Genomic DNA, 114,505 nt, shown 5'->3' with positions numbered 1-114,505 from the left:
ATCTGTTCTTAAAAGTTCAAATTCTTTGTGCTTCTAGGCTTGCAGTTCAGTTGGATCCTTTAAAACTTGTTACCAGAGTGACAAAGGCTAACTAAAGGTGGGTGGGAGAGAAATATCTTACACTGTCAGAGTTATTAGAGGTAAGAAAACAACAGCCATGGAGACAGATTTACAAAGATGTAGGATGGGAGAGGGTCTATGCATTTATCTGGGTGAGATTGAAGTTAAAGCTCATCATTTCATACAGGTTGTGTTTTTTTTTCTTCTAATTTGCTTTCTATGTGAATTACATTTAGATGGAATGACAGTTGCCATAATAAATTGGGAGCTACTGAATATTGCTGAATAGTCAAACTAGTTTACTGAATATAAAACATTTAGTTATTGAATATCTTTATGATTTGGATGGAACATCCTTTGTCCTTTGAAATGAACCATCAGCAAGTAGTCTAATTCCATTGTATCTTAGTAAGGGATGAATGCGGTGACATTCACAAGTGACTCAACTGTGTCATTTTTTAAAACAAATCTCTTTGTGTTCAATAAAGGCACAATTCTCAACTGCATTTTCCTACTTTGATAGTAGAGCTGGGACTATAAACCAAAAATGATCGACACTAACCATACCGAGCACTTATCGTAAGCAATTTGCTGATATCGTTCACTATGATAAGAAGCCTATACTCTGTCATGGGCTGTCATGCACCCCCAAAATCTGAGTGGGCACAAAGAACGTGAAGATGGAAGGGGTTGTCTGGAGGCATCCCTCCCTCCCCCCATACGGAGGATTTAGCATTTTTCAAACATCCGAAACAGCCTTCTCATGCAATCTAGAGCCGTAATCATTATGCTTAATTCTATGTCAAAAATACGTTTATGTTTCTGCATATATAAGCATACGTGTTGAGCTGTCTGTATCCTCTTGAATAGTGGTTCTTTTTTTAACAAACTAAATGTGCTCTGCATCTCTGCTAAAACCTGGGTAAAAGATTGAAAGGAAGGTGAGTCTTATTCAGTAAAGTCTACCAACCTTGCCAGCAGGCATACCAGCTAAGATACAGTAGTTAGACAAGCTATATACTCTAACTTGATTAGCTATGAGATCGGGAGATTGGGAACCTATGTGCTAGCTAAAGCTAGCTATACATATGTATATATTTTTTAAATATACATATGTACAGTGGGGCAAAAAAGTATTTACTCAGCCACCAATTGTGCAAGTTCTCCCACTTAAAAAGATGAGAGAGGCCTGTAATTGTCATCATAGGTACACTTCAACTATGACAGACAAAATGAGAAAAGAAATCCAGAAAATCACCTTGTAGGATTTTTTATGAAGTATTTGGTCACCTACAAACAAGCAAGATTTCTGGCTCTCACAGACCTGTAACTTCTTCTTTAAGAGGCTCCTTTGTCTTCCACTCGTTACCTGTATTAATGGCACCTGTTTGAACTTGTTATCAGTATAAAAGACACCTGTCCACAACCTCAAAGAGTCACACTACAAACTCCACTATGGCCAAGACCAAAGAGCTGTCAAAGGACACCAGAAACAAAATTGTAGACCTGCACCAGGCTGGGAAGACTGAATCTGCAATAGGTAAGCAGCTTGGTTTGAAGAAATCAACTGTGGGAGCAATTATTAGGAAATCGAAGACATTAAGACCACTGATAATCTACCTCGATCTGGGGCTCCACGCAAGATCTCACCCCGTGGGGTCAAAATGATCACAAGAACGGTGAGCAAAAATCTAGTGAATGACCTACAGAGAGCTGGGAAGTAGCCACCCTTTGCACACGCTTGGCATTCTCTTTTTATTTATTTTTTTCACCTTTATTTTACCAGGTAGGCCAGTTGAGGACAAGTTCTCATTTACAACTGCGACCTGGCCAAGATAAAGCAAAGCAGTGCGGCACAAACAACAACACAGAGTTACACATGGAATAAACAAACGTACAATCAATAACACAATAGAAAACGTCTATATACAGTGTGTGCAAATGGCGAGGAGGTAAGAGAGATCCCTGATGAAAACATGCTCCAGAGCGCTCAGGATCTCAGACTGGGGCGAAGATTACCCTTCCAACAGGGCAACGACTCTAAGCACACAGCCAATACAACACAGGAGCTTCGGGACAAGTCTCTGAATGTCCTTGAGTGGCCCAGCCAGAGCCCGGACTTGAACCCGATCAAACATCTCTGGAAAGACCTGAAAATAACTGTGCAGTGACGCTCCCCATCCAACCTGACGGAGCTTGAGAGGATCTGCAGAGAAGAATGAGAGAAACTCCCCAAATACAGGTGTGCCAAGCTTGTAGTGTCATTCCAAAGAAGACTCAAGGTTGTAATGGCTGCAGTAAAGGGTCTGAATACTTTTGTGAAAGTTATATTTCTGTTTTTATTTTGATAATGTCTAAAAACCTGTTTTTGCTTTGTCATTAAGGGGTTTTGTGTGTCGATTGAAGGAAGGCAAAAACTATTTAATACATTTTAGAATAATGCTGTAACGTAACAAAGCGTGGAAAAAGTGAAGGAGTCTAAATACTTTCCAAGTGCACTGTATGATCGAAAGATACGCGTCATTGTTTCTGTGTTGTGCCGTGGCGGAGATCTTTGTGGGTTATACTCAGCCTTGTCTCAGGATGGTAAGTTGGTGGTTGAAGATATCCCTCTAGTGGTGTGGGGGCTGTGCTTTGGCAAAGTGGGTGGGGTTATATCCTTCCTGTTTGGCCCTGTCCGGGGGTGTCCTCGGATGGGGCCACAGTGTCTCCTGACCCCTCCTGTCTCAGCCTCCAGTATTTATGCTGCAGTAGTTTATGTGTCGGGGGGCTAGGTTCAGTTTGTTATATCTGGAGTACTTCTCCTGTCCTATTCGGTGTCCTGTGTGAATTTAAGTGTGCTCTCTCTAATTCTCTCTTTCTCTCTTTCTCTCTCTCTTGGAGGACCTGAGCCCTAGGACCATGCCTCAGGACTACCTGACATGATGACTCCTTGCTGTCCCCAGTCCACCTGGCTGTGCTGCTGCTCCAGTTTCAACTGTTCTGCCTTATTATTATTGGACCATGCTGGTCATTTATGAACATTTGAACATCTTGGCCATGTTCTGTTATAATCTCCACCCGGCACAGCCAGAAGAGGACTAGCCACCCCACATAGCCTGGTTCCTCTCTAGGTTTCTTCCTAGGGTTTGGCCTTTCTAGGGAGTTTTTCCTAGCCACCGTGCTTCTACACCTGCATTGCTTGCTGTTTGGGGTTTTAGGCTGGGTTTCTGTACAGCACTTTGAGATATCAGCTGATGTACGAAGGGCTATATAAATACATTTGATTTTATTTGTGTCGGACATGCGTAGATTCTCTGACTCGACTTCCACTGTACTTGTATGCTTGTCATGGCCTTGCTGGCCTCCCTGCTCATGGAAACTAAGGAACTAGTTTGATATGAGAAACATGAAAAGAGCAGTGGGCATGACAGTTACTGATAACAAATAAGAGACAGAAAAAACACAAGCATAATCTATATTTCCCAGGAAAATAACAGATGAGTGACTGTAAGTAAATGTAACTTATGAGTTCTGACCCTCTGAAGTTGACTACTTCTGATCTCAGGACAAGATCAGTGAGACTTACTGACCTCAGTGAAAGGTGCTGCTTGACAGAGCATGGATGAAAACGGAGCCGGGAGACAAAACATTAGCCTAAGAGTATATAAGAATGCCAAATCATTGCCTTGGAACGCACACCTGAGGTTCAATCTCGAACTGTCCCAGGAGCCCAAAATATTTACTATTTGTGTTTAGTCCACAGAGGCTCACTATCCTCCCCTGCATATTGTTCTCCACCGTGGTGATTTTAGCATGTAAATCTTGGTTGGGCAAACTCACAAAAAAAATTTGGGGGCGCATGCCAGCAAAGCCACTACACAACACTAAACAATACATTAATTGCACTATAACGGTGACCACAAACTGTTAGGGCCAACATAAAGCTGCCCCAACAGCAGTCCCATCACCTTACCACTGCTACACTTGGCTATCAGCGGAGCCTTGTCTGACAAGGAAACAGTTCAATCAGCCTCATTTACTGCCTTTAAAAAACATTATTTGCTTAAAGAAATGTGGTTCCTACTGACAACTGAGATGTACAAACTATGGCATTAGGGGCCGACGAGCAGATAAGAGGCAAAACGTAGTCAATATAACTATTTGTTCAGCACTTTTGAGATGTACAGCGACAGAATTCAGAACATGGGCCGTTCTTACAGTATTCTCCCTGTATACCAAGTCAGAACTGTAGGATAAATAAAGGGGGCATATAAGCAGATAATGAAAGCTCTTACAATATTCAATGATGACATTTCTAGGCTACATGTGCACCACCAAGTCAGAACAGTAGGCTACATTATGAGGGGAAAGGGGACCAAATTATTAAGGTGATGCACATGGGTTACTAACAGTTTACTACACAACATACACTTAGTATTACTTAGCTACACTATACATATCTCCCTGGCATATTACATAATTTATGGAGAAGCAAAGAAGACATTTTGGACTCACCTTGTTGTGCTATGCTCACTTGAACAGGAAGGTGGAGAGTCAGTCCGTTGTGGGCAAATAGCCACCCTTTTTCCAGATGACTACCTGAATGAAGCTGGTTAAGACAATGCCAAGAGTGTGCAAAGCTGTCATCAAGGCAAAAGGTGGCTACTTTGAAGAATCTCAAATATAAATTATATTTTGATGATTTGTTTAACACTTTTTTTGGTTACTACATGATTCCATATGTATTATTTCATAGTTTTGATGTCTGCATTATTATTCTGCAGTGTAGAAAATAGTAAAAGTAAAGAAAAACCCTTGAATGAGTAGCTGTGTCCAAACTTTTGACTGGTACTGTATATATATATTTTTTAGCTAAACAGTTGGGGCTCAAAACAGGTGGGCCTTTTCCCTAAATGACAGGTCACCACTGGTTCTCTGCGTCAACCAGTGGCCTCTGCTGTGGAACATTGGCTGCATTTATGTCATAGGAAGACACAGATGCAACTTAGTAGCATTAATGTGAACACAAGGTAGAAATCTCTGAACATTGTGAATATCAACAGCTAGGCATGTATATGAACCAAAGTTAGCTGGCCAACTTATTAACCCTGCTTTGTGATACACCTCCCTGTGTTTTTCTTTTTTGTTTACATATTTTTATGTCTCCCCTTCTGAGGCCTCCAATGATACTGTACCTTTGAAGTGTATGGACTCATTACATTATTATAGGATTTGATGGAGAGGGATATATTTCACTGAGAATGTCACAAAGGTCAGTTCTCCTACAATGGCTGTAGGGTACAATCAAGGCTACACACACAGAATTAAAATCGGAACAGGATGGATGTTAGAGCCTATAGTAATGGACTTCAGTATTGGGTGTGTGTGTGTGCATCACAGGAGGTTTGTGGCACTTTAATTGGCGAGGACGGGCTCGTGCTAATGGCTGGTTTCCATGTGTTTGATGCCATTCACTCTGTTCCAGCCATTATCATGAGCCGTCCTCCCCTCAGCAGCCTCCACTGGCATGGATGTGTGTGGCGTGATTGATGTTTCCTTGACAATGGAGCACAGATTTCCCTTAGTCCATCTCTGAGGTGACTAACAACGATGTCTCAGCGTGTCTGAGGTCTATAATCTGTTATCATTGTGTGTATCATTGTACGCAGATGTTTGATCAGCAAATCCATATTTGGAGCATTGTGGCACAGGCTGCAGGCCATATTTGTGTACAGCATCTTGATTTCAGGAGATTGAACAGGTTGAGCGTATCTTTACAGAAACAGAGCAATAATAATAAGACAATTGACATCAGTCATGTCAAGACACGTGCTACAGGCCCTTTTTGACAGTACAGAATGTCAACCGCTAAAGGGAGAGAATCTATTGATTTTAGACCGTACTCATCCTGGTATGCCACCGCATATCAATGGTACCCTAGCTATGTTATACAGGGCAGTGTCCCCATCACTGCCCTATTACATTTGATAGTAGAATAAGTAAAAGCAACAGACTAGCAGTGGGCCTTTCCTCTGCACTAGGTCTGCATAATCCTGGCATAAACAATTTTCCAAATGATCTGTCTCTCACCCCAAATTCATTGGGAGGGGTATCATTCTAAAAAGTTATTTGTGATGCCAAGCCGAAGTGCCATGACTTCCATCACATTATGACTGAAAGGGGAGTGCTGCACATTATGTTATTTAAATAGTGAATGCATACGGCCTGTCACATCTAAGTCGTGCACCAGCCGTTTCCGAAAGAGGACAAGTGGGAATTGATATGTCATTCCTGCCACAGTAAGGCATTGTAATAATTGATCATTGTAATCAAAGCTTGACTTGGACTGAAATAGTTGTCGGTACTTATTTCAAATCAAAGGAAATGTTATTTGTCACATGCTTCGTTAACAAAAGGTGTAGACTAACAGTGAAACGCTTACTTGCACTTCCCAACAATGCAGAGAGAAAGAAAATGGAAAAAGTAATAATAATTGAAAAATAATAACACATAATAATAAATACACAATGAGTAACGATAACTTGTCTATATATATATATATATATATATATATATATATATATATGGTACCAGTACCTAGTTGATGTGCAGGGGTACGAGGTAATTGAGGTAGATATGTACATATAACTACTTGGAATAAAGCAACTAGGCAACAGGATAGATAATAAACAGTAGCAGCAAAAACAGTTTGTGCAAAAAGGGTCAATGAAGATAGTCCGGGTAGCTATTTTGTTAACTATTTAACTAACTATTATGCAGTCTTATGTCTTTTGGGTAGAAGCTGTTCAGGGTCTTGTTGGTTCCAGACTTGGTGCATCGGCATGAGCTACACAATAATATTGAGCTAATATTCTTTAAGAGGCACAGGAGCTCAAGCAGTAGATGATTTGAGGTGCCCGTATTCAGCTCCGGTGAGCTCCTGCCCAAGTCAAGCACTGATTGTAATTACAGATAAATTGTACTCCAGGCAAAAAGTGTAAGCTCTTTCCTTAAAACATGATATGTCTTATGAAGTGAGCCTACAGTCAAAGAAAGGTTGCAATACACAGTCAAAGAATGGTAATATGGCCACTAAACCACATCATAATAAACCCTTACATGTTCTGTATTTATGTGATCAATAGATCATTATTAGCTGGGTGGTTCGAGCCCTGAATGCTGATTTGCTGACAGCTGTGCTACATCAGACCGTATACCACAGGTATGACAAAACATGTATTTTTACTAATTCATTTGGTAACCCATATATAATAGCAATAAGGCACCTCGGGAGTTTGTGGTATATGTCCAATATACCACAGCTAAGGGTATGTATCCAGGCATTCCACGTTGCATCGTGCATAAGAACAGCCCTTAGCCTTATTGCTTAAATAGAACTGTATGGGATTCCATCAAAACATATTTTTTGCTTCTAATAAAATGTATTCATATTTTCTTATTGCCGGCATAACATCCACTGACTGAGAAGCTTTGTATTCATATTATATTGCACCATGGGGGGTCAAAAGAAGCAGCCAGAGTTCATTCAGACTGTGGTGTGATCTCAAAGCCTCAATTTCACCCACACAATACATTATGCCACTATTACTAATGACTTTTGGTTCTGGATGGGACCCCTGGCCAACCTTCCCATTAATATGCTGCATTCTGCACAAAATCATCTGCATTTTTAGAACCACCCTTACCACTGCACAAGATGCACAAACACTGCTGCAGTACCAGCCTTCTATGTGTTTGTGAAGCTTTGTTATAGCTGTCGTTATATACGTATATGTGGCCCTACACTGCTGTTCCTTGAATGTGTTATCCTTTTTTATAGTTGTTTACCCTTTGTGTGAGTTTGTTTGTGTGAGTGAGTGTGAGTTTGTTTGTGTGAGTGAGTGTGAGTTTGTTTGTGTGAGTGAGTGTGAGTTTGTTTGTGTGAGTGAGTTTGAATGGAAGACTGATGAAACAAGTAAAAGGCAAGCCCTTGTTTGCCCCTGCTGCAGTTGTGCTTTTGTTGAATTTCCACAAATGGACTAATTTATCAGTCAGGGGTAAGAAATCTCTTTGCATTCCCACAGAGACTGTAGGATAATGACTTGCACAATGTGAGGTCACACGTATCGCAGAGATAAAAAAAGAAAGAGGCCAATATACACAAAGAAACAAGATACAATTATCTTCCTGACATTACTGTGTTGAAAGCGACGGTATTACCATTTCCAATAAAGTAATATGCAGGAAAAAAGGCATGTGAACATACAGTATAGCAACATACCCTGCCAAACAAAATATCACTTCAAAGAAGGAGAATCAAAAGGAGCTCTGCTCCTGCCATTCATACATACAGTATATCATACTTTATTTACTAGGTTTTTCGGTATAAGACAGCCTGGTTTAACTTAACCAAGAACCACTTGAAGACAAACATGGAGCTCAGGTTTAACTGCTGAAATTTTTACACTTTAAATAGGCTGCTGCTGAGATTAGGTTATTATTCATTAAAAATGACAGATTCTGAATGTCTTCACGAAACGGCCTCATATCTCTCTTTAGCCTTGTGTGTAGAGAAGCAGCCATGCGAGCACAGCACTCGAGGTACCATGGCAAAGCAGCATCGAGTCGGAATAGACCTCAGGGCCATAGGCTTTTTTCACACGCTTGGGTGCATCCATTGGTCAAGAAGCAAGATTTTGCCAATGTTAAAGATTACACAATTAACCATCAGAATGTCAATAGAAAGCCACCGTATACTGTTCTGGTCTCATTTCCCTTTGTCAGTGTTCTTGAAAAAAGTTACTCTTTAAAGAGCAACTGCCCCTAAAAACCAACTTCTCATTTAGAAATCGGCCTATGTGGCATCGATATGAAACATTTATTATACTGACAAAATGTACTACAAAGTGTAAATATGGTAGGATAATATCAGTCTTTTCAAAAACAGAGTTTTATGAGACTTGTAGTTGTGACTGCATCACAACGTAAATGAAGGTCAGTTTTGTTTCAATCCTGCCCACATGCCCACAGCTGGCAGCACAAAAGTATGCGACCCAATCGCTGCATGCGACCCAATCGTAATGCCCATGGTAAATTTTAGTTGACTTTGGATATCTCTATATGGCTAGTTAGGGACCATCAGTAAATTACACAATGTACATGGAAAAATATGTTAAAATTCAAATAGCTCCAAATTTCAATGACTTAAAAACCTCAAAACAACTTTAAATTGTGGAAATGCATGTACAAATATTGAAAGCATTTAATAAGAAACGTAAAAGGTGTGCAACATTAAAATATTGTCTAATTTACATTGTGTAATTTATTGATGGTCCGTAAGTCAAACCAACTTTGCCACGGTCACACACCAGCTGGCTGAAGCTAATTGGCCAAATCATTTGGCTAACATTTCCCATGTCACGTTTGAATTCAGTCATGGCCGCTAGCATTTCTTAGTGAACTAAATCTAAAACGAGGCCAAATCAGGAAATGCAGTCGCCCTTTAAGTTTGACAATATGCTTCGTTAATTCATGCTTCGGTAACATGTTTATGTGTTTTTTTCTCTTCAAAGTTGACTTTCAGGGAGTTCTAAGCTGTTGATAACATCCAATAAATTAATACAAAAGCTAGGGACAAGGTCATAATATCTGATTTTAAAAAATTGTCCCAAAAGCCTAAATAGTCCAGAGAGGCCTCATGTGACACATACAGAAGTTAACTTTTATAATGAAAAAGTTGCAGAATTATGCAAGATATTCATGATAAACAAAGCTTATTAGAGCTGGGTTTCAATTTTAATTACAGTGCAAGGCTGAGGACACGCCATCAACCACAGTCCCCTTGGGCACAAACAATGTGGCGGTCAGCCTTATCTCCCTCATCAAACACGCCATTTCAGCATAGCAGACCATTGAACACGAAAGCACTCAAAAAGCCACACAGGCTTGTATGCTCCCAAATGAGCATGCAGTATATATAATGAAGTGTTTTTTCACGACAAACCAAATATTAGATTAAACATAGACACGACCTTGAAGACTTAGCGAGAAACTCATCGCAGTGTTCCTGCAGTGTTGCTGTTGGCATAGTTGTCGTCTGTGGTTCTGTTGCTACTCTGTTGGCATCTGGGTCTCTTTTCACACCTGTCACATTGACAGACCATTGACTGATTTCTCCTGGGTGAAAAAAAACACTCTGTTGTTTACCATTGGGGTTATTATATAGCAACGTTAGAGCATGGACATCCAAATCTACTCATCTGAATCAACAAACTTTCAAACAAGATTTGTTTAAGAGTTGTTATTTTCATTTTTCCTGAGTTAAATCAGCCAGCTGTAGTTTCCACCTGAGCAGGCCGGTCAAGAATACATGATGCTGAGACTGATTAGGCACATTGACACACAGGCAGTGATATCAATGTATCAACTGAGATTGTTACTGAAGGAAGATAGAGATCCCTGGGGCCAAGAGGATCATGATATATATACCTCAGCTAGGAAATGCCAGTCTGTTGTAAAACGGTTTTCTTGACTTGAAGGAGTGGCGGACCAAAATGCAGCGTGGTTTCTATTCATGGTTCTTTAATGAAGAAAACTATACATGAACAGACTAACAATAACAAGAACCGTGAAAACCTAAAACAGCCCTATCTGGTGTAAACACAGAGACAGGAACAATCACCCACAAAACCCAACACCAAACAGGCTACCTAAATATGGTTCCCAATCAGAGACAATGACTAACACCTGCCTCTGATTGAGAACCATATCAGGCCAAACACAGAAACAGACAAACTAGACACACAACATAGAATGCCCACTCAGATCACACCCTGACCAAACAAAACATAGAAACATACAAAGCAAACTATGGTCAGGGTGTGACATCTGTGCTGTGATGATTCAAGCCAGGATTGTGCAGGATTAGTAACTGGAAAACAGTCTGCTTGAGGAGAAGCAGGGGGTTGTTGTCCTGCATATTCCTTCACATTTCCAACAGTGTGGACTTTATGGGGTATTTAACTGTTAAAACCAGAGGATCTACTGTGCCTTCGGAAATGATTCAAACCCCCTCATTCTACATTTTGTTGTGTTACAAATCCTAAATGTATAAATATACTTTTTTTCTCATCCATCTACCCACAATACCTCATAATGACAAAGTAAAATCATGTTTTTATACATTTTTGCAAATTGAATGAAAATGAAATACAGATAGTGTATCTCATTTACATAAGTATTCACACCACTGAGTCAAGCGATTACAGCTGTGAGTCTTTCTGGGTAAGTCTCTAAAGGCTTTGCACACCTGGATTGTATTTAAAAAAATGTATTCTTCAAGCTCTGTCAAGTTGGTTGTTGATCATTGCTAGACATTTACAAGTCTTGCCATAGATTTTTTAGACGATTTTAAGTCACAACTGTAACTGGCCACTCATGAACATTCAATGTTGTCTTGGTAAGAAACTCCAGTGTATATTTGGCCTTGTGTTTTAGGTTATATTCCTGCTGAAAGGTGAATTTGTCTCCCAGTGTCTGTTGGAAAGCAGAATGTATCATGTTTTCCTGTAGGATTTTGCCTGTGCTTAGCTCTATTCCATTTATTTTTATCATAAAAAAACTCTGTAGTCCTTGTCGATGACAAGCATACCTATAATATGATGCAGCACCACCATGCCTGAAATGATTAAGAATGGTACTCAGTGATGTGTTGTGTTTGATTTGCCCCAAATGTAACGCTTTGAATTCATGACATTAAGTTTGTTTCTTTGCCATATTTTTTGCGCTTTTACTTTAGTGCCTTATTGCAAACAGAATGCATGTTTTAGAATATTTGTATAATGGACGGGCTTCCTTCTTTTCACTCTGTCATTTAAGTTAGTATTGTGGAGTAACTACAATGTTGTTAATCCATTTTCAGCTTTCTCCTATCACAGCTATTAAACTCTGTGACTGTTTTAAAGTCACCATTGGCCTCATGGTGAAATCCAAGAGCGGTTTCCTTCCTCTCCGGTAAATTAGTTAGGAAGGACGCCTGTATCATTCTTGTGACTGGCTGTATTTTTTTTTATTACCCATATTTTGCAAGGCATTGGAAAACCTCTCTCGTCTTTGTGGTTGAATCTGCGTTTTTAAATTCACTGCTCGACAGAGACCTTACAGATAATTGTGTGTTGTGACTTGTTAAGCACATTTTTACCCCTCGACGTACTTTATTTTAGGCTTGCCATAACAACATTTCAGCTTTTCATTTGAATTAATTTGTAAACATTTACCAAAGCATATTTCCACTTTGAGATTATGGGGTATTGTGTGTAGGTCAGTGACACAACAATATGTGGAAACAGTCAATGGGTTTGAATACTTTCTGAAGGCACTGTATTTCTTCTCTGTTGCCAAGGAAACTGGGCAGGTTGTTCTCCCAGATTTAGCTTGACATCACGCTAGGGCCGGCAGCTCAGGACATATAGGCCAGGGCTTTCTCATTATCCAGAGGTGTGTGCTTTATTTTTTTGTTGTGCTTTTTGGCCTGGAACACTCAGGAACACTCAGGTGCCCTGAAAGGACAGCATAGACAAAAGTAAACAAGAATGTAAACATTTGTTTGAATCAGACACCGATAAGAAGATGTTTGTTGAATTCTTTGTACAGCAAACAATTTGTCTTTGCTCTGTAAAATGGAACTGAAACGGATTTGGCATCTCCTCCGTTTTTGAAAAATGTAATATTTCGTGGTTAGGATATAGAATAAACCAGGATATACAAATAATTGTTTAAATAATTAAAGATTAAAGAGATACCAAATAGATGTTCAGATGAGGAATCAGCTACTATAATTAAAGTCAGTCTGTTGTTAAAAGAGGTATTGTTTCACCATTACATACGTGGTTCACGCAGCATACAAGCCTCAAAATTATGTCAGTAAACATGGGCAATGTTGACAGTTCTTTTAAATCAAAAGTGCTAGCCTCGCTTCGTTTTCTGAGCTCAGAGCCAGTAACCTGGGGGTGGGTGGCAGTTGTCTCTGCCTGCAGCCCAGGCTTCCTGCCGTGAAGGCCTGGAGAACCAACACATGGCAGCTTGGCTCGCCTAAGTGACAAACAGGAACCTCAGCGAGTTGGCCCCTTCAAAGCCTTTCACAACTTGGACATTTTGTACAACCTTGTTAGTGCTACTCTGTAAGTAAAGATGTCTTACAGGCTGACTACACCGATCGCGGCGCGTTCGTGAGCGTTGCAAAATACATTTACAAATCTATATTATTAAATTATTGCACTCACACTGCTCGCGCGCGCCAACGTGCGTCTGCTTTGCCGAGGGCTAAAATAGAATGCAGATCGCATTGCAAGTCCTGCCTCTCCCATCTCCTCATTGGTTTATAGAAGCAGGTACCTACGTGCCATATCCTCATTGGTTATACTCACGTGGGTGACTGAAAGAGGAACGAGGTGGCGGTAGGTAATGCACCTAATTTATACAAGTTGCCAGTCGCAATATAAAGTCAAGAGAAGAAAAATCCTAGAAGGAGAAATTACTTGAAACGATTCGGTTGACCGTTTTATGTGTGGATTAATTGTCTGAGTAGCGGACCTTGTGCTTTTCAGGTAAATTAACAACTCAATGTTTATATCCCAGGACAAATTATCTAGCAACAGCAAGCTAGCTAAATAGAACAAATTATCTAGCAAGTGCAAGCTAGCTAGCTAAATTGCCATAAAGGTTTAATGCTTTTCGACCTGTCCCCAAATTAATGTAATTGGTTCAGAGTTTGTTTTGATATTTTATTGATTTATTTGTTGTAATTTTTTTACCCCTTTTTTCTCCACAATTTCATGGTATCCAATTGTTTTTAGTAGCTACTATCTTGTCTCATCGCTACAACTCCCATACGGGCTCGGGAGAGATGAAGGATGAAGGTTGAAAGTCATGCGTCCTCTGATACACAACCCAACCAAGCCACACTGCTTCTTAACACAGCGCGCATCCAACCCGGAAGCCAGCCGCACCAATGTGTCGGAGGAAACACCGTGCACCTGGCAACCTTGATTAGCGCTCACTGCACCCGGACCGCCACAGGAGTCGCTGGTGCGCGATGAGACAAGGATATCCCTACCGGCTAAACCCTCCCTAACCCGGACGACACTAGGCCAATTGTGCGTCGCCCCACGGACCTCCCGGTCGCGGCCGGTTACGACAGAGCCTGGGCGCAAACCCAGAGTCTCTGATGGCACAGCTGGCGCTGCAGTACAGCGCCCTTATCCACTGTGCCACCCGGGAGGCCCATTGTTTTGATATTTTAACCTGCGTGTCGTGATGGCGTTTGGTGTGGGGGGACAAAATACATTTATGCATGATGGCGCACGACGGAGCATGATTGTGCACGCACGCAGCCGGTTTGGGTTCCGTGTTAGTTAGCACTTATGGAGACAGAACTAACTGTATATACAGTGGGGCAAAAAAGTATTTAGTCAGCCACCAATTGTGCAAGTTCTCCCACTTAAAAAGATGAGAGAGGCCAGTAATTTTCATCATAGGTACACTTCAACTATGAAAGACAAAATGAGAAAAAAAAATCCTGAAAATCACATTGTATACAATTTATTTGCAAATTATGGGGGAAAATAAGTATTTGGTCAATAACAAAAGTTTATCTCAAGACTTTGTTATATACCCTTTGTTGGCAATGACAGAGGTCAAACGTCTTCTGTAAGTCTTCACAAGGTTTTCACACACTGTTGCTGGTATTTTGGCCCAATCCTCCATGCAGATCTCCTCTAGAGTAGTGATGTTTTGGGGCTGTTGTTGGGCAACACGGACTTTCAACTCCCTCCAAAGATTTTCTATGGGGGTTGAGATCTGGAGACTGGCTAGGCCACTCCAGGACCTTGAAATGCTTCTTACGAAGCCACTCCTTCGTTGCCCGGGCGGTGTGTTTGGGATCATTGTCATGCTGAAAGACCCAGCCACGTTTCATCGTCAATGCCCTTGCTGATGGAAGGAGGTTTTCACTCAAAATCTCATGATACATGGCCCCATTCATTCTTTCCTTTAAACGGATCAGTCGTCCTGGTCCCTTTGCAGAAAAACAGCCCCAAAGCATGATGTTTCCACCCCCATGCTTCACAGTAGGTATGGTGTTCTTTGGATGCAACTCAGCATTCTTTGTCCTCCAAACACAACGAGTTGAGTTTTTACCAAAAAGTTATATTTTGTTTTCATCTGACCATATGACATTCTCCCAATCTTCTTCTGGATCATCCAAATGCTCTCTAGCAAACTTCAGACGGGCCTGGACATGTACTGGCTTAAGCAAGGGGACACGTCTGGCACTGCAGGATTTGAGTCCCTGGCGGCGTAGTGTGTTACTGATGGTAGGCTTTGTTACTTTGGTCCCAGCTCTCTGCAGGTCATTCACTAGGTCCACCCGTGTGGTTCTGGGATTTTTGCTCACCGTTCTTGTGATCATTTTGACCCCACGGGGTGAGATCTTGCATGGAGCCCCAGATCGAGGGAGATTATCAGTGGTCTTGTATGTCTTCCATTTCCTAATAATTGCTCCCACAGTTGATTTCTTCAAACCAAGCTGCTTACCTATTGCAGATTCAGTCTTCCCAGCCTGGTGCAGGTCTACAATTTTGTTTCTGGTGTCCTTTGACAGCTCTTTGGTCTTGGCCATAGTGGAGTTTGGAGTGTGACTGTTTGAGGTTGTGGACAGGTGTCTTTTATACTGTTAACCAGTTCAAACAGGTGCCATTAATACAGGTAATAAGTGGAAGACAGAGGAGCCTCTTAAAGAAGAAGAAGTTACAGGTCTTGCTTGTTTGTAGGTGACCAAATACTTATTTTCCACCATAATTTGCAAATAAATTCATTAAGAATCCTACAATGTGATTTTCTGGATTTTTTTTCTCATTTTGTCTGTCATAGTTGAAGTGTACCTATGATGAAAATTGCAGGCCTCTCATATTTTTAAGTGGGAGAACTTGCACAATTGGTGGCTGACTAAATACTTTTTTGCCCCACTCTATACAGTACCAGTGAAAAGTTTGGACACGCCTACTCATTCAAGGGTTTTTCCCATTTATCAATTAACCCGTTTCTCTGTTTCTGACTGTGTGAAGCTGTCTGAGGGATGGATCATTTGCATATAAAAATATGCCTGGCTGAGTGAATGGTGCCGTAAGATAGTTTCTAGGCGACTGTGTCATCCTGAAGCACCTATCTGACAGCCTAATCAAATGGCTTCATACTTTCTCCATCGACTGTATTTACATAAATTGGAACAGGATACACAACCACACGGTAGCATGATAATACATTTCCACTCAGTTATTTATGCATACAATAATGCCCCTTTTCAATTAGATCTAGGGGAAAAAACTGATTTCCTTTTGATAAGTTCAAACAAATGTTTATTCAAGAGCTTGTGCGATAAACAAACAGAAGGCACTTACACAGTTCTATCAGGAATCAAGGTAAGACCCAAGTGCAGACTGTGTGAAGTTACAATGTTTATTGTAACAACAGGGGCAGGCAAACGACAGGTCAAGGCAGACAGGGGTCGATAACCCAGAGTAGAGTCCAAGGTACAGGACGACAAGCAAGCTCAGTGTTAGGCCAGGCAGAGGTCAGTAATCCAGAGGTGGAGCAAAGGTACAGGACGGCAGGCAGGCTCAGGCAGAGTGGTCAGGCGGGCAGGTACAGGGTCAGGAGAGGCAAGGATAAAAAAGAAACAGGAGGCAGAGAAAACGAGAGACTGGGGAAAACCAGGACCTGAGACAAAATGCTGGTAGGCTTGAACAAACAAGACAAACTGGCACAGACAGACTGAAAACAGGCATAAATACCGAGAGGATAAGTGGAGAAGATGGGCAACACCTGGAGGGGGTGGAGACAAGCACAAGGACGGGTGAAACAGATCAGGGCGTGACAAGTTCAGCCATCAAATGCCAAACATGTCTGATTGTTTTGCTTCTCTGTGTTTGTTGGCGCTTGTCTGATTGATTCACTATGCTCAATAGGCATTTGTTGGAGTAACAAATCTGCCCAACAGACCATGATTTAGTGCGCCCCATTTCCACAACAACATGTTTTTAGGGAAAAACAGCAACTTGTTGGGTAGTGCTTCTGACTTACTGAGTTTGGCTTTAAAACATGCTAAAATAATACAGTCAAGCCATGCTAAAACAGATCGACAGGAGGGATTATGAGTGGTTGTAATTGCAGTCCAAAATCAAATGTCCAATTCCAATCAACCATGCAGGCCTAAGACAATGATAATTACACTCATCACTATTATGTCTGCTGTCTGACTCCGTTAGTAAAGGTGAATCTGTGGATAAATCAATCACCACTCAAAACCTAGGAGAACAGTCGAGCTGTCGACTCACATCTCTGAGGAGAACAAACAAATTGTCATGAGAGTAGAGGACGGGCCAACCAGAGCGGGCAGAGCCAAAGGCCAAAGGCTGCTCTAAACCCATTTAACCTGAACACAGTGACAAGAAATTCGCCTTATATGTTGGGTTAGTTGATAAGAAGGTTACAATAGAGGCAGAGTTATCTCTTCAATTACATAATGTATGAAAAGTACTCCAATCCTGTCTGTGTCCCAAAAATGCTGACCGCCTCTGACACAAATACATGTGTTGCTGGCTTTTCAAAAGGAGACTTATTTACTGTGTTCCAGGGTCATTTTGTCCTCGGAATTATGGCATATCATTTTCCCATCTTGCTGATCGTTTGAGGACGGCATCTAAATCCTTACACATTCACAGCACCACTGTCTTTCTTTCCTCTTTTCCTTTCACTCCATCTCTCTTCCATTTCTTTCATCTCTTTATTGCACATTTACTTTAAACTGTTGTTTACACTGCAGACAAAAACAAACTGCAATATAATGGAATTGAAGTTGAATTGGCTTGTTTTAGTATTTTATTTTATTTTATTTCACCTTTATTTAACCAGGTAGGCCTGTTGAGAACAAGTTCTCATTTACAACTGCGACCTGGCCAAGATAAAGCGACTAAAACAACAACACAGAGTTACACATAAACAAACGTACAGTCAATAACACAATAGGAAAATCTATGCACAGTGTGTGCAAATGTAGAAGATTAGGGAGGTAAGGCGATAAATAGGCCATAGAGGCTAAATAATTACACTGGAGGGATAGATGTGCAGATGATGATGTGCAAGTAGAGATACTGGGGTGCAAAAGAGCAAGAAGATAAATAACAATATGGGGATGAGGTAGTTGGGTGTGCTATTTACAGATTGGCTGTGTACAGGTACAGTGATCGGTAAGCTGCTCTGACAGCTGATGCTTCAAGTTAGAGAGGGAGATATGTCTCCAGCTTCAGTGATTTTTGCAATTCGTTGTGCCCTTGAGCCTTGATTTAAATAGCTTGTTCTATAGGCTATTACAACAATTACATATCAAATATAGGTACTTGAAAATTCAGCCAAGTCAATCAAGAGTGACGTCGAAATTGGACTTCTGTCCATGTCCTGAGGAACGTCAGGAAATGCCTTCAAAACTGGCCACTTGGGGCAACAGTGAGCGCTATTATCATCAAGTAGTCTTGGCTTTTGCTAAAGTTTTGTTGACAGAGGTGGTGGATGGGTGTAATCCAATGACACTGGATCAGTAGGCTGCGTGTTCAATTCAGTTGCGGACACTTCTATTTTTTTTATTCCTTTTTTAAAATCCCAAACCTTAACCCCTACTTTAAACATTTGGAATGAGTGCCTAAACTTAATGTTTTAATCCCTCTCCCCAACCTTAATCCTTAATTTAACCATTCAGAGTGAGTGCCTCCTAAACTTAACCCTTAACTTCGAAATTTAACCTTTGGAATAGTGGAATGATACAGAGCCGCAAAAGCAACAAAAACACTTTGAAAATGGACGCTTGGAGCAACTTTGAAATTGGACGTTTGGAGAACATAGATGAATGTCTAATTCTGCAGTGAGATTGTGAAAGCTTGTTTTGAAAATGAAAATGACACTTTAAGTGCTTGAAAAAGTCCTTGAATTTGCCATGCCAATGCCGGTATGAACCGGGTATAGGGTCATCTCTCAGCCCACAAATTAAAGATACAATCACCTGCTGTTGGAAATATGCACGCTAAGGTTGGGTGGTATCCAGATTTTCATATTGTCATACCATCCTTCTCTCATCCCGAAATGTATGGTATTACCGGCTTAGTACACAAGGGGGCTCCAAAAATAATACAATTCTGCGTCTATTACCAGAACGCTAACAAAATTAGCACAAGTAATAGTACATTTCCATGGAGACTGTTAGCTAAATATTAAAAGCATCAAACAAGCTCAGTAGCCTACATATAGTTGATGTTATTAACACAATGCGAACTTCAATGGTGGAATGAAGACAGCAGTGCAGAATGCCTCAAGATACAAAAATGTAATATTCAATATCTGTACATTTGACTAAATATTAGCACTTCAATCCATGCAATTGGGGGCAATAACTTTCAATCTGGATAACAACACAAAGCAAATGATAAGGTTAGGGAAATTTATCGAGCAATATCACCAATAAAATCAACTCAAAAAAATGTTGGAGAGTAAGCATAGAGAACCAATTCCCAAAAGAAAACAAGACTCCTCAACAGACACAGACGATGTATGCTTTTCACCAACGGGAATGGTAAGTGTAGAAACGGACTTGCTAAAGTCGATAAATGATAAATTGGGCATACTTGAACTAGTTAGTAAAGATATAAAGGAGTTGAAGGCGAGCCTTGAGATGAGTGATGAAAAAGAAAGAAAGAAACCAAAAGGTACAGTCAATTGTATTGAAACGGACGTTAAAGAACTTAACAAGGAGAACATGTTTCTGATAGAAGCCTGACTTGGAATACAGACTATATCTATGCAAGAACATCTCGTACTTACTGGTATTAAAGAAAATGAGGGTTATGATCCTGAAAGTGTGGTGAAAGAATTCATTTTTAAAGTGCTACAAATCCCAGGTGATACTGTTGACAAAATCAAACTCTAAAGTGTACACTGTTTCGGGCAGAGAGGACAGCAATACAAGCGCCCAATCGTTGCCAAATGTGAATCCTTTAAAGATAAAATATTGGTTAAAAGCCTGGGCAAAAGACTCGCTGGCATGAAAATAGGCACGAATGTTCAGTTCCCAAAGGAAATTGGAAAACGGCGCAAAGTTCCATACCAACTCTTCAGGGTGAATAGGGAAATGTGTAGCTCTCGTAGTTGAAAAACTGTACATTGATAACCAACTGTTTTGAGACACCAAGACTACTCCATGGCTATTCTAAACAATACAAAGTTCCCATAGAGGAGTCAAATAATGGAACACGAAAATACTATCCATGGTAGGGATTGTAATAATAAAAACAGGAAAACGATCAAATACAACAATTGATGAAGAAATACCCTTCAAGATGGGGAATGTTGTAAAATAATTAGTATTCAGCTTTCTATTTATATTATTTTATAAATAGACAAGACAGCACTAGAAGAAAGGATCATTATTAAAATAATACATCATCAACTATAAGGAACTGGAACAAAAAAGTACTCAAAAGCCTGAAATTAGGTAGGAATCAACATGGTAGAGACAAAAACTCAGCAAACAGAGGACATAGAAGAAGGCATGGAAGGTGGGGTGTGTTTTTATGTTGGGGAAAGTGTGGAGTTAAGTGGGTGAAAAGGGACAATGGTTGCAAATGCCAGAGCCCATGTGTGTCTGTGAGCAGGAGTTGTGACAGAGAGAGCTTTCAATTTTGTGCAGATATGGAATATACATTTTTAAATAAAATGTATTTATTGTCCTATCATGATGGAAGGATCCCCAAACCTAATCCCTAAACACCCACCTGAGTGACCCGCACATTAAGAAGAAGTCCTTATCTGTTTTATAGGCCTATTGCAAGTAACCTATACGCAGCCAAGACAGAAATATAAACCCAATCAGAGACCGACTAAAGCAGCACTGCCCCCTCAAGAGTCTGAGTCTGCCTGGCAGGGTTGGTCCAACAAAGCCAAAGCCCCCGAATGGGTGAGTATAATTTCTCAAAGCTGCTAATGATAACCTTGACAACCTTATACCTAGCCGGTGGGAATTCCGGTGGGGTGCTCCCACCCAGGCAATGGCAGTGTTGGCAGCACTAGCTGCAGTAGCCCATGGGGAGGAGGTCACACTCAGACAATCAGAGAGGGGGCAAATTATTGTGACCCTGGTGGCACAAAATAATCAAAAGATCTGACTGCACAGAGATGCTTGAGAAAATCTATATTTTAGATTTGAGATTCTTCATAGTAGCCACCATTTGCCTTGATGACAGCTTTGCACACTCTTGGTATTCTCTCAACTAGCTTCATGAAGTAGTCACCTGGAAGCATCCCGGAGTCGCCCCTTCACTGTTGACGTTGAGACTGGTGTTTTGCGGGTACTATTTAATGAAGCTGCCAGTTGAAGACTTGTGAGGTGTCGGTTTCTCAAACTAGACACTCTAATGTACTTGTCCTCTTGCTCAGTTGTGCACCGGGGCCTCCTACTCCTCTTTCTATTCTGGTTAGGGTCAATTTGCGCTATTCTGTGAAGGGAGTAGTACACAGCGTTGTACGAGATCTTCAGTTTCTTGGCAATTTTTCGCATGGAATAGCCTTCATTTCTCAGAACAAGAACAGACTTTCAGAAGAAAGGTCTTTGTTTCTGGCCATTTTGAGCCTGTAATCGAACCCACAAATGCCTATGCTTTGCAACAGTTTTCAGCCATGCTAACATAATTGCAAAAGGGTTTTCTAATGATCAATTAGCCTTTTAAAATGATAAGCTTGGATTAGCTAACACAACGTGCCATTGGAACACAGGAATGATGGTTGCTGATAATGGGCCTCTGTACGCCTATGTAGATATTCCATTAAAAAACCATCCGTTTCCAGCTACAATAGTCATTTACAACATTAACAATGTCTACACTGTATTTCTGATCAATTTGATGTCATTTTAATGGACAAAAAAATGTGCTTTTCTTTAAAAAACAAGGAAATGTCTAAGTAACCCCAAACTTTTGAATGGTAGTGTAGGTACAGCAGATGCCCTTATTGTATGGGACACTTTTAAATGTGCCTTTAGAAGCCATGCAATTCAATACTCATCTTTAAAGCAAATGCTTTAGAGTAGGTCAAAAGAGTTCATATTTACAAAGTAATAAAAACTGTACCATAGAGGCACAGAATATGTTAGAGGTAAAACAAAAACAAATGTAGGAATTTATTCAAGAAAGATCAAGTTGTAATATATTATAAAAATAAAGCAAACTAGATGAAATATGGGGAAAAATGCATACAATTATTTTTATATCTTCAACATAGAAATACTACCAAAAATAATATACTGAAACTTGTTACAAATGACAGAGTCATGAAACTTGTTACAAATCTCCACTAACTGGAGTTAAATGTAAGAATTTATTTCTATTAATAATGTAAAATGAACTGCTGTACAGAAAGACTCATGTGAAGGCCAAATTACAGAGGAGGAACTTCTTGATGCAATTAAAGAATTTAAGTCCGGGAAAACCAGTTGAGGTATACCAAAAAAAAAATGTATGTACTGAGAGGAGCGCTATTAGCATGTTTTAACCACTGCTATAAAAATGTTAGATAATCAGATACTCAACCAGGTCTGATTTCATTATTAGTGAAACAGGACCCAAGTGGTAAATATCCAGTCCATTAAAAACATTGGAGGCCCCTTACACTTCAGTGTTGTGATGCAAAGATGTTCGCAAAATGCAATGCGCATGGAATTTAAAAGGTATTGTTGGATATTATTAATCCTAATCAGACAGGTGTTTTGCATGGACGATACATTGGAGATAATATAAGACAAGTAATGGAAACATATGAACACTATGAAAAATCTTGGTAACCAGGCCTGGTATTCATAACTGACTTTGAAAAGGCTTTTGATAAAGTATGACTAGAATTCATATATAAATGCCTGGAATATTTCAATTACGGAGAATCTCTTAAACAATGAGGTAAAGTTATGTATAGTAACCCTAGGTAAATTCATAAATAATGGCTTCTTCTCAGAAAGTATTAAACAGTCAAGAGGAGTAAAACAAGGGTTGTCCACTATCAGCATATCTATTTATTATGGGCATTATAGCCAACAATAATATCATGGGGCTAGAAATTCAGGGCTTATGAACAAAGGTGTCATTGTACGCTGATGAGTCATGTTTTCTTTTAAATTCACAATTTGGATCCCTCCACAGCCTCATAGAGGCTCTAGATCATTTTTCTAACCTCTCCGGATTACAACCGAATGAAGATAACGTATTGGATCACTCAAAAATAAAACTTTTACACTATCGTGTAGTTTACCAATAAAATGGTGTGACGGTGAAGGGGACATACTCTGTACTCATATCCTGAAACAAGTCAATTATCTCATTGCAATACATTTTAATTGAAAGTTAGCAAAAATAGATAAGGTATTGCTACCACGGAAAGAAAAATACCTGTCTATTTGTGTAAAAAAAAAACGCCCTGATTGTAATGGTTTTCCTCCTCTTCGTCTGAAGAGGAAAGGCGAGAAGGATCGGAGGACCAATATGCAGCGTGGTAAGTGTCCATAGTTGTTTATTTAAACACATAAACTGAACACTCCATACAAAAACAATAAACGTAACGTGAATAACCAAAAACAGTACCGTGTGGTGTAAAACACAGACACGGAAACAATCATGCAAACATGCAATATTTGGAAAATAAAATCGATGACCTGCGAGCAAGATTAAACTACCAACGGGACATTAAAAACGGTAATATCTTATGTTTCACCGAGTCGTGGCTGAACGACGACATGAAAAACATACAGCTGGCGGGTTTAACACTGAATCGGCAGGATAGAACAGGAGCCTCTGGTAAGACAAGGGTTGGGGGTCTATGTATATTTGTAAACAACAGCTGGTGCACGATATCTAAGGAAGTCTCAAGGTTTTGCTCGTCTGAGGTAGAGTATCTGATAAGTTGTTGACCACACTGTCTACCTAGAGTTTTCATCTGTATGTTTCACAGCTGTCTACATGCCACCACAGACCGATGCTGGCACAAAGACCGTACTCAATGAGTTGTATACGGCCATAAGCAAACAGGAAAACGCTCCTCCAGAGGAGGATCTCCTAGTGACCGGGGACTTTAATGCAGGAAACTTAAATCCGTTTTTCCAAATAAATGTGCAACCAGAGTGGGAAAAAACTCTAGACCACCTTTAGTCCACACACAGAGACGCGTACAAAGCTCTCCCTCACCCTCCATTTGGCAAATCTGACCATAATACTATGCTCCTGATTCCTGCTTACAAGCAAAAATTAAAGCAGGAAGCACCAGTGACTAAATCAATAAAAAGTGGTCAGATGAAGCAGATACTAAGCTAATGGACGGTTTTGCTAGCACAGACTGGAATATGTTCTGTGATTCCTCCGATGGCATTGAGGGGTACACCACATTAGTCACTGGCATCATTAATAAGTGCTTCAATGACGACGTCCCCACAGTGACTGTACGTACATACCCCAACCAGAAGCTATAGATTACAGGCAACATCCGCACTGAGCTAAAGGCTAGAGCTGCCGCTTCAAGGAGCGGGACTCTAACCCGAAACTTATAAGAAATCCCGCTATGCCCTCCGGCGAACCATCAAACAGGCAAAGCGTCAATACAGGACTAAGATTGAATCGTACTACACCGGCTCAGATGCTCGTCGGATGTGTCAAGTCTGGCAAAACATTACAGACAACAAAGGGAAGCACTGCTGAGAGCTGCCCATTGACACGGGCATACCAGACAAGCTAAGCTACTTCTATGCTCGCCCAGACGGATTACCAGGACATGTACTCCGAGCATGCGTGTACCAACTGGCAAGTGTCTTCACTGACGTTGTCAACCTCTCCCTGTCTGAGTCTGTAATATCAACATATTTCAAACAGACCACCATAGTCCCTGTGCCCAAGAACACTAAGGTAACCTGCCTAAATGACTACTGAACCATAGCACTCACGTCTGTAGCCATGAAGTGCTTTGAAAGGCTGGTCATGGCTCACATCAACACCATTATTCCAGAAACGCTAGACCCACTCAATTTGCATACCGCCTGAACAGATCCACAGATGATGCCATCTCTATTGCACTCCACACTGCCCTTTCCCACCTGGACAAAAGGAACACCTATGTGAGAATGCTATTCATTGACTACAGCTCAGCGTTCAACACTATATTGCCCTCAAAGCTCATCACAAAGCTAAGGACCCTGGGACTAAACATCTTCCTCTGCAACTGGATCCTGGACTTCCTGACGAGCCGCCCCCAAGTAGTAAGGGTAGGTAACAACACATCTGCCAAGCTGATCCTCAACACGGAGCCCCTCAGGGGTGCATGCTCAGTCCCCTCCTGTACTCCCTGTTCACTCATGACTGCATGGCCAGGGACTACTCCAACACCATCATTAAGTTCGCCGATGACACAACAGTAGTAGACCTGATCACCGACAACGACGAGACAGCCTATAGGGAGGAGGTCAAAGACCTGGCCATGTGGTGCCAGGACAGCAACCTCTCCCTCAACGTGATCAAGACAAAGGAGATGATTGTGGACTACAGGAAAAGGAGGACCGAGCATGCCCCCATTCTCATCGACTGGGCTGTAGTGGAGCAGGTTGAGAGCTTCAAGTTCCTTGACATCCACATCACCAACAAACTAACATGGTCCAAGCACACCAAGACAGTCATGAAGAAGACACGACAAAACCTACTGAAAAGATTTGGTCCTCAGATCCTCCAAAGGTTCTACAGCTGCACCATCGAGAGCATCCTGACGGGTTGCATATGGCAACTGCTCGGCCTCTGACCGCAAGGCAACACAGAGCATAGTGCGTACGGCCCAGTACATCACTGGGGCCAAGCTTCCTGTCATCCGGGGCCTCTATACCAGGTGGTTTCAGAGCAAGGCCCTAAAAATGATCAAAGACACCAGCCACCCTACTCATAGACTGTTCTCTCTGCTACCTCATGGCAAGTAGTACCGGAGCGCCAACTCTAGGTCCAAGAGGCTTCTAAACAGCTTCTACCCCCAAGCCATAAGACTTCTGAACATCTAATCAAATGGTTACTCAGACTATTTGCATTGCCCCCCCCCCCTGTCTTTTACCCTGCTGCTACTCTCTGTTATTATCTATGCATAGTCACATTAATATGTCTCCATACATGTACATATTACCTCAATTACCTTGATTAACCGGTGCTCCTGCACATTGACTCTGTACACCCTGTATATAGCCTCACTATTGTTATTTTACTGCTGTTCTTGAATTATTAGTTACTTATTATTCTTGTTTTTTTAAAGTATTTAAAATCAAATAAAATGTAACTGCATTGTTGGTTAGGGCTTGTAAGTAAGCATTTCATTGTAAGATCTACACCTATTGTATTTGGCGCATGTGACAAATAACATTTGATTTGATTCGATTAGTAAGACTGACTCACCCCATGTTCAAGAGTGGCTTTTTTTTCACCTTATTCAGATTACAACCTCTCACTTTCATTTAAAAAAAAATGAAATAATCTCCAAAATATCACTGGGTTTAAAAGAAGCCATAGATAGTTGGTTGCAATTTCAGTTTAAACCTCCAGAAAAGACAGAACAAATATGACAACTAATATTATGGTTAAACTCAAATATTCTAATTTATTAAAAATATATATATTTTGGGGATTTTTTTTTTTTAAAACAGTATAGTCCTTGTAAATTATATCATAAATAGGACTGGTAGAGTTATGTCACACATGCAGCTAACAAAAATATATGGAAATGACTGCTCTATTCAAAATTACAACCAACTAATTGCAGCCCTTCCGCAAAATGGAAGAGGCCAGCGGAAGGGGAGTAATTAAGGACCTTGGCTGTAGGCTTTGTATTAAAGACCAAAATTGGTTAAAGAAAATTGTGGTAAATAACCAAGTTTAATTTAGGACCAAAAAATTGCCAAACAGTTAGTAAGAGATTTTCAGTATACTGATTCCATGGCACATGGTTTATGAACTGATACACCAAATGATTACAATTTTTCCATTTAACTTATTGTACAAAATTATTGCAACCAATAGAATGTTATATATATATATATGGGGGATACAACCATCCCAGCTCTGCAGATTTTGCTGTGAAGAGAGACATAATCATTAGATCATTTGTTTTAGTACTGTAGCTTGTTTTTGGTCATAGGTTCAGGAATGGCTGAAGAATTGCAACATTTACCAGGAGCTAACAGCAAATAGCACTACTGGGTGATTTGAAAAGTCCTAGTCAATCGATCAATAATATAATAATACTCTTAGAAATTTTTTTTAGCTTTAATTTACAATCTTTAGAAACTCTGAGAACTTCTGTGAAACTTCACAGCACAGTTGACAATGTATGGCAAATAGAAATCAAAACTGGATGGTCTTGAGAGATACATAGGATGGGTTGAGGGTAGCTGAAGGATGGGACTAAAAACAAACAAAAGAGAACTATTGTAAAATTGACTGTGTCAGTAAAATGTAAATAGTATGTATTATTTATTTCTTTATTTCACCTTTATTCAACCAGGTAGGCTAGTTGAGAATAAGTTCTCATTTTCAACTGCGACCTGGCCAAGATAAAGCGTAGCAATTTGACACATACAACAACACAGAGTTACACATGGAATAAACAAAACATACAGTCAATAATAGAGTAGAACAAAAGAAAACAAAAAGTCTATATACAGTGGAGGTAGAAGCCTAAGTGTTGTTGTCCACTAGTTTACTCCAATTAGGGGAGGTATGGTAGGGTTAGGGGAAAATTATAAAGGAAAATATGAAAAATAAATATACTTTATAAATATTGTACCTCAGGAAAGTATTCAGACCGCTTGACATTTTCCACATTTGTTACATTGCAGCCTTATTTTAAAACAAAATATATAAATAAAAGTGATCAGAAATCTACACACAATAGCCCAAAGTTAAAAATACAAAAATAAAAGGTTTTTAGACATTTTTGCAAATGTATTTAAAATATAAAAAATAAATACCTTATTTACATAAGTATACAGACCCTTTGGTATACGACTCCAAATTGAGCACAGGTGCATTGATCATCCTTGAGATGTTTCTACATCTTGATTGGAGTCCACCTGCGGTACATTCCACTGATTGGACATGACATGGAAAGGCACACATCTCTCTATATAAGGTCCCACAATGTCAGAGCAAGAACCAAGCCATGAGGTTGAAGGAATTGTCCGTAGAGCACCGAGACAGGATTGTGTAGAGAAACAGATCTGGGGAAGGGTACCAAAACAATTCTGCAGCATTGAAGCTCCCCAAGAACACAGTGGTCTTCGTTATTCTTAAATGGAAGGGAGGTGACCAAGAACCCGATGGTCACTCTGACAGAGCTCTAGAGTTCCTCTGTGGGCATGGGAGAAGCTTCCAGAAGGACAACCATCTCTGCGGCACTCCTACAATCTGGTAGAGTGGCCAGACGGAAGCAACTCCTCAGTAAAAGGCACATGACAGTCCACTTGGAGTTTGCCAACAGGGACAAAAAGACTCTCAGACTATGAGAAACAAGATTATCTGGTCTGTTGAAACCAAGATTGAACTCTTTGGCCTGAATGCCAAGCGTCACGTCTGAAGGAATCCTTTCACCATCTCTACGGTGAAGCATGGTGGTGGCATCATGCTGTGGGGATGTTTTTCAGCGGCAGGGACTGGAAGACTAGTCAGGATCGAGGGAAAGATAAATGGAGCAATGTATAGAAAGATCTTTGATAAAAGCTGGTGCAAAAGTTCACCTTCCAACAGGACAACAACCCTAAGCACATAGCCAAGATAACGCAAGAGGGACAAGTCTCTGAATGTCTGTGAGTGGCCCATCCAGAGCCCGGACTTGAACCTGATTGAATATTTCTGGAGAGACCTGAACATAGCTGTGCAGCAATGCTCCCCAAATAACCTGACAGAGCTTGAGAGGATCTGCAGAGAAGAATGGGAGAAACTCCCCAAATACAGGTGTGATACAGGTGTGCCCCTCTTGTAGCGTCATACCCACGAAGACTCAAAGACTCAATGTAATCACTGCCAAAGGTGTTTCAACAAAGTACTGAGTAAAGGGTCTGAATACTTACAGTACCAGTCAAACGTTTGGGCACACCTAATCATTCCAGGGTTTTTCTTTATTTTTTACTATTTTCGACATTGTAGAATAACAGTGAAGACATCAAAACTATGAAAAAACAAATATGGAATCATGTAGTAACCACAAAAGTGGAAAACAAATCAGATATATTTTACATTTGAGTTTCTTCAAAGTAGCCACCCTTTGTCATGATCACAGCTTTGCACACTCTTGGCATTCTCTCAACCAGCTTCACCTGGAATGCTTTTCCAACAGTCTTGAAGGAGTTCCCACATATGCTGGGATATTTCAGTTTATTTATTTTTTATAAATTAGCAAACATTTCTAAAAACTTGTTTTTGCTCAGTCATTATGGGGTATTGTGTGTGAGGAAAAAAACTATTCAATACATTTTAGAATAAAGTTGTAACGTAACAAAATGTGAAAAAGTCAAGGGCTCTGAATACTTTCTGAAGGAACAGTACATATATAAGGGAGATTAGAAATGATGCAAACAGTACATTGATGGAAGTTACAATCTATCTGCAATATTAAACCCACATAGCGTGTGTCTATATAGGTACAAATATTAAATATTTTTTTACACTTGACCCCTTTTTCATGATATGTTACATGTTACAGTCTTCTCCCATCGTTGCAACTCCCATGTGGACTCCAGAGAGGCGAAGGTCAAAAGCCATGAGTCCTCTGAAACACGACCCTGCCAATCCGCACTGCTTCTTGACATACTGCTTGCTTAACCCAGAAGCCAGCCGCACCAGTGTGTCGGAGGAAACACCGTAGAACTGGTCGCGGCTGCGACACAGCCCGGGATCGAACCTGGATCTGTAGTGACGCCTCAAGCACTGCAGTGCCTTAGACCGCTGTGCCACTCTGGAGGCCAATACACATTCTACAATTTGTTGTTTGAAAGAACAGACAAATCTCGTACCAAGATTTTTTTTAAGTCGAGGACAGCCTTAGTACACGCTGTGTCTGTGTGGAGTCTGGAGTCACTCGGGCAACAGGCCTGCATGCTCTGCTCAGAAAAGATGGGGGAGGAGCAGATGGGCCCAGAAGGGAGAGGAGAAAAATGCAAGGAAAGCAAGCTGCAGTGGCAGCTGTACAGATAACTAATCCAAAGGGCTTTGACTTCTCAAACACGGCAGAAAGCTAACACAATACGATGCCCCATCACCTTATTAATTCAGCCACTTACTTAGATATCTAGCAAACTTAGGGGGCACGTTAACACAGAATCCATGCCATCGGAGGAATCCCGGAATACATTCCAGTCTGTGCTAGCGAAACAGTCCTGTAGTTTAGTATCTGCTTCATCTGACCACTTTTTTTTATTGATCTCGTCACTGGTGCCTCCTGCTTTAATTTTTAATTTTTGCTTGTAAGCAGGAATCGGGAGGATAGAATTATGCTCATATTTACCAAATGGAGGGCGAGGGAGAGCTTTGTATGTGTCTCTGTGTGTGGAGTAAAGGTGGTCCAAAGTTTGTTTTCCTCTGGTTGCACATTTAACATTTAAATTTGGTAAAACGGATTTAAGTTTCCCTGCATTAAAGTCCCCGGCTACTAGGAGCGCCACCTCTGGGTGAGCGTTTTCATGTTTGCTTATGGAGGAATACAGCTCATTCAATGCTGTCTTAGTGTCAGCCTCTGACTGTGGTGGTATGTAAACAGCTAAGAAAAATACAGATGAAAACTCTTGAGGTAGATAGTGTGGTCTACAGCTTATCATGAGATACTCTACCTCAGGCGAGCAATAGCTTGAGACTTCCTTAGATATCGTGCACCAACCGTTATTTACAAAAATACATAGCCCGCCGCCCCTTTTGCCTATTCTCTGCCTGTACTTTAGCCTATTGGATTTCCTGTTATCTACCTATTGCCCCCAGACGACGTTACTAGCCTTTTCCCGCCTGTACTGTACCCTTTTTGGACCCCCTGTGAATGACCTTCTACCTGCCCCTGGACCCAGCTACCAACCTCCTCCTGTGGTCCTTTACAATAAACACCTGCTGCACCCTGCGCTTGAAACCAGCTCTCTGTCTCTCATCGTGTTCATTGCAATCTCCTAACAATTGCATAAGTTGACTGCAGGTATTTACTTAAAGTAGCTACAAATATTAAAATATATTTAAAGACTTCAAAGAAATAGTTTCAACCTATGTACGGTATTGAAAAACCATCCCCTGGCTATTTCCAAATAGCCTGGTAAACTGTATACAGTTGAAGTTGAAAGTTTACATACACTTAGGGTAGAGTCATTAAAACTCGTTTTTAAACAACTCCACAAATTTCTTGTTAACAACTATAGTTTTGGCAAGTCGGTTAGGACATCTACTTTGTGCATGACACAAGTAATTTATCCAACAATTGTTTACACACAGATTATTTCCCTTATAATTAACTGTATCGCAATTCCAGTGGGTCAGAAGTTTACATACACTAAGTTGACTATGCCTTTAAACAGCTTGGAATTCCAGAAAATGATGTCATGACTTTAAAGCTTCTGATAGGCTAATTGACATCATTTGAGTGAGTTGGAGGTGTACCTGTGGATGTATTTCAAGGCCTACCTTCAAACTAACCATGTGTATGTGACAAATAAAATTTGATTTGATTTGAACTCAGTGCCTCTTTGCTCTATATCATGGGAAATCAACAGAAATCAGCCAAGACCTCAGAAAAACATTGCAGACCTAACAAGTCGGGTTCATCCTTGGGAGCAATTTCCAAATGCCTGAAGGTACCACGTTCACCTGTACAAACAATAGTTCGCAATTATAAACACCATGGGACCACGCAGCCGTCATACCGCTCAGGAAGGAGACGCATTCTGTCTCCTAGAGATGAACGTACTTTGGTGTGAAAAGTGCAAATCAATCCCAGAACCACAGCAAAGGACCGTGTGAAGATACTGGAGGAAACAGTTACAAAAGTATCTATATCCACAGTAAAACAAGTCCTATATCGACATAACCTGAAAGGCCGCTCAGCAAGTAAGAAGCCACTGCTCCAAAACCGCCAAAACTGCACATGGGGATGAAGATTGTACTTTTTGGAGAAATGTCCTCTGGTCTGATGAAAAAAATTGAATTGTTTGGCTATAATGACCATCATTATATTTGGAGGTGAAAGGGGGAGGCTTGCAAGCCGAAGTACACCATCCCAACCGTGAAGCACGGGTTGGCAGCATCATGTTGTGGGGGTGCTTTGCTGCACTTCACAAAATAGATGGCACCATGAGGGAGGAAAAGTATGTGGATATATTGAAGCAACACATCAAGACATCAGTTAGGAAGTTAAAGTTTGGTCGCAAATTGGTCTTCCAAATGGACAGTGACCCCAAGCATACTTCCAAAGTTGTGGTGAAACGGCTTAAGGACAACAAAGTCAAGTTATTGGAGTGGCCATCACAAAGCCTTGACCTCAATCCCATGGGCAGACCTGGAAAAGTGTGTGCTCTGTCAGGAGGAATGGGCCAAAATTCACCCAACTTATTGTGGGAAGCTTGTGGAAGGCTACCTGAAACGTTTGACCCAATAAATAAATCCTTCTCTTTACTATTATTCTGACATTTCACATTCTTAAAATAAAGTGGTGTTCCTAACTGACCTAAGACAGGGATTTTTTTTACGAGGATTAAATGTCAGGAATTGTGAAAAACTTAGTTTAAATGTATTTGGCTAAGGTGCATGTAAACTTCCGACTTCAGCTGTATATGGTACACCGCCCAAGCCTAATGCATGTATCATTCGCTCTCCTTTCAGATCTTGACCTGGCCTGTATTGTTTTTTTGGGGTCCAGTAGCTTTCAGTTGCATGACACTGGCTCTGTGTAATACTGGCAAATTTACACATTTTCAATCTGGAGTCACTGAGGACACTTTTTTGCTGTTAGGTAATTTGTCCCAGGATGAATCATCAGGAATTAAAGAGCCTCCAAACTTTTTTTAAACTTAAAATGTGTTTGTGTGTGTGCGTGTGCGTATGTGCATGCGTGCGTGAGTATGTGCATGCGTGTGTGGGAATGAGTGAGGGTGTGCATGTGTGTGGATGCTCACATCATCATTAACAATCCCATTTATGCTGAGTTGTGCAGGCCTTGACTGTGCATGGAGGCGAATGGATTCCTGCTGCTTTGAGTTAGAGCAGACTTGATTGCCATAGCTCTGGTACAGTTGAGTCATAAGAACATGACATTTCTGCTTGGAAGACTTAGGATCAGCATGGTAATCCACTCTATAGGGCTCACTGGGGTGTAGGCTAAAGGAGACCTGTGTACCTTTCAGTTATGGTGATTTAGGTCCATGATGTACATGGTGCCTCTACCCCTGCATAGGGAACATGGTAGTGAACCCTGGGCAGAGTGCCTGTATAGCAGCAGTGTCCAGTGAAATGAAGCCTGGGCATGGATGGAAATGGAATGTTACATGGTTAGAAGAAGTGCATAGCATTGAATAACCCTTTGAATAGGTGACAGCGTTTACAGTAACACACCAGTTTTACACATTGTAGTAACATGTTGTTACACAGTATTTCAATAATTGCACTTCAATTATATAATAATGCAGTTGATTGGTTTGTGATTCAATAATGGCTTCAATAATGATAATGCTATTGCCATGGCTTTGATTTTGTGCTGTTTGCCATGACTTTGAATGTGATTCCATTCTGGTTTACATGGCCTTGTTTGGGATGTCATGCTGGCTTCTGTGGCTTTGTTGTATCTCATCTCATTGTATTCAAGTCAACAACATGCTGCATCTCAATGATTCAACACACTGCCAAGTCGAAGCTGCACAGAGACAACATCACCATGGCAACGTCATTTTGAAGCCTTTCCCCCCCACACACAGTACCAATGTTAATCTGATGATAATGTCACTACATGCATTTATTCCCTGGTAAGGAGAGCACATCCTTAATAAGAGGATGCAGACACAACTGATTTGAAATGTTGGCTAAAAGATTGCAAAGTGGTGCGTGATAAGATAAAACATGTACATGTCGGCTATGCTGTTTTGGAATAAATGTTCCTCTGTCTTCTCTAAGTGGTACTAATGTCTGTTTTTTAAACTTGTTCTATTCAATCCCTAAAAGGAATACTAAGTTCATATTAAATTGACCCGCACTCTAACATGCCCACATTACAAGACATGCCACCTTCCCCCTCTCCCCACTTCCTATGCCCTCCGCTCACTTTAGACATGATTGACACGACAACAATAAGACTGGCGGTCGTGCGATGGTGGCCGCCTGGAGAGGTTTACACTTCACACCTGCATTAATGACTGTATGTTTGTCTCCCTCTCCTGCAGTGGGAGGCCGTCATTCCCCACGCTCCTCTAAATACTGTGAAATCCCATCAGCTCTAAAAAGACACAGTATATGAAGCTCGGAAGCAAAACTGCAACGAACAACACGCACTAAACGAGCCATGGCATTCAACCTGCCAATGGAGGGTTGTCAACCCGTGATTGAGTTGTCGTTGTTTTCCATTGGTCCTGGGTTTGAAGAGGCATTTGGTTTCCCACTTATCTGGACAGTGGGGCTGATTTATAGGGTGTAAAAATGTCTAAGTGTTTTAGTCAGGTGTGTAGCATTGGTGACACTCATTCTGTCCATCTCTCTATTCATCTCTAATTAATTATTGTCATTCTTCCTATTACGCCTAACTCTCAAGTCTACCAAGGCATGGAAAGCATTAACCTGTTGAGCCCTGTAGATTCACAAGATTCACTCAGTATTTTATTACATACTGTAATGTCATTTTCGGCATAGACAAGACCCCTTCCAAATAAAGGAAACAGACCTGCTGTCTCAGTCATTATTTGACACTAATGTTCCCCTGGTAAGGTTCAGTTCCTATCTGATAGACCAGTAGACCGGTCGATATGCTGCTCAAGGACCATCTGATCCCCTGCCGATAATTCACTCTGTCAACAAACCACCCTGAACCCAAACTGACAGCCAGGATTTGTGCCATTTGGTTGAAGGTTCTCTCTCTCTCTTTCTCTCTCTCTCTTTTGCGCTCTCACTCTCCCTCCCCCGCTTTCCCTCTCTCATGTTATGAGTGAGTCGTGTTCTAAAAACATTGGACTGAGTAAATTAAGTGAAGGGGCTGAGCAGCTGAACTAGTCTATCACTGCCAGGATGGAGATACATATTTTACAGGCCGGCCTCATGTTATATTCATCCCATTTTCGCCCATCTCTTTGTCCTGCTGCACACATCCACTCTCCCCCTTTTCTACCTTTCCGTAAGATAGGGTTGGTTTAATCAGGTGAAGGATGAAAAAGCCTGTGAGTGCTGATCTGAAGGCCAGTTTGGTTGTTGTTGTACCTAATACTTAAGGTTAGTTAAATAAAGGTTCAATTTAAATAAATAAATAAAAATAGGGATGTTATTGGGGTTTCGGTATTGTATTCTATTTTTACGCATCTCATTGTGTCAGGAAATGACACTGGAACATTAATTAATTTATCAGAAACAACAGACTTTTTCTGGCACTGCTGATTTCCTCCCTGACTATGGCAGTCAGCCCAGCTTGTAATTGCTACCTGAGCACAGCAAGAGGCAGGAAGATAAAGGAGTAGAGGCACGACGACTAAGAAACAGGAGTTTCATATTCCTGAAACAGGAGTTTCATATTCTTGAAACAGGAGCTTCATATTCCTGAAACAGGAGCTTCATATTCCTGAAACAGGAGTTTCATATTCCTGAAACAGGAGCTTCATATTCCTAAAACAGGAGTTTCATATTCCTGAAACAGGAGCTTCATATTCCTGAAACAGGAATTTCAGATTCATGAAACAGGAGCTTCATATTCCTGAAACAGGAGCTTCATATTCCTGAAACAGGAGCTTCATATTCCTGAAACAGGAGCTTCATATTCCTGAAACAGGAGCTTCATATTCCTGAAACAGGAATTTCATATTCCTAGCACGCAATGGCTACATCAAGCATGTGATTCTACAAACTTGTTGGATGCATTTGCAGTTGAAGTCATTTTTATTGTAGATAAGAATATATGTTTCTAAACACTTCTACATTAATGTGGATGCTACCATGATTACGGATAATCCAGAATAAATTATGAATGATGATGAGTGAGAAAGTTAGGGTCAAACCTATTATATTCTTATTTACAATAAATGTGACTCCAAAATGACACAATGCATTATTTACCATTCATTTATATTGGGCACAAAATAATCTGAAACACAACCAAAACAAACTGCAAATGCATCCAACAAGTTTGTAGAGTCACAAGCTTGATGTAGTTGGACCAAATACTAAGTATATGGGACCAAATACTATACTTTTGACTTATTTCTAAGAATCGACAGGGGTGTCAAGAATTTGAGAAAACTTGTTAAACAAAATCTCAAGGGTGTCAGTAATTTCAGACACCACTGTACATGCACATTAGTCAGAATGCATTGCAGATCAATTTTATTTCCAAAACCAATATTGAAGGAAATGTACTTCAAGAGGAAGATACTTATGTTTTTTTCAGGCACTGTTTTATTCTCTCACAGTGTATTGAGTTCGTTTTCACATAACAACACAGAATCATTTGGAAGGAATGGCGCATTGTACAAAGGTGAAAGACAGGATTAATTATGCCTATGTTTGAACGGTATAGAGAGAGGATGTCAATGACAAAACATCAATGACATAATGGTTTCCATGTCCGTCAGTGTTATAGAGAACAAACACAAACAATATGCATGTTAACACAGTATTATCATATTAATGTCTTTGAGGCTGTCATGATGGAAAAAAATATAGCATATATATATATATATATACATTTTTTAATTTTCAAATACATTAAGGACAATGCAACAATAGTATCTTATAGCTGGGAGGTAAATTACGTTTTCGAGACCCAAAATGAGGGGAATCATCTGATCTCATCTAATCTCCTCACGTTTCCACTGTAATCACTTGTTATTGATACAGTGCTCTGAACAATATTGCTGCTGTGTGTCACCTCACTTGTGGTGCATGAGCTTAGTTACGACATTACAATACAAAGTGCCTTAAAGCTGGTGAAAAGCACTATATAAACGCAATCCATTCTTGTAGTGTAATAATCATATTCTCTTCACATCAGTAAACAAGTAAACACATCACATTTAAAGCTTTATAGGCAGAGTTAACAGCAAGCATCACATCTACAAATGTATTTTGTAAAATGGAGGATAACCAGGAGTATGACATTATCAAAGATATTCAACGCTATTATTATGGCTATAAACGAGGTTCAGAAGGTTTATCTCCACAATTTACTCCCCTTGTTGACCTTCATTGACTGAATTTCCAATTTTACCATGTTTTATACAGTACAGCTGCGGTTTCAAAGGAGTTGTGATAAATGAATGAGAGAGAATCCTACAAGAGTCAGCATAAAAAGCGTAATTTCTTTGTAATGGAACTACTCCCATCTTCACTGAGTGTATAACCAACTTGCCTCACCTATATTATCTTTACAGTAAATCAAATCATTGTTTTTTCTGGTAATTGGACCGGATGTGGGCAAACTCTATGGGGTAACCTTGCATATGTAAATTAACTCAAATTATAACTAAAGTCATTTTTCCCTCGTTAATCACTGGACTTTCAAATTTGTAAGGTCCATTTCAGGCTTGGTAATTCATTCTTCTTGACTTTTTCTCTTAAGTATCGCCCAAACATCGGGGTACTGTGAATCGCATTGATCTTGAATGTAACATTAAACACACTTATGCTACAAAGTCATTATCAACAGTTTCTTTGGTTTTGTGTGGAATAAAGCACTTTAAGAGTTTTGCTCTATTTATCAAAAATGTAGTAACCCTTCTCGCTGTTATTAGTAAAGATATTCATGTCTGCTATTGCTTCAGCTAAAATATGCTTAGAAGATTATATCCACAGCTACATTTTATAAAGTGTAAGTACTGCGCCCTTGTCAAGCAAAATAAGTCAAGGGTTTGGGAGCTGCATGAATATTATTCAGTTAGTCTATGTTGTATAAATATGGTTTAAATTAGTCTAATATGTCTTTATTAACTATGCATCGCTAATCAAATTTGATACAATTGCAGCACAATCCGCCTCTGGTTATAAACCTAGAGGAGTGATGGGAAGCTTTGTTCTAGTTTCAATGTAACCAAATGAAAAGTACATTTTCTTGTCTTGCTTTTTTTGCTGCTTTTATATATGATAATGATGAAGGATATTTACAGCTGCCAATTTGGGGGAATCACATCAACAAGGAGATATAATATGTGTCATTAGAATATAATAATATGAAAATACATGCTATTAATTTCTTGCTTTACTGACTTTGTGTCAATACAGGAGCTAAGCCTAAATAATGCCTAATGATTATTTCAGACCTCAAATGATGAACTGCCTCAATAAGTATGGAACTAAATTGTGTTGAATCGATCTCTGGTGGAAATGTTGTATTTATTTTGCTTACAGTAAAAATGTGGCACAGAAAACATGAGGTCAGATATAATTATTGAAGGGGGGGAATGTAGGCCTGTTTATTTTTTTCGCATAGGCATACTTTATTTGATGTATATTTATATATTCAAATAGATTTTGCAATTTCGAATAAGTTACAGGTTACAAAACCAGGCTGTTGTAAAACACAACCTTTGTGTATCAATTAAGCAATATGGCTTGCAAATGATCGTGTGAATAGTTTTCGACTAAGGGCTGTTCTAAGGCCCAACGTGGAGCGGCGGGCCGGGGAAACAGCCATCAGGAGGGTGTTATTTAAAATAATTCCCAGGTTCGAGGGCCTTATTACTTTTATTAACATTTTAAATTTTTAAAGAGAAATGACGTTTTAATTAAAAAGTTTATTGGAATGATTACATTTGTTTTATTTCATCCTTCCACCAGAGGACATAGTCCAAGCAATAGCCAATTGTTAGTTCTGAGATTCTGAAGTTGCTAGACAAACGAGCTGGTCGCCCATTTCAAACGTTCTAAGCTAAAAAAGGTTGCCATGCAGTCTAGCTACTAGTAAAGTTAGCACACAATCACATTAAAGCAGCTGAAATGACAGCAAACTTTTTGAATTTCCCGTTTGTTTCACCTTGGTTTCTTTTGCCATTTATTTTGATATATCAATTACAATGATCCTAATAAATGAATGTGCCTAGCTCAGAGAAGCTGTCAGTCTCATCACGTTCATTCTCTCTATGGCACGGTGCAGATCGCAAAATAAACTCCAACATTGTTGCACAGGTCAGAGAGGCAGGCAGCAAGGTTTAGAGTCTAGACAAACCCTAACTGTTACAAACCAAATGCTAGCCTAGTAGCTTGGGGAAAAAATGTCTACATACTTTTTCCCAGGGGAGTTTATACATTTTTATAAATTGCCTGGCTGGACTGTGGGACAGTGGATGCACATTGATAATTCAAATTAAACTGTTAACAGGCATTTCCCAGGGATTGTGATGAATAACTCCCTGCTATCACCCAACTAGCATCTAGCATCCAAACAACCCATTTTATAAAATTCCTTAAATCCATAGAGGTTAGGAGCCTAACATCATGCAATTGCTGGTGGGTATGACCCAGAGTCTCGCCCTGTTCTGACCCTGCTGCCTTCATCTGTGAGCCAACACCTAGAAAAATAGTACAGATACAAACATAGGGAGCTGTTCAAATATTGGTGAGAAGAAGCTATTTTACCCATTCATACCCTGGCTTTAAATTTCAAAGCAGTACACCCACCCCCCTTCCATCTTATCCTCAACAGTGCCAAGAATAGCAAGTAAAGAGAGTAAACAAATATTTTGACCTGTTTTCTCTGAAGTAAAAGGCTATTTCTCCTCTTTTCTAGACTAGATTTATAAGTACAGATACCCGATCCAGTAGACCAGGTTGAAAAGGCCGAAGGCGGTGGGGAAGAATATTCGTGAGTAGGAATCGATCTTTGAAACTCGGACATGCATCCGGTTTTCGCGCCATGCTCCGGAGCGACAGTCGTCGAAGCAGCAGAAGAAGCTGGTGCAGTCCTTCCCATCCAGACACTCGTAGGCGTAATCATCCTCGTCTTGGTAGGGGGCGATGTTATTCATCTGGAGCAGTGACGTTCCTGGCCTAATGTTCACCAAGCTGCTGGATTTCTGGAGGTAAATATGTGATATCGGGGATGAGTTATTCATATCTTTCTAGGAATACACTTTAAGATTGGATTTTATTTACCATTCACTTTAAGTTGTATGGTGCCTTCGGAAAGTATTCAGACACTGTGACTTTTTCCACATTCTGTTATGTTACAGCCTTAATCTAAAATTAATTAAATCGTTTTTTTCCCCTCATCAATCTACACACAATAACCTATGACAAAGCAAAAACATTGTTTTAGAAATGTTTGCTAATTTATAAAAAAAAAAAAATGGAAATATCACATTTACAAAGGTATTCAGACCCTTTACTCAGTACTTTGTTGAAGCACCTCTGGCAGAGATTACAGAACTGAGTCTTCTTGGGTATAACGCTATACGCTTGGCACACCTGTATTTGGGGAGTTTCTCCCATTCTTCTCTGCAGATCCTCTCAAGCTTTGTCAGGTTGGATGGGTAGCGTTGCTGCACAGCTATTTTGAGGTCTCTCAAGAAATGTTCAATCAGGTTCAAGTCCAGGCTCTTGCAGGGCCACTCAAGGACATTCAGAGACTTGTCCCGAAGACACTCATGCATTGTCTTTGCTGTGTGCTTAGGCTTGGTGTACTGTTGGATGGTGAACCTTCAACCCAGTCTGAGGTCCTGAGCACTCTGGAGCAGGTTTTCATCAAGGATCTCTCTGTAATTTGCTCTGTTCATCTTCCCCTCAATCCTGACTAGTCTCCCAGTCCCTGCCGCTGAAAAACATCCCTACTTCACCCATAGGAGTGGTGCCAGGTTTCCTCCAGATGTGATGCTTGGCATTCAGACCAAAGAGTTCAATCTTGGTTTCCTCAGACCAGAGACTCTTGTTTCCCATGGTCTGAGAGTCCTTTAGGTGCCTTTTGGCAAACTCCAAGCGGGCAGTCATGTGCCTTTTACTGAAGAGTGGCTTCCGTCTGGCCACTCTATCATGAAGAAATGATTGGTGGAGAGCTGCAGCGATGATTGTCCTTCTGGAAGGTTCTCCCATATTCACAGAGGAACTCTAGAGCTCTGTCAGAGTGATCATCGGGTTCTTGGTCACCTACCTGACCAAGGCCCTTCTTGCTCAGTATGGCCGGGCAGCCAGCTCTAGGAAGAGTCTTGGTGGTTCCAAACTTCTTCCATTTATGAATGATGGAGGCCACTGTGTTCTTGGGGACCTTCAATGCTACAGAAATGTTTCCATACCCTTCTCAGATCTGTGCCTTTACACAATCCTGTTTCATAGCTCTACGGACAACCTCGTGGCTTGTTTTTTGTCACCTGTGGGACCTTATGTAGACAGGTATGTGCCTTTCCAAATAAAATAAAATAAAATTTTATTGGTCACATACACATGGTTAGCAGATGTTAATGCGAGTGTAGCGAAATGCTTGTGCTTCTAGTTCCGACCGTGCAGTAATAACTAACGGGTAATCAAACAATTTCACAACAACTACCTTATACACACAAGTGTAAAGGAATGAATAAGAATATGTACATATAAATATATGGATGAGCGATGGCCGAACGGCATAGGCAAGATGCAGTAGATGGTATAGAGTACAGTATACACATATGAGATGAGTAATGTAGAGTATGTAAACATTATATAAAGTGGTATTGTTTAAAGTGACTAGTGATACATTTATTACATCCAATTTTTTATTATTAAAGTGGCTAGAGATTTGAGTCAGTATGTTGGCAGCATCCACTCACTGTTAGTAATGGCTGTTTAACAGTCTAATGGCCTTGAGATAGAAGCTGTTTTTCAGTCTCTCGGTCCCAGCTTTGATGCACCTGTACTGATCTCGCCTTCTGAATGATAGCGGGGTGAACAGGCAGTGGCTTGGGTGGTTGTTGTCCTTGATGATATTTTTGGCCTTCCTGTGACATCGGGTGCTGTAGGTGTCCTGGAGGGCAGGTAGTTTTCCCCTGGTGATGCATTGTGAAGACCTCACTACCCTCTGGAGAGCCTTACGGTTGTGGGCGGAGCAGTTGCCGCACCAGGTGGTGATACAGCCCGACAGGATGCTCTCGATTGTGCATCTGTAAAAGTTTGTGAGTGTTTTTGGTGATAAGCCAAATTTCTTCAGCCTCCTGAGGTTGAAGAGGCGCTGTTGCATCTTGTTCAACACCCTGTCTGTGTGGGTGGACCATTTCAGTTTGTCCGTGATGTGTACGCCGAGGAACTTAAAACTTAGTGGTTCCAAATCATGTCCAATCAATTGAATTTACCACAGGTGGACACCAATCAAGTTGTAGAAACATCTCAAGGATGATCAATGGAAACAGGATGCACCTGAACTCAACTTCGAGACTCATAGCAAAGTGTCTGAATACTTGTGTAAATAAGGTATTTCTGTTTTTTATTTTTAATAAATTTGAAACACTTTCTAACAACATGTTTTCACTTTGTCATTATGGGGTAGTGTGTGTAGATTTCTGAGGAAATTGTTTTATTTAATCAATTTTAGAATAAGGCTGTAATGTAACAAAATGTGGGGGGAAAAAAAGTCAAGGGGTCTGAATACTTTCCGAAGGCACTGTAGCTGACAACACATGTGTGGTGAGCATGATCCCACATATTGGATGCCATTTATGGTGAATGAGCGCTGAAGATCATAGATGTATATTATAAATGCAATATATGACATTCAAATTCATCACGGTGGCTGTGGGAATATGCTAGGAAGAGCAGAGTTGTTCAGCCATATTTAGTTAATAAAAAGGCATACAGTCTTTTGGAAATTGGCATAGGCCTTTTTCCACTGCATTTCGTGCCATTTGCTATTTGTAAGAGACGACGTTGCCATTTGTATTGAGTTTACAGGGATTTCCTTTTCTCTGCTCAATGTCACTGCTTGTCAGTCCCAGTTGGAAGGATGCGTGCCCGTTTACAGCGATGACTTATGCCCTCTCTGCACTCCCACTCCTCTGCTGAGTGTGTGTTTACTCTCCCACAGAAACCAATTTCCAAGTCTTTAAAACCCGGATAAATATGATTACAGACATCAGATTAAGGAAATCTACCTTAATGGAAAACAAAATAAGGCTTTGAGTTATAGGCAGCATTGTTACTAACGACTAACGAATTTGACCTTGGATGTGGCAGTGTTAAAGTTAATTAAGTTAATGTTCATGTCAGAGAAAGAAGCTACTGCAGCTTCCTTCATTTGTGTAGCTGATGTATGCAGATTGACTCATTGTCAATGTTATATGTGTCACGAATCTCGCCGAAGATGGTGCCTCTTCCTGTTCGGGCGGCACTCGGCGGTCGTTGCCGCCGGCCTATTAGCTGCCATCGATTCCCTTTCCGTTTGTTTCTGTTTATTGGGTTTAATTGGGTACACCTGTTTTGAGTTAGTGTTTGTTTGTAGGCTATTTAAGGGCACTAGGCCCGCTGGGTATTTGTGCGGGCTTGTTCTCTGTTATTTTGGTGTTGGTGTAGAAGTGTATTTCTCATTATTTTCCGGACAGTTTTAGTCCTGTGTATTTTGGATGGGTGGTTTCTTACGCCCTAGTGTTGGCATGTCCATGTCTCCGCTGTCGTTGGAATAAATAGATACACGTACGACATTACCTGCTCTCTGCGTTTGACTCCTCCACCGAACCATTTGTAGAAGTCATAACAATATGCTGTTATGCACTATTTCGTAGTTCATTACTAAGAAATGGTATGTGCGTGTTCACACAACTCATTGAAATCTCCTATTTACATTGCTGTAATTTGATTAATTGCCTTGATTTTAAAACTGTACAAATAGTATATTCCCATAAAAAATGTACATCTTCAAATGAAATAGCAGAAGCTACTGGGAAGCAACAGTGGTGTCACTACCTGTGGTTTTTTGTCCGTATCCTTCTTGCTCTGCCTGTTGCTGGTGAAGTAGTGTAGAGTCCCATATTCCATCAGAGCAGCAAACGTGAAGATGAAGCAGACAGACACAAACAGGTCCATGGCTGTCACATACGATACCTTGGGAAGCGACTTCCTGGAGATGGTGCTCAGCGTTGTCATCGTAAGCACCGTGGTGATTCCTGCACAGGAAGTCACAAAGCCAGTTGAATGATTTAGCTGGTTGAGCTGACTTTGTGTGTTCACCTAACTGACACTAGCCATTAGAAAAGCAGATTGTTTGTCCGCTATAGAGGGGTGTAAAGAAACTACTGAGGTTTAATCATACCTAAGGAGGTTCTGGCAGGGACAGCATCTTTATTGATCCAGAAAGAGACCCATGACAGCACCACAATCATGCTGCAGGGGATGTACGTCTGAATAGTGAAGTAGCCCATTCGCCGACTCAGGTCAAAAAATATTGTCAAGATGACATATTCACCTAGACATTCAAAAGAGAATCATACACACATATAAAAGTGAAAATGTTTTGCATAATTTCATAAAACTTAAAAACCAGAGGTAAGAGTGCAGTTTCTAAAAGGATGCATGTCATCCCTTACCTGACTGTGTATGCGCCACATCTGATGTGTTTCGTAAACCGACGAACGCAAACTGGTAGAGTCTCCAGTACCTTTGGTCGGCCACTTCCACAGAACGCTTTTGCCAACGGTACAGAATCTCATTTTTAGGATAGCCATCTAGAAGGGCGTACGGTTGAACACACACAAACACACACATGTAAAATTAGGAACCTCTCAATGTCCAGCCTGGTCCAGCCTTGATTCCACAATCCAGAACACAACAGTGCATCTCAGTACACCACAGGGGCATACTATATGGCCAAGCAGGGGAGCATTCAGGATGGTACACATCTTTCCTCTAAACATGGGATGCCCTTCCAGTTTACACTGTAGCGCTCGACAGGGTGTGTGGGGGTTAAGATCATGACAACGAGACTTGAGAAGCTGAAGCACAATGCAGGACGGATGGAGAATGACACAGACAGAGCATGAATCAGTTTGGGAGCGCTGCATAATTCATTAGTCTGTCAGAGAATGGTACTTTGTGACCTCCTTTCTCCCACGGTGGAGCAGATGATAGATCATACAGGCTGAAGGGACAGCCTCAAGCAGATGGGCTTGTGTGGGGCTAGGGCTGGGGCTCAGCTCCTAATGCTGGCCCGCTCTGACGCCCTCTCTGGGCTGGCTACTGAAGCTGAAGTCGAAATGACGGATCAAAACGGGGAGAGTGTTTAAACACCTACAGCTCGAAAACTCCAGCGGACACGAGTGCTCGTCCATAGGAAAGTTATGCAGCTTAAGGTAGCATTCCGCATTAATAGTCAACCTGACAAAAACAGAATTGTGACAGAGAAAAGTTAATGATGTTTTACATTGATTTTGTAATGTGTTTTTTTTCCCAAACAGGCTTGATCGTAACAATTACAAACAAAGTGTTTCCCTCTCTTTTATTTAAACAAATCCAGGGAAAAATAACAATGGCTTCAAGATCATGCTTCGACAAATAGCGGGTGCCTAAAAGAGGGCTACAAGACAAAAGTACAGATGCACAAACTAGAGCTGCACATACCACGAGTACTAAACACAGAGTCCTGGAAAAACAAAGAATGGCAGCCGTCATCCTCCTACCTCAGCGTGTACATCACTCTCCCATTGTTCCACAGTCGCAGCAGACGGTTCGGAGTGGTGATCCAGTGGGCGTCAGACTTTCTAGAATTCCGGAAGAAGGTGTCAGGAATCCAGATCTTTCCCACCATGTTACTGTTGAGCATCAGGACTTTCATGGAGCTGTTGAACTTAAGGCGACTGTCATACCACGTCTGGGCAAAGAAGATGTCTATGGTGTACTCCTGAAACAAGATGGACACATGGGTTAACCTTGCCATGGAACAGATATTTTACACCAGTGTATTGTGCCACTGCCATGATTATGTTCTGGGCATTGTATTAGATTGTTGCTCTCCTGTATTCCTTCTGTTTCAACGAAGAGCATTAATGTAGTACATGACCAGACAGGACTTACCATGTTTCTTTTTTATATACAATACCAGTCAAAAGTTTGGACACACCTACTCATTCAAGGGTTTTTCTTTATTTTTACTATTTTCTACATTGTAGAATAATAGTGAAGACATCAAAACTATGAAATAACACATAGGGAATCACGTAGTAACCAGAGAAGTGTTAAACAAATCAAAATATATTTGACATTATTCAAAGTAGCCACAATGAACCACATTCTTAACCTGGAATGAGGAGGTGTGTCCAAACTTTTGACTGGTACTGTATATATATTTTTAAGTATTTTGTATGTTTATTGGATAAAGAGAGGTAGAGGTGAAAGGTAGGACAGTGACTGCTGAAAGTGTGCTGGATTCAAACCCATGCTGACAGCTGTACATCTTACATGTGCTCTAGAGGCAGCGGCTTAGACAGCTAGACCCCCCCCCCCCCCCCAGGCCACCAGACTCACCATGTTAATAGGATCGACTGGTCCGATGCTGTTGACATACACCGCTGTCTCAATCACTGTGGGCCTAACTGAAACAAAAAACACAACACCTTTCACCTTTATGAATGTAACCTATCTCTACAGTATAGCCTACCAGGGGCTCTCAAATAATGCAAGTATGTACGAGGTGCAAGAAAGAACTACATTCTTACTGCTTCCATGCTGCTATACACAGTAGGCTATACAGTCCACAATCTCAAACGAATCAAACAACTTTAGGCTACTATGCTTAGGAGTAGAATAATGGTTTTTTTCGCAAACCATTTGTATCCTCCGTCAGTGTACACGACAATCGAATGAACTGAACTCCTAACAATGACCCAGAGCCTTGCGATCAATCATGATTTGGCTCAGCATTCTATCCACTGTGTGTAATCAATCTGCTTAAAAATAACTTCACATTGGCCTGCACACAGCACAGTTACGTCACTGCCTTGGAGGGATATTTTAGGAAGGAGTAATACACTGGCAATGGGCTGAGTCCTGATTTTGAGATATGCATGCAACTTATTCTACAATAATATACACTCTGAAAATGACTGGTAAGTGCTAAACAATGCTGAGTAAGTTAATGATGATCTATCACAAGCTTACATAATTAATGGGGCACTAAAATTTTTAAAACAAAGCAGATTCCCACTAGCTGCTGTAGAACAACCCCACTGGGTACAGATGTCAATTCAACGTATATTCCATGTTGGTTCAATGTCTTTTCAATGATCAAAACCATGCAATTCTGATTCAACCAGTGTGGGCCCAATGGGACTTGCCTCCAATGTCAGGACGGAGTTTGTTGTCATAGCCCTGCAGCAATCTATTTAAGATCAAGGTGACATCGCTCTCATAGACCTTGGGCGATAAAACCCAGGTCTTATTTATGGGGACGTCTTCATAGTCCTCATCCTCCTTTGTACTGGGCCCAAATGACGCCACACTGCGAAGAGAGGAGAGAGAGAAAATGATTCAGAGGGAGGGAGGGAGGGATATACAGTGGGGCAAAAAAGTATTTAGTCAGCCACCAATTGTGCAAGTTCTCCCACTTAAAAATACGAGAGAGGCCTGTAATTTTCATCATAGGTACACTTCAACTATGACAGACAAAATGAGAAAGAAAATCCAGAAAATCACATTGTAGGATTTTTAATGAATTTATTTGCAAATTATGGTGGAAAATAAGTATTTGGTCACCTACAAACAAGCAAGATTTCAGGCTCTCACAGACGTGTAACTTCTTCTTTAAGAGGCTCCTCTGTCCTCCACTCGTTACCTGTATTAATGGCACCTGTTTGAACTTGTTATCAGTATAAAAGACACCTGTCCACAATCTCAAACAGTCACACTCCAAACTCCACTATGGCCAAGACCAAAGAGCTGTCAAAGGACACCAGAAACAAAATTGTAGACCTGCACCAGGCTGGGAAGACTGAATCTGCAATAGGTAAGCAGCTTGGTTTGAAGAAATAAACTGTGGGACCAAAGTAAAAAAGCCTACCATCAGTAACACACTACGCCGCCAGGGACTCAAATCCTGCAGTGCCAGACGTGTTCCCCTGCTTAAGCCAGTACATGTCCAGGCCCGTCTGAAGTTTGCTAGAGAGCATTTGGATGATCCAGAAGAAGATTGGGAGAATGTCATATGGTCAGATTAAACCAAAATATAACTTTTTGGTAAAAACTTAACTCGTCGTGTTTGGAGGACGGACAAAAAATGCTGAGTTGCATCCAAAGAACACCATACCTACTGTGAAGCATGGGGGTGGAAACATCATGCTTTGGGGCTGCAAAGGGACCAGGACGACTGATCCGTGTAAAGGAAAGAATGAATGGGGCCATGTATCGTGAGATTTTGAGTGAAAACCTCCTATCAGCAAGGGCATTGAAGATGAAACGTGGCTGGGTCTCTCAGCATGACAATGATCCCAAACACACCGCCCGGGCAATGAAGGAGTGGCTTCGTAAGAAGCATTTCAAGGTCCTGGAGTGGCCTAGCCAGTCTCCAGATCTCAACCCCATAGAAAATATTTGGAGGGAGTTGAAAGTCCGTGTTGCCCAGCAACAGCTCCAAAACAGCACTGCTCTAGAGGAGATCTGCATGGAGGAATGGGCCAAAATTCCAGCAACAGTGTGTGAAAACCTTGTGAAGACTTACAGAAAACGTTTGACCTCTGTCATTGCCAACAAAGGGTATATAACAAAGTATTGAGATAAACTTTTGTTATTGACCAAATACTTATTTCCCACCATAATTTGCAAATAAATTCATTTAAAAATCATGCAATGTGATTTTCTGGATTTTCTTTCCTAATTTTGTCTGTCTTAGTTGAAGTGTACCTATGATGAAAATTACAGGCCTCTCTCATCTTTTTAAGTGGGAGAACTTGCACAATTGGTGGCTGACTAAATACTTTTTCGCCCCACTGTATATAGAGACAGAGAGTTTGGTTCTGCAGCTGGAACACTGGAATGACTACTAAGCTATTCATTAAGTCAGGTGTTTTGTCAGAAGAGCTGGATACGAATCCGGGGTAGAGTGGGTCTAAAGGTTGAGGGTTTACAAGACACACACTTACTGGAATTCAGACCAAGGCATGTTATAGGGGAAAAGGTGTCAGTCTGTCCAGATGTACAGCTTCTCTAAAAATTATTTATTTGATAAAGAATGCCAAAGACCACACTTTGGAGCTTACAGTAGAGTCTTGGGTTTGATTCGGGGAGAAGCTATAGAGGTAGATCTGGGAATTGTACATCTCATTCCATCCGCCCTGTAACTGTGCCACTGTATCTGGCGGTCACAAATGAGCGAGTGCTCCGGTAATACCAAGCCCAGCTACTGTTGTTTCGTGTTAATTAACATGTATCCAATACCGTTAAGAGACCTGAGGACTTGTCACCTCGCCCAGGCCATTCAGCAGTCCCTCCCAGATGCTAGTGCACAACTGCCTTTAAACAGAATCGATATGGCCAGACCCACTTGTCCAGTGCCACTGAATCTGTCATCTCTACAACAATGGTTCACACTCCCAATAACACTGAGTATCCATAACCCGCAATGTTAAACAACCTAAAAGCACTAAATATCCATAACCCTACTCCACTGATAGTCCATTAGAAGCAAGTGGGCCCTTTTAGATGATAAGAGGTGGCTGAGAGTTTGAAAAGGCAACTTGAGCTAACTCTCAATAAATTCTAATATATAATACATCATATAAATCTGTCAAATAATGACTTTGAATTTTGTATGGATTTATACCACATAATTTGTTTTGTAAACTCACAAATATATCACAACACTACAACTAAGCAAATTGTATGGAAGCATATTATTGAGGGCTGCAAGAATGTTGTGGTGATCAAGAATCGGTGACCAAGACTCTGTAGTGTCACAACCAAAGCACAGGTCTTAGATCAGCTTAATCTACCCCAGTGGTCCTGGGTTACTGGTTGTGTAAACTTTTTTTCAAGCCCAGCACTAACACACCTTCAACTATTCAAATGCTCATCGAAACCTTCACCAGTTGAATTGTGCTGCTGGCCTGGAACAGGACCAGGGTTGGTGACAACTGCTACAGGCCTATTGATTGATCTATTGATTGGAGCCAACTTAACAGAACTGTAACACCCAGAACTGATCCTAGACCAGCACTTGGTACTACCCCTCTAGCTGGCTGCCAGAAGAGATGATGAAAGCGGAGCTGGATGCTCATGGGAAGACAAGGGATCAGTAAATCGGTGGTCAGGGTCTTTCTACTGGAAAACAGTGAGTGAGTTGAGTCAATATGGCTCACTACTATTGGGTACAACGGAAAACCCCAAGCCTCAATAAGCATGAAGGACTAATATACTGTGCTGATCAAAGCCATGCAATTCTGATGCAAACTATATTGCAGGGGCAGAACCAATCTACTACAAGGTGACAGATAAGATTATGACAAAAAGATGTCTGAAGGTTCATGGCGGTAATCAATACAAGGAACAGAGCCAACTGTAGTGACATAGCCTAATAGTCATTCATTCTAACTTCACAGCTAACTTTTTTACCTTGATTTTGTAATTAGTTTATGGCCCACAGATATATATTGGTCAATTTGTGGTATTAGTCAATTAAATGTAAGGTTCAAACTCATAAATCATATATCTTGCTCTTGAAGTGACAGCTGATATTGCCATGAAGACTCAGATTAAGGTCCTTTTTGCCGCATAGGCCTATGTGAAATCTGCTCTATGGGCAAGAATATAGCCAACATGAAATGTATTAAGCAAAATGTACAGTATCTAACATTTTATACGCTAAGCTTAATCATTATATTTTTGAAGTGTTGGCAGGAGTTGGGAATTATGATGCTGAGGTTTAGAATACCTAATGTTTGCTGCTTAAAAAATATTTCTGAACGAGTATTGCGCGATTCCTTTAGAATGAAAACGATAATCTGCAGTAGCCTTGGTTTTGCTCAAGGTTGTCCCTCTGATTTAATTGACATTGCCCGCTGAAATAACGGAATAGTATATACTCCCTACAGGCTATAGTCAAGGGTAGGCTATTACACTTGGCATTCTTTACGCTAAACAAATGAGGCTCCGCTAGGTTTCGCAGTTATATGCGTCCAACATAACAACATTGTAAGACATTTTACAGATTGTGTCGGGATTGTGTTGACAACCGCGCACGAATCCTTCGGCACAATGCTACGGGTAGCAGCTAATAAACACATTCGGTATGATCTTCAACCCCTTTCACCCTTATTTAGTACCATAAACGGACGTCTTGTCGCCTACTGCCCTAATTCAGCACCACCGAAAACTCATCGGTCATTCATATCCCCACTAGTCCAGTGCAAACTTACCAGACTCCGAGAAGAGCTAGCAACAGCCACGCATTCATCGCTTTGCCTTTGACATGTTGCAGCAGAAGCTTGGTACACATTGCGGAAATCCCACAGTTCATTTTCAACAAAAGACACAAAAATATCGGAACTAGGTCTAGAAAATAAACGCCATGTCTCCCTCTTTGTTATTCAGAAGGAATAGGTATGGTTACAGATGTTTCCGAATTTGAGTGATGCATACATTATCTTTATGGTGTTGTGCTCTTGTAAGGTGGGCGAGGATAGGGTAGACAGACCTATAATATGGCTTGAGAGAGCCTGCGTACTCTTTGTCGGGAAAGAAAAACGTTTCAGGGAGTGCTGCACTAGTGGGTTTTTTACGCTCATCTTGCATCTCTAACCTGCTGACACGGCCGTATATACTATATAGCCTATACTGTTCTGCAGTAGATGAACATTTATCAAAAATGTTATTTGTTTTAGATTTTTTTAAATTACAACATAATCTGAATCTATGCTTCAATATTTCCATAAGCAAATCTGGATATAGTGACTAGTGAGGCTATATCTTTCAATATTCCCACAGTTCAACTAATTGAACAACTAATTGAACAACAATTAATTGTCCCTCAACATTCCCTCAAACACAGAACCCAACCTATATAATTATGTTATCACAAACCAACCTATGGAGAATGAATAACTCATTGACTGTAAATTACTCTACTTCAATGTTCGCACTACCCAACCAAGCTGAGGACTATCCCTATGTGGCGACTTTGTCACAGGACAGAGTAAAAGGTCAGATGTTACAAACAAGCTGCAACAGCATCGATAAGCGATTCAGCACCACTAAAGTGGACAGCGAAGGAATCGGCATTCGGGGGTTCAGCTCCACAGGACAGTGGACAGCGACCATCTCATGTGCATCCATTCTAGCCTTGGTGCCGGTCTCTTTGTTTTTATTTTATTTTATGGAACCTTTATTTAACCAGGTAGGCCAGTTGAGAACAAGTTCTCATTTACAACTGCGACCTGGCCAAGATAAAGCAAAGCAATGCGACACAAACAACAACACAGAATTACACATGGAATAAACAAAAGTACAGTCAATAACACTATAGAAAAGATATATATACAGTGTGTGCAAATGAGGTAAGATTAGGGAGGTAAGGCAATACATAGGCCGAAGTGGTGAAATACGCTGTATTTCGGCCATTTGTGCTCTTTTGCCAACTCTTTATGGAATTGCATTGCCAAAAATGAGTGACAAGGAGTTTGTATTTGTATTTATTATGGATCCCCATTAGCTGCTTCCATGGCAGCAGCTACTCTTCCTGGGGTCAAGAAAAAACGAAGGCAGTAATATACCTTATAATACAATTTGTAAATACATTTTACAACAGATTTCACAATACATTGTGTGCCCACCAGCCACTACTCTACTACGACACACAATCCAGGTGTACATGTCTACAGTGTGTATGTTATGTGTGTGTTTGTACCTGTGTGTGTGACTCCAGCCACCTGCCCATGTTCCCACACCAAAACTTATGAAAAGTCTGCCTTACAGAACATTTCTCACTAGATATGCCTCCATTGGACAGTAGCCAACTTTTTATTTTTATTTTTTATTTTTATGCATCCAGTCTTTATCAGTGCAAGTCAATCATTAACCAGATCAATAATGATAATATGCCACAACTCCTGTAATATTCATCAGATATTTAACCTGTGGAATTTGATGTATAAGAACCAAATTCCCACTTTGTAACTAAAAATGACTGTAGTTTTCTCTGCCAACCCCATTACATGTGAGTTATTATATGCTTGTGTGAATGTTTTTGCACGTCCCACTCCCACTAGGTCACTCTTGGGGGGTGGGGTCACGGCCAGGGATCAGCCGACCCTGGAGCATTTAAGGTTAAGTGTCTTTCCCAAGGACACATCGACAGATTTTTCATTAGTCAGCTCGGGGATTCGAACCAGCGACATTTCAGGAAATAGGACAAATGTAAACATCCACCTAATTATTATTTTTATTATTATTATGATCATAATAGGTGCTGCCTAGGCAGGGGAGAATGAAATGCTAGTCACATTAGTATGCAGACGCACTCCAGAAGTTCTCAATGCAATAACATGATGGAACTGCATGTCACCATGGCAATGCCCCCATTAGCATTCCAAACTGCTCTGAATCGTCTGGCTGGCTAACATCAGAGACTGTCTCCCTCTGCCAAACAAAGCAACTGATGTACATGTACTTCTTCACTAGGCCCCCTGGGCATGGACAAAGAAAAGGGGAGGGGGTCCAGGCCCCACCCATCCTCTTAAAATGTCAGCCGGCATGTTATACATTTTCCTTTTCTGTTTTAGAGCTACTATACAGTAATTTCCTGTTGAAAAGCGTATCTCGTTTGAAATGGTTCTGACACCAATGGTCCAAGGTGATGTCTGTCTCTAACAAAATACAATCCATCCCAATAGAAGTCTAATTTCCTTGGAGGATGACATTGAAGGAGAGGCCATGGTAAATAAAAGGCTGAAGGAGTTCACTGAAGATAGACTAAGAGTAGGCAACATGACCCTGCATGGCTGTCTTAGGAGTGACTAACCACTTCTCTTCCCACTCAGCAGTCAAGGTGATGCCTCTCTGTTGGATGGATTACTTTTCACCTCTCACCTGTCTTATCTTATGAAATGATCCTAATGATAATCCACACACACAATCTAGAGTCAAAGGGGACCTTCACTTAGTTTTAACATCAAAGCCTCTGTTCGGAGACCTATCCTCTGTTGCTAGGCAACTGTATCAACACCGTGTTCATGCCTGACTGGCGTGCATTTAAAGGGGAATCTCACATCTCCTGGTTTGTCTTCACTGTTTCCTCCTCTTATTCTCTCTTTACCAGAGCTGTGTCTTTCTGCGTACCCATTAGGAGACATGTGAGAGAAGACCTTATTCAAATGTAATCACAAGCTTGCTCTATCAGGTTAGCCAAGCCTCTCATGCTAACACCAACGCAGTTCAATTCCATTCCTTCTCATTCCCAGGGTAAATCTTTCCACAGCTTAGAAAAGTAATCATAATAATGTTAAAAAAAATAATAATAAAAGTGAGAACAGACATGCTGTTGGAATTCTAAAATGGCTGAAAGCTAAGTATTTGGGAAGACCCTGATTAAGTTTGCATTTCTGAAGCAGTTCCTAATGCCAGTCTCCAAAGAGGAAAGATTATTTCAGAACAAACTACCTTGACTGCTATTTTGAAGGGGCAAGAAGTAGATGAGTGATGAAGGTTAACAGTAAGAGAGAAGGAGAAGAATTGTCTTTGTTCACATTATGAACTTCTCCAGGGCCTAATTAACATGCATCAAAATGAGTAGACTCTGCAGTGACCTTGGCCTACAAATGAATCACATACTGACTATAGATGCAGCTTCTGACTGCATTAGCAGTAATCACACAACAAGGCAAGTATATGTTGGTTCCCAAAATGAATTGTCTGTTTGGTTTCACACACTTTACATCAAAAATAAGAGTAGCCCAAAAGAGTAGGCAGGAGGTACCTAAAACAGAAAAACTGCACTGAGCTCTCTTTTAAGCCAAGGTTACTCATCTTTGGATCTTCTGGCAAAGGAGTCTATTGATTATGTTTGGCGGGATCTGTCGGGTCTGTGTACAAAGAGAGCTAAGGCAGAATTGTGTTCGGTATGTGGTCTGTGCTCACGTATTCACTGTTCAGTGTGCGTATTATGCTGATGTTGTGGTTTGTCTGGGTTGGCACTGTGATTGGGATCTCATGTGGTCTCACGTGGCATCAACTTAGTTAAAGGAAATCTGTGCATAAACAGTGAAATGTAACTAACTTTATTGGAGGAGTAACTTCACCCTAACCTCCCCCCAAAAATAAAGAAAATGATGATGAAAAAATACATCAGTCTCATTTCATGCTCACTAATTATACAGGTATAGTCAATCAATCAATCAATTAATCAATTAATCAATCACATGTATTTATAAAACCCTTCTTACATCAGCTGATGTCACAAAGTGCTGTACAGAAACCCAGCCTAAAACCCCAAACAGCAAGCAATGTAGAAGCACGGAGGAAGAAACTTTATTGTTACATTATTGCACAGAGGAAGAAAGTGCAAAGAAGCACACAGAAACCGTACACTCACCTGGATGTTTAGTTCTTAATAACAAAACCAGATGACTCTCTGCCATCCATTATTTGGAGTATTTCATCCCTGATTTACATCAAGCTGATAGGACAAGCCCCTACTAAACCAGCACGCGTTTGACTTTTTCTAAGCCATTGTGTATTTTCAGTCTGATACACCAATGATTTTGAGCTCGCATAGTGGGAAGATGAAGACAAGCTCCCTTGACATCTGCAGACAGACACAGGCCAACTGGTTAAGGGGGCACAGAGGGATGCGGGAGCGGGAGCGGAGATAAGAGTTCTGATGACACGCGACAGCTCTGCCCGCTGGCGATTGGCCTCATAGATCCAGCTTAAAAGAGATCAGGGAAGAGAGATTGTGCTGCTCCTGATGGCCAGGGGGCTAAGTGTGTGTGTGTTGACAAATGTAACAGAGCCAAAGAATGGGTGTGTATCAGTCTGTGTCTGTGTACAGTATCTTTCTGTGAGCCTGTGAACACATACATGTCCTTATGCTTTGGGGTACCTTCAAACTAAAACATGGTGGTGGGGAGAAATGATTCCGTGAAACGCTGTTCTACGTTTTCAATTGAACTTTTATGATGGATAGTGCAACACAACCCTAGGCCCTGCCCCAACGCATTGTTCCCATTGAAAAACATTGAGTTGTTCAGTTTTATGCATCAGTTTGTCTGGTTTGAAGGCATCCTTAGTTTGTGTGTGCATGGGAAAGTGTCTGAGAATTTGTGGAATTTAGACTAGAGAATAGAGAATAAAATAATATAACCCTACTATCTTCTATCACCCTAGTTTATAGAGGGCCTACATTATATTCAGGTTCAACAACCTCATCAAGCACCACTTTACCTTCCAATGCAATTATAGGCTACAAGGACCGTACAGTTAAACTGAACAGGTCTTTAACGCAACATTCAAATTGTTGCTAATTTATGGCTAGTATCTAGGTCTATATGGGTTTCTAGGGAGGTTCATCTTAGTGGAGTTTGCAGTCAACACATTAAAAAGCAGACAAACACAGAAACAGATAAGTAGAGAGACAATTTGAGGATTAAGGGCAAGCAGAAAGGAAGAAGCACACAGTGAGGTAATTCTGCTGACAGACAGTGCACTGCTTGCTGTTTTCTTTTAGAGCACTACACTGTACAGTCTGCTCTGATATCGATTGTGCCCATTTCAGCAACACTAGGTATTCAGCGGTGTTGGGGTATCAGCAGTGTAGGGATTTCAGCAGTGTTATAATTTTAGCAGCGCTGGGATTTGGTTGCTAGATGTCCTGCTGCTGACAGTCATGTGTTGGCTCTGGAAGTTCTTAGGCTGTCTAATGGAGGTGTGTGTGTGTGTGTGTGTGTGTGTGTGTGTGTGTGTGTGTGTGTGTGTGTGTGTGTGTGTGTGTGTGTGTGTGTGTGTGTGTGTGTGTGTGTGTGTGTGTGTGTGTGGTTACACAGCCCTTTAATTTGAGCATTTGGGGGTTTGTACAGTATGAAATATCTGCTATATGAATTGATGTGTTGGTGTTGACAGTAAGGGAAATTATTGTTTACTTCATTTTGATCTGTGATTCAGCCACCACACCCAGGCTTGAATCACCAAGCCAGTAATAATCCGGGACAGGCAAGGGCAGAAGTCATGTTGGTAACACCCCCTTTCAGGCAATTTAAAATAAAAGTCTAACAGTAATTCAGCCATTTTTGTGGAATATTTTCCTGCTTCATATATTTACTGGCATAAATGTGACATTTTCAATCCTTAGGCATTATGTCACTCTTATGGCAGTGTTATGTTGGTTGTGTGTATGGCTTCCTCAAGTCAAGTGAAAAATAAATACTGTCTGTTTAACTGAAGCTGGTAGGTTGACGGAGGATGTCTGCACATGTCCTGTTATGTGATTCATCAGCTGGACGCTTTGGGCTACTGTGTGAGTACGCTGACTAAACCCTCAATAGGGCAGCTCAATTCTTGACCATTCATTAAGAGTCACTTCCAACGTCAGGGTGCATGCCTTCAGGATATCGTAAGGTTCTGTATCATTTCTATTTGACATTTTACGGTTGTTAAACCTCTGCAATCTGTAACCTAAAGTAATAGGGTAGGGTATCTACACGATTTGTTGAAGCTCATGATAAGTATTTTTCATCGGACAGTTTGCAATGTCAAACTGAAATGCCATTAATATGGTAACTCGTGGGAATCTGCAAGAAAAACATGTTCAGTTCAAGAGGACACCTTCGAATGGGAGTGAAATGTGTGCTCAAAGTTTTGAGAGTATAACTCTTTCTGTGATTTTGACAATATCACAATGGAAAAGCATGAGAATAACAAGAATTCTAGATTTACAGTAAAATGTTAAAATGCATTCATTGGAAAAATACATGACTTTATGATTGTATTGTGTGTGGTATATCATCATAAAGTAAATGTAATGTTTTGTGCCACATTTCTTTATTTTCCAAATGTGTGTACAACACAGTAACAAATCCCACTAAACTACATATTTACTTACAATAGAAAATGCAATGGCATGGTACCCACTGCTAAAATAGAAAGAGAAACAGTGATGTGACCATGAAAAATATCTCACAATTTGATTATATGATCGAGTTGAGTCAAAGAGAAACAAACAGAGACAACCTTGTCCATATGAACTGATTTGTGAACTTTTATTACAATTTGTATTTTAAGCATGCTTATTAACTATTTATGATTCAGGAACCATTTATTATGAGGACATGTAATCATATATACATAATGAATAACAGCTTTATATTGTGCATTAGCTTTAATGTTAACAATTTATGTAATACTGTTTATAAGCAGTTTATAAGCAGACCTTTAAACAAAGTGTTACCTGTTGGACTTGATATGACTACATTAGAAGCACTTACAGTTTGGTCCAAAATGATTGACACCCTTGATAACGATGCCGGTATAAAATAATAATTCAAATACATATTGTATGCAAAGAAAATGGTAATCTTATTATTTTATAGTAATACAATTAATCAGAGAAACAGATTTTGTTTACCAACTAATATAATCATTTTTTCTCAAAAAGGTAAGGGTCAAAATTATTGACACCCCTGTTTTCAAAACCTTTCAATACCTCACCTTGGGAGGATAAAGGCACTGAGATTCCTCCATACAGAATCTTTCCAGATCCTTGATATCCTTAATCGACACTCATGGACTGCCCTCTTCAATTCAAACCACAGAATCTCAATGGGTTTCAAGTCAGGAGACTGAAATAGTCAATGCAAAATAATGTCTTTGTGGCCAATTAACAATTTATTTGTGGATTTGGCTTGTGCTTATTGTCTTGGTTATCATCCACTTGCGGCCAAGTTTCAGTCTCCTGGCAGAGGCAACCAGGTTTTTACTAAAATGTCTGGGGAACAATTAAGTACCTTACTGTGATTTAAAAAAATTTAAATGGCCAAAAATTAACAAAAATAGCTTCTTAGCAAAGAACAATTTCTCAACTAAGAATTTTGAATGGACGGTCTGGGAGTGGTCTGAGTGGAAAGGGAAAAACGGAAATTGAAATGTTATTAGCAGAGAGGTTTGGAACTCTATTTCTTACTGATCTATTCACACATTTACCGTATGGTGATGTCACCATGGAAGGCCAAAACTCCATCCCACAAAAACTGTCAGAAATTTTAGGTGACCTTTTGAAACAGCTCATACACTAAAAGGACATTATCATCATTTTCTCAATTTCACAGTTTTACTCCAACCTCATAGAGTGGAAATATAAAACACAGAAAAATGTCCTAGTCCAAATGCATGTAAATGCCTGGAGTTTGCTAAATGGCATTGGCACTTGGATTGGAACCAGTGCTTTGGTCAGATGACATGAAAATAGAGCTCTTTGGCCCCATACCTACTGTAAAATATGGTGGTGGATCTTTGCTTGTCATGGGGGCCATTTTTTAAAGCATATAACATGCATACAATATAGCTCAATATTTAAATTATTTATTTTATAGTTGTTTTTTCTCATCTTTATCAATGGTGTCAATAATTTCCAACTCCACTGTATGCATCTGGGTCCTTTGATCTGCATCAGAGAAAAAAAGCTACATTGCATATAAAATGGTGACAACGGGAAATCACATACTTGAGTCATTAGGAGTCATAACTCTCTATAGATAACAGTGATATTAAATATTGGCACACAGTACATTCCTGCAAGCCTTACTCACACTGTCTATTCACTGTCCTCTGTCACAGTGTCTTTGAGCCTACGATAGGAAGTGATAGGAAGTGATCCTTCATCCATCCCTGAACTTATGGTGAGTCTAGCTGTGTACTGCCAGAACCTGCAGGATCAACACTCATTTGTGTAGATCTGTGTTCACTGTGTGATGAAAAAATGATGCAACATGACTGTACGGTCTCTATTTCCAACTTATGAATTTGATCCGTTTAAATCGTAAGATATGAAGAGCATGATATAGGTTAATAATGGAACAAAAACAGGAAATGGTTGTCTGTGCTTTCTTATACAGGAGTCTTCAATACAGGGTTATAACTAGGAGTTGGTAACTATTTTTTGTGTTGACTGAATTATGGCAGTTGGTTTCTTGGAGGTTCAAATAGAAGTTAGAGAAAGCACCAGTGGTTTCTTTATTTATGTAACTATAAGATCCTTACATCACTATAAACAAACAATTGTTAAATGTTAACCTCTTTACAAGTATAATCTCTCAAACAAATTACAATTCAACTAGAAGTTAGTAATCATTTACCTGGGTATCTCCTCGTAATGAATGCGCCTACAAAAGAAAGCAACCATATTGACTCCAGTGCATGCCACGGCTCCATGTAACCAAACTCACACACATAAAAGCACACAGATCATCAGTCCTGGGTCAGCTGTGTAAAGTGAATCCTGTCTCCTTGCAAAGTTAATATTTTGTATTCATTTGGACGGGACCATGTCCTTTATGACTGGTTCTCTGTTCAGGTAGGTGGCCCAGTAGACCAGGTTAAAACCACTGAAGAGCACAGGGAACATGATCCGGGACATACGGTCGATTTTGCTGACGCTGTTGAAGGTCTTCTTGTTCTGCTCGGGCTTGACCTCTGGCTTGGCCTTGTTGGGGTCAGAGGTGGCACTCTTGGAGATGGTGGGCATACCACCTTGGTCCTTGATGATGTTTGGAGCGTAGTTTGCCACGGCAACAGCGTAGGCATTGTTCTTCTTCGTGACGGATGCCTCCTTCTTCTGTTGTAGGAGAGAAATAAAATACACATTAGAGATTGGTTGTAATTAATTACTGGTTGTAATACAATGAGAGACACTACAAGCCAGAGGTAATACTACTATGAAAGCTAACTGATCCTTCAAGTGTTTGATTGTTACCAGATCATTGCATTTGTTTTCTCAATACCTCTCACACAGCTAAAAGCTCATCTCAAGGCACAATACCCAGACACCATAATGTGTTTGAAATTATTCTTCTGATTTGAAAATGGAGCATCTGTTGTACAGTAGCTTTTTCACAGTAATTATGATTCTGCCTTTAACCATCTATGATGTATTACCAAAAAAAGTGTATAATCTGCTAAATTGCCTGTTAAGCCTTATGGAGTTTCATTTCAATATCAATTTGGATTGAAATGAACAGTAACCTTGAGGTCCTTACGGAGTGTGAATCTCTTTGAAGTCTCTCATGACCATTCTAATTGGCCTCACTTATCAAATCTGTATTATGGCAGGATATGTCTAAGGTTTCAACCAATTCAGTAGTTAAGCTGAAGTAAAAGCACACCCATCACTGTCGCTGTCACATACATTCCTCTGAGTATGTGAGTTGTGGGAAGAAAGTGTAATTATCAAAAAATGTGGCAAAGAAATTAACTTTATATCCTGAATACAAAGCGTTATGTTTGGGGCAAATCCAACACAACACTAAGTACCACTCTTAATTTTTTCAAGCGTGGTGGTGGCTGCATCATGTTATGGGTATGCTTGTCATCGGCAAAGACTAGGGAGTTTAATAGGGGGGAAAACGGAATAGAGCTAAGCATAGGCAAAATCCTAGAGGAAAATCTGGTGCAATCTGCTTTCCAACAGACACTGGGAGATGAATTCACCTTTCAGCAGATCAATAACCTAAAACACAAGGCCAAATTTACACTGGAGTTGCCTACCAAGATGACATTGAATGTCACTGCCGAGTTACAGTTTTGAACTGCCGAGTTACAGTTTTGACTTAAATCGGCTTGAACATCAAGATAAGCAATAATCAACAACCAACTTGATGTGGCTTGAATAATTTTTATGCAAATATTGAATAATATGCTAATATTGTACAATTCAGCTGTGCAAAGCTCTTAGAAACTTACCCAGAAAGACTCACAGCCATAATCACTGCCAAAGGTGATTCTAATATGTACTAACTCAGGGGTGTGAATACTTATGTAAATTACATATTTCTGTATGAAATGTTCAATACATTTGCAAAAATGTCTAAAAACATGTTTTCACTTTGTCATTATTGGGTACTGTGTGTAGATCGGTGAGAGAAAACAATCTATTTAATCCATTTTGAATTCAGGCTGAAACACAACAAAATGTAGAATAAGCCAAGGGGTATGAATACTTTCCGAAGGCACTGTAACTGTATCAACCATGTCCTACTTGAGAGATCACAGATCATTTGTGCGTTTCACCTCTGCTTTTGAAGCACCAACATGCAGCTCCTCATCTCATTTTATCTTCCTTTCTTTCTTTCATCCCTCCCTCTCTTTTAATAAGGTACCGCTTCAGATGCAATATCTCAACATGGATATTCAGGCAAACACTTCTGAGTATTAGAGAGCCTGGCTTGCTTTGAATATAATATATTTATTTATATTCTTCATAGGTAGGTCTTTAAATTTCTTTTACATTTATCTCTGCAATTCCATGGGGCTGTAGAATCTGTACATTAACCGAATGTATGACATTGTTCAGATTTGTATTTGTCTTGACAGCCGTTGTTCACTTGTTCTGTACATAACTCTTATTGCATTACTGAATGAAAACTGCTATTAGTGAGTACAGTACCATGATAAAGATGCAGTGTTAACTCAAATGCAGGATTGCATGTGACATTCAATTTAATGAACAGCAATATAGGACTGTCAGTGGTCAGTGGGGTTGCCCTGGTTACCTTGACGTTGACCACACTTTTGCCGTCCCAGGCCCAGCCTCTTTTAGTGAAGTAGTTGACTGTAGCAAACTCGATGAGGGCAGAGAACACAAAGGCGTAGCATACTGCGATGAACCAATCCATGGCCGTGGCGTAGGCCACCTTCGGCAGAGAGTTACGGGCACTGATACTGAGAGTCGTCATAGTGAGCACAGTGGTCACACCTGTGTCATCACAATAAGAGAAACGTGATCACCATCTAAATCAAAAATGTTGACAATTCATTTAAATGATTAATACTAGTAATTCCATCTGCAGTAAGTGAAGAGTACTGTAGTTTTTTCCTTGTTCACTTGTATTTCCATGTGTAACATAAAATGGTATTTCCATCCACAATGACAATCGATTATTCATGTGGATGATTCTCTGGTAGGCTAAGTATTCCCACATGTAGTGGCAAACACCTCTATGTGTGTTGAGTGAAGCATTCTTTCAAGATGTAACTACTGTGGCTGCTGTTACTGTGAAAACCTGGGGAAAACTCCTCACGCGCGAGCATTACAAAGCAAATGCCCATCCCCATACCATGCACAAATATTAGGGCTGTCAAATTAATACAATAATGTAATAGAGTTAATGGCCCTAAAGAAAGCTTTTTCCACAAAAAAAACTGTGCATTGAGTTGCAGGCATACTATGCATTGATTGGGGACGGAAACACAAAATTAGACGGTTTTAATTTAATTTTCACAGTAAACACAAGTCACTAACATACAGCTTATTAACACTCCCTATGGTTAAGTAAGCCTACTCCATCTTATCAATATTCTTACACACACACACACACACACACACACACACAGCTTATTAACACTCCCGATGGTTAAGTAAGCATACTCCATCTTACACACACACACACACACAGCTTACTAACACTCCCGATGGTTAAGTAAGCCTACTCCATCTTATCAATATTCTTACACACACAGCTTATTAACACTCCCGATGGTTAAGTAAGCCTACTCCATCTTATCAATATTCTTACACACACACACACACACACACACGCACACACACACACACACACACACACACACACACACACACACACACACACACACACACACACACACACACACACACACACACACACACACACACACACACACACACACACACACACACACACACACACACACACACACACACACACACACACACACACACACAGCTTACTAACACTCCCGATGGTTAAGTAAGCCTACTCCATCTTACACACACACACAGCTTACTAACACTCCCAATGGTTAAGTAAGCCTACTCCATCTTATCAATATTCTTACACACACACACATACACACACACACACACACACACACACACACACACACACACACACACACACACACAGCTTACTAACACTCCCGATGGTTAAGTAAGCCTACTCCATCTTATCAATATTCTTGAAGTGACACACACACACACACACAGCTTACTAACACTCCCGATGGTTAAGTAAGCCTACTCCATCTTATCAATATTCTTGAAGTGACACACACACACACACACACACACACACACACACACACACACACACACACACACACACACAGCTTACTAACACTCCCGATGGTTAAGTAAGCCTACTCCATCTTATCAATATTCTTACACACACACACAGCTTACTAACACTCCCGATGGTTAAGTAAGCCTACTCCATCTTATCAATATTCTTGAAGTGACACACACACACACACACACACACACAGCTTACTAACACTCCCGATGGTTAAGTAAGCCTACTCCATCTTATCAATATTCTTACACACACACACACACAGCTTACTAACACTCCCGATGGTTAAGTAAGCCTACTCCATCTTATCAATATTCTTGAAGTGACACACACACACACACACACAAACACAGCTTTAAGTACTGTTAAGGCTTCAAACATTCTAAATGAGTGTGACTATAGGAAAAAAGAGCGGGCTCTATGGATACAAAGTACAAAGAGCTTTTAAACTTGTCTAACAATGTTATGAAAGCACTATTACCATCTGTACTGTTCAGATAACTTTACACCCATAGGCCTATACACGCTCCCGCCTACACCCTCCTCTCGCTCTTGCCGGGCAAGTTAATTTTGCATGGCTCAGTGCCCGGGGTGAGCGGAGTTTGAACATTTTAGGCCATTCCGTTGGTCCTTCAGAAATCTCCATTCACCCAGGAAACGGGCCAGGCAAATCGAACTCTCCCACTTAATCTCGTTCTCATACACATCCTCACTTACACACACACACACAATCATAAACACCCCACTCTTGCATATGCAGCCTACCTTTAAAGCATCTCTTTGAGTAGCCTATTCCTTTTCGTGATGTATTGATGTCTCTACCTTCTTGCCCTTTGTGTTGTCTGTGCCCAATAATGTTTGCACAATGTTTTGTGCTGCTACCATGTTGTGATGCTGCCATGTTGTTGTCATGTTGTGTTGCTACCATGTTGAAGTCATGTTGTGTTGCTACCATGCTGTGTTGTTGTCTTAGGTCTCTCTTTATGTTATGTTGTGGTGTCTCTCTTGTCATGATGTGTGTTTTGTCCTAAAAAATTTTTTTTTATCCAAGTCCCCGTCCCCGCAGGAAGCCTTTTGGTAGGCCGTCATTGTAAATAAGAATGCCTGGTTAAATAAAGGTTAAATAAAAAATACAATAAATAAAATGTCAGTTCTTCCTGTGGTCAAGTAACATAACTAGTTAGCTAAATATATTTTGTTATCAAACCCCCAAAAATAGTGGCTCGCAAGTCGCCCGTGACTTGCAGACAAATCTGCGGCAGAAAGAAAAACAGCTCTGGTAATATTGGGCATCATTTTAAAATGATTTTGGCTAGAGGCACAAGGTCTTCTGAGATGTAAAGGGGTTTCATGTTAAGGCGCAAGCATTGACTAGGTCATGTCTAGATGGGGTACAATTTGTCAAAATTATGTCAAAAGTAGTTTTTAGATAACCCTACGTTATTTACCCTGATGCATAAATTCTCCGAAACCTAATATGACAAGTCAATTTTGACAAAATATGTGTCCCTTCTAGAAACACCCATTGATCGTAGCTGTGTTAAGTGTTGTGTTTTGCGCTTAAAAAGTGTCAGTGCAGAAACATGTGCACTTACGCCTTGATCACACCGACAGCATCATTGCATTTTAGTACACCCTAAGTACATTCATTTCCAATGGAACGCTGTGTTTGCCTTGCAGCATTGCATTGAAGAGGCCGTTGCAGTTCGTTCTGTGTGGTGCATACGTTGGATTATGTATTCATCAAACTGTATGTGTAGACGGCTTGACAGAAATGGTAGCAGAAGGTGAATGTTGATCTTATGTTTCACACATATCTTGATGATGCTGCGTACCATTTTGCGCAAAGACGCTGTTGGTGGGATCGATGCGTTAAGATTCTGTGCAGTGAAGATATAAAGATGTGATTAATGGCGTCCCAAAAATGTACGCCGATAAACATGTCACGAGTTATTAACGCGTTTACTTTGACAGTCCTAACAAAAATAGTCTTTATATAACACAGTCACGATATATAGATAAATATCTGGAAAAATATGTTTTACTGTTCAATTATCTCAAGTCAAAGGTGAGCTGTTGTCATGACCTTTTATGATGTCTAGCACATCATTACTATGATGTGTTTAAGAAGGCATTTCGGCAGTGCAGTTCAAGTAAAGTATTACCAACAAGCTGATATGAAGTACTCGGCATGGTGCATAAAGACTATCAGGTGCTGGAGGACATGCGGGAATGCCACCCTATCAAACCACTCCAATGCTTTGAGAGGATAATGTGTTTTCCTGTTGATGTTGCATCACTCCAGACCTGTACTCCTACATACACGGGAATACACACAGAAATAACACAGACATCCACCATATTTCCTCCGCTTCCTTGAGTTTCCTCGTAAATAATCAATAGGTGTCTCTCCCCCTCAAGTCCCTGTTCTATGAATTCAGTCAAAGCAAATACAAAGCATCTTCCTGTCTCTTTATTAATTCCCTGGCCTCATCATTTTCAGAGAGAAAAAATACACTTAGATTACTGCATTGCAGGTGAAGGTGAGAGGATAAACAAATCTGGAAAACATGTTTTCCATTGACAATCTACACATTGTCATTGTGTACTCTAAACATGCAGACACAGGCATGTAAATAGACAACGAGTTATCATTTCTTCCTTCAAACCTCTGACTAAGATGACATTGACATTGAAATAATGGGTGTTTTTTCCCCACATGGCTGCTGATGGATAGGTTTTTTTGTGGCTTTTTTTCATTGCATTTGAGGAAACATGAAACTACATCAAACAACATACCGCAGGCTAAAAGGGTAAAATAACAATCCTCCGATTGCGAGGATAAAACGCCCTGTGGGGATATGCTTTGGAGGCTTGAAGTGGTGACTACATAAATAATTTAACCAGAACACCACCACAGAGCCAGATCTCATAGAACTGAGACAACAAGGAACACAGTTCTAAAAAGGAACACTTTTCCTTAGATGGCCTTTGCTGAAAATCTGCATTATAGCGCAATTTATTTCCGATTGAGCCAATATATGCACCGTTTACCGTAAATGCAGTCTCCACGAACACGAGAACAATGCCTTTAAATTTCAATTGCACTACAGCGCAGATCTTCAGTGCTATGGATTGAATCAAGCCCTTAATGTTACAGTGTACTTGTGAGATATTTGTTAGGAGTTTGTCGAACATCATTGTTGTCGAACTCATTCCTAGCTACCACAGTGTTACAGTGTGCCGTTAAAGAGCAACTGAAGGCAATAAATAACTTCTCTGGTAGAAAACGGCCAATGTGGCATCGATATTAGTCAGAAAAAAATATTGTAGTGTCAAAATGTACTACAAAGTGTAAATAGGATCATTTTCACCATAAAGTCTCATCCAAAACTGAGATTTGCGAGATAATTACAAAAATAATTGTTTGTCACAGAATGAAGGGTACCGTAACAGTTTTCCTTGGGTTGGGTTTATTTCAATCCTGCCCACATGCCCACAGCTGGCAGCACCCAAGTAATCATCAATTCGGAGCACAGCTGCACGGGACCCGATCGTAATGCCCATGGTCCATTTGGTTTGACATTCGATATCCCTATGGGGCTAGTTAGGGACCATCAGTAAAAGTACATTAGACAATATTTTAAATGTCAATGGCTCCAAATTTCAATTACTTAAAAAACTCAAACCAACTATACATTTTAGAAATTAATATGCAAATATTGAAAGCATTTAATGAGACAACTAAAGATATGCAACCTGAACATATTGTGTAATTTATTGACGGTCCCTAACTAGCCACAGAGCTAGGCTATTCAAAGTCAAATCAACTTTCACATGGTCGCACACCAGCCGGCTGAAGCTAATTGGTGAAAGAAGTTGGTTAGCTTGCTAGCTAGTCTAGCCTACTTCCAGAGAAGACCTGGTTAGGTTATCTGGAAGGGTGAATGACTAACTGTGTACTGTTTTGGCAGAGCGAATGTACCATCGCTTCCCACGTTCGAACACACAAAAGAGACACCCACATCAAAGCACGCCTCGTTATCACTGGCATTTCATAATGAGGATAATTGAAACCGAGGCTAGATCAGGAGGTTCAGAGCCCCTTTCAAGCATATTCATAACAACTTCATGAAACCTGTTCACTCTTTCAGTGTAGAATGTGCCAAATCCCAATGAAAAGAAGGAGCAGTCGCCACAGTTCTTTGGCCCCTCTAGAATGCTGGATTTAACAGCTATTATCTCAATATGAAATGTTTAATAACCTTGCATGAATAGCTAGACCAGGGTTTCCCAAGCTCGGGCCTCAGGACCCCAAGGGATGCACGTTTTGGTTTTTGCCCTAGCACTACACAGCTGATTCAAATAATAATCTAATCATCAATCATTTGAATGAGTTTTGTAGTGTAAGGGCAAAAACCAAAACGTGCATCCCTTGGGGTCCTGAGGACCAAGTTTAGGAAATGCTGAGCTAGACTGTCTCAATGAGTGATATTCCTTGGGGTCCTGAGGACCAAGTTTAGGAAATGCTGAGCTAGACTGTCTCAATGAGTGATATTCATGAGAATTGTCATTGAACATGTTTAGAATAGTTATCAATCTGTTTGATACACTAGAAGACTGAGGGAGAATTGTGAACAAATTAAAAGTATAGACAGAAAATCCTGCAGGTGTTGAATTTGTATGGTGAGTTGACCCCAAAATGTAAACAATAAGAAAAAGAAAGGAATAGTAATATAGAAGTATTCAAAGGAAAACAAATAGATGGATATACTATTTCCTAAAACTTTAGAAACTATTCTACAATAATTTAAACCAACAACAATGCATATAAAGACAAAACTACAAAAGCTTTTTTTCATATGTTGTCTGTTATGTTGGCAACCACGGGCATTTAGAGTAGCTGATCTTTAATATGCCTGTGGTCTGTGTTTACATTGAGGGCTAAAGTGGTAGTTTGATGTTAAGTCAACTTAAAAGCCATGAATTTGCTCCTCTAAAAGGCCTATTAAAAACCATTCCAGTTCCCTTAATGTTAAACCATTCAACTGATACAGAACATAATCTTCATGTCATTAAGGTTGTGAATACACTGACTGGCTCTGAATACATGGAACTCCAATGTATAATTAGCGCTGATTAAATTAGGGGAATCTACATTATGGGGCAGACGGAGAGAGTGTATAGAAGCCCCAGTTTAGAGACCGACAGGTCCCTGACATTTCCAAATAGGATATAAGGGTCTGGGCTTTTATTAATTTTTTCTATGGGTCGACTGGGCTTCTTGTGATAAGCATGCTGTGATGCTCTGATAGCGTTAGCCTGTCAGATGTAACACTCCTGCTCAGGGATAGGAGTGTATGTGCAGCATGTGACTTACTGTATCTGACCATTTGACCAGGCTGTTATTTAAGAGCAGGTGTTTGGCCTGACTGTAGAGTAACAGGTGTTTGAACTAGCTATGGTGGAATGCATTTTATCTGACAAGGGCTGATTGACTAGAAAAATTGAACATATGACGTGTTTGACTTGACCATCAATATGTTTGACCTAAACATTGAGGAGCACTCTCAACCACTAAGGAGCAGAGACTTCCAGTGGAATAATATGTTTTACTTGACTACATAGGCAAACATGTTCAGCCTGACTAAAGACAAAATCACATATGAGACGTTGCAAACATGGCACCGTTGTGGTAGTATTCGCTATTTGCTGTGATCAAGTAATTGTGTGAGAAAGTGCTTACCAAAGACAGTTCTGGCGGGTACAGACTCTCGGTTGAGCCAGAAGGAGACCTGGGAGAGGATGACGGTCATGATGCAGGGCAGGTAAGTCTGGATCACAAAGTAGCCAATCTTCCTCTTCAGGTGGAAGTGGGCTGTCATGACGGTGTACTCACCTACAGACAGGGAAGAAGCAGAACAAATACAGGTGAGAGTGTGGTGTGATAATTGTATTTTTTTTTATATTGGTTCAGGAGATTGTTGTCTCTGCTTGGTGTCGCTGCTCAGATCCAATAATGGGTACTGGTGTAGACTCATCAACTAGAAAACACACACTCACAGGTTACTATTACTAGTGAGTGTGGGTTTTCATTTTCCAGTTGATGTTTCCTTTCCAACCCTTCACCGAAATACTTTTCTTTAAAAGACTATTTGATTCGAGCACACCATTTTTGGATTATTCTGGTCTAGACTCACCTGTGCTTGATTTAATGGTCTCTGTCCCGACAGTTTGGCCCTGAAGGTGATACTGGTTCAGTCTGGATCCATCTCCTGCTACCTCCACTGACGCTGATGCATTTCGAGTCCAAATGTACGTCACTTCAGCCATTGTGTAAGCATCTGCAGAAAGTAATAAAGGTCAATAAGTCTGTACAATAAGTCTGGCGCAACAGCTGATTGGCAAATGTACTGTAAATTGATTAATTGTAAATGTGACTAAACTAAACAAAAGTAAGAAGAAACTGTACTATGAAACAAAGATAAATTATATAAAGGATGATAATAAAACATTTTGGAGCACATAAAAAAAAAATGGGGCAAAAAGGCGAACTCAGCTACATACTGTACTTCATTGAATCAGATAGCTCATTCATCACAAAACCCTCTGATATTGCCAACTACTTTAATGACTTTTTCATTGGCAAGATTAGCAAACTTAGGCATGACATGCCAACAACAAACTCTGAACCTTCAAAGCCAACCATAGCCATCCAAATACACCTCTGCTGTCTTCAACCAGGATCTCAGCGATCACTGCCTCATTGCCTGCGTCCGTAATGGGTCTGCGGTCAAGCGACCATCACTCATTACGGTCTCCCTAAAACACTTCAGCGAGCAGGGCTTTCTAAATTGACCTGGCCCGGGTATCCTAGAAGGATATTGACCCCATTATGTCAGTAGAGGATGCCTGGTTATTCTTTAAAAGGGCTTTCCTCACCATCTTAAATAAGGATGCCCCATTCAAAAAAGTTAGAACCAGGAACAGATGTAGCCCTTGGTTCACTCCAGACCTGACTGCCCTTGACCAGCACAAAAACATCCTGTGGCACACGGCATTAGCATCGAATAGCCCCTGCCTTATACAACTTTTCAGGGAAGTTAGGAACCAATATACACAGGCAGTTAGTAAAGCAAAGGCTAGCTTTTCCAAACAGAAATTTGCATCCTGTAGCACTAACTCCAAAAAGTTCTGGGACACTAAAGTCCATGGAGAATAAGAGCACCTCCTCCCAGCTGCCCACTGCACTGAGGCTAGGAAATACTGTCACCACCGATAAATTCGCGAAAATTGAGAATACGTATCGTCTGAGATCCCCAAAGATTGGAAAGCTGCCGCGGTCATCCCCCTCTTCAAAGGTGGAGACACTCTAGAACCAAACTACTACAGACCTACATCTATCCTACCCTGCCTTTCTAAGGTCTTCGAAAGCCAAGTTAACAAACAGATCACCGACCATTTCGAATCCCACCGTACCTTATCTGCTATGCAATCTGGTTTCCGAGCTGGTCATGGGTGCACCTCAGCCACGCTCAAGGTCCTAAACGATATCATAACTGCCATCGGTAAGAAACAATACTGTGCAGCCCTATTCATAGACCTGGCCAAGGCTTTCGACTCTGTCAATCACCACATCCTCATCGGTAGACTCGATAGCCTTGGTTTCTCAAATGATTGCCTCGCCTGGTTCACCAACTACTTCTCTGATAGAGTTCAGTGTGTCAAATTGGAGGGCCTGTTGTCCGGGCCTCTGGCTGTCTCTATGGGGGTGCCACAGGGTTCAATTCTCAGGCCGACTCTTTTCTCTGTATACATCAATGATGTCGCTCCTGCTGCTGGTGATTCTCTGATCAACCTCTACGCAGACGACACCATTCTGTATACTTCTGGCCCTTCTTTGGACACTGTGTTAACTAACCTCCAGATGAGCTTCAATGCCATACAACTCTCCTTCCGTGGCCTCCAACTGCTCTTAAATGCAAGCAAAACTAAATGCATGCTCTTCAACCGATCGCTGCCCACACTTACCCACCCGTCTAGCAACACTGCTCTGGACGGTTCTGACTTAGAGTATGTGGACAACTACAAATACCTAGGTGTCTGGTTAGACTGTAAACTCTCCTTCCAGACTTACATTAAGCATCCCCAATCAAAAATGAAATCTAGAATCGGCTTCCTATTTCGCAACAAAGCAGCCTTCACTCACGCTGCTAAACATACCCTAGTAAAACTGACTATCCTACCGATCCTTGACTTCGGCGATGTCATTTATAAAATAGCCTCCAACACTCTACTCAGCAAATTGGATGCAGTCTATCACAGTGCCATCCGTTTTGTCACCAAAGCCCCATATACTACCCACCACTGCGACCTGTATGTTCTCGTTGGCTGGCCCTCGCTTCATATCCGTTGTCAAACCCACTGGCTCCAGGTCATCTATAAGTCGTTGCTAGGTAAAGCCCCACCTTATCTCTGCTCGCTGGTCACCATAGCAGCACCCACCCACAGCACGCGCTCCAGCAGGTATATTTCACTGGTCACCCCCAAAGCCAATTTCTCCTTCAACCGCCTTTCCTTCCAGTTCTCTGCTGCCAATGACTGGAATGAATTGCAAAGATCACTGAAGCTGCAGACTCATATCTCCCTCACTAGCTTTAAGCACCAGCTGTCAGAGCAGCTCACAGATCACTGCACATAGCCAATCTGTAAATAGCCCATTCAACTACCTCATCACCATATTGTTATTTATTTTGCTCTTTTGCACACTCATCTTCTGCACATCTATCACCCCAGTGTTTATTTTGACATACTGTAATAATTTCGCCACTATGGCCTATTTATTGCCTCACCCCCTTATCCTACCTCATTTGCACACACTGTATATAGACTGTCTCTGTTGTATTATTGACTGTATGTTTGTTTATTCCATGTGTAACTCTGTGTTGTTGTTTGTGTCGCACTGCTTTGCTTTATCTTGGCCAGGTCGCAGTTGTAAATGAGAACTTGTTATCAACTAGCCTACCTGTTTAAATAAAGGTGGAATAAAAAATATATAAAAAAAATACATAACTGACCAAATTATATTAAATTATGAAAGACAAGCATTGTAATTTTGAATTAGGACCAAGTGAAGAGATAGTACTTTAAAAACATACTTTTATTTTCATAATCTAGCCAATTTTGACATTATAGCTGGCCTATCTAATGGGAAACCGCTCAGTTCTTCCTCCAGGACAAGACTCTTGGCAATAAAAGTCAACCTGTGATTAAAGTAAGGGATTTGGTTATTAATTGCATACATCTCTGGCTGTAACGGTCGTCGGTGGAAGAAGGTGAGGACCAAAGCGCAGCGTGGTACTTGTTCATGTTATTTATTTCAACTGAACACTATCAAACAAAGCAACAAAAAGGTGCGGACTCCGGCCGCCAAAACTGAACCTATAGGGGAGGGTCTGGGTGGGTGTCTGTCCGCGGTGGCGGCTCTGGCGCGGGACATGGACCCCACTCCATCATAGTCTTTACCCGCTTCTTAACCCGCCTCCGTGGCGCCTTTTGAGCAGCGATCCTCGCCGCCGACCTCGGACTGGGGACCCTAGCAACGGGTCCCGAATGGACGGGAGATTCCGGCAGCGCCGGACAGGCGGGAGACTCCGGCAGCGCTGGAGTGAAGGGCGATTCCGGCAACACCGGACCAGCGGGAGACTCAGGCAGCTCCGACGTGAAGGGCGGCTCCGGCAGCTCGGGACAGGCGGGCGGCTCCGGCAGCTCGGGACAGGCGGGCGGCTCCGGCAGCTCAGGGCAGACGGGAGACTCCGGCAGCTCAGGGCAGACGGGAGACTCCGGCAGCTCCTGGCAGACGAGAGACTCCGGCAGCTCAGGGCAGACGGGAGACTCCGGCAGCTCAGGGCAGACGGGAGACTCCGGCAGCTCAGGACAGACGGGATACTCTGGCAGCGCAGGACAGGAGGGAGAACCTGGAGGAAGGAGACGGAGAGACAGCCTGGTGCGTGGGGCTTCCACCAGAGGCCTGGTGCATGGAGGAGGCACCAGATAGACCAGACCGTGGAGGTGCACTGGAGGTCTCGAGCACCGAGCCTGCACAACCCTACCTGGCTGGATATTCCCCGTCGCCAGGCAAGTGCGGCGAGGTGGAACAGACCGCACTGGGCTGTGCTGGTGAACCGGGGACACCGTGCGTAGGGCTGGTACCATGTACCCCGGCCCAAGGTGACGCACTGGAGACCAGATGCGCTGAGCCGGCTTCATGTCACCTGGCTCGATGACCACTCTAGCCCGGCCGATACGAGGCGCTGCGATGTAACGCACCGGGCTATGCCTGCGCACCAGGGACACCGTGCGCCTCACGGCATAACACGGTGCCTGCCCGGTCCACCTCTCTCCATGGTAAGCACGGAGAGTTGCCTCCTCATACCACTGCCGCTCAGCTTTCACTGCCTCCAGCTCTGCCTTGGGGCGGCGATATTCCCCAGCCTGTGCCCAGGGTCCTTCTCCGTCCATTCTCCCCTCCCTGAGATTTCTGCTGCTGCCCGATACCACGCTGCTTGGTCCTTTGGTGGTGGGTGGTTCTGTAACGGTCGTCGGTGGAAGAAGGTGAGGACCAAAGCGCAGCGTGGTACGTGTTCATGTTATTTATTTAAACTGAACACTATCAAATAAAGAAACAAAAAGCACAACCGAAACAGCTCCGTCAGGTGCAAAACACACTAAACAGAAAATAATCACCCACGAAACACAGGTGGGAAAAGGCTACCTAAGTATGATTCTCAATCAGAGACAACTAAAGACACCTGCCTCTGATTGAGAACCATACCAGGCCAAACACAAAACACAACATAGAAAAACAAACATAGACAACCCACCCAACGCACGCCCTGACCATACTAAAACAAAGACATAACAAAAGAACTAAGGTCAGAATGTGACACTGGCTCCCTGTTGCTGTGCGTGCCGTGCCACCTTTAAAATGCCGGAGTTAGATATGCCGGCTTCAGTAACAAGGAAATCCTTGCTCTTTTAGCACATCATTATCACTGGTGCGTCAATATAAGTATTATAATAAAAAATCCACATCAAAATACGTCAGTTTACGGTAGAGATATGTTTTTTTGCATCGTCTGCGAAGGTAGACAAAACCACAGCGGTGTTTGTCAGACCATGAAACATCCCGAAAATCGATATAGCATTTCACTCTATGGAAAGGGGAGATTCTCACAAACACTATGGTGTTCTCCATTTTGCTCTATGACCCCCACAAGTGTGACAGAGTCGTCTGTAGGTAACCATACCGGTTCAAATTTGTTATGGAATTTTGGAGTTCATTTTGTGCCTACCATAAAAAAGGGGTTATGTGTAAAAAATAAAAATAAAAGTATATATAATTAAGTATAGGACAGATACTTCAAACCCTTATTCCTCACAATTTTTTTTTTACTGTCTTTTTTTCCTTTTTATGGATGTGTTATTTGTGGCGGCAGGTAGCCCAGTGGTTAGTGCGTTGTGCCAGTAGCCAAAAGTTTGCTAGATCAAATCCCTGAGCTGACAAGGTAAAAATATGTTGTTCTACCACTGAACAAGGCAGTTAACCTGCTGTTCCTAGGTTATCATTGTAAATAAGAATTTTTTCTTAACTGACTTGCCTAATTAAATAAAATAAATGGGATGTGGTACTAAAGGCTAAATGTCGTACCCCCCAAAAAAATATTATAATTATTAGGACCTGGAAGAGGTTGAGGTTCTTTTCAGAAGGAGTAACCACACAGACTTGGATGAGGTATTTCTTCCACGTCGATGTGGTTACATACATAGGTAAAGATGGTTGGGTTGTGTGTGTATGTAGGTGTTGTGTGTGGGTGTTAAAAAGTAGGGGCAAAACAAACAAATGGCCATCAATCTAATGATCTAATACACTTGTTAGAACAGGTGTCACTGTGCACGCATGCTTATCAGTCTAATGATCTAATAACTCAGTTCAAACAGGTGTCACCGCACGTGCGCACGCACACATCAAGTTTCCACCTGAAAACTTCATACTATAGGCATATGCTCTTCTAAAGGCCATGGTGCATTATGAGCGCAAACAAAAAACTTTCTTGGCTCTGTTTTGGTACACCAGAAGTACATTAATTTCCAATGGAACGCTGTGCTTGCCTTGCAGCACTGCCCTGCAGCACTGCCTTGCAGAGGTAAATATGTTGAAAAACAGTCAACAAGTGCTCAGCATATGTGGGATCTCCTTCAAGACTGTTGGAAAAGCATTCCAGGTGAAGCTGGTTGAGAGAATGCCAAGAGTGTTTAAAGCTATTATCAAGACAAAGGGTGGCTACTTTGAATCATCTGAACTCTAAAATATATTTTGGTTGGTTTAACACTTTTCTGGTTACTACATGATTCCATATGTGTTATTTCATAGTTCTGATGTCTTCACTATTATTCTACAATGTAGAAAATAGTCAAAAGAAAAACCCTTGAATGAGTAGGTGTGTCCAAACGTTTGACTGGTACGTACCATTTTGCACAATGGTGCTGTAGGTGTGTTCGAGGCATTATGTATTGATCACACCGACAGCATCATTGCTTAAAATGGTACACAGCATCAATAGGATGTGTGTGCAACAAAAGTTCAACCTTCTGCTGTCATTTCTGTCAAGCCATCTATGCATACAGTTTAACGCATACGTTCGATAAATCCAACTATGCACCAGACAAAATACCTCTGCAATGCATTTCTATAAGGCAAACACCGTGTTACATTGGAAATGTATGTACTTCTGGTGTACTAAAATGCAGTGACACTGTCGGTGTGATCAAGGCATTAAGCCTTGTTCATATTACCCCAACGAACTCTGTTACATTTCACCCACAACAGAGTGGAAACGCAATGCGCCCTTGTGATTGAAGGCTCCGTTGCGAGAAGGACAGAGCATACTTTGAAATTGTTCTAACTTTGAGTCATTTTCAGTCTGTCAAAGAACAGGAAGCTACCAAACAATAGAAGCTACCAAACCATATTGATGGCTTTATGCGATCGCTATCAACTTTACCCATTCCATAAAAGTGAGTAATATTTTAATATAAATGTTAAATAATACCCATTATTTTATATGACTTGCCTTCAGTTGAAGTTTATTGTGATGATAATTATTATAAAAACCAAAAGTCATTACTAGGTGAGGTTGCTAGCTACAATGGTACATTCAACCTAGCATTGGCTTTTAGCTAGCTCGACATGCTATAAAGTTAGAGAAACAAGTTGAGGATAAAATAACTAAACAAAACATGTTTTATTATCACCTGAAACAATATATTTACCCTGTCTTGGATAAAAAGGTCATATTTAGCAATCTCCCACAATAAAGCAATCTCTGACGAGAGATAGCGTGGCCTCTATCTTGCATTACAATCACTACACTTGTCTGATCAGTAGTGGGGCGAGACTCCATGAAGATGACATATGCATTACACCATGATATAAAAGGGGTATTAGTCCCTGTCAGTCTGCCCTCTGAATTTGATAAAATGTTCTCCTGTGTAGCTTAGGCGAACACCTTGCATAGACTACAGACAGTAGCTTAGAGAGTCTTATAGCTAGGCCTATATGAGAAAATAAAAGTTCAGAATAGAGGGGAATAAAACATCTGTGCATAATGGCAACCATTAATGACCTTATCCATGGTGTTTTACTAACAGTTGTATTTCCTTCTAACGACAATAGGCTAGGCTATGTGAGCACACCCAATTAAACAAATTATCTTGGGATCCTGAAGACCGGGGGCTATGCGTGTATGTGTCTCATGTCAAGCTGTTACAACACCGCTATTTTGCAGCCCATTATAAACCTATAGCACCTGTCTGTGGGAGAAGAGGCATCTCAAGGACCACTCCTTAATGTGCAAAGCAGCTATTCTTAGGCTCTGTTTGAATATATTAATGGATGGATTCTCCCGTTCTTGAAATAATTGTTGATAAAAATAGAGGCCTATTAGATCAATGATGATCAATGAGCATAGGCTATATATAAAGAAATAATCACTGATCTGACATGACTTGGTTGGTAGTCCAGAGTAAAATCTCCTTTCACTATCCATCTATTGGTGATGTCTTCAAGGAAGGGAGGAATGAAGGACACATGGGTAATCCCAAAACAGGGGCATTGTCTCCGTTATAGGCTATTTGCCTCAGCTATATATCACTAACTTAGGTCACCACTTGTTCACCGCAAGTGGCTAGACCTATTAGATAATGGACTGTAAAATTGCTTTGCCCAAACCCCCTGCCCCGTGACTATGCAAGGTCAATGACAGGGGTTTTGGGGCAGCCATTGAGCCCGACTGAGACGCACAATCCTCCTCCACGCAATCCTTCTCCACGCAATCCGTGACTTACATTCACAAGATTATAAACCTAGTCCTGTGAGATTACTTGGAAGTGTACATAAAATACCATGCAATTACGCACAAATTTGTAAGTTAATAGAACCATCAGTTCTATTAGCCAATGTGCAATCACTGGAAAACAAAATTGGTGATCTACGGTGGAGACTATCCTACCAACGAGACATTAGAAACTGTAATATCTTATGTTTCACCGAGTCATGGCTGAACTACGACACGGATAATATAGAGCTGTCTGGGTTTTTCGTACATCGGCAGGACAGAGCAGCTACGTCTGGTAAGACAAGGGGTGGGGGTGTGTGTCTATTTGTCAATAACTGCTGGTGCGCGATGTCTATATTAAAATAAGTCTTGAGGTATTGCTCGCCTGAGGTAGAGTACCTCATGATAAGCTGTAGACCACACTATCTACCAAGAGAGTTCTCATCTCTATTATTCATAGCAGTCTATTTACCACCACAAACCAATGCTGGCACTAAGATCACACTCAACAAGCTGTATAAGGCCATAAGCAAACAGGAAAATGCTCATCCAGAAGCGGCACTCCTAGTGGCAGGGGACTTTAATGCAGGCAAACTTAAATCCGTTTTACCTCATTTCTACCAGCATTTCACATGTGCAACCACAGGGAAAAAACTCTAGACCACCTTTACTCCACACACAAGGAAGCATACAAAGCTCTCCCTTGCCCTCCATTTGGCAAATCTGACCATAACGCTATTCTCCTGAATCCTGTTTACAAGCAAAAACTAAAGCAGGAAGTGGTCAGAAGATGCGGATGCTAAGCTACAGGACTGTTTTGCAAGCACAGACTGGAATATGTTCTGTGATTCATCCAATGGCATTGAGGAGTATACCCAGGTGGGGACAGCCTAAGGGTAGGCAACAGCCTAAGGGTAGGCAACAACACATCTGCCACGCTGATTCTCAACACCGGGGCCCCTCAGGGGTGCCTGCTCAAATCCCCGAGCTGACAAGGTCAAAATCTGTCGTTCTGCATAACCCACTGTCCCTAGGATGTCATTGAAAATAAGAATTTGTTCTTAACTGACTTGTCTAAGTAAATTAAAACATTGACGGGGCTGTAGTGGAGTTGTTCGAGAATTTAAAGTTCCTTGGTGTACAGATCACCCACAAACTATCATGGTCCAGACACACCAAGACAGTCATGAAGAGGGCACAACAACACCCCCCCCCCCCCCCTTAGGAGAGTGAAATTATGAGGCATGGGTCCCCAGATCCTCAAAAAGTACTACAGGTGTACCATTGAGAGCATCCTGACTGCTCTCAACTGCTCGGCATCTGACCATAAGGTGCCATAAGGTGCTACAGAGGGTAGGGACAAGCTGACTGCCCTCCAGGACCTATATACTAGGTGGTGTCAGAGGAAGGACGAAAAATTGTCAAAGACTCCAGTCACCCAAGTCATAGACTGTTCTCTCTGCTACCTCATGGCAAGCGGTACAGCAGCGCCAACTCTAGGTCCAAAAGGCTCCTTAACAGCTTCTACCCCCAAGCTATAAGACTGCTGAACAATTCATCAAATGGCCATGCTGACAATTTACATTGACCCCCCCCTTTGTTTTTACACTGCTGCTACTCGCTGTTTCTTATCTATGCATAGTCACTTTACCCCTACCTACATGTAAAAATTACCTTGACTAACCTGTACCCCCACACATTGACTCAGTACCGGTACCCCCTGTATATAGCCTCGTTATTATTATGTCATTTTATTGTGTTACTATTTATTTTATTTTTTACCTTATTTTATTTAGTAAATATTTTATATATTTCTTGAACTGCATTGTTGGTTAAGGGCTTGTAAGTAAGCATTCGGTGCATGTGACAAATATTATTTTATTTTACTTTTCGTTTCAACAAATAGGCTGCTGGCCTAGCTGTTACTCTCTAATATACTATGCAAGGTGGTGGCATACACAGGGGATTGAGGATAACGTTGTGGTGAATTCGAAGGACACCATGACAGGGAATGATGCACACAACTCCATGTCTCTTCGCAATCAGTGACAGTACCAAGATAGTTAACTTGTGTTCTGACAACGCACTATGCATGGCCGTTAAGAATACAACCCACCCGTCTCTACCTAGTTATGTAACCGCACGGTGTGGTTCCTCCTTCTGAGAATAATCTGTGGCACAACCTCTTCCAGGTCCTAATACTTATAATAGTTTTTTTTTTTACTAAAGCCGATTGTGTGTTCCTGGTGTAAATCGGGCAGTTGTTGTTGCCATTCTGTACCAGGACCGCAGCTGTGATGTTCGGATGTACCGATCCTGTGCAGGTGTTGTTACACGTGGTCTGCCACTGTGAGGACGATCAGCTGTCCGTCCTGTCTCCCCATAGTGCTGTCTTAGGCGTCTCACAGTACGGACATTGCAATTTATTGCCCTGGCCACATCTGCAGTCCTCATGTCTCCTTGCAGCATGCCTAAGGAACGTTCAGGCAGATGAGCAGGGACCCTGGGCATCTTTCTTTTGGGGTTTTTCAGAGTCAGTAGAAAGGCCTCTTTAGTGTCCTAAGTTTTCATAACTATGACCTTAATTGCCTACCGTCTGTAATCTGTTTGTGTCTTAACAACCATTGCACAGGTGCATCTTCATTAATTGTTTATGGTTCATTGAACAAGCAACCCTTTACAATGAAGATCTGTGAAGTTTTGGGGATTTTTCCTAATTATCTTTGAAAGACAGGGTCCTGAAAAAGGGATGTTTTTTTGTTGCTGAGTTTATGTTACTGTGAAATGAGAAAATTACATTGCATAATGAAAGGAAGCTAAATTCAATCACCTCTAGCAAAACAGTCAATCTTATAGAAGATTGATAGAACTCACGTCAGATACAGTACGTCTTTGTAGAAGGCACATGGCATTGCTGTTTAGGAAAAGCCTAATTTTACTTGTGAACTCAGAACAAATCCAACTAACTAGATGTTTCAGTCTCACAGGCAACCAGTTAAACATCTAGCAAGAAACAAAGTTCTGCCTCTAGCTATATCAGTTCCTTACAAAGTAAAATAGAAGCAAGAATGAGGAGATAAGCTTACAGCTGCCAAACTTCAGTGGACAGGAGTGGGAATCCATAGGGAAGTCTTCGAGGTGCATGGGACATTCCGCCTGGACCGTTAACCTGAGTAAATACAAAAATACAGACGCAAGAGTTCACATCACCCCAGAACCTCAGGGCTACTCTCTCAGTGCAGTTGTTTTGTTGTGCTACCATGTTTCTTTTGAATGGCCTCATCTCTCCTCACTTTCAGGCTATGCTGAGACCTTGTATGTACACATACTGTATGGTTTTCATAGGGTGATGCTGACTGCCTGTACAATAGCAGTAGATCTCAATGCTGGCATTGGCTGCTGCACTGACATCCCCTTGTCCTTTGACCTGAGGACAGCTCTTTTAGCTCTCTAATGAAACCAGGGGTAATAAAAAAACAAGCACTTGTTACCTCATAGTGTACAGCAGTGTTCCATCCTCCATGATCCGGAGCAGTTTGTTGGGCATGGTCATGTTGTGAGCGACAGATTTCTTCCCATTGTGGAAGAAGGTATCTGGCGTCCAGATCTTACTGGCCATCAGGTTGTTCAGCCGCAGGATATTCATCGGCCCATTGAACTTCAGCCGCTCGTCAATCCAGCTCTGACGGAAGAACACGTCCACAGTGTATTCCTGACAAAGAGCAGAGTACAAAAGACTTTAGCACAGGTTGAGATATGGGTAATGAAGAGACTGCGATGGCAGAGGGTGTTATAAAAACAACTTAGATCTGGTAAACCTACTGCTGCATCATAACATGTGTTTTGAATAAGTTTAGTGAAACCATAAGGGTATTAAAGCTCCTCAATCAATAAAATACATCAAAAAGTGTGTTCTAAAGTGGTGCCTCCTGAGTCAGTGTTTGAGGTTGCACCTGGTTTGTTATGTCTGGGGACATGCAGAGTCAGTGGTGGATGCCTGCTCCCTGCCCTCTTGCTAATGTCAGGGTGGATTTACATCAGTACCCCCTATCCCGTCAGCATCTGGCCCTCTGGAGTCTGGTGGGTACAGCCCTCCTTCCCATACGCAAAGACCCCAGGCTTCTGACCCCAAGGGCTTTACTGAGCAGTTCATGGGGCGACACACTAGGGTAAATGATTCCTGGACTCTGAAACCCTTTGAATTTGAAGCCCTTAAACAAAAACACATGCTCAAAGACTTCAATGACAACTGTGAAGTTGCAATCCATTTTTCCCAGAGTAAATTACTTTCTTTGTTAACACACTCCAAGAGCACAAGTTAGCGCTGTGATGTCTCACAATGGATGTTAATGGGTTGAGTTACCCCAAACAGAGAAAGCCCTGTGAGAAAGCCTAGAGAAAAGCTCTGTACCAGTCCAATCCACTATTATCACCTGGGTCCAATTTTTAAAAAGTTACCAATACGGATAATTTCAGCTATTGGATAGAATTAAATGCATAGAAATAAAATGAACAGAACTGGTGTCCCCATTCAAGTCAATGAGTTGTCCATTCTATTCATTCTATTTCTGTGCATTTAATGTCTGATAGGCAAAATCCAAATAGATAACTTTGGAAAAACTGGGCCCTGGTCAGTCAAATGTAAGTAGTCTAGAAATGTATCGTCCAATATTCGGCCTAATAATGATTTGTTTTATCTAACACTATGACACTGATTCTATGTCACAAGAGCTCTGTGGAGGGATCCCAATAAGGAGAGAGGGAAATATAGAAGCCATATATTTACAGACACAAAGCATAGGGAGCAGCAGGGATGCTGTCAAATATATGAGAGAGAGAGAGCGAGAGAGAGAGAGAGAGCGAGAGAGAGAGAGAGAGAGAGAGAGAGAGAGAGAGAGAGAGAGAGATGCCACTATCAGAGAAACACTATCAAAGCAGAGTGATGGCCCAAGAGTGAAATGATCCACTGTGAGCTGGAAGGAGCCTCTAAATGAATTATACATGTGCCATTTCTTCTTCTTTTTTAAGGCGCTAGTTCGGTAGCAACCATTTCCCCCTCTTCTTTATGGTTTAAATATTTGAGAGCAGGCTGAAATGGAGGGCTGAGAGTGTGATGGAGGGAAACTGAGAAAAGCTTTTAAAGCCCAGCAGGTACGAGCCTGGAGCTTGCAGAACAAGGCCAAAGGAAAGAAAAGGGGCGAGAGGGTGAGACAGAGAAAGAAAAAAGAAATGGGACACAGAGAGTGAGGACTCTGTGAACATGATATGCCTGTGTATGTACAGTATGTGTGTGTGTCTAAGAAAAAAAAAGTGCAGCTATAACGGCAACAGAGACAGACACAGTAGTGATGCTATACCCCAAAATCACATGAAATGTTGATGGACCAATCACAATTTAAAGGGTCAGTCTCTGTCCTACTCAAAATATATGTGAAATACTTAACATATATCAATTTATATCTATTGTTAAACATAAGCTTATATATAAAAAAAAATCTGAAATAAATAATGAATTAATGTATCTTCATAGATGAAAGAAGCTGAATATATTTCACTAAGAGCTTTATCGTAGTAGTCTAATGTCTAGTATAACACTTACCATGTCTGTGTCTGACACTGGACCAAAACTTGTGACATAAATATCAGTCTTCACCTCTGTCACCCGATCTGTAAAATATATGCACACAAAAAATGTTTTAAATGTATTTAAAATGGTTGTTTTTATATAGTCGCAACAACTGATTTTAATGCTTCATTCATGTTTCATATGTATATTTTTAGGTCTATCTGTTCATGTCAACAAGGCATCCATTCGCAAATCCCATGTTAAAACACATGTTTTTGAGAACTGTGAGGTACATCTGGAATGAGATGTGGTTGAGATCAATCCAGCCACTGAAAGCCATGATTTCACATTAAACTTAGATGTCTGTGCTGTCATGGCAACGCTTTGTCCACGATTCCACATTTACATTTTCTCATCGCTCATCTTCCTGCCTCAGACTCCCTGGTGAACAGTGGGATGGGAACATACACTATATCATGTTACGTCTGCGCTGTCCTCATGGGGAAAACACACTCACTCTCCTCACTGCCCTTCAGACACTTTAGGGGCATCTCAATTGGCTAAAGCGGCCTCATTTCCTGGTCCAACTCTCCATGCAAAGGAATTAATTCTGACCTAAGTATAGTAAAAGCAGTGTTGATGTCTACCAGGTCGGAGTTACATATTGATCGTGGGTAGGGTGATTTAATGTACTCCCATATAATCTAAAAGCAATATCCTAGTAAGGGACATATGATACCTACTGAAAAATACAATCCAAATACAATCTAACATGAACGTATCATCAATGATATGGGGCAGCAGGGTAGCCTAGTGGTTAGAGAGTTGGACTAGCAACCGGAAGGTTGCAAGTTCAAACCCCCAAGCTGACAAGGTACAAATCTGTCGTTCTGCCCCTGAACAGGCACTGTTCCTAGGCTGTCATTGAAAATAAGAATTTGTTCTTAACTGACTTGCCTAGATCTTTTTTAAATATCATTCTTATATATAGTAAATGCATGCGTGCACGCAAATACAGGCCATCACACACATACAGAGGCCATCACACAGATACACTGGCCATCACACACATACACAGGCCATCGGACACATACACAGGCCATCAGACACATACACAAACACAGGTCCTCACACACAAATACAGTCACACTCATAATTCACACTCTCAAAAATATAGTGAAGGAACAGCAAACAACTGCCAAAAGCAAAAGTGTTCAGGAAGCACCCCAGTGACCAATAACACTGGGCCTTCAGAAATGTCCATATTTTGTTGTGTTAAAGCCTGAAACTAAAATGGATTAAATTGAGGTATTTTTGGCACTGGCCTACACACCATAGTCGCAACAAAGTGGAATTGAGTTTTTCAATTTTTTACAAATGAATTAAAAATTAAAAACTTAAAACTGAGTCAATAAGTACTCCACTCCTGTTTTATGGCAAGCATAAATAGGTTCAGGAGTAAAAATCTGCATGGACTCACTCTGTGTGCAATAAAAGTGTTTAACATGATTTTTGAATGACTACCTCATCATTGTACTCCACACATACAATTATCTGTAAGGTCCCTCAGTCAAGCAGTGAATTTCAAACACAGATTCAACCACAAAGACCAGGGAGGTTTTCCAATACCTCGTAAAGAAGGGCACCTATTGTTAGATGGGTAAAAAAAAGCAAACATTGAATATCCCTTTGAGCATGGTGAAGTAATAAATTACATTTTTGGATGATGTATCATTACACCCAGTCACTACAAAGATACAGGCATCCTAGCTAACCAGTTGCCAGAGAGGAAACCATTCAGGGGTTTCACCATTTTGTTTTATTTTACCTTTATTTAACTAGGTAAAGCAGTTAAGAACAAATTCTTATTTTCAATGACGGCCTAGGAACAGTGGGTTAACTGCCTTGTTCAGGGGCAGGACGACAGATTTTTACCTTGTCAGCTCAGGGATTCAATCTTGCAACCTTTTGGTTACAAATCAAATCTATTTATATAACCCTTCGTACATCTGCTGATATCTCAAAGTGCTGTACAGAAACCCAGCCTAAAACCCCAAACAGCAAGCAATGCAGGTTTAGAAGCACGGTGGCTAGGAAAAACTCAGTAGAAAGGCCAAAACCTAGGAAGAAACCTAGAGCGGAACCAGTCTATGAGGGGTGGCCAGTCCTCTTCTGGCTGTGCCGGGTGGAGATTATAACAGAACATGGCCAAGATGTTCAAATGTTCATAAATGACCAGCTTGGTCAAATAATAATAATCACAGTAGTTGTCGAGGGTGCAGCAAGTCAGCACCTCAAGAGTAAATGTCAGTTGGCTTGTCATAGCCAATCATTAAGAGTATCTCTACCACTCCTGCTGTCTCTACAGGGTCTCTAGAGAGTACTAGTCCAAAGCTCTAACCACTAAGCTACCTGCTGCCCATGCCAATGGTGATTTTAAAGTTACAGGATGGATCAGCAACATTGTAGTTACTCCACAATACGAACCTAATTGACAGAGTGAAAATAAAAATATAGTGGAAATAAAAATATTCCAAAACATGAGTCCTGTTTGCAATAAGGCACTTAAGTAATACAGTAAAACATGTGGCAAAGCAATTCACTTTTGTCCTGAATACAATATGGTATGTTTGGGGAAATCCAACACAACACATCACTGAGTACCACTCTTCATATTTTCAAGCATCGTGGTGTCTGCATCATGTTCTGAATATGCTCGTAATTGTTAAGGACTGGGAAGTTTCAGGATAAAAAATAAACGGAATAGACCTAAGGAACAAACAAAAAATCATTGGCAAGGTTAGCAAACTTGGGCAACAACAAATTCTGAATCTACGCAACCATGCATAACTGACCAAATTATAGGATTAACATTTTGAATTCTGTGAAGTGAGGTGGAAGAGGTGAAAAAAGGTATTGTTGCCTATCAACAATGACAAGCCACCTGGGTCTGACAACTTGGAAGGAAGATTACTGAAAATGATAGCGGACGATCTTGCCACTCCTATTTGCCATCTCTTCAATCTAAGCCTACAGGACAGTGTGTGCCCTCAGGCTTGGAGGAAAGCAAAAGTAATTCCATTGCCAAAGAATAGCAAAGCACCCTTTACAGGCTCATTCAGCCAGTTAGTTAACTTTTGGAAAAAGTTGTGTTTGACCAGATTCAATGCTATTTCACAGTAAACAAACAACAGATTTTCAGCAGGCTTATAGGCAAGGGCATTAAACATGTACGGCACTTACACAAATGACTGATGATTGGCTGATAGAAATTGATAATAAAAAGATTGTGAGAGCTGTTTTGGTAAGACTTCAGCGGAGCATTTGAGATTATAGATCATAATCTGCTGCTGAAAAAACATGGCTTTACATTCCCTACTTTACATCCCTCATCTAAAAATGTCGCTGGAGAAAGACGTTTTACATGTCCCCAACCGATAGTGTTTTATGGTTCAATTATTTGTGTTTTGTGTAACTTATTTTTTAAACTTATTTTGTACATAATGTTGCTGCTACCGTCTCTTATGACCGAAAATAACTTCTGGGCATCAGTACTGCGATTACTGACCACGGACTAGCAGAATCCTTTTTTTCCTTTAACGAGTCTGATAAACCCGACACGAACGACATACTGCTTTCTCGGGAACAGGCCCAGATCCCTGTGATTTGCGTGAAGACAAAGTGGAGAAAAAGGGGCCAAAGGGCGGGCTGCCTTCTGAGAATTCATAGGCAATCGAATAAACCCCCACTCCCTTCCATTCTGCTAGCAAACGTGCAATCTCTGGAGAATAAAATAGATGACCTACGTGGAAGATTAAACTACCAACGGGACATTCATGGCTGAAGGACCACACTGTCAACATACAGCTGGCTGGTTATACGCTGCACCGGCAGGATAGAACAGCAGCGTCTGGTAAAACAAGGGGAGGCGGACTATGTATTTTTATTTTTAAAAAACAGCTAGTTCATGATATCTAAGGAAGTCTCGAGCTATTGCTCGCCTGAGGTAGAGTATCTCATGATAAACTGTAGACCACCCTACCTACCTAGATAGTTTTCATCTGTATTTTTCATAGCTGTTTACATACCACCACAGTCAGAGGCTGGCACTAAAACAGCATTGAATGAGCTGTATTCCACCAGAAGTAAACGCTCACCCAGAGGCGGCGCTCCTAGAAGCCGGGGACTATAATGCAGGGAAACTTAAATCCGTATTACCAAATTTCTATCAGCATGTTAAATGTGCAACCAGAGGAAAACAAACTCTGGACAACCTTTACTCCACACACAGAGACGCATACAAAGCTCTCCCTCGTCCTCCATTTGGCAAATCTAACCATAATTCTATCTTCCTGATTCCTGTTTACAAGCAAAAATTAAAGCAGGAAGCACCCATCACCACACTCAATAAAAAGTGGTCAGATGAAGCAGATGCTAAGCTACAGGACTGTTTTGCTAGCACAGACTGGAATATGTTCCGGGATTCCTCCGATGGCAATAAGGAGTACACCACATCAGTCATTGGCTTCATCAATAAGTGTATCGTTGACTTCGTCCCCACAGTGACTGTACATACATACCCCAACCAGGCAAAGTCCGTTCTGAGCTAAAGACTAGAGCTGCCACTTTCAAGTAGCCGGACTCTAACCTGGAAGCTTATAAGAAATCCCGCTCAAACAGCCAAACCGTCAATACAGGACTAAGATTGAATCGTACTACACCGGCTCTGATGCTCGTTTCCAACTACAAAAGGAAGCACAGCCGAGAGCTGCCCAGTGACACGAGCCTACCAGACGAGCTAAACTACTTCTATACTCGCTTCGAGGCAAATGGCACTGAAACATGCATGAGAGCATCATCTGTTCCGGAAGACTGTGTGATAACGCTCTCCACAGCTAATGTGAGGAAGACCTTTAAACAGGTCAACATTCACTAGGCCGCAGGGCCAGTCGGATTACCAGGACATGTACTGCGAGCATGCGCTGACCAACTGGCAAGTGTCTTCACTGATATTTTCAACCTCTCCCTGTCTGAGTCTGTAATACCAACATGTTTTAAGCAGACCACCATAGTGCCTGTGCCCAAGAACACTAAGGTAACCTGCCTAAATGACTACCGGTAGCACTCACGTCTGTAGCCATGAAGTGCTTTGAAAGGCTGGTCATGGCTCACATTAACACCATTATCCCCTAAACCCTGGACCCACATCCAATTGGCATACCGCCCCAACAGATCCATAGATGATGCAATCTTTATTGCATTCCACACTGCCTTTTCCCACCTGGACAAAAGGAACAACAATGTGAGAATGCTATTCATTGACTACAGCTCAGCGTTCAACACCATAGTGCCCTCAAAGCTCATCAATAAGCTAAGGACCCTGGGACCAAACACCTCACTCTGCAACTGGATCCTGGACTTCCTTACGGGCCGACCCCAGGTGAGAAGGGTAGGTAACAACACATCCACCACGCTGATCCTCAACACAGGGGCCCCTCAGGTGTGCGTGCTCAGCCCCCTTCCGTACTCCCTGTTCACTCATGACACACGGCCAGGCACGGCTCCAACACCGTCATTAAGTTTGCAGATGACACAACAGTGGTAGGCCTAATCACCGACAATGACGAGACAGCCTATAGGGAGGAGGTCAGAGACCTGGCCGTGTAGTGCCAGGACAACAACCTCAACGTGATCAAGACAAGGAGATGATTGTGGACTACAGAAAAAAGAAGACCCGAGCACGCCCTCATTCTCATCGACAGGGCTACAGTGGAGCAGGTTGAGAGGTTCAAGTTCCTTGGTGTCCACATCACCAACAAACTAACATGGTCTAAGCACACCAAGACATGAAAAGGGCACGAACAAAATCTATTCTCCCTCAGGAGACCTTGAAATATTTGTCATGGGTACTCAGATCCTCAAAAGTTTCTACAGCTGCACCATCGAGAGCATCCTGACTGGTTGCATCACTGCCTGGTATGGCAACTGCTTGGCCTCCAACCTCAAGGCAATACAGAGGTTAGTGCGAACGGCCTAGTACATCACTGGGGCCAAGCTCCCTACCATCCAGGACCTCTATACCAGGCGGTGTCAGAGGAAGGCCCTAAAAATTGTCATAGACTGTTCTCTCTGCTACCGCATGGCAAGCGGTACCGGAGCACCAAGTCTAGGTCCAAGAGGCTTCTAAACAGCTTCTACCCCCAAGCCATAAGACTCCTGAACACCTAATCAAATGGCTACCCAGACTATTTGCATTGCCCCCCCCCCTCTCCAATACTGCTGCTACTCTCAGTTGTTATCATCTATGCATAGTCACTTTATAACTCCACCTACATGTACATATTACCTCAATTAACCGGTGCCCCCACACATTGATCCTGTACCAGTAACCTTTATATACTGTCGTCTGCTATTGTTATTTTACTGCTGCTCTTTAATTACCTGTTACTTTTATTTCTTATCCGTATTTTTTTAAACTGCATTGTTGGTTAGGGGCTCATAAGTAAGCATTTCACTCTAAGGTCTACACCTGTTGTATTCGGTGCATGTGACTAATAAAATGTGATTTGATATTGTGGATCGAGAGTTAGCTGTCTAACAGAACACAGGGGATGTTCTTTAATGGAAGCCTCTCCAGCATAATCCATGTAGAGTTAGACATTCCCCAGGGCAGCTGTCTAGGCCCCTTAATTTTTTCAATCTTTACTAATGACCTGCCACTGGCTCTGAGTAAAGCCTGTGTGTCTATGAAAGCTGATGGCTCAACACATCAGCTACCACAGCAAGTGAAATCACTGCAAATCTTAAAAAAGAGAAAAAGAGATTGAAATTGAGCAAGTTGAGGAGACAAAACTGCTTGGAGTAACCTTGGATTGTAAACTATCGTGGTCAAAACACAATGATGCAACAGTAGCTAAGATAGGGAGAGGTCTGTCCATAATAAAGCATTGCTCTGCTTTCTTAACAACACTATCAACAAGGCGTTTTGTTGCACCTGGACTACTATCCAGTCATGTGGTCATGTGCCACCAAGAGGGACTTTTGGTGGCACAAAAAATTGCAATAGGCCCAGAACAGGGCAGCACGGTTTGCCCTTAAAATATACACGGAGAGCTAACATTAATAGTATGCATGTCAATCTCCATTGGCTCAAAGTAGAGGAGAGATTGACTGAATCACTACTTATATTTGTGAACGGTATTGACGTGTTGAATGCACTGAGCTGTCTGTTTAAAAACTACTAGCACACAGCTCAGACATCAATGCATACCCCACAAGACATGCCACCAGAGGTCTCTTCACAGTCCCCAATTCCAGAAAAGACTATGGGAGGCACACAGTACTACATAAAGCCATGACTATATAGAACTCTATTCCACATCAAGTAACTCATGCAAACAGTAAAATTAGATGTAACCTGAACCTGGTTCAGTTTGCTTTCCACCAGACACTGGGAGATGAATTCATCTTTCAGGAGGACAATAACTTAAAACACAAGGCCATATCTACACTGGAGCTGCTTACCAAGAAGACAGTCAATGTTCCTTGTGACAGTTTTGACTTAAATCTGCTTGAAAATCTATGGCATGACTTTAAAGTGGTTGTCTAGCAATGATCAACAACCAATTTGACAGAGCTTGAAGAAATTAGAAAATAATATTGTACAATCCAGGTATGCAAAGCTCTTGGAGACTTACCCAGAAAGACTCACAGCTGTAATCACTGCCAAAGGTGATTCTAACATGTATTGAGTCGGGGTGTGAATACTTATGTAAATGAGATATTTCTGTAATTCATTTTCAACACATTTGCAAACATTTTGAGAAATTTGTTTTCACTTTTATTAAATACACCATGAACATGGATTATCCTAATACCTGTGTGATAACTGGGTGCAGAAACAATGGAGCCCTGGGTAATCTCAAACAAGGTTTACATTGACTTTCACAAATTGTGCAACAACAGTTTTGGTAATTGTTTTGAAAATCATTATCACTTATTTCAAATTCTTTGTCATCTCAACGCATCAGAATTCATGTCTGTTATGAGGTTTGCTGAGCTTCTTACATTTTCTTTTGAGGTCAGGAGTGAAAAACAAACAAACAGTCTACTTATTTTGAATTGCACTGAATTGTCTACAACTGTAAGCCTTGATTTAAGCCAAACCTGGGAGCTATTGTGCAATTCTAAAATCTCTCAGTGAAAAAATCCCATTTCCCATAAATAGAACAGCCATTTCCCAGTACACATCTGGTGCATCTGTCTTCTTTGGTCTCATGGGAAACCAAATTAACATTACTGCCTGACTGTTGAGGGCTTCTGTCATGAAGTAATATCTACAACTACAGTAGATAAACATCAACATAAATCATAGCACCTTGTGGGCTTTTCTAGGATCCATGAAAAGTTAAAACCTCAGTAAGTCCTCAATAAACGAGTCAAGAAAGCATATTCAATCACACAAATGGGATCAGTGACTGTACTGGGATCAGTGTACTGTATAACCATGATCAGTCATCTTTTACAGACCAGGCATTATAAATCACACCACTCACACCTAATATGGGCTGCTCTTGGATCAGTAAGAAGCCAGAAGCAAAGTACATCCTTGCCAGCAATTCACAATTGGAGCTATAGTACCATTGTAAGGGAAATTACCTCGAAACAAGGCCAGTTGTAACTGCACATGACTAAAGGGCTGTCCCAAATGTGAATTTGTATCCTTCTGGATGTGAATTTTCAGCAAAGCCTTGTGACACAGTTATCAGGATAATCACATTGGCACAGTAGGCATTTGGTTTTTCGTTATCTTACCTTTTCTAACAAAATGCCCTAGTTGTGACTAAGACTAATCTTTGTACACTACATCCAGTGTCTATGCCGCTCATTAGAACTGGGACAATGGGAGCCTCTCTTGGGAGCCATTGAGGTATTGGGAGCTATTTTGCCTTGTGAGTAATAGGACACTATGAATTAGAGAGTCCACAATCATAATGAAATTGTTGCAATCCCTATTACTAGCCTGTTCAACCTCTCTTTCGTGTCGTCTGAGATTCCCAAAGATTGGAAAGCAGCTGCGGTCATCCCCCTCTTCAAAGGGGGGAACAGTCTTGACCCAAACTGCTACAGACCTATATCTATCCTACCCTACCTTTCTAAGGTCTTTGAAAGCCAAGTCAACAAACAGATTACCGACCATTTCGAATCTCCGCTATGCAATCTAGTTTCTGAGCTGGTCAAGGGTGCACCCCAACCACGTTCAAGGTCCAAAACGATATCATAACCGCCATCGATAAGAAACAATACTGTGCAGCCGTATTCATAGACCTGGCCAAGGCTTTCGACTCTGTCAATCAGCACATCCTCATCGGTAGACTCGATAGCCTTGGTTTCTCAAATGATTGCCTCGCCTGGTTCACCAACTACTTCTCTGATAGAGTTCAGTGTGTCAAATTGGAGGGCCTGTTGTCCGGGCCTCTGGCTGTCTCTATGGGGGTGCCACAGGGTTCTCTGTATACATCAATGATCTCGCTCTTGCTGCTGGTGAGTCTTTGATCCACCTCTATGCAGACGACACCATTCTGTATACTTCTGGCCCTTCTTTGGACACTGTGTTAACAACCCTCCAGACGAGCTTCAATGCCATACAACTCTCCATCTGTGGCCTCCAACTGCTCTTAAATACAAGTAAAACCAAATGCATGCTCTTCAACCGATCGCTGCCTGCACATGCCCGCCCGTCCAGCATCACTACTCTGGACGGTTCTGACTTAGAATATGTGGACAACTACAAATACCTAGGTGTCTGGTTAGACTATAAACTCTCCTTCCAGACTCACATCAAACATCTCCAATCCAAAGTTAAATCTAGTATTGGCTTCCTATTTCGAAACAAAGCATTGTTCACTCATGCTGCCAAACATACTCTCGTAAAACTGACCATCCTACCGATCCTCGACTTTGTGGATGTCATTTACAAAATAGCCTCCAATACCCTACTCAGCAAATCGGATGCAGTCTATCACAGTGCCATCTGTTTTGTCACCAAAGCCCCATAATACTACCCACCACTGCGACCTGTACGCTCTCGTTGGCTGGCCCTTGCTTCATACTCGTCGCCAAACCCACTGGCTCCAGGTCATTTACAAGACCCTGCTAGGTAAAGTCCCCCCTTATCTCAGCTCGCTGGTCACCATAGCAGCACCCACCTGTAGCACGCGCTCCAGCAGGTATATTTCTCTGGTCACCCCCAAAACCAATTCTCCCTTTGGCCGCCTCTCCTTCCAGTTCTCTGCTGCCAATGACTGGAACGAACTACAAAAATCTCTGAAACTGGAAACACTTATCTCCCTCACTAGCTTTAAGCACCAGCTGTCAGAGCAGCTCACAGATTACTGCACCTGTACATAGCCCATCTATAATTTAGCCCAAACAACTACCTCTTCCCCTACTGTATTTATTTATTTATTTTGCTCCTTTGCACCCCATTACTTCTATTTCTACTTCACACATTCTTCCACTGCAAATCTACCATTCCAGTGTTTTACTTGCTATATTGTATTTACTTTGCCACCATGGCCTTTTTTTTGCCTTTACCTCCCTTATCTCACCTCATTTGCTCACATCGTATATAGAATTATTTTTCTAATGTATTATTGGCTGTATGTTTGTTTTACTCCATGTGTAACTCTGTGTTGTTGTATGTGTCGAACTGCTTTGCTTTATCTTGGCCAGGTCACAATTGTAAATGAGAACTTGTTCTCAACTAGCCTACCTGGTTAAATAAAGGTGAAATAAAATAAATAAATAATAAAATACACTGCTCAATCATCATGGTGAGCCAGACACACCAAAACACACAGCGACATTTGAGTGTCAACGGTTTAAATGGATGCACGCAAACAAAACTTCAAATTGACTGGGTCAGCCCTAAATAAAACAGCCTAGAATAGCTCTTACAGTATCTCTTCTGTTACAGTAGATAATACTTTCTGTGTTGTTGTCTTGGTGATAAGGGGGATGCAAATGCAAGCTCAGTACTCATTCTGACACCAGACAAGTTATTTGGGAATTTAAACAAGCTTCTATCTGGGGAAATGCAAGAGACTGACACAAGAACATGTTAAATCTCAAAGATATTTAAAACTTTGAATAAAATATATGTCCTGGAGTCCTACTGGGTGTACAGGCTTTTGCTCCAGCTCTACTCTAACACACCTGATTATATTAATCAAGGTCCTGCTGAGCAGCTGATCAACATTTAAAACCAATTTAACTTTCATTTTATTTAATTTTATATGGAAAGTATGCAATGTTAACTGCTCACCGCCAAGTCCAGGTCGTAATCGGTTGTCATAGCCATCCAGAAGGCTGTCCAAGATCCGGGTGAACAGAGTGATATTGTTTTTGAAGGCTTCTGAAGCATATGCCGATGATTCCACTCTTGATCTATGTAGGTAACATTAAGTAGCAGAAACATCAATGATTAGGAGAGATGTGAGGGGAAAATTGACATATGTGGGAAAAACATTGTTTTTGTGTGTTTTCCTAAGGAACATGTTCCTAAGGAACATAAAAACCTAATTCAACCTCTCTCTGCCAACTTCCTCTCTTGAGGAACTACGGGAGCACTACGGGAAAAACAATTGTTCTGTAGCCAACTATTAAGGACCACAAAAGTGAATTAATGTGGCTCAGTTGGCTTCTTGCAAAGACAACCAGCCTCTCTCTCTCATTTGTTCATTATAGAACAGACAGTTCCACCTCACCAAAGAAATTCCTAAACATTTCCGAAGATAAATGAAGGAAGGCACCAAGAAATCGAACATCAATCGATTATCACATTACTAAGTTTTCTTTCTTCAGATTCATACAAATGTTCTAACTTCCTGGAGCTGTGCGCAATCCCCACATATAGTCTCCTTTTCAGGTCACCGCGCAATTGGTGTCTCCGCTCTCCACACAAATTGTGCCACAGCCACCATGTTATCACGATAATAAAAAATTAAAAAGTAATTTCGCGTGACTGGTTTATTCCAATCTGAGAACCATTTAGAGTGGCCAAAATTGAGAAGATTTAGAACGTGCAGATGCAGTGCACGCAAACACCGCTTACTGTTTTTTCTATTGATTGTTTATTTTTTTATGAAGAAAATACAACGAAACTTACCTTGACTGCCACAGTACCATCATCGAGAAGAACACGGCTAGATAATGTGATAAATCCAACCGCTTGGTCATTGCTGAAATACAAACCTACAGAATGGGAGGATGCCTAATTAAAGGAAATATTCAGAGCCCGAAATTCCATTCATGAAGACATTCGATTAAAATGCTAAGCAATACCATTCATTCTGAATTATTGTCTTATGTTAACAAATGAATGCAAACTAATTCTATAAACCTTTTTCTCTATCCAAAATAAAATAGTCATGCGCTGTATAGTCTATAAAGTCCATGCAAAGACATCAAATGTGATGGCAACAGGCAAACACAAATAAATTCGACCACTCCATAAAAACCATGATACATAATTTTTTTAACGTATTGAAGTTATTGAAAACTCCATTATTATTTGCTGGAATGGAGAGCAAGAAGATGTTTTGAAAACGTTTTGGAAATCATCAAACCTTCAAGGCAACTGTCACTTAGACGCAGAAAAACAATGAGGCGATTGACAGCTAGGCTACCTGACTAGCGCAAGGTATCCCCCCCTTTGATTTTCTTTCTGAGAACTCAGCTGTAAAGTTGCGCCCAAGAGCACTGTGCATTATCTAAATTACACCACGGAGATTTGGCAATGTACTCGGAGTGCGAGTAAAAATGTTGATTGTATTCCAAACCCTGAAAAATCCAAAAGACCGAATGTAGCTCTGTCCATCTGTATCCAAGTGCGGTGGTTCACAATTATATTCGATATTGGCTCCCGCCTTTCACCTGTAACGGAAGCACCCGCGCGCCCAATTCCGCGTGGCTCGAGCCACGGAGAAAAGTGAGGAAGACGAGCGAGGCAGAAATACTAGGTCCTAGAGATAGCCTCCACCATTTGACCACCAGAATAAATCCCAGATGTGATTTCCAGGGACAAATTTATGTTTGAGGGTTCTGGAAAAGCTATTTCTCCGCAACACAAAGCACACCACCACCATGTAAAAACTAAAACTGGTCTCAAGTAAAGGAGTTGGATAGATGCTAAAATGTTATTTGAGGCACTTTGGATGCGCTCAAGAGGCTGCGTGACTTCGCCTATCCTAATTAACTCAGAAATGAACATGGTCTCAGGGCAATTGGTATTATTCTGTGACAATCCATTTAGTATGATACTGTATATTAGGTTACATTATGAATGGAATAGCAATTGTACAATATCATATGCATTCTAGGACATATACTATATTAGACTGTATCTCACCCGGTTATAAAACAGTATACAAATTGAATGACATAACCTTATTACATTTTAGTCATTTAGCAGACCAAAGTAGTGAGAGCATACATTTTCATGTTTGTCCGTACTAGTCCCCCATGGGAATCGAACCCACAGCCCTGGCGTAATAAGTGCCTTGCTCTACCAACTGAACCACACGTGAGCCTGGAAAATAATATTGGCATTAATAAAATAATATTGGCATTAAAAAATTGCAATTTTTGTGTATAATGGCAAAAATTGGCATTATATACAAAAATGTGTTAACAACCCAATAAAAATATTTTTGGCTTGAGAGGAGGTATCCCCCTCCTTGAGAGGATCTGCAGGGAAGAATAGGAGAAACTCCCCAAATACCGGTGTGCCAAGCTTGTACCGCCAAACCCAAGAAGACTCAAGGCTGTAATCACTGCCAAAGGTGCTTCAACAAAGTACTGATTAAAGGGTCTGAATACACTTTTTTATGTTTATAAATGAGCAAAAATGATTCAAACCAGTTTTAGCTGTGTCATTATGGGGTATTGTGTGTAGATTGAAGAGGATAAACAATTTAATCAGCTGTGGAAAAAGTCAAAGGGTCTGAATACTTTCCAAATGCACTGTATGTAGTATAACCTGCAGCGAATTATGGCCTTGACTTTTAGATTTGCCACACATTGTTAGATTGAAGTTTATTTCATGACATCTGTAAACACCATAGCCACCATGCAATAATGACAAGATGTGTGCTCTCAGGGTGGGGTCGGGAAGTGTTTTTATTAGGGGTTCAAGCTGTGTTAAACCCTATTGAATTTACATACTGTTTTATGTCCACTAATATTATTCCAGTTCTTCTGCCGTTTTGGTGAAAAAAGGAATATTCCTGTGAGATAAGACCTAGGAGGGTACAACCTTGCATGGTGGTCAAGGGTCATGGGCCACACCCTCTCATGCAATACCATGCCAATTGGCCACATGTTGGTGCTATATGAAGTGATTGAAAATGCAACCTTTAAAATCTCATGCCCCTCACCTCTCTTGTCTAGACAGACGGGTTGCCAATGTTCCAGCTTACATGTCTGTACGGATACAACGTCAGTTTGGCGAAGAGGAACTACGTCACTTCCTACATCACTGTCTTATCCGCTGTTGTTCACATCCCCAGACACAAAATAGTACTTGGCAAGATAGAGATTTTTTATGAGTGAATTTCGCAAGTTTGCAATAACTACTTTCACAAAAACCATTGCAAAAGTTTTGCCTGTCAACTTTGGTTTTCAATCGCAACATTTTGGCAAGTCTACCTTGTGATTTGTTGGGAGAGTTGGCCATCCCCGGGCGACCTTCCCCGGAAGTCGACACTCCCCGGAACATACAGTACCAATCAAAAGTTTAGACACACCTACCCATTCAAGGGTTTTTCTTTATTTGACATTTTAGAATAATAGTGAAGACATAAAAATACGATAAACACACATGGAATCATGTAGTAAACAAAAAAGTGCAAAAATCAAAATATATTTTATATTACAGATACTTAAAAGTAGCCACCCTTTGCCTTGATGACAGCTTTGAACACTATTGGCATTCTCTCAACCAGCTTCACCTGGAATGCTTTTCCAACAGTCCTGAAGGTGTTTCCCCATATGCTGACCACTTGTTGGCTGCTTTTCCTTCACTCTGCGGTCCAACTCATCCCAAACCATCTCAATTGGGTAGAGGTCGGGGGATTTGTGGAGGCCAGGTCACCTGATGCAGCACTCCATCACTCTCCTTCTTGGTCAAATAGCCCTTACACAGCCTGGAGGTGTGTTGGGTAATTGTTCTGTTGAAAAACAAATGATAGTCCCACTAAGCTCAAACCAGATGGGATGGCGTATCGCTGCAGAATGCTGTGGTAGCCACGCTGTCACGATCGTCGTAATGATGAGACCAAGGCGCAGCGTGAATAGAGTAGCACATATTTGAAATGAACTGAAACTCACCAAAACAAAACCAACTGAATGAACGAATGAACGAACGAACCGTGACGCTACTAGTGTGCACACAGGCACCAAACTGTAGACAAGATCCCACACCAGAAAGTGGGAAAAAGGCCTGCCTAAATATGATCCCCAATCAGAGACAACGATAAACAGCTGTCTTTGATTGGGAACCATATCAGGCCAACATAGACATACACAAACCACTAGATCTACAAAAACCCTAGACATAAAAAAAAACCTAGACATACAAAAAACCCTAGGGTACCCACCCTAGTCACACCCTGACCTAACCAAAATATATAGAAAACAGAGATATCTAAGGTCAGGGCGTGACACACACTGGTTAAGTGTGCCTTGAATTTGAAATAAATCACTGACAGTGTCATCAGCAAATGAACCCCCACACCATCTCGCTTCCTCCGCCATGCTTCACGGTGGGAACTACACATGCAGAGATCATCCATTCACATACTGTACTCTGCATCTCACAAAGACACATCGGTCTTAACCAGAAATATCAAATTTGGACTCATCAGACCAAAGGACAGATTTCCACCGGCCTCATGTCCATAGCTCGTGTTTCTTGGTCCAAGCAAGTCGCTTCTTCTTATTGGTGTCCTTTAGTAGTGGTTTCTTTGCAGCAATTCGGCAGGGCCTGATTCACACAGTCTCCTCTGAACAGTTGACGTTGAGATGTGTCTCTTTCTTGAACTCTGTGAAACATTTATTTGGGCTGCAATTTCTGAGGCTGGTAACTCTACTGAACATATCCTCTGCGGGAGAGGTAACTCTGGGTCTTCCTTTCCTGTGGCAGTTCTCATGAGAGCCAGTTTCATCATAGCGCTTGATGGTTTTTGCAACTGTCTGTGAAGAAAATGTAAAAGTTCTTGAAATTTTCCGAATTGACTGACCTTCATGTCTTAAAGTAATGATGGACTGTCATTTCTCTTTGCTTATTTGAGCTGTTCTTGCCATAATATGGAATTGGTCTTACCAAATAGAGCTACTTCTGTATACCACCCCTACCTTGTCACAACACAACTGATTGGCTCAGACACATTAAGAAGGAAAGAAATTCCGCAAATGAACTTTTAACAAGGCACACCTATTAATTGAAATGCATTCCAATATACTTTATCCAACCTACACTGTGAATGTTTAAATTATGCATCCAATATAGTAAAGAAAAATACAATAATTTGTGTGTTATTAGTTTAAGCACACTATGTTTGTCTATTGTTGTGATTTAGATAAAGATCAGATCAAATTTGATGACCAATGTACGCAGATATTCAGGTAATTCCAAAGGATTCACATACTTTTTCTTGCCACTGTAATTGATTATACAACAGTTTTGCGACCAAAATAATGTGATGTATATGGGGGGTACAACCATCCCAGCTCTGCAGATTTTGCTACGAAGAGACAGAATTATTAGATCACTTGTTTTGGTGCTGCCCATATGTAGGAATGGCTGAAAAATCACAACGTTTACCTAAAACTAATTCTGAAAATAGCACCGTTGGGCGTCTTGAAAATCCATAGTCAATCGATGTATAATATAATAATACTCTAGTAAAAATGTTAATCTTTAATTTACAATCTGTACAAAATAGTAGAATAGAAAGGTTCGGAACTTTTGTGAAACATTACAGCACAGTTGAAAAAAGAATGGCAAGTAGAAATCAAAACTGGATGGTTTTCAGAGATACAGAACATGGGAGAGGTTGAAGGCAGCTGAAGTGTGGGACTAAAAAAGATAACCAATGTCAAATGTATTGTGTCCCTAAAATGTATATAGTATAAGCTGGAAGTAGAAGTCAAAGTATTGTTGTCCACTAGTTTACTCCAATTAGGGGAGTGGTGGTAGGGTTAGGGAAAATAATAAAGAAGGAAAACATATTTAAATAATAAAAATAACGGAGATTAGAAATTATGCAAAACATTACATCGATAGACCCCACAATCTATCTGCGATATTAAAGCTGATCTACCCCCCCAAAATTAAACATTCAGAAGGCCGCAGGGCCAGACGGATTACCAGGACGTGTACTTGGAGCATGCGCTGACCAGCTGACAAGTGTCTAAACTGACATTTTCTAACTCTCCCTGACCCAGTCTGTAATACCGACATATTTCAAGCAGACCACCATAGTCACTGTGCCCAAGAAAGCCAAGTTAACCTGTCTAAATGTCTATCGACTCGTAGCACTCACATCTGTAGCCATGAAATTCTTTGAAAGGCTGGTCATTGCTCACATCAACACCATCATCCTAGACACCCTGGACCCACTCCAATTCACATACTGCCCCAACAGATCCGCAGTTGACGCAATCTCTACTGCACTCCACTTTGTCCTTTCCCACCTGGAGAAGAGGAATACCTACATGTATGTGATAATTCTGGTCACTGACTACAGCTCAGTGTTCTACGCCATAGTGCCCTCCAAGCTCATCACTAAGCCAAGGACCCTGGGACTTCCCACAGGAAGCGGTACCGATACACCAAGTCTGGAATCAACAGGACCCTGAACAGCTTCTACCCAAGAGCAATAAGAATGCTAAATAGTTAGTCCAGGTAACCATCTGCATTGGCCCTTTCACACTAACTTTTTTTGTCTCATCATATACTCTGCTGCGTATTATGTCACTTTATTCCTAGTTATATGTACATTTCTACCTCAATTATCTCATACCACTGCACATTCACTCAGTACTGGTGCCCTGTGTAAATAGCCAAGTTATTGTTACTCATTGTGTAATTTCTTTTCTATTATCTCCTTTCACTCTGCATTGCTGGGAAGGGCCCATAAGTAAACATTTTATTGCAGTTTTTGTTAGTCTACAGTACACAGCACGTGACAAATACAAATTAATAAAAAAATTTAGCACATGTTCTCATCCAGAGCAATTTACTGAAGCAGTTAGGATTAAGAGCCTTGCTCAAGGCCACATTGATATATTTGTTTCACCTAGTTGGCTCAGGGATTTGACCCAGCAACCTTCCAGTTGCTAGTCCATCGCTCTCAACCACTAGATTACATGCTGCTCTATGGCAGGTAGCTTGTCATCCTTTACATGAACTTCCTGAACTTATCCCAATAGGCTTTAGCTAAGTGGGTTAACACAGTCTTGAAACATGCAGGAGACCTGGTTTGAACCCAGTCCGTCACAATAGCAAAATGAAATGGAGAGTGGAAAGGCTAGCCTTAGAAGGGCTATGACAGGGCTATTCAACAGTATTCTTACGGGGGCCAAATTGCATTTTTTTGTGACATTCCCTTCTAACGCGGACTGTGATCATCAACCATAACCCTTACTCTAACCTTAGCCATAACCCTTACTCTAACCTTAGCCATAACCCTTACTCTAACCTTAGCCATAACCCTTACTCTAACCTTAGCCATAACCCTTACTCTAACCTTAGCCATAACCCTTACCTAACTCTAACCCTACCGTAACAATTTTAAATGTCAACTTCAATGAGATAGCGACATCCCAATGAGCCCGGATAGCACGGACCCATCTGTTTACCACAGTGAGTGTTCGATTCTATCTGTTTTCTTGCCAGCCTTTCCTGGCTGGCAAAGTACCATTGTGTTGTCTCTGGTTTTGATCTGAATATAGAGAACTGAATTTGAAAACTGAATCTGAATGCAAGTGAGAAGTTGAATATATGTAACTTTGATCAACTTTAAATGATTGTTTATAAACTTGACACACAGACAATGAATACAATATGTACCATATTGATATTGAATATATAAATATTGATTTTGAATACTCAATTACTTTGAAATTGAATTGTATGAAATACATGTTAAATTTATGATTTCAATGATTAAATGTGTGCGTTACAAATTTAAAAGCATTACATTCAAATTCAATATTGTAATACAAATTCTAAATTATGGAATTCGAATACAATTTCTGTTAGTACTGAAATGGCTCCATTGAATAACATGCCACAAAGATAAATAGTTTGGGTTATAACAATTCCCTGCAATGATGTTAGGGTGTTTGATTGAGAATAGGCCAACTCCTTTTCTCAGAGATGAAGGGTTTGGGGACATGCTGCTCTGTTCATAGTGTCTTTTGGCCAGCTTCGCCCTGCCCAGCGAGAAGGGGCAACTAACGCACATGGACCATGGGGTGAGATAGAGGCCTGGGAAGAATACCAATCAGTAGTTTAGCAGGAGAATGAGTGACTGAAAGTGCCCTGTGTTCCCTCTGAGGTATGATTAAAACATATTTAAAAAAAAAAAAAGGTAATTTAGGGGATTGCCAGCCACCAGCTGAGAATCTACTTTGTGAATGTGGGGTCACAATAACCTATCACAACAAACTGCACAGAGGTTGGGTCCCATGGGTTTACAAAAACAAGAATTCAATAGTGAGGGACGAAATGTAATAATAACACTATCTTCCACAGCCTTGTTTTTTTAACAAGAATTGTTAGTGGCCCACCAACCAGAGAAGAGCGTGTTAACCCATTAAAAAGTCTAGGTGACAGCTTATGTGTTGTCAAGTCTTTAGTAGCCAGGGAATCTATGAGCAGGGCTCTAAATTTAAAAAAACATAGTAGCAATGGTGCTCCCAACCTTAAAAAGTTAGGAGGACCAAACAGTAATTAACACCATAAAAAGAGATTGATCTAGATATAGCCTAACCTAGGATACCTTTGAAACACTCCTGGTCGAGTAGCTATGAATCATATGAATCAATGGTAACCTAGAATGACTCCATTTAGAAAGAGCTCAACCTTTCTGTCTCTGAATGCTATTGCAGTCCATGGCAGAGCTGAAATAACCTCACAACAGACGCTGTAGAGTTACAGCAGCTTGACCTCTTTTGTCACTGTAAGCGAATGCTCAAATTACTGTAGCATAACCCAGCTGTGGTTGTGACACTGTTGCAGAAGTGTGATTACAATTCAATACAAGTACGCTCAATAGGCACTAAAAATTAGATAGATAGATTACATCTTTACTGTGTTACACCCTGAAGAATTATTTGAAAGGGACATTTCCCCAATTTGTATCTGTTCCGTATATGACTTGAGTCATTAAGGCAGCAAGATAAAATTCCCAGTCTGACCCTATGAGCAAAAGGCTCTTTACCCTTAGGAGAAATGTGTATACTGCACTGAACACGTCATAACTAATTTGGCTGCTGAGTTGAGCTGCAGGAAAGGCAGCTTGGGATATGTTGGGTCTGGTGACGGAAGCGTCTACAATGTCTGCGGTCTATGAAATAATGACATCACTGTATAAACTTTGTCTAACAGCATCTGACATGCATATAAATATGACTGGATTCAGTATCTAGTTTTTTCAGGACCTTGAATTTTAATATGTGAGGTTTGTGATACTATTATGAGGGCTTCAGGACCTTATGATTGTTAATGACCTAATCTATTTCTAACATTAAGATATTTATATAAAATAATAATTAAAAAAGGAATACACTACATGATCAAAAGTATGTGGAACATGCGAACATCTCATTCCAAAATCATAAGCATTAATATGGAGTTGGTCCACCCTTTGCTGCTGTAACAGTCTCCACTCTTCTGGGAAGGCTTTCCACTAGATGTTGGAACATTGCTGCACGGACTTTCTTCCATTCAGCCACAAGCATTAGTGAGGTTGGGCACTGATGCTGGGCGGTTAGGCCTGGCTCGCAGTCAGCGTTCCAATTCATCCGAAAGGTGTTCGATGGCGTTGAGGTCAGGGCTCTGTGTAGGCCAGTCAAGTTCTTCCACACCAATCTCGACAAACCATTTCTGTATGGACCTCACTTTGTGCATGGGTACATTGTCATGAGGAAACAGGAAAGGGCCTTCCCCAAACTGTTGCCACAAAGGTGGAAGCACAGAATCGTCTAGAATGTCATTGTAAATTTCCCTTCACTGGAACTAAGGGGTTCTAGCCCGAACCAGGAAAAACAGCCCCAGACCATTAATCCTCCACCAAATATTACAGTTGGCACTATGCATTGGGACAGGTAGCGTTCTGCCTAACCCAGATTCGTCCATCAGACTGCCAGATGGTGAAACGTGATTCATCACTCCAGAGAACGCGTCTCCACTGCTCCAGAGTCCAATGGCAGTGAGCTTTAAACCCCTCCAGCCGACACTTGGCGTTGCGCATGGCGATCTTAGGCTTGTTTGCGGCAGCTCGGCCATGGAAAACCATTTCATGAAGTTCCAGACGAACAGTTCTTGTGCTGATGTTGCTTCCAGAGGCAGTTTGGAACTCAGTAGTGAGTGTTGCAACCAAGGACATAAGATTTTTACGCGTTACTTGCTTCAGCACTCGTCGGTCCCATTCTGTTAGCTTGTGTGGCCTATCACTTTGTGGCTGAGCCGTTGTTGCTCCTACTGTAGATGTTTCCTATGACTATGTTGAAAGTCACAGAGCTTTTCAGTAAGGCCATTCTACTGCCAATGTTGGTCTATCGAGATTGCATGGCTGTATACTCGATTTTATACACATGTAAATGTAAATCCGGCACACTCAAATTAGTATGATATGTTATGTTTAGTATGGTTGCATAAGGCAAAGATAAAAGTATGGTTGTTGGTGAGGGTTCATTGGTAAGCATATAACACCAATGTCTAGCAACTCAAAGGTTGTGAGTTCTAGTCTCATCAAAGACAACTTTTCAACTTCTTGCTACTTTTCAAGTACTTAGCATGTTAGCTTACCCTTCCACTAACCCTAACCCGAACCTTAAGCCACAGGCCTACGATTTCTTAATCTGGCCCTGATAGTATGGCCACGATTCATATAAGCTTGTAGCAGTATTTATTAGAGAGGGGTAAAGAAAGATTTTGTTTGGGTGCCAGGCAGGTATTAACCATGTCGAAAGGAAAAGAGTAGAATAGAGAGAGTACCCCTACCAGACCCACACACATCAGCAGAAGAGACTGCCTAGAGTGTAGCCTGTTTACCAGATAGCCAGTGGAAAGAAAAGAGAATACACACCATGTAAAACCCACATCACAGCACAGGGGTAACCCCAACAAGAATACCTCATACAATAATACTAATACTAATAATGGCAGAGCAATTTAACAGCAACTTCATACAAGAACGAACCCAGTCATCAACAGAGGAATTGTAATAATCTATATTATCTTCCAGTGGATTGCAGGGGGTATGAAAGGGGGGGGGTCCATAGACACAACAAAGGCCTTAAAAATGTCACAATCTGATTAGTCAACACAGAAATTGTCATGATCTTGAAACATACCGTATTGTGAAACATCTGCTTTCACTTGTGACGCATGTAACATGAGTTAAAGAAGGCTAAAGTGCCAAAATGTTGAAATTCACATATTTGGTCATTAAGTATTCATTAGGTATTGTGTATAGGATTAATTTATCTCTGATGGCTTGTCTTCTGTCTCACCTAAACCAATAGTCATTACTCAAGAGGCCATACATATTTAGCATCGTGTAGAAACTGTACCATAGCACAATTAATATGCAAATTTCATGCCAGACAAATATAATAGTTTCCTGTCAAAAAATGAAAATGTTTATTCCAGCTTTCTTCAAGCCTGGTTCTGTGTACCCATAGGGTGTGGGGCTCTTGTTGTCTAATTTCCAAAAGTGTATTACATTATTTCGTTTTTGTTCATATGAAGTGTGAAAGTATAAATATTACAGAAGTAACTCCCCACACAGAAGTAACTGCGTGCAGACCCTAGTGAGTCCCAGTGAGACATACTGTAATGAAGCTGATTCCTCATGTGTTCAGATAGATAGATAGTTCAGATCCCTTATTCCCTTTTCAAATAACCGCTCCGCCTGAACCTACTCTCAATGCCCTGTTGGGAAAAGGCCGTGGGCAGACATTTGGGAATAACTGGATTATGTTCCTCATGTGTATATTACTCATTTCTGTATTACAAAAGAGCTTAGCACTTTCATGGGACTTGATGCTTTGCTTAATTATTGTTGGACTGTTTTCACACCCTGTACCAAAAAGCTAGTGTTCTGAATTTTGCTGCTTAATTGTTTTCCTATTAGTCCAATCATTGCATAAGGGGAAATGTGCTGTTTTATTTGGTCTAGTTAGTATATGACATTTGTTGACATTTTATTTATCTATAACAAACATCTTCCTCGGATACTCCAAAGCAGCTGTTCTGATTGAGTGATTGGGACACAAAAAAATCCTGTCAACACTGGCATATAAACTTTACAACAACAACCAAGACCCAGGTCTCCATTCTACATTTAGGCCTTATTAAAGAGGATCAATCAGCACGGAGATGAAAGTCATTGTTTTTGTCCACCACTTGGAGTGGTTGGTTTATTGTGTTTGATTGCCCTGACTGGAATTCACATATAATTCTAGTGAGATGTTTTGATCTGCACCCAAAAGCTGCCAAATGAACTACAGTTCTACGATGATCTTCACATTAGATCCAGGCCACAACGCCCCTCACTCTCCTCGGGGAGTCCAGTCTGCCCGCTGCTGTATGGATATCCATTGATGGAAGGGGACCAGAAAAGCATGCATGGTGGTTTAATGGGTTTGAAATTGGGGACTGATGTGGTTTAAATGATCGTTCAACAAGTAACATGCAAGGCTGATTGAGTTCAACGCTTGTAAAACGTCAATAGGGAATCCATCCCTTAACCCTTGGCTGTAGGTGTTATGAATCGGGTGTGGATGACACGTGTGCCTATTATCCTGGTTCATTCACTAAATCCTCATGGGGATGGGAGGTCATTTCAGACCACCAGATTTAAGTAGTTTATTAGGATTTTCACTGGTGCATGCTCAGCATGGGGAAATGATGGTACATTTTAAAAAGGTGACTTACTTCTTCTTTCTTGATTCTGCTAAGCTTAGTCATTTAGCAACAGTGGAAGTAGGCCTATGCATCAGATTTATAGACCCACATTTTCTTTTGAATTCAGCAATGATAGTACATCACTTTGGGCTGTGTGTTTCACTGATTGTCTGTTTATTCTGTCTGCCTTGTCATCCCTTGTTTCTCTGTGCTGTCATCACATTTCCTACTGCATTGAAGGATTAACATGTTAACCTTTTGTTGTAACTCAGGAGCAGTGCGGCAATGGGTGTGAATTGTTGAGAAGGCATGACCAGACCATGGAGACAAACAGGGAACACATTGAAGTATCACAGCAATTAAAGGAACAGAGGCCATTAGGAGCCGACCCATACGCTAGCCTCTTGAGGCTGGTCCAGTTGGTAGCACATGGGGCTCAGTTGGTAGCACATGGGGCTTGCAACACTAGGGTAAGTCACTCTGGATAAGCGTGTCTGCTAAATGAATCAAATGTAAATATGCAGACCAGATAATCAATTTAGTAGTCATCTCAATAAGGTAATTAAGCCCAAATTAGAAATGCAAGGGCATCCACTGCCTCAATGATGGTTTTCCCTTTTTCCAAGAGATTAAAAATACAATTATTACATTACGATGACGCTGCTAATGAAGAGTAACAACATTAGTGACAAGCTGTTATTAAAACATCTGCACTGTAATTTCCAATAACCATATGCAAATACATATTCTAATTTCTCAACATCAATGTGATAAATTGATAGTTCAATGTTGTATCTGAAAATATCATGAATAACAGGAAATCAAATCACAACAAATTAACTGTGGTAGCGGTGAGTACACTGTTACCACAATGGGCACATGATAATAACAGCTATGGTTGCATATTTTATATGGGGATATTAAGTAAACTTAGTATGCCATCTTATGGAGAAGTTTAGAAGGACAACTTTTTCAGAGGATTACATTTGGGATATTTAGTTTTGGTGTTTTTTGCTCAAATTAGTCTCCAGGATTTCTGTATTGATGGCAAATAATCAGAACTACACTAAACAAAATATAAACGCACCATGTAAAGTGTTGGTCCCACGTTTAATGAGCTGAAATAAAAGATCCCAGAAATGTTCTATACTCACAAAAAGCTTATTTCTCAAAAATGTTACATCCCTGTTTACATCCCTGTTAGTGATCATTTCTCCTTTGCCATTATAATCCATTCAACAGGTGTGGATTATCATGGCATTCCATAATTCTGACAGGTGTGGCATATCAAGAAGCTGATTAAACAGCATGATCATTATACAAATGCATCTTGTGCTGGGGACAATAAACGGTCGCTCTAAAATGTGCAGTTTTGTCACACAACACAATGCCACAGATGTTTTGAGGGAACGTGCAATTGGCATGCTGACCGCAGCAATGTCCACCAGAACTGTTGCCAGAGAATTGAATGTTAATAAGCTGCCTCTAACGTAGTTTCAGAGAATTTGGCAGTATGTCCAACCAACCTCACAACCGCAGACCACGTCTAACCACGGCAGTCCAGCTGATGAAACTGTTTGTTTGCACAACTGAAGAATTTCTGCACAAACTGTCAAAAACCGTCCCAGGGAAGCTCATCTGCGTGTTTGTTGTCCTCACCAGCATCTTGACCTGACAGCAGTTCGGTGTCGTAACTGACTTCAAGGGGCAAATGCTCACCTTCGATGGCCACTGGCACGCTGAAGAAGTGTACTCTTCAAGGATCATTCCAGGTTTTAACTGTTCCGCGCAAATGGCAGACAGCGTGTATGGCGTCGTGTGGGCAAGCGGTTTGTTGATGTCAACATTGTGAACAGAGTGCCCCATGGTGGCGGTGGGGTTATGGTATGGCAGGCATAAGCTACGGACAACAAACACAATTAAATTTTATCGGTGGCAATTTGAATGCACAGAGATACCGTGACGAGATCCTGAGGCCCATTGTCATGCTATTCATCTGTCGCCACACACCTCCGCACAGGAGACAGGTGTGCTCACTTCTGCACCATGGACAGCTGCATTGGCTGCAGCAAAGTGGAAAGCTCCGCTCAGTTCAGCACGTTGGAAGGCTGCACTACCTTCAGCACCAGGCCAGCCGATGACAGCGCCACGGCTCTGCTTACCCAACACACCTGTGCAGGATAACTATTCGGCACACCTGCAAGGCGCTGGACCTCACTCAAGAGGAGCAGTTAGGAAGACAGCCACCCTGTGCCTACTCTCCTACTTTCAATGTGGTTCTCTCTCCTTCCACATACACCTCAGGAAAAAAATTACAGACTCTGCCATTGAGGCCACACCGCAAGAGACTACAGGTGGCCACCATCTTTAACCACCCTCTTGCCTGAACGGCTTGTGGACTAGAATGCCAGAGAAACTAAAAGCTAAAGTAAACGCACTCTTGTGTGGTTACTCGTTGTTACTTGTTGTAGTTGGGCACACCCCACTCTCCCGACAGCATGATAATGCACAGCCCCGTGTTGCAAGGATCTGTACACAATTCTTGAAAGCTGAAAATATCCCAGTGGCCTGAAACTCACCAGGCATGTCACCCTTTGAGCATGCTCTGGATCGATGTATACAACAGTTCCCGCCAATATCCAGAAACTTTACACAGCTATTGAAGAGGAGTGAGACAACATTCCACAGGCCATAATCAACAGCCTGATCAACTCTATGCGAAGGAGATGTGTCGCGCATGAAGCAAACCAGATACTGACCGCCCCTAACTTTTGTTTTTAGGTGTCTGTGACCAAAAGATGCATATCTGTACACCCAGTCATGTGAAATCCATAGATCAGGGACTAATTAATTAATTTTCTATTGACTGATTTCCTTATATGAAATGTAACTCAGTAAAAAAGAATTGAAATAGTTGCATGTTGCGATTAATTTGTCCCCCATGAATTATGTAACCCTCCTTGGGACAATTGAGATATCATGTGTGACTAACACATTTCTATTAATTACTATAGCTGCTGCCAATCAGTGTAATTTTGTAAATGCCAGATCTCTTTGGCAAGACGCATCATTCACTCAAGTTTCGTCAAAATCTGCCTAGTGCTGACTGAGATAATGCGTATGACTAACGAACATACGGATGAAAATACGGAGGGAAATCCACAGTTCCTTTATCATGGGGGACAATTAAAGCCCAACTAAGAAACATTTTAACCATTTGCTGTGAAATTGTTGGTTTTACAGTGTAGTATACAAACCAGGAGGAAAATATACAGTTGAAGTCGGAAGTTTACATCCACTTAGGTTGGAGTCATTACAACTCGTTTTTCAACCACTCCACAAATGTCTTGTTAGCAAACTATAGTTTTGGCAAGTCGGTTAGGACATCTACTTTGTGCTTGACACAAATCATTTTTCCAACAATTGTTTATAGACAGATTATTTCACTTATAATTCATGAGGCAGGAAAATCATGTGGATATATTGAAGCAACATCTCAAGACATCAGCCATGAAGTTAAAGCTTGGTAGCAAATTGGTCTTCCAAATGGACATTGACCCCAAGCATACTTCCGAAGTTGTGGCAAAATGCCTTAAGGACAACAAAGTCAAGTTATTGGAGTGGCCATCACAAAGCCCTGACCTCAATCCCATAGAAAATTTGTGGGCAGAACTGAAAAAGCGTGTGCGAGCAAGGAGGCCTACAAACCTGACTCAGTTACACCAGCTCTGTCAGGAGGAATAGGCCAAAATTCACCCAACTTACTGTGGGATGCTTGTGGGAGGCTACCCGAAACATTTGACCCTAGTTAAACAATTTAAAGACAATGCTACCAAATACTAATTGAGTGTTCGTAAACTTCTGACCCACTGGGAATGTGATGAAAGAAATAAAAGCTGAAATAAATAATTCTCGCTATTATTATTCTGACATTTCACATTCTTAAAATAAAGTGGTGATCCTAACAGACCTAAGACAGGGAATTTTTACTAGGATTAAATGTCAGGAATTGTGAAAAACTAAGTTTAAATGTATTTGGCCAAAGTGTATGTCAACTTCCGACTTCAACTGTAGTAGTGAAAAATATGTGTCACGTAGCCCCGGATTACACCTACTGAAATGTATCTTGTGATGAGATCTGTGCCGTCCGATAAGATCCGATCACAGTTGCCAGGACTGAAAGCCTCTGGACAGATTGTGAGTTGATCTGGTGAAATCACTCCCTGAGGTGTGTGAGAACACACTTACTGTGACTCTGTGGGAACACATTGAGCACATTCATTTGCCTTCTAATGATTCACAATTACTGTTTATCATAACGCAGAAAGCATTATGATTGTATGATGTTCTTGTAACGCTACCGGAGAACCCTTTCGTTTGATAGGATTATGTCTAAATTGTCAGTATCTCTGATCGCCATCATTATCACTTCAGATACTGATATGGCTAGGTTGGTGGTGTCAGACAGGTTACCAGGGCAACCAGCCACACACTGCGTCTGGGAAATCTTCCACTGAAGATGCTGTCATCTTTGAAAAATAATGTGTGTGGGCATGGGAGGGGGGAGAGGGGTTCGGTTCGCCCTCTTGGGTAGCCTTACCCAATGATGCTTCTCGAGCAGACATAAACTGTAAGTCTAGGTTAAGGTTAGGGTTAGTGTAAGGGTTAACAATCTGTACAACTGGCATGACAAATAAGGAATTCCATTATTTCAGTTGGACCAAATCAGAGACCACCCTAAACTCTAACCCTTTAGTCCAGCTGAAGTAAATAATTCCTTATTTCTCACACTAATTGTACTGTGGCAATTCCCATATGTTTCATGATAAAAAAACAAACATTGTGTTGATGCTGTTGCACTTCATTTGAACTTCACCTTTGATATGTAATTTAGCTTCATGCTCTAGTTTTTACTTCTCTTCAGCATCTGCATCTGGCGCAAACTCAGTGTGTGTGTGTGTGTGTGTGTGTGTGTGTGTGGTTGCTCGCAAAGCATGTGCGTGCACTAGCCCCAGGCTGTACAAATGAGTGTGTTTTTGTTCTATAAGTACACAGTGGAACAAGCAGGCAGCAAGTGTGAGGTGAATGCCTGCCTATGGGACTCAGACTCTCCTCAGACACAAACACTAATCACAAATGGCACTTTGTATGGATGAGGAGATCAGAAAGACCCCAGAATGTCTGTTACTGTGTTTGTCGGCCCTCTCTCTCTCTCTCTCTCTCTCTCTCTCTCTCTCTCTCCCCTCCTCTTGCTCTCTCTCTCTCTCTCTCTCGCTCTCTCCTCTTGCTCTCTCTCTCTCGCTCTCTCTCTCTCTCTCTCTCCCCTCCTCTTGCTCTCTCTCTCTCTCTCTCCCCTCCTCTTGCTCTCTCTCTCTCTCCCCTCCTCTTGCTCTCTCTCTCACTCTCCTCCTCTTGCACTCTCCCGACCTCTTGCTCTCTCATTCACTCTCTCTCTCACCCCCCCACTTTTTTGCTTACTTGCTCTCTCTTTCAAACACACACACACACACACACACACACACACACACACACACACACACACACACACACACACACACACACACACACACACGCACACGCACACGCACACACACACGCGCGCGCACACACACACACACACACACACACACACACACACACACACACACACACACACACACACACACAATGAAGCACACATGTTTATTTTTAGAGCTGACTCCACAGTCCACTCAGTCTTTCTAGGTTTCATGTCATTGATGACTCTAAAGACACTGAGGGTGAAG

The 114,505-nt window shown here is 41.2% G+C and overlaps 2 protein-coding genes and 1 long non-coding RNA gene across 4 annotated transcripts; all 3 read right to left on the bottom strand.

The window, feature by feature from the left end:
• Positions 1 to 12,234: 12,234 nt before the first annotated feature.
• Positions 12,235 to 13,460, bottom strand: LOC116374639 (uncharacterized). Its single transcript, XR_004210532.1, has 2 exons — positions 13,323 to 13,460; positions 12,235 to 12,599 (listed from the first exon to the last, which is right to left on the bottom strand). It is a non-coding gene; the product is annotated as an uncharacterized LOC116374639 (long non-coding RNA).
• Positions 13,461 to 36,711: 23,251 nt separating this feature from the next.
• On the bottom strand, positions 36,712 to 51,990 carry LOC109893908 (gamma-aminobutyric acid receptor subunit gamma-1). Its single transcript, XM_031828823.1, has 9 exons — positions 51,689 to 51,990; positions 47,618 to 47,781; positions 46,809 to 46,876; positions 45,965 to 46,185; positions 45,580 to 45,662; positions 44,876 to 45,013; positions 44,602 to 44,754; positions 44,256 to 44,455; positions 36,712 to 40,411 (listed from the first exon to the last, which is right to left on the bottom strand). Exons 1-9 carry the CDS (start codon positions 51,787 to 51,789, stop codon positions 40,133 to 40,135), a joined length of 1,407 nt encoding a protein of 468 aa, XP_031684683.1. The 5' UTR covers positions 51,790 to 51,990; the 3' UTR covers positions 36,712 to 40,132.
• Positions 51,991 to 58,284: 6,294 nt separating this feature from the next.
• Positions 58,285 to 97,711, bottom strand: LOC109893720 (gamma-aminobutyric acid receptor subunit alpha-2-like). Of its 2 annotated transcripts, none has more exons than XM_031828822.1 (10): positions 97,228 to 97,711; positions 96,708 to 96,793; positions 95,865 to 95,986; positions 84,572 to 84,639; positions 82,464 to 82,684; positions 82,059 to 82,141; positions 70,777 to 70,920; positions 70,323 to 70,475; positions 63,023 to 63,225; positions 58,285 to 61,089 (listed from the first exon to the last, which is right to left on the bottom strand). In XM_031828822.1, exons 1-10 carry the CDS (start codon positions 97,306 to 97,308, stop codon positions 60,784 to 60,786), a joined length of 1,467 nt encoding a protein of 488 aa, XP_031684682.1. In that variant the 5' UTR covers positions 97,309 to 97,711; the 3' UTR covers positions 58,285 to 60,783. The 2 variants fall into 2 exon arrangements, with proteins under 2 accessions (XP_031684682.1, XP_031684681.1); XM_031828821.1 differs by having other exon boundaries at positions 97,168 to 97,707.
• Positions 97,712 to 114,505: the final 16,794 nt, after the last annotated feature.

The sequence above is a fragment of the Oncorhynchus kisutch genome, linkage group LG7 (assembly GCF_002021735.2).
Source record: "Oncorhynchus kisutch isolate 150728-3 linkage group LG7, Okis_V2, whole genome shotgun sequence".
In the NCBI taxonomy this organism is placed as follows: domain Eukaryota; kingdom Metazoa; phylum Chordata; class Actinopteri; order Salmoniformes; family Salmonidae; genus Oncorhynchus; species Oncorhynchus kisutch.
This window is presented reverse-complemented; position numbering and strand designations above follow the sequence as displayed.

What these genes read in the sequence shown, in the direction of transcription:
- LOC109893908 (XM_031828823.1), bottom strand. Translation starts at nt 51,789, where the DNA reads ATGAACTGTGGGATTTCCGCAATGTGTACCAAGCTTCTGCTGCAACAT. An exon ending in ACTCCGTCCTGACATTGGAG is followed by an intron (nt 46,877 to 47,617) that starts GCAAGTCCCATT and finishes TTTTTGTTTCAG; the next exon opens with TTAGGCCCACAGTGATTGAG. An exon ending in AGAGTGATGTACACGCTGAG is followed by an intron (nt 45,663 to 45,964) that starts GTAGGAGGATGA and finishes TGTTTTTGTCAG; the next exon opens with GTTGACTATTAATGCGGAAT.
- LOC109893720 (XM_031828822.1), bottom strand. Translation starts at nt 97,308, where the DNA reads ATGCACAGTGCTCTTGGGCGCAACTTTACAGCTGAGTTCTCAGAAAGA. An exon ending in GACCATTAAATCAAGCACAG is followed by an intron (nt 70,476 to 70,776) that starts GTGAGTCTAGAC and finishes CCCTGTCTGTAG; the next exon opens with GTGAGTACACCGTCATGACA. An exon ending in ACCCGCCAGAACTGTCTTTG is followed by an intron (nt 63,226 to 70,322) that starts GTAAGCACTTTC and finishes GTGATGACACAG; the next exon opens with GTGTGACCACTGTGCTCACT.